The sequence below is a fragment of the Pogona vitticeps genome, chromosome 4, assembly GCF_051106095.1.
Source record: "Pogona vitticeps strain Pit_001003342236 chromosome 4, PviZW2.1, whole genome shotgun sequence".
Lineage (NCBI taxonomy): Eukaryota > Metazoa > Chordata > Lepidosauria > Squamata > Agamidae > Pogona > Pogona vitticeps.
The window spans coordinates 114,774,972-114,893,062 of NC_135786.1; the positions used below are offsets into that span (position 1 = coordinate 114,774,972).

General features: G+C 42.8%; 1 protein-coding gene and 1 long non-coding RNA gene across 2 annotated transcripts; one reads left to right on the top strand and one right to left on the bottom strand.

The window, feature by feature from the left end:
• Positions 1-7,118: 7,118 nt before the first annotated feature.
• On the bottom strand, positions 7,119-12,744 carry LOC140706747 (uncharacterized). Its single transcript, XR_012086593.2, has 2 exons — positions 9,517-12,744; positions 7,119-9,048 (listed from the first exon to the last, which is right to left on the bottom strand). It is a non-coding gene; the product is annotated as an uncharacterized LOC140706747 (long non-coding RNA).
• Positions 12,745-12,947: 203 nt separating this feature from the next.
• On the top strand, positions 12,948-116,879 carry QSOX1 (quiescin sulfhydryl oxidase 1). The gene is made up of 12 exons (XM_020789745.3): positions 12,948-13,329; positions 36,648-36,748; positions 57,148-57,196; positions 67,077-67,179; positions 70,965-71,055; positions 76,486-76,631; positions 81,726-81,863; positions 88,481-88,610; positions 96,649-96,765; positions 98,159-98,303; positions 105,964-106,140; positions 110,385-116,879. Exons 1-12 carry the CDS (start codon positions 13,032-13,034, stop codon positions 111,227-111,229), a joined length of 2,340 nt encoding a protein of 779 aa, XP_020645404.3. The 5' UTR covers positions 12,948-13,031; the 3' UTR covers positions 111,230-116,879.
• The last annotated feature ends 1,212 nt before the right edge of the window (positions 116,880-118,091 follow it).

Genomic DNA, 118,091 nt, shown 5'->3' on the forward strand with positions numbered 1-118,091 from the left:
ACTGTACAGACGGTTTTTTTTTTTTTTTTTTTTTTTTTGCTTTTTTAATTTTGGATTTTTGACTTTCTTTTTTTAAACAGAGACTGCCTGTTCTGGGTGAGTACACTATTTACTGTACTGTACAGGGTTTTTTGCAGATTGGTGGGGGGTGGGGCCAGGTGGGGGGTTATGTTTCTGTGCTCTGATGGGTCTTGCACTGTAGATTTTAGTTTTAAAATTGTGTGTGGTTAAAATGTGGCTCTAAAATCTGTTTTAAAATCAGAAAATACAGTATTCTGTGAGGGGCTGTGATGGTTGTAGATGCAGGCAGCCAGGCAGACAGGCTTTAAAATGAGTTTAGACTCAAGCCTCTACCACCAACCCCATACTCTCTTTTTGTGATGAGGAGTTCTGTGCTGGAATACAGTAATGGTTGCTGATTGCTGGTGCAAGCAGGCTTCAAAATGGAGTTTAGATTCAAGTCTCTACCCTCCCATGCTTTCTTTTTGTGATGAGGAGTTCTATGGTGGAATACAGTAATGGTTGCTGGTTGCTGATGCAGGCAGGCTGTAAAATGCAGTTTATACTCCAAAGTCTTTTTTTTCTTAAAATCAGAAAATATTCTGTGAGGGGCTGTGCTGGCTGGTTTGCTCTAAAATGCAGTTTAGACTCAAATATGTTTTGTTTAAAATGTGTTTTAGACTCCGAACTCTCTCTCTCCCCCCCATTGTCTTCTCTCTCCGTCTTCTCTATTTTTGTGCTTAAAAGCACAAACCTTTGTCCGAGGAGTCTGTGTGCCCCAGTGATGACCTTCTTTCTTTCTTTGTTTCTTTGTTTCTTTGTTTGTTTGTTTGTTTGTTTGTTTGTTTGTTTGTTTCTTTCTTTCTTTCTTTCTTCCTTCCTTCCTTCCTTCCTTCCTTCCTTCCTTCCTTCCTTCCTTCCTTCCTTCCTTCCTTCCTTCCTTCCTTCCTTCCTTCCTTCCTATCTATCTTTCTTTCTTTCTTCCTTCCTTCCTCCCTCCCTCCCTCCCTCCCTCCCATTGTTCCCTCCTTTCCTGCCCTTTTTTTTTACGTAAAAGGTGCTTGGCTTGGCTTGGTTTTGTTTAAAAGTTTTGCTTGCTTGTGGGTTTGGGGTTTTTTGCTACCATTATTTGGGGATAGCCCCTCTTCTTTCTCTGACCATCCTACAAGCAGTCCATATTACAACAGACAACAACTATCTCGCGGACCACCTCAGTCGTCTACCATCGGGAACACACGAATGGTCCCCGAATGATACCATATTCCATCAATTGTGCTGTTGGTGGGGCTCTACATCAATCGATCTTTTTGCAACAAGACTCAATCGCACAATATTCTGCTCCAGAGCCGGGTCGGACAACCACTCGATCGGGGACGCATTCATGGTGGACTGGTCCAAGGATTTCCTTTATCTGTTTCCACCGATACCGCTCATCCAATGTACAGTGGTGCCCCACTTAATGGCAATAATCCGTTCCAAGAAAATCGCCATTAAGCGAAAACATCGTAACGCGAAAATAAAAAGCCCATTGAAATGCATTGAAAACCTTTCAATGTGTTCCAGTGGGCTTAAAACTCACTGTCCAGCGAAGATCCTCCATATGGCGGCCATTTTCACTGCATGTATAGTGAGGAATCCGTCCCTAAACACAGCGGAAAGCCATTTTATTTACCCGGTGGCCATTTTGAAACCGCCGATCAGCTGTTGAAAAATCATCGTTTTGCAAAGAATCGGTTCCCAAAGCAGGGAACCAATCATTGCAAAGCGAAATTCCCCATTTTGACCATCGTTTTCCGATCGCAATTGCGCTCACAAAAAGATCGTCATAAAGCAGATTCATCGTAATGTGAGGCAATCGTAAAGCGAGGCACCACTGTACAATCATTCGGATTCGACAGTTCATGTCTCTTGCAATTCTCAAAGCCCCGAGTTGGCCCTGACAGCCCTGGTTCACTCAACTAGCATCAATGTCCACAGACCGGGTCCATCTTCCTCTAATCCCAGATCTTCTGACTCTCAATCAAAGCATGATCCACCATCCAAACCTGACCTCTCAATCTTACAGCATGGAAAATATCCCAGAGGTGATGGAAGTCTTACAATGGGCACGTAAATCTTCGACTCTCTCCTTATATAAAAATAAATGAAAATCATTCATCAAGTACACCAACGATAAGAACCTACCTGCCGTACCTGTTTCACTTAGTGACATACTTTGGATGTCAGTAGGGCCCTATCCTTTTACTTAGACAGGACTAAGTCCTACAGGAGGTCCAATAGACTCTTCATTTGCTTCCATGCCCCCCACAAGGGAGCCCCTGCATCGTCTCAATCCATCTCTAGGTGGATAACTTACACCATCTCTCTAGCCTATAAGCTTTCAGGAAAGTCACCTCCTGAACACCTTAAGGCTCATTCAACAAGAGCGCTATTCACTTCGGTTGCCTTCCAACATGGAACCGAGATTCCAGACATCTGCTGGCCCGCTACATGGTCCACACTGTCGACCTTTGTCAAGCACTACCGGCTAGATGTCAGGGCAAGACAAGATGCTTCATTCGGCAGAGCTGTGTTGGCATGCTTCCTCCTGTGACATCCCACCTGCCAGTAAGTGAAGCTTGCTAGTCACCCATATGTGTGCATTCACAGAGGCCACGAAGAAGAAAGAGAGGTTAGCTACCTGTAACCATAGTTCTTCGAGTGGTCCTCAAAGTGAATTCACACTACCCACCCATCCTCCCCTCTCTCTGTCACGGTTTACTTACATTTCTACTCTTATAACACCTGACAGAAAAAAATCTAGGAACTGATGGGAATGGAGGGTGGGAGGAGCATATGCCTTGTGGGGCAAATCACACCACTAAATTGTTACTTTCAGCTCTAGAATCTTCCGAGAATGTCAGCGCAGGTGCAGACAACACCCATATGTGTGAATTCACAGAGGACCACTCAAAGAACTATGGTTACAGGTAGGTAACCCCTCTTTTTGGAATCTGTGAAGCAAGATGGGACTTGCTAGTTCTGGCATACAAGCATGAGAAGGGTTGTTGAGATAATAGCAATCTTGCATATACTAACACTGGGTATCAGTGGGAGGGGAGCTGTACGGCCCAATGTGATTGTCCTTTGCTACTAACTTGATTAGTAAAGTTCTCTTCTGACTGGCAAGAGAGGGCAAGCCCCATCCTTTTTTTTTTTTTTTTTGCTTCCAATTTTTTGATAGCCCCCTTTCTTCCTCTGACCATCTTCTAAGCAGCAAGCATGCAAAAGACTCCATTCCCTCTTTTTTCCTTCTGACTGTAATTATATATGGTAAGTGTAACTTTCTTCTACTTCAAATGCTTCTAAAGTGACTTTTACCATACAAAGTGTTAGCTTGTGTGCAAATCAGAGAGGGCATTGTTTGATAAGACTGTACTGATATCTCCAAGTTTCTGTGTTTTTTTCTGCTTATATTCTGCTAATTAAAAGGAATAACCAAATTCCTGGAAATTCCCTTTTTTAATTAATTTTCCCCCAAATACTGAATGTATAGGGAGAAGGACTGCTACAATTACATAAGTCAGAAAAAGAAATTGAAATAACTACTTCAGAAATGAGACCATCCTGACAAAGATGGTGCGTATCTGTGATGTGCCATCAAGCAGCTTCTTAGTGACAGAAACCCTATGAATTCATGACTTTCAATATATACTATAACTGACAGCCCTGCTCAGATTTTGCAGACTGAGGAACATGGCTTCCTTTATCAAATCAAGCTGTCTCATTTCAGTCTTCCTGTTTTCCTTCTTTTAGTTTTTCCTAACTCACACTCTTTTTTAAAAGTGATCTTTAGCTTTTCCTGATCTACACAGTTGAAGGCTTTACTGTAAAGAACAAACTGATTTCCTTCTGAAATTCTTTTATACTCCAGTAGAAACATATATTTGCAATATTGTATCTAGTACCTCTTCCCTTTCTAAATCCAGCTTGAATGTACTGCATTTCTTGTTTCATATATATCATAATAGTGTTTGTTGTACATTTGTGTATATATTTGTTTCGAGTGTTCACAATATGAGAGAGAGGGGAAAATATTAAAATTTCTATCTCTGTAGCAGAGTAAGTGCTGTGTAGACATATGGGTAGTCAATCTCACTGTAGACTCACAATAAATGCAGAAAAGCAGTTAAAAATCAAATAACCAAACTTCTATTGGGAAATGTACATTCAAGATAGAAAAGCATAAACCCTAATCCAAATTAGACAGGCATGTGCTCCAGGAGAACACATGGCACAGGAGAGACTGCTTACAGAATCATGAATGGAAATGAAAGTAAGAAAGGCTGATAGGTGGAACCTAAGAATATCAGTCTAAGAATAGGTATATGAGGAATTAGAGGTCAGAGTCAAAAGGATAGAAGAGAGGTGATAAGACCCTATGCTTGGAGGATACCAGGTGAAAAGTAATATTTTAAGTATCAATTTTTTGTATGGGAAATTAAAATGATTGCCTTGTGGCTGCTGCAATCTATAATACTGTATATACTTTCTTTGGGTTTAAATTTATATTGAGCATTTAATGTCTCTGGGCCATTGTTCTGTTTTTCATGTTTACTGGCATAGGTTAAACATTTTGATAGATTCAGTTTCTATCTTAAATAGCTCTGTTGGTATGCCATCTATCTGGCACTTTATTTCTTCAAATTACTTTGAGAGTAGATTATAACTTTCCAGAAGTGCAGGTTCTTCCAAATATTCTTTTTTGGACTTCTTTCAAAGAAATCCATTAAAAAGAGAGTTGAGTTTTCACTGTCTAGGGCAGTGGTTCCCAGCTGTGGGTCCCCAGATGTTCTTGGACTAAAACTCCCAAAAACCATCACCACCAGTAGTGCTGGCCGGGACTTCTGGGAGTTGTAGTCCAAGAATATCTGGGGTTCAAAGGTTGGAAAGCACTGGTCTGAGGAGAGACAACAGAAAAGTACAGTTGAGATATGACTATATAGAGGGAGACATCATAAAGTTAGAGGAGAGAGTTAAAGGAAGCTAGTGGTCTGTGGTATGATTTATAAAGAAATACTGTAGCTTACTGTTGTTTAACCCTTATTACTTATATCCAGTAACCTACCTTTCCCTCCATACCTATTACCTCTGGTCTCTAAATAAAAATCCTATTTGACTGTTTGAACCAACCACTTTTCATGAGTTAATGTGTATGGAACTATGAGCAGGGAATCCAGTCTCCTAAAAAAGAAACATACATCCATGTCACATGAACCCATATTTTACCCCTAGAACTTTAGGAATTAAAAATGTGTGAAAAGATGCCTGAGAGATGCCTTTGACAGGCTGAGGTGAGTCTGGCCAGCTAGTGGAAAAATTAATGGAAAGGTCAGTGCCTCCTTAGGCAGGAATGTCACAATACATACATGACTCAGTGAGGATACAGGTAATAGACAAAGTGACAATGGTTTCTTAACAGAGGAGTGGTTACATCAAGGTATTAATTACTTCAATTAGCAGGTCTTGGACAGAGTAATAGTTGGGAGTTGGCTGTCATAGGAATGATAAGCAATGTTTCTGGGACAGAGACCAGAGTCTGCCAAGAGAGAAACTGTTTCATATTCAGAAAGCTGGCTGATTAATAGATGTAGTATGCCAAGAAGCCTTGAGGCCGAGATGGGCTGAAGAAAGCCATTTCTGCATGCATGCTGTCTCTCTCATTTTCCTCTGTAATTCCTTTTTTCTTTATTAACCTTTCTACAGTTTTAACTAATGGCAGCATTTGAGTGTCACAGCACAAGTTTCTCTCAGGCTGTAATTACACTGCCAAGCTAAATTGGAGCAATGCCGCTTTGTTGTGGCTTGATTCGCAGCCTATTTTACACTTCTGTTCAGATGATGTGATCACAGACACTACAGATCATGTTTCTACCAGTGTCCACGCTGTCCCTTCAATCTGATGTGGTCTGATCCATGCCACAGCCCACAACCCTCCTTTCTTTGATCTTGCCCTCTGCTGATCCTCATCTCTCCCTTTATGGTTCATTGCAACTCCAGTGCGCAGTTTAAACTGTGGCACAGAGTTAGGGAAAAGGCAGTTTTCCAAAGTTCTCCATAACATACAAACACATACACACAAATCACAGAAACAAAGTAGCGTGCTGTAGTTCATCTCAGTTGCTTCTGTTTCATATTGATTTTTTATCTTTTTTTAATCCATGCAGAAATGATTTAGTACTGAAAGAATATATCAATGCAGTGATAAACATGCTCTAGACTCTAGAGCTAAACTCTTTGTTTTTTTAAAGGAACACATTAGGGTAACTTGGGAGAAAAATCACATGGGTGGATATTTCCTCTATCCAAAACATTATGCCTAGTTTTGCATCACCAGAATGCCACCCACAGTCAGGCCTCCCCTCATTTGGTTGGTGAGCAAAACATCTGATAACATGGGAGAAAACTATTCAAATAGTTTAACCTGGAAAAAAGGAGAAGCCCCTGTTGGCAGCCAAAAACTCTACCTTTGAATAAAAAAATAATCAAGATTATCTGAATAGCTTTTACCTGATGTGAGCATTTTTTAAAAGCTGAATTCATGTTTTACTTCCTCAGCAAATCCCATACTATTTACCTGGGTAGAAAGCGCTTCACTCTGGGACCATTCAGATTAGTTTCTCTGCTTGGTGATTTGTCTTCAGAAGCACAGGATTCCTTTGAATCAATTATCTCTCTGCAACATTAACATGCTTTCAGTTCTAATCATGGCTTATCTCTAATGTCTGACTCTGATGTCTTTATGCACAAATAACAGAATCAGGACTCTTCCTCTATTTTTCAAAAAGAGAGAGAAGGTACATGTATCACACGTATCTAACACTTCAAGTAAGAAACCTAAAATCTGGTTCGAAGGTTTACCTCAGTTACAAAAACATCAATATTGGTTTGTATCTTTTATCACCTATGCTCAAGCTGTTCTATGCCTATTCACCACATTCTGCCTCTTTGTCATTCTTGAATCAGTTGACATGCCTTCTGAGCATGACTTTCAGATGAATGCATTTCTGGCATCTGTGATAGGGTTCCTTGTCAGAGTCTGACAGTTCCTTAGATTTGGCAGGAAACGACAAGAGAGATTCTTTAACAACAAACTCTTTATTAATAGAACTCTTAGGTTTCTCAACAATAACCTCTGTCGGGTCAACAAGACCAACACCAACAGGAAAGTCCATAATAACGGTAAAGTCTCTTCATAACTTTCGTTCCTTAATGGGAAGCATGTCCGAATCGCTCTTGGTCGGTTGGCTTTCTCACAGCTGCTCCTCACTGCACGTATCATCTTGCAGCAGAGATGACGAGACCAGTCTCTCTCGGGTGGCTTCTCGTTTGGTTGGAGAGGTCCTGGCCGGATTACCTTTCTCCAGGGACCCTGCCCTCGAGGTATGGTCCATTCTTCGGGTCCTAATCCTTCTATTGACAATTTCACATCCCTCTCTTTTCTATCTCCTTCTTTATTCTCTCAACTTCCATCTCTTATTTCTCCCTTCTGAGGTATCTTCCTTTAGTCCTCCTGCTTCCTCCTCCCATTCATCTTCCAAAACTACCACCTTTCTTGTTTCCCCAGACTTCTCCCCCTCCTCTGTCCTCAAGAAAACATGTTTCCTTTCTCACTGTCTTTCCTAACTCCTCCCCCTTTCTCTCGCCTTCAGTTTCTTCACCTTTTCCGTAGCGTTTGTTACCTCTCTATCTCCATCCTCTCTATCCTTTTCCTCATCTATAGATGTGTGAGGGGACAGCTCTCGTGTTTTATCCTCCAGTTCACAGTATCAAGTTTCAGTATGGACTTAATTGGATACTGAAAAAGTTGTTCATTAACATTTATAGTCTCTGACTGACTATTGAACATCAAGGGATGTTTTTTGTCAATAAAATTATCTGAGTTTGAGAAGCACCATTCTTCATGTGTCTCAGACTCAACATTGCTCCTGTGCATATTTGAGTCCTTTAGCTAAAGAGGGACAGTTCCCTTGTTATAAGGCTGGTGTAAGCCAATAATGTCAGTGATACTGATCACACAGGTATTGGTGAACCAATTTCTTTAAATTAGTCGTTGTTTAGTCGTGTCCGACTCATCGTGACCCCATGGACCAGAGCACGCCAGGCCCTCCTATCTTCCACTGCCTCCCGGAGTTGTCAAATTCATGTTGGTTGCTTCAATGACACTGTCCAACCATCTCGTCCTCTGTCGTAGCCTGGAAAAACCTGGACTTGCAGACAGTTAAGTCTTTGCTAAAGCCATGGTGGCAGACCACGGGAACTAGGAGAAGCCTCATTTTGTGAGTAATGTAGAGATGTATTTAAGTTGAAACGTTATGTTTCTTTATTAGTGCTCTGTTGGGTACTCAGAAGATGCTTGCCCATGTTTTCCCATATAATGCCCAATAAATGAATTCTATGGTTATATTCTGTCTTACTATGATTCTTAGCATGCATTCCATTACTTTCTTTTATGAGTAATAAAGCTTAATTTCTTCATAGATAAATCAATCCTGCTCCTAAGATCCTGCCAGTTCTATGTGCAAATCATATTCTGCCATTTAAGAAGGGGGAGGTAGCCCTTGGATTTTAATTGATTAAATCCACAGATATTCCATGCAAGAAGTCCTCTATCTTTCTGTAGTGTGGTAAAGGGTCACTATAGAAAGTCATAGCAGTATTACCAGGTGAGTAAGGCTACCTGTTTTCATACAAAGACCGTGGAAAACTTTGCGCACCCCCCCCCCCCGCAGCCAGTATTCTGTGCTCACCAAGCATCCTCAGTCCCCGCTTGCTTGTGTTGGTGGTTTTCATTGCTTCTTTAGGGTTTCACTTCCTCTAGATTGCTTTCTTTCTGCAAACTTTGGGGCTTTTTCGTCTCCTTGTTTGTGTGAATGACGCTGTTTTGGCTACATATGGATTGGTGCTGAGAGGACTGAGTTCACTGTTACTGTATATAGAAATGAGGCTTCAGAGGTTTTGTCTCAGTCTCACTTATTCCCAGTAATTGCCACCCTTCCCCTAACGGACCTCTTTTTAAACCAACAGGTGGGGAGACTTCTGCTGTAGAGCATTTCTTCTTCCTTCTGAAGTTGAGAGACACAATGAACAAAGACTGAAATATCAAAAATTTATATCCCATTTCTCAACTTGGGGAATATGGCTTGCCTGCAGAGCATGAAAAATCACCAGGTTTGGTGAGGTTGTGAAATGTCCTGAAGAATTCTGCTTGATGCTTTGTGGCATCATCAGTGATCTTAATATTAAAGGACTTTTTCGTCAATCTTAAGGTGTTGGCATATTTCCTGGTCAGGGTCTTAACTGTAGCTAGATTTTGACCTGATTGGTCCTTTCTCCACCTGCTCTCTACCCATCTCCTACCTTCATAGCCTGAAACTCCTCGGTAAACCAGGGAGCAGGACAAGCTCTGAAATGGAGAGGGCAATTGGGAGCGATCATGTTAATCACCCTGGTTGTCTCAGCATATCATCTATCGACCTGGGCTTTGACAGGGTCACCAGCTAGATTTGCCAGATATACTCCCAAGGCCTCCCATCAGGGTTAAGGTGCATCATTTCTACTGGTCTGTTCTCTTCATGGAGAGGGGTTGCCACCTGTTCCTGGTACTATTTTGGCAGAAAGAAAATAGCTTCTCCACCCCCTGTTTTCAATTACATAGTCTATTTGATTTCTATATTTACCATCCAATATTTATTTATTTTATTTTATTTTATTTTATTTATATCCCGCCTATCTGGTTGGTTAAGACCACTCCAGGTGGCTAACAACATAAAATAGCACAAAAGGTAAATATAAAAACAATTTTTACATAGAAGAAACATTAGACAAGATGGGAGGAAACAATAGGAGAGGGAGAGAAGACGGCATCAGGAATTGTCTGGAGGGAAGGCCTGCTTCAATATTGTCCTGTACCCCCTCCATGGATTGCTGCCTCATCGTGGCGAAGGGGCTTGAGTAATTCAGAGAAGCTATGGGCTATGCTGGGCAGGGACAACCAAGATGGGCAGGTCATAGTGGAGAGTTCTGACTAAACGCAATCCACCTGGAGGAGGAACTGGCAAGCCACTACAGTATCTTTGCCAAGAAAACTCCATGAACAGAAACAAAAGGCTAAAAGATATGACTCCAGGAAGATGAGCTGCTCAGGTCAGAAGGCATTCAGCATGCTACTGAGGAAGAGCGGAGGACAAGTACAAATAGATCCAGAGCTAATGAAGTGGTTGCGCCAAAGCCGAAAGGACGCTCAGCTCTGGATGCGCCTGGAAGTGAAAGAAAAGTCCGATACTGCAAGGAAAAATATTGCATAGGAACCTGGAATGTAACATCTATGAACCTTGGTAAGCTGGATGTGGTCAAACAGGAGATGGCAAGAATAAACATTGTCATCCTGGGCGTCAGTGAACTAAAATGGATGGGAATGGGCGAATTCAATTCAGACGATTACCATATCTACTATTGTGGGCAAGAATCTCGTAGAAGAAATGGAGTAGCCCGCATAGTCAACAAAAGAGCGGGAAAATTGTGCTGGGATACAATTTTGAGATCGTATCCCAGTAAAATTTTTTGAGATTGTACTGGGATACAATCTCAAAATGATAGAATGATTTCAATACGAATCCAATGCAGACCTTTCAACATCATAGTAATCCAAGTTTATGCATCAACCACTGATGCTGAAGAGGCTGAAATTGACCAATTCTATGAAGATCTACAACACCTTCTAGAACTGACACCAAAGAAAGATGTTCTTCTCATTATAGGAGACTGGAATGCTAAAGTAGGGATTCAAGAGATAAAAGGAACAACAGGAAAGTTTGGCCTTGGAGTTCAAAATGAAGCAGGGCAAAAGCTAATAAGAGTTTTGTCAAGAGAACAAGCTGGTCATCACAAACACTCTTTTCCAACAACACAAGAGGCGACTCTATACATGGACATCACTAAATGGGCAATACTGAAATCAGATTGATTATATTCTCTGCAGCCAAAAATGGAGAAACTCTATACAGTCAGCAAAAGCAAGACATGGAGCTGATTGTGGCTCTGATCATCAGCTTCTTATAGCAAAATTCAAACTTAAAATGAAGAAAGTAGGGGAAAACCACTGGGCTAGTCAGGTACATTCTAAACCAATTCCCTTTTGAATACACAGTGGAAGTGAAGAACAGATTTAAGGAACTAGATTTGGTGGACAGAGTGCCTGAAAAACTATGGATGGAGGTTCGTAACATTGTACAGGAGGCAGCAACAAAAACCATCCCAAAGAAAAGAAAAAGCAAGAAAGCAAAGTGGCTGTCCAAAGAGGCCTTACAGAGAAGGGAAACAAAATGCAAGGGAGATAGGGAAAGTTACAGAAAATTGAATGCTGACTTCCAAAGAATTGCAAGGAGAGACAAGAGGGCCTTCTTATATAAACAGTGCAAAGATATAGAGGAAAATAATAGAAAGGAAAAAGCCAGAGATCTGTTCAGAAAATTGGAGATATTAAAGGAACATTTTGTGCAAAGATGGAAATGATAAAGGACAAAAATGGTAGGGATCTTACAGAAGCAGAAGACATCAAGAAGAGGTGGCAAGAATATGCAGAGGAATCATATCAGAAACAATTGTCCTGTTTGTTGTGAGGTTCTTGCCCCCTCCTGTTGCTCTAAAGCAGAGGTCCCCAGCCCCTGGTCCCCAGCCCAGTGCTGGTCTGTGGCCTGAGCTGGACCAGGCGGCAGAAACAGACCTCCTCCCCCGCACACACTCACCTGATATAGCTGATTTGTGCATGCATGCACACTCCAATGCACCTGTGAGTGCCACACAACATGCACCCTTTGCACATGCATACAAGCATGAGCATGCCCACAAAAGTGCCACACCACCATCTGTGTGTGTGTGCTCTTTTGCGCACGTGCACAAGCGCAGGGGTGCCCCATCTTCTACAGCTGGTCCACGGGGTGAAAAAGGTTGGGGTGCTTGTCCATTCCTTCTACTTAAAAAACTGGTAGTAAATTGGAATTTAAAATTGTGACGTCTGACGGGGGGGGGGAGTGAAACCAACCTGGAGGATGTATATCAGGAATCTTTTACCAACTCTCCTCAGACTGAAGAAGCTACAGTATTAGAATGAGTAACAAAACCTTTCGACCTAACAAGAAAGAAGTCCAGTTGCCATGACTCAAGTTCCAGAGAGCCACACACCTGGGTGACTGAGAATATTTACAGGTAAATTGTAACGTGTGCGCGGAGGCTGCGGTTCTCGTCAACAGACTGCATTCTGGCACCAGCTCCTCTGAAGTCCGCAGTCACATTGCGAGGCTCTGCAGAAAGTGGTGGGGTTGAAGCGCGTCGCGGCAGAGCCTGGGGCCGGGGGGGGTTTCAACCCCACTGCGCTTCCTCCTGGGAGAAGGGCAGCTGAGCCCGCCCTGCCTGGCCGCCCGGGAGGCCTCACGGCTGCCCCGGAGGGAGGGGCACTTTGCAACACTTAGAAAGCCCTGGCGAGGTCCACCTACGTCGGAAGTAACGGGGGGGGGGAAACGATCCTTATGGCGAATTACAAGTAACGGTGCAGCAGCAGCACCGAACAAGATCTCCCGACCGCCAGCTCTGCCTTCTTTCCGCTTCCATTTCCTCTCCCCAGCCGGTCCCGCTCGCGGCTGCGGACAGTCGCTTACTATGACGTCACTCCCTCTCGGCCTTGCGAGAAGGTCGCGAGCGCTCGCGTCCCCCCCCTCCCCGGAACAAGGGCGGGGCCACCTGTGCCTGCCAATCGCTGCGCCTCCGGGACAGCTCCGCCCCCAGTAGCACGTGGCACGCGAGGAGGCGGGTCTTTTTTTCCCCCAGGCGTTTGGGGGGGGTAGGCGGGGCTTGCATGGCACGCTCCGCCCAGGCTCCTCCCGCCCCGTCGGGTAGAGGGACGCCTCGGCCGGACCCCGAGCAGTGGACGTGCCCCTCGCTGCGCGCCGCTTCCTTTTCCTCTCCCCGCGGCGGCTCCGGTCTCGCTGCTCGACATGGCAAGGGGTCTCCCGCCCAGGGCCCGGTCGGGGCCGCAGGGGCCTCCCGCCCGCGCTTCCCTCGGCCCCTCCGTCCTGCTCCAGCTGCTGGTGCTGGTGCTGCTGCTGCTGCCCGGGGCGTTGAGCGTCGGCCTCTACTCGCCCGAGGACCCGCTGGTGCTGCTGGCGGCGGACACGGTGGAGCGGAGCGTCTTCAATTCCAGCAGCGCCTGGGTGGTCGAGTTTTACGCCTCCTGGTGCGGCCACTGCATCCGGTTTGCCCCCACCTGGAAGGAGCTGGCCGGCGACATCCAGGGTAAGCGCCAGGTTGGGAAGGCGAGCCGGCTGGGGAGTCGAGCCTGGGCTTCAAGGGCCGGCCGGGTGTGTTGCCCAGCTTAGGGAACGGGGAGGAAGGAGGCGAGCGGAGGGCAGAAACTCCGCGCGATCGCCGAGGCGCTCCGTTGTTTGATCGCGGCTTCGTGTGGTCCCCGACTCTCGGATTTGTCTGGGAGTAAACAAGGGAGAGACATTGGATATTCGTATTCCTACCTCTGAAGATATGAATACAAATATCCTGTGTCTAGATGCGATCCCCCAAATTAATTCCTGATTAAAGAGACTGGGTACCCCCTCGCCCTACACACACCCTATACATATTCGCGAATCAGTAGAGGTCTGCAGCGTCTGCTGGGAGAGTTGAGTACATTTTCCCTGTCTCGCTCTCCCTCATGGACCGGGGATGCCAGCTCTTTGCTGTCAGTTTGGATCACAAAGAAATCTGCTTGCCTCTTTTCTTAAGAAAATCTGTGCCTTTGGCCTTGGCCTCAGGACCCCAGTGTTATTTTTGCCTCTTGCTGCTCAATCCTGTACTATATGTTTTCTGGGTAGAAAGTCCCCTTGTGTTCAGTGGGGATTCCTTCCAGACTATTTGCATAAGAATTGCAGCCCTTAGTCTTTCTTCCTGTTCTGTTTTTTCCCTCCCTTCTCTCCATCCACCCTCTCAGGGATGAAACCAGAAATATGTTTGGACTGGACTCTTCTAAAAAGTACAGACCTTCTGTTTTTCAGTGTACACTGAGCAGAAAAGTACATTGGTCCTCAGTCAAGGAAACCTTGGCCTTTGTTTTTTAGGGGGAAGGAGATCAATCCTATCTAAGCAAAAGTCCACACCACTTTCTAATGCTAAAAAGTAACACAATGTCAACTCATTTCATCCATTGTAATCCCATTCACGCCCCCAGCCTTACTGGAGTATATGTATGACCAAGGATACTGGAAATGTTTGCCTACAACCCTTTTCTTCCCCCCCACTCTCAAAATATACATGTTGTAGTCATAAACCCATAGCTTCTTACTTCACTGACCCTCAGTGTACGAATGTCTTTTCTCTATCATCTGCTGTCTTGTCAGATGTTATGTGAAATTCACTTGCCTGTATATGACCGTGTGTGTGTATACTTATATACACATATCCCTTTCCACTTTTTAAAATTGTGCTTCTTTACTCATTGACAAGTCCACATCCAGATATCAAGGCTAAATGTTATTTTACTAAATGGAGACATGATGATATTCATTTACTGATGTGGATTCACTTAACTTTTCCCTTCATTGGAGCAAAGAAATAAACGAGTTAATCACACCAGTTTTCCATTACATCCAAACTTGGAAACTATGGTTAGTGGCTTCCAAAGAAGCCGGAACTGCTTTCGCTGTTCCTGGCTACAAGTACAACTGGGTTGTAGTTGTAACTGCAGTAACTGATTTAAAGAAGATACTACTGGGCAGTTGTTAATACAGTGCAGCGCAAGAGCTATATATTTAGAAGTGAAAGAAGAGTGTAAAAGCATGTGAACATGAGGCCGAAATAATTATTTTTACATGTAAAACTGTACTTTACAAGGCTGTGTGAGCAAAAGACAGATCCCTGACCAGCAGGGCCGGACTGGCCATCTGGCAATTCTGGCAAATGCCAGAAGGGCCGATGGTCAGAAGGGCCGGTTCTTGCCTCAGCGCAGGGCCAGGCTGAGCCCCCCTCCCCAAAAGAGAGCGAGCGAGCGAGAGAGCGAAAGGGAGCCTTCCCTCCCCGCCCCCTTGCCTTGCCTTGCCTTGCCTCCTCCTCTTCCTCCTCCTTCCTCCTCCTCCCGCCCCTCCAGCTGGGGCGTCCCCCCCAAGCTCCCCACCCGGCCCAAGAGCGCACCCGCGCCCGAGGGGGGGCAACGCCGAGGCCCGGCTCCTAGCGCAGCGGCGAAGGCGGGCTCCGGGCGGCAGAGGCGGCGGCCATGGGGACGCGGCCGCTCCGTCTCCCACGCCCGCGGAGCTGGCGGCGGCTGCGCGCTTTGTTCGAGGCTAGCGCGGGCAGCCAAGACGCCGCAGCTTCCCGGTCCTGCCTGCCCACCAGCTGCTCTCGGGCCGCGGCTGGTGCTGGTGGCCAGCCGGAGGGTCTGGCCGGCGCATCCCCCACCCCGCTCGCTCGCTTCCTCGCCCTGGCGCGCCGGGGCCGGGGAGGGCCGGAGGGCGGAGCAGGAGCAGCGGCAGGAGGAGGAGGAGGCAGCCTCGCCTCGGATCCTCCCCCACCGCCCGCCCGCCCCGGCCCGGCCTGGCCCGCTGCCCGGGCACCCAGGTGGCCGAGAGCGCACGGTGCCCGGGCGCGTCGCCTTCGCCGGGCGCCCTTGGCCTCTCCAAAGGGAAGCACACCGCTCGGGGAGCGGGCGCCTCGGCCGGCCTTCCCTGGGCAGGCGGGCGAGGAGGGAAAGCCGGGGGGGCCCGGAGAGGGGAGGAGGAGGAGGAAGGGGGCGAGGACGGGGAAAAGAGCGGAGGGGGGGACTGGAAGAGGTGAGGAGGTCCGATCGGAAACTGGAAGCCGAGAAAGCCTCTCCTCCCGGGCAGGGGTGGCCACGCTGCCTCCCAGGAAAGCCCCTCTGATGAGGCTGGGCTGAAGTTTCATCGGCAAGCCCAGCCTCGACCGGAGGGATCCTGACCTGGTCCCGGGAAGATCAACTTTCCTGGCCAGTTTTTTTTTTTAAGTGAAAATTTCCTTATCAGAGCTGGGCTACGCTGTCTTTGTTTCACCGTCCCCTGAGAATGTCACAACCCCGCTTTAGATACGAGTTGCCTTCTTATCCTGCTCCTTAGGATGCGCTGCGGCAGAAAAGATACACTCCTCTTGCACAGAGAGGTTCTGTTTATTCGTTTCGTTCATATCCTCGGCTCCCTCCCAAGTTTTATCCTCCTCCCTACAGCCCTGTGAGGTAGGCCAGGCTGATGGCGAGAGCACCTCACTCAAAATCCCCCCGGTGCATTTCAGGGGTCCATAGGGCCAATCCTGGCCCAAAGCCAGGTGGGCCTGTGTCCCCACAGCCGGTGGGCCTGTGCGCTCTAAATGCCAGGGCCGATTTTTGGTCCCAGTCCGGCCCTGCTGACCAGGGTTCTCTACAGGCAAGGTAATTGAAGGAAGGAGAAGCCAGGGTGATTGCATAGCCCTTTTCCAACACAACACATGTTTGATAATGATCTTTCCAATATCGTAAAGTGGATTAATAAGCAAGCCACTTCAGGATATCAGCAAATTGAACAATTCTGCTCCTTGGCAGAGGGCCAGGGGAAGTGAATTTTTTTAAACACTCTGGTAGGCTATCACAAAGTGGCTTGCTTTTTAAGCCACTTCATGGTATAAAAAATTTAAACTGGAAGGAGCCTTGAAAGTCCGGAAGGCACACTTTTGGCCCATTCCCAGTGACCATACATGCTGGAAATGGGCCAGACCAGAGCAGTCCTACCTGCACAAAAAAGAAACGCCGGATGGGCTTAAAAAGGTGCAGGTATGATTGCTCTCGAGACAGTTTGGTTTGCCCTAGAATCACAATCATGTGATTGCTGGAAAGAGGCAGCAAAGCCATCCCTGAAGCAGACCAAACAGCAGGGCAGATGCCCATATGATCAAGCTCTCACTTCCCATAAATAAATTTATTGGATTTCCTTGTGTGATATTCTTGCTTATTAAGATACAAATACGTGCCTTAAAAGCTGTCACAGATCAGGAACTCATTGTGACATGAAAACATGTGTGTATTTCTTTGTCCCATGGTACAATTTACTAGAAATTCACTTGCACCCTCACCACACTAGTATTCTTGCACAGCTGTGGTTTCATTGTGGTGTAAACAGGAAGACGTCTGGTGATTTGTACTCCTCTACTATTTAATACATTCTAAAGACAGAACGTACAGAGTGGCCATAATATTGTCTCAATAAAGTGAAGCTGCAAACAGCAGCAAGAGTGCCCTCCTCCCACTGTTATACTGTATTTGTCTCATGTGAAATGAATCAGCGGTGCATATTTAATAAAGTGAATCAGTAAAGAAAGTAACTTGCTCAGAATTTTGGCCCCCCCCAATCTCTTCTGATTTCCAGTTTCAGGCATCTCATTACTTTAAAATTTCCTATATGATTAATTTGAGTGTTATTGATGGGTTTAAACAATATAGAATAGAATGCTCACTAAGTTATTGTTGGTGGCTTACTGAGTGTCTATTGAAATTTAACACAAACAGTGGATTGTTACTAATATCTCCATTTTTACATCACCTTCCCTCACCTTCCTCAGTCTGTTTGGTCACTCCTGATTGTGCTTTAGTTGAGACTTTCCAAATTGGTATAGGTAGGTAGCATGGCCTCTGGCTTTAAGGCCTGTAGTCTGCTGAACCTCAAGTTCGGTGGGACTTATTCTCAGGAAAGTGATTGCAAAAGTGTAGCATGAGGCATTCAGTATGACTCTGGGCAGCAGTGTACAATGTGGATAGGAAGTATGTGCCTCTGGCTGCCTTGTGATACGGTTTGCAAATGGGCATAATACGTTTTCTTAGTTTGGCCTGTGTCTGTGTGTATGCATGCGTTTGTATCATTGCATGTGGCTTTTTCTGTTGTGCAATAATGCATTCATTGGTTCGGTCTGGTACTATCTGACTGGTTGGATAACTTAGCGATTTGGTACCTGGTGTGAAGCCAAAGGTCAGAAGTTTGGTTTCCTACCATCCCTCTAGGGTTAAGAACCAGCCTGTGTGGCCTTGGGCAAGCTCCACAGTCCCAGGGTACCCTCAGAAGAAGGAATGGTGAACCACTTCAGCGTGTTTTACACCTGGAAGACCCTGGGTAGAGTTGCAGTAAGCTGGATGACTTGATGGCGTGTGACTGTAACTGCCATCTGATTATCTAGTGTGGTGCCCAGAGAGATTGATTAGTTTGTCTGAGAAATTAAATCAGTCAGTCTGTCAGTTAATATAATCAACTTGTGATCAGATTCTACCTCTTCCCTAAGTTCCATTCCAGAACTGCAGCATGGTTAGGTAACTGTGGCCTCTGGCTACTTTTGACCTGTAGCACCTGGTGAATCTTTATCCTTAGCTGTGATACCTGGAATTGATGGGATCACTCATCTGGAGGGCCCTAGTTGTCCCATCTGGTTCTCTGCTTTCTATAGGTGGGAGATAAAGCAAGCTGTGGTTGAGAGTGGTAACCAATCACCTTGTCTTGTCTAATCAGACTTTACACTGTTCTAAAGCTTTAGTATTTTGAAAATTTTCGATCTTGCCTTCTTTAATCCTGGGAGTGGGGAATTGACTCTTTTTCTCCCTGCAGTGGGTTGGTATCTGCTTATTGGGCTTCTCTTCTGTCCTGGATTTCAGTGATATATGCAGGTTTCTATTACTTTATTAAAGAACTAGTTTTTCCAAGATGTTTAGTAAAGTTTGCTTGATAGACTGAGAAATTCTATCCTGAGGTGGCTAAAGTGTTGCTCTCCAGCTGGATTATAGCTCCCATCAGCCCCAATTAGTCTAGCTGCTGTCAGATACCAGCTGTGAGAAATATTGGGACTTGCAGTGTATATAACAACATATAGCGGATGTTGCTGATTTCTGTTTTGTATTATATGTGTTTGTGTAGGCATCCTTGAGTCTTGAGAGACTATGGTAGCGTGCTTTGCATGGAGGACGTGGAACAGCATCTAGTGTGGCTGTTATCTTGGAGGAAATTTCACTGAAATGAGCCAGGCTTACTTTTGAGCAAGTCTTCATAGAATTGCATTATTAAGGCTTCAAATCTGTTAATGTTAGACAGCATTCCATCTCCTTTAAGCATAGAGTACTTTAAACAGCAAGAGGAGTATTAGTTTTTCATCATCATAAAGCTTATGATTTTGAAAGAGGGGGCATTTTGGCTCTGTAATTTCCTTTGCAGATTTTTTAAACAGCACTGCTATCTTTTATGTTACTAAAAATTTAAAAATAAATGCAGCCCTACAAGTGAAAATGTAAATTTATTATTATGTGCCTTTAATTCAGGAAGGCAAGAGATTTACCGTTCTTTGGACCAGAATATAGACCTTCACTGAAGCTGAAGATGTATGTGAAGTGCAGCATTTTTGGATGCAGTTGGGAGCATTTTATCTACCATGTTTGTCTCCTTCTTCTCAGCCATTCAGTCTACATGTAAAAATGGTGCAGTAGGCAGCCTGTATGTGGACTTTGTGCACGGGAGTTTGTGTGACAGAATCTGCAGTGTTTTTGTGGGTACAAACTAAGATTAAATTGCTTCTGCACATGGGATGAATGCAAGCTTTGTAGGGTTAGCCATGTCAAGCTTTTGAACCAACTCAACCTATTTGAACCAACTAAACAGCAAATGCTATTGGAGTACAGTATTCCAAACCTTCTGGAGCAGTATTTCTCAACCTTTGACCACCCAGATTTTTTTGAATCCCTGCTGTTTGACCGTGTAAGGTAGGATTTCTGGGAATTAAAATCCTGAAGATCTGAGCTAGTGTCCTGCTAAGCTTCTGTTGAGTGGAAAATCCTGTTGGTGTACTAATGTGAGATTGTGCTGCTTGCACAAGCATTGCTATTGCAGAAATAGTGATTCGTAGAAGAAAACCAACCCTTCACTTGTACAATGACGTTTGTTCTAGTGGTAGGATTCAATGTTACTGTGATGTTGGAATTTTCCACTCAGTTGAAACTCAATGGAATACTGATTCTCAGGTGTCAAGGATTGAGTGCCACTGTTCTGGAGTAATCCTTTAAAATAGGGATTCCCAACTTTGAGTCCCCTGATGCTCTTGGACTACAATTCCCAGAAATCCTGGCCAGCACAGCTAGTGGTGAAGGCTTCTGACAGTTTTAGTCCAAGAACACCTGGGGACTCAAGGTTGAAAACCACTGATTTAAAGACCTGCTCTTGTTAAGCTCATGTTTTTCAACAACATTGTAGCATCACCTCTTCACTCATGTATTTGTGTTTTATAAACAGGACTGCTACTTGGGATTCAGGAGATCAGTGAAAGAACTTTGGAATATAGTTGCAAATAATAAATAATGATCATTTTCCATCTTTTACCTTGCAGTTATAAATGTACTGACTAAGGGAGTAAATCCAGATGAAACTGATCATGTGTTTCTGGATAACCAAGCTGTGCTGTTAGAAATATTTCTTAGAATATTATCTAGATATATGTCATTCCTCTTTAGACCAAAGTGATGTAAGGCCAGTATGGGACTTCCTGGATCAGCTACAAGTGAAAATAAAAATTTTAAAATCCTCTCTGGATGTGCTTGTACCACTGTGTGCTTATTTTTGTGTACATCTGTGTGTGCATGGATAAGGGATAGCATTCTCCCTCATGCTTCCAGTTAACTTTGATTAAAAAAATTATTGCATCCTGCCTGTCGGAAGCTCAAGCTTGGGAAGCAGTGTTTTCTGCAGCTCACTCAGAGGACTTCTCCGTAATGCAGCCTATAAAGGATTATTAGGTCACAATTGAACTTGTTAGTTTTAAAGATGCTATGGGATTCTGTTGTTGTTGTTTTCCTCCCCAGAGAAAAAGAACTTTACCTAAAGAACCATATTTGAGTTCCAAGATGAGGTGCATGTATGTACATAACGAAAACTTTCAGGACTTAAAAGATTTACTTTTTGTACTACACCTTCCATATTGTGTTAACTATTTGTTCATTGTTTTAGATATTGCACTGTTTTTATGTAAAGTGCCAAGAATATTGCTGTGCACTAATTGAAGCCATACCAGAATAAATAAATAAATTGACTAGAGGTATTCTGAGAGTAGCAGCCAAAAATGAACTTCTTCAGGTTGTGGAAACTTCACAATATATTTACTGCCAGACCAGTTTTGAAAATAAATTGTCTCTAATGGCTTTCTTTCTTGTTCTGTTCTGTCTCTTGTCCCTCAGCTATTTTTGCTACTATACCTGGTGCTTCTGTTAAACCTAGGGCTGACAGCTGGGCTGCTGTTCTCCGCTTGAGTCATATTTTGTTAGGCTTCTCATCTTGAAATCTTGTTTTGAACAAGAATAGAAATGAACCTACTTGTATCTTGAGGCAGGAAGAATTGATTCAGTTCATTAAATTTAATTAATTCCATTTGTACCTCACTTAACTCTGAATAAGATGATTCTCTTGTGGACTGATGCTGCAATTAAAACTTGCACTACTAATATCAAGTATTGCACTACTAGTATCAAGACTGCATTTTTATGAGACTGTTTTATCACAATGTTAACTTTCTATTAGAGAATTTTCATAGCTAGCAAATTATTTTCGTCTTATTAATTGCAATGTATTTGTTTAGCAGTTGTTACATACATACATCAATTACATCTGTAATACTGATCACTTTGCGGAACACATTTCAAACTTTTTACTCACTGCCTTTTTTGTCTGTCAGCAGGACTTGAAGCTGGTTCTGGCTGAAGTAGTGCTGATTTCATTGTAGTTTGGAGTTTATTAGTGCAATCCAATATGGCAATAGTGCAATTTACATCCAAAATAAATATAATGGAATAAATCTTGTACATATTAGTTCATAATATATATATAGTATCTATATTCACTATAAATAGATTATATATAAATAATTTTGAAGATGACAGCAGTGATGGACTCTCTGATTTTTGTTGTGATAGCCTATGTAGAGTTGAGGCCTCACTCTGTAGATGCAGTGTAGTGTTGTGTGGTGTTGTTGTTGATGTTCTGCCATATTACTTCTCATGCCAAGTCTGTTGGAAATGAAAGAAAGATCAGAGGGTCTGGAGAGGGCAAAAAAGCAGAGCTCTAACTTACCCAATGACTTTAAGGGTCCCTTGGAGTTGTTGTAGGGCAAGCATCAATGTACATCTTCATTATGGGTGTTGGCTCTTAAGTATTCTTACTTCATGTTTGATGGACTTCATGGCTCAGATTGCCTTCCTTTAGAATTGGAATGCATTGCTCTTCCCAGTTAAATTAGTAGTTAATTGTGAAGAGTTTCACTTGAACTTGGTAGCCAAATGACACTGGTTGTGTGATGATAGGCAAAGCAATCACAGTTGGGAGCAGAGGTGAGTGACCAATGATCTGACAGGGCCAAAGCCCTGCTAGTTCACACCAGCTGGGGAAGGTGGTGCTAGTGTTTTTCTCTTTTTCTTTCAGCCATTCATTCATCTTCTATTTTTATTTCCCACCACTACCCTTGGTTGCTCTGCAGAAGAATTAAAGTTAGCATCCCTAGGTTGATGTAGCGGAGGGTGGGATCTAGCCAATCTTGGATTTAGCCAATCTTGTGATCTCTCTGTCCTGTTTCACCCCAGGAACACCGTTTTTTTTGGGGGGGGGTGTGGAGATTGCTACAGCCAAAGTTAAGTCAATATCATGAAAACAATTCCTGTTGGAGCACTTAGCCCCAGGAGCATTTACCTGCACCACCAAATCCTTCCAGGCCATGCTCCTGCATATTGCTGTACCGAAGGAGGCCAGAATGACTTCCACCAGAAATCAAGCCTTCTTGGTTATGGCTTCATGCCTCCAGAGTGAGCTTCCAATTGAGCTGTGCCTGGTCCCTTTCCTCCTAGCCTTTAAGAGGTTGCCGAGGACAATGCTCTTTATTGAAGCTTTTCAGAGCATCCTCTCATAAATGCCGCCAAAGTGTGTTGTCCGTCCATCTGTTGTTTATGTTGATCAATTTGTTAGTCTTATGTTGTTTATTAATTTGATTTACTTTATTACATTTCTCTTTGTGTATTATTATGTTGTGCTATTTTTATTTGACTATTAACTGCCCAGAATAGTATCTCACACTAATCAGGTGGCATAAAGCTTTAATAAACAAACAAATTCCTCTCCATCCATTGTATCAGTAGATAGTACTCTGGCTCTTCTCTCAGTTTTTCCAGGATTGCTTCCTTAGCTAGTTCTTTGTACCACTTAATTATGTCTCACTTCTCAAGCTACTTATAGTGCTATGCACAGTTCCATACTAGTTCTTTCAGCATACTGTAGTGTTCTCCTATGTTCCACCAATGTTTGCCCTTGCTCGGCTCTTTTCATCGCATTGCTGGAATTCTGTTGGCATATTTGCTTAAGGGTTGTGTAACTTACGATGAGTAAATCTGATTAATTGGGGTGTATCTTTGTGTTGTACCTGACCAGGTGGCCAGTTGGCACTTTGTCAGTTAGCTCTTTCAAAAGCTATAGATGAAAACTTTTCAGCAGGATCTTCCTAATTCATCCTATTCTTTAGCTGCAGTATTTAAGATTAGTATTAAATGCCAAGTTGGTGAACTTAAAGTGGAAGCTCAATTTGTATTTTAATTGTTGATGGTTACATTGATTATCATAATGTCATGTGGGTGATTCCCAAGAATACCTCAACACTCAGATTACCAATAAATGAGAGGAATTAAAAGTAATGCAGGTGATGGAGAGCCAAAATGGGTGGGGGAAGGGAAAAAATAAAAAATAAGTAAATTATATATTTTTTCACAGGATCCTTGCAGTTGCAGTGGCAGAGAAAGTTTAGTCAGTCTTAATATCTGTGTAAATGGATCAAGTGTGATTTTGCTGTTGTTTGCCTTCTTTTTTCCCCTTAAGAAAGAATGTGTATATTTAAAACATGACAGGAAGCTTGCAAGATAAGCCATAATTGCTCCCCCCCCTTTTTTTGCCTTTTCACCCCATTCTTTTTTCTTTTTATCATTCCAAAGTAAAATTCTGAGGTTCCATAGTCATTATTTCATGGGTCTTCATGTCCATCATACTTTGGTTATCTTTTCAAATACTGTAGTCTGGCAGTCCTTCTGCTAATTCATCCTATTCTCCTGAATCACTTCGGCAACTACTCAAGTGTGGCCACCTCTGATATGGAGTGGGGGGGCAGTTGTACAGTGATGCTCTCCTGCTAGTTTACAGCAGGAAGTGAAGACTTTATCTGTTCTTTTGAGCCCTGCATTACAAATGCTTCTAGCACTTTCTCTTGTGCATAGACAGTGACCAAAACTCATTAACTTTAATTCATTGATAAACGGTAAGAAGTCCCTTAGTCTTCTGGGCAAGGATTTCCTAGCTTGGTTTTGTCTAAATAATGGGTGGACAGCTTGTTGTTTTCCAGAAGTACAGTATCTGGAATCCAACTCTCATCATTGCTAACATTTGACTATGCCAGCAAAGGGAATATGGGAGGTGCAGTCCAACAAATGAAGGACTGCCTACTTGCCGCTCCGGCTCTAAAGGGTCTGACTTACATTGCCCTTTTGAAGTTTCGAAGGAAATTTTAAGCATAATGAGTCACTTCAGGAAAACGAGCCAGATTTTTTCCCCTGCTTCTCAGATCTAAGGGAGAACATGATAGGCAAAACTGTCCACGACCATCTTTCACATTTAGGTCACAGTTTTGTTCAGAACTGTTGATTCTATGGAAAGGGTGGAAAATTGCTGCAGGTCATCATTCCGAAATAAAATTCTGAGGTTCTGAGGTTGACCGTTGCTTGGATGTGAAGAAGTAAGTTCTCTATGGTAAGACATGTCTGCATGACTTAATACTATGTGATGTTGCAAAGGGTGTGATAATACTGTGTATCTCATCTGAAAACTTACCACACAGCCCTGTGAAGGGTAGACACTCTGATGTTTCTTGACAGAAGGATCGTGGAACAGATATCTCTTATGGCTTTCCTGACGTGATGATAGTGGCAGTTTGAAGCCAAGAATGTTGAGTTGTTCAGCTAGAATAGCTACCTAGCGTTCATCAAAAGTGATAGACTGCTTTCTAAACATTTGCATTTAAGTTCAGACTTTCCAACCTCTTCCATTTGGAATTGGCAACATAATTTTAGTATTATATATCCTCTGTATGTTTCTGCTTTCAAACTAGATGATAAGGCTAGAGAGTCAAGTCTCTCCTGTAGCTATTTCACTTGTTATCTGCCAAATATGCTATCGTTTTGTCCTTTAGAAGCCCATGTTGTTACGGACAGTAGACAGATGGGAGTTTTCTTTGATAAAGAAGGAATTTGATAAGCCCAGCTACTTGAGATTAGGATGAATTCCTAGTAAATTGTGCTCCTGGGAAGAGGAGATGAATTACTAATTAGAATATCAAACATTTAAAAATTGTCTATAAAGGTTTGGGCAGCAGCTTTTTAAATAGTTAATTATTTTTAAGTATTCGAAACATCATTTGTGATCAGTGCAGTTGTCCAGGAGAGAATCTCTCTTCTATGATAAAGCCTGTTAAGTGTTTCTTGGGATTGGTTATTTGCAGCTCTTGAATGTTAAATTTGTACCTAGTATGAGGATTGTGTGAAGCCCTAGTTTACAACTCTCTGTTTCTTTGTGTTTCTTTTCTTTTCTTTTTTCTTTTTGTTCACTTAGATGAAGTCTCTTTCAGCATTAAGAATTCCAGATGTTGTCATTTGCAATCTGTAGTTAAAGGTTCCATAAATAATTAAATGTAGCACAATCTTGAGTCCTGTGGATTTTGGTGCAGGAGAAAGGTCACATTTCAGTCATTGGGATCAAAGTGTTCCTGCTTTTCGTTTTTTAAAAATAAAACCCCACAGTTCTCAGATTAGGTAGGGGACTATGTCCCACATATATAATGCCCCCAAAAACTGCAGATCTGTGTTCTTCTAGTGGCCTAAATCTCTCATCTTTGATGTGCTGGTTGTACTTATTTTTTCTTATACCTCTTGCATCACTGAAGTTATGTGTCCATTCTTATTTTTAATTTTAATTCCTTTGTTGTCTGTCTCATGCATTTTGGGAAAGAATTTCTCATCTTCAGAGGAAATAAAGAAACCATGAATTAGCTGAACAGTTGGCAACAACACATTCAACTAGTTCTCTTCTTTGTAGGGAGTTTCCTAGTTTCTTTGCAGTCTTTTGAAGTACCAGATAAGATTCTTATGAAAGGTCCTCATGAAACTTGATGTTCATCTGCTATGTGCTAGTTCCTTGCTTCTATTTGGTCTGATTTTGACCCTTCTGAGCTAATTACATTTCTTCCCAGATCCTACTTGATTGATGCTAAAGTTTCTTGCACGCTATAGTCAACTTCAACCCTGATTGTAGAAGTAGCTTTGATTTAATTTAATTTTTTAAAATAATCCATTGGAGAACAAGCAAGGTAGAGACAGTAATGGCAGAGAACCTTTGGGCTTGGAGAATGCCCAAATGGATGGTGGTGTATGTTGCGCAGGGCTGTGGTTTGCCTACCACCTGCTCTAAGCTGTGGGTGACCTGGTTTGAATTAAGACTTGAACATCTCTGACTCCAGCTATGCTAGAGGTTGGAGGTAAAGGTGTGCAGTGCTTCCTGGGAGGCAGCTGCCCTGATGCTTCCTGGGGATTGTAGTCTCATAGCTCTTTGTACTCTGCTAAGGGCACCTCCTGAAGACTTTAAGAACTAAGACCCTCAAGAAGCATTGTGGCAGCTTCTTTCTAGGAACCATTGAGGCAGGAAATGAAGGCTCAGAAGAAGACCTTGAAGGAGCCCTCAGCCTTGTCCAGGCTTATTGAAATGAAGATGCTTGCAAGTATGTGTTTGTGGGCCAGAAGTCTGGGATTTGGAGTAAACAAATAAAACAACAAGCAATACACCTCTAGTTGGAGATTAAAGGTAAGGCCTCACATGTGGCAAGCAGAAGATGCTGCTTAAATAGCCAGGCTTCTGATGTTTATACCTAGCCTGCCCAGTCCAAACACTTCATATTGCCTGCCAAAGGGAGATAATTGTGGTTATGTGGCTTTGGGTACATGGCATTGCTAGAGAGCTAGTATGGCACCAAAAGTATTGTTGGACCTGAAGTTAAATCTTCATGGAACTCCAGTCTCAACTGGCTTACTTTTAGCCCAGTGAATGTCTGTCAGCCTGACTTTCCCTGTAGAGTTCCTGTGACAACAGAATAGACAAAAGCTTGCGCTTGTCTATTCTGGAGGAAGGGTGTAACAGAGATGCAACTGCCTCCTGTTACATGGGGAACCTTTGCCTAGAGAGTGTTACTCCATTATAGTCTGTGTGACTTCATCCTGGCATACTAGTTTTTTTTATGGGAAAGGACATTTTTAAAAAACAGGAAAGCATTCAAGCATACCTCACCAGCACTAGTGGCCTGAAATAGTATACATTTCAGGAAGAACAGTGCCATTTGTTAACTTCATAGAATGACATCTTCCAAGATTTCTAGCTAGAAGCAGTTTCTAATCTTTCAGAGGACTTGAGTGACATTTTTCCAAACCTCTCCATAGGTGATACAGTGGTACCTCGCTTGACGAGGATAATCCGTTCCAGCAAAATCGCTGTAGAACGAAATCCTCATCAAGCGAAAATAAAAAACTAATTGAAATGCATTGAAAATGGTTCAATGTGTTCCAATGGGCTAAATACCTAATCGTCCAGCGAAGATCCTCCATAGGGCGGCCATTTTCCGATGCCTGTAAAGCGAAAAATGCCTCCTAAAAACAGCGGGGAGCCATTTTGCACAGCGGGATGATCAGCTGTTTTCAGATCATTGTAATGTGAAGAATCGGTTCCCGAAGCAGTGAACCGATCATCATAAGCAATTTTTGGCCATTGAAACGTGGTTTTGCGATCGCAAAAGCAATCACAAAAACCTCACCGTCAAGCGGATTCGTTGTTTAATGAGGTAATCGTTAAGCGAGGCACCACTGTAATTTCTTTTCTTAGTCTTTCAGAATGAAGAGCATTTTGGAAGATGGCAAGCCCTTAGTGGAGGGTATTTTGTTGTTTTTGTTGTTTTTGTTGTTGTTTGTTAGATTTTCAAATTCCTACATCTTCCTTCTTGAACGTTATGAGTGTTATGTTTCCAGTGTTGCATGAGAGCTTAATCCAATGTTCCACGTCTGCATCTCATATTGAAACAGAGCCCTTTGCAAGGAGTAAGAAGATCTTACTCCCTCGGCCCAAAAGCATCAGTCAACCCCTCAGACCTTAACCTTCAGTCTGGCGTGAAGCTATTGGAAGGGGCAACTGGAAAGGAAGTCTATGGATCGTAGCAGATTGTTTTTGTCACCACAGTCCTGATCACTTACTAGATGACTGAGAGAGGGGGGAAATGATGCCATCAAATCATTCATTATTCATTATTCATTCTTTATTTGATACATCCTCTGTGATCCATCTGCTCTGTGCTGACTCCTGCTCAGAGCTGAGATCAGTGTGGATCGGGACCCTTCAGCTAGACGGTGGAAGGAAACTACGTTGACTGACCTGAAACCTGGGTCCACAGGAGAGGGAAATGCTTGGGGTTTATGGGGATGATAGACTGGCAGATATGGATGCTTGTGCCAACCACTGAAGAAACAGGAATAGCAGGAGCAGTGCACTTCAGAGCCAAATGGATTCAGAGGAGGTGATATGAAGACTTAGAAGCGATCAGGGCCTACCTTTCGTTGCTTTGCTAAACAGGCCAGTTGTTCTTGTTGTCCGTGGTTTGGCTTTCTTGGCTCCTGATGGGAGGGTTAGTGACAAGAGCAAGAGCTGGGAGGTTTCCCAGGTCAGACCTTGAGTCAGTCGTGGAGTGACTCATTAGTCTTAGGCAAGCCTATATCCCCTTTTGCCTCGACTCTTTCATCTGCATGATGAGATGGTAATACAGGCCTGCATTATATAGTTGTTGCAGGAAGTCCTCCACATATTCTAAATCATTATATATATGCTTAACAATTTATTGTTACCAGAAGCCAGTGAGGTAAGGTTGTGGAGTCATCTTATATCATGAGGTAAAGATTCCTGCATTCTGACATGAAGTAGTTGCTGATCTAAGCAGTAGTGTGCATTTACATCTTACTAAGGTTTTTCAGCCAAAATGTTTTCCTTACTACACTTCTTTTCCTTTTTATTTCACCTTGAAGCTGTTATAATCTGTACTTTTCGTTTCTCATTAAGGTACCGAAAAACTGTGTTCTTTCTGCATTTAATGTGCTTCATAATTTAGATTTCACCTGAAAAGCTGTTCTTGCATCCCTAAATATGATCTTCCTTTTAATGGGTTTTTTGTTATTTTTATTAAACTTGCCTCTCTTTTTTTCAGTGCTATTTTAAGGGTTTGCCTCTTTACCATGTTGGGGGCCTTGTTCAGTTTCTGAGCCGGAAATCTACATCTGCCCAAGACTGGTGGGGTGTTAGATGTTGCTTAACTGGCTACAACCCTTGAGTTAAAGACAAGGCAGGGAAGGATGAGTAAGGTGTTGTATTCAGAAAGTCACAGGTAAGATGAATGATTCAAAGTCCTTTTTATTAAAGAGAGGTTATTATGATTGCCTTATGTTGTAAATTAGGAAATGGAGATGACAGGGTTTGCCTGGGGTGCTGCTGAGTCAGTGGCCAAGATGAAAAGGCAGGTGCATATCTACTAGGAAGTAAGTGTTGCCTTCCTGCCCTGACCACTGACATCTGTCTCTTTTCTGTGTGGCATATGAGGAAATGGCGTGTGCTTGTTTTTCACAGCCTTTGGCTTGACTCCTTGCTCCATCTCAAACAGAAACAAAGCCAAAGTTGATGTACTTGCTTTTGCCATCTCTTATCCTCCTTTCCTTTTCCAGTTTTTTTTTTTTTTTTTTTTTTGCCTGCTTCTACTCTTCATCCCCTTTATCTACATTTGGTTTATAAGCACCTTTGATTTCCACCAAAGGTGCCCTCAGAAGTGTTAGTCAGGAGCACCAAGAAAGCTGTATAAATAATATTGATTATTTCTGAGAAGGTATCCTTTTGAGAAGATAGAGGCCTCTTATCATCACAGCTAAATTGAAAATGTTCCGGAATTTATTTATTTATTTATTTACTTACTTACTTACTTACTTACTTACTTACTTACTTACTTACTTACTTACTTACTTACTTACTTACTTACTTACTTACTTACTTACTTACTTATTTATTTATTTATTTATTTATTTATTTATTTATTTATTTATTTAACTTATATGCCGCCCACACTACCCGAGGGTCTCTGGGCGGCTTATAAGTTAAATAAATAAATTGCTCTGTTAAGGCTGTTTTGGGTTCCAAACTTTTAAGAATGTTGTTCCCTAAATGATGGTCTGTTATACTCTGCTCAAGATAGTAGGACAGGTGGCATGTGCAGCTGGTATACAGAACAGCAGTCTGACTCTTCTTATCACTCAGACAAGCGGACAGGCTTCAGTTTGTACTTTATATAGCCATATCACTTGGTTGATTGTGGGTTATTGGTGTAGACGAGCTACCTTGGCTGGGTGCAGATGGTCTCCCCTGCAGTTCCCTATCCTGAAAGAGCTTCACTGGCGGGGGACAGGCAGGATTCCTTTCAGAATTTCTGAAGTCTTGCCTGGGGTCAAAAGCTGTTGTGGACTTCAGTCTGATGCATGTCAGGCACTCCCATCTTTCTGGCATTGTTATACTTAATCTGAAATTTAGCTAAAGCTTCTTCATCATCATAGAACTGCTGAGCTGGAAGGGACTCTGTGGGGTCATCAAGTCCAGCCCCTGTCAAAGAGGCACAGTGAGGAATCCAACTCTTAACCTTTGGCCCTGCAGCTGGATACGTACCTAAACCACTGAGCTACCCAACAGTTCTTGATCAAGGGGCAGGATGGGAAAATGTGTCTTTTTGCAGAAACATTTGCAAATGATGGGGTTCTGCACACATTTTATCAACTTGCATAGTTCAGTTTGGTTCCTGTATGCCCTCTCTGCTCCAGACTTTATATTTTTGAACATACCTTCAAACCCACAAGTGCTGGAATGCTAATAAAAAGAAAGGGGGAAAGGAGAAAAACATGGAATAGGCTACAGTCCACAAAAGCTTATAACAAATAACATGTGGTAGGCTTTAAGGTCGACGCAAGACTGTTGCTTTTACTACAACAGCCTAATGCGTGTGGTGAGGTTTGGAAGAATCTGGTGCACCAATCTTCAAATTCTGAACAAGATTCCTGATCTCTGCACAACAGAACTGTTGATATACAGAACTGATTCCCTGGTAGAGGGGAAATAACATAACTTCAGTCAATCAGCTTGTTCAAAGTGGTATAATAAGAAGATACAGAGACCTGTGGTTCACCAGACCAAAGACTTGTCTCGTGGAGCATTCTGTTCCCCTGAAGGGCTACCCAAGGCCCTTGGAGAGTCTACAGCCAGAACGTGACTGCAACAGCATTCTTCCACCTGGTTTCTCTAGCCTTTGGTATTCAGAGGCATGCTGTTGCTAATACTGGAGATAAGATATAGCCACCATAATTATTAATCATTAGTATCCTTGTCCTCTGTGAATTTGTGTGATCCTAATCCACCCTGTCTTTATATCTAACCAGTTTGGTGGCTATCACTGTATCTCACAGAAGCAAAGTCTATCAACTAAGTACTGCATGCACCATGTGTCAGAAATTATCCCCAGAGTCTGAGTTTTTCTGTCTACGCTTTCCGTTTTGTAAACAACATATCTTTTTGTTGAAGCTGATAGCAAAACCCTTTCCTGTTCATTTTAATAAACCCTGTTACATAGATTGCTGTTAATCCTAAAATAAAGCAAACAATAGCAAACTTTGCCATCAAATGAATGGTTTTGTCTTTATTCTCATTATAGTTTTTAACGGATGCCTTTACTTACATTTTTATTTGGTCGTCAATGTATTTCTTTAACTTTCCTATAACAGACGTTACCTGGCAGATCAAAGACAAATAAAACATTAAAATTGAGTATAAAATAGTAGAAAATGAATTACATTCAAACCATTGTTATAATCAAGCTAAAAACTTGCCACTGTTTTGAAGGCTCATATTCATAAAGAGGTTTTTGTCTGAAGCTTAAAAGGCCATGAAGATGGTTTGCCAGGTTAATCAGTCTGTGAAAGTTGTCTATCTTGAACCTAGATCTGCTGAACTGTAGTCAAACATTCTGATTGCTGCATTGTACATAACACTCAGTTAATTTGGACCCTGAAGGAACTGAGAGCCAATGCATCTGAAACTGCAGTCATAATGCGGTCAAGACAACCAGTCTCAGTTTGGGAGATTGATCCCTGTTACTCAAGGGATAAAACACTCTTTTTCATTTCTGCTTATGTTACAGCATTTGTATGGCACAAGAAGGAAATCGGATGTGCACACAGCCACAATTACGTTGCACAGCCTGGGATATGATGTTTAATGTTTTGAGAAAGGAAGGTCAGTCACTACGCCTTTCCCCACCAGAATCCTAGGTGTCACCTGATACCTGTAGCACAATGGTGGGTAACCTTCATGGGGATGAGGTACATAGTTTTCATTGTCCAGCAGCCTGAGGACCACATTCTCAATCAACATTTCCTCTAATTTTCTGGAACATTGCATGGGAACTCCACTCTGTGCATATGGGGTTTTGGCCACAATCAGAAGCAAATGGGTGGAAATACTGCCTTGGCTGTACATGCCTGATGTAGCGCTGCAAGCTCGCGTGGCTCAGAGGGAATGTTGCTCTCAAGGGAATGTAGCTAAAGAGGCACATTTGCATTTTTAATTCCGATGCAAGGTAGAATACATTACCTATTTTTCAATTTTAAATACTTTACTTACAGTGGTGCCTTGACTTATGAACTTAATTGGTTCCGGAACTCCGGTCGTAACTCGAAATGGTTGTAAGTCGAAGCATCACTTCCCATAGGAATGTATTAAAATGCAATTAATCTGTTCCAGCTGAAGAAAAAAAAATCACCAAAAAACCCCACGAAAAACAAAACACTGCAAGACCCATTGGAAACACAATTAATCCGTTCTGACCTAAGAAAAAAAACACCAAAAAACCCACAAACCACTGCAAGACCCATCGGAAATGCAAAAGAAGCAAAGCAGAAAGCAAAAAAACCATGCAAGACCCTTCAGAAATGCAAAAAAGCAAAGTAGAAAGCAAACAAACCCTGCAAGACCCATTGGAAATGGGGGGAACCCTAAAAGCAAACAGACCCTTCAATACCCATTGGAAATGGGAAAGAAATCCCCCCAAAAGCAAACAAACCCTGCAAGACCCATTGGAAATGGGGAAAAAAACCCAAAAACCAAACGAACCCTGCAAGACCCATCACAGCATAGAAACAGAATCCCACCACCACCCACCTCAAAACCACACTGCAAAACCCACCCAGAACAGTTTTTAAAAAGCAGAAACCGACACCATATCTAGCCGCTGGGGCGAAAGAAGCAGCCTCTTCGCCCCCAATGGTTACCAATTTGAATTCCCCGCCTTCCCCCCCCCGCCTTTTTCTGGTTGTAACTCGAAGCTCTGGTTGCAAGTAGAAGCAAAATTTTGCGGCCAGAGCTGGTTGTAACTCGAAATGGTCGTATGTCAGGACGTTTGTAAGTCGAGGCACCACTGTATTTTAAATATTTTTTGTCAATGAAATCACAGTTCTCATCAACATATTCATAATTAACCCCCAGTTCCAAAACATACATGCATACATAAAGTAATCTTAAACATCAGCTTCTGCTCTGTTATATCACATTTCATAAAATACTGCTCATTCCTTGATAACCAAAAGAATTCTTAATTCATGAAATAAAAACCATTGAAAAATCTTCAAGGTTATTTTAAAATGCATTTTGAAAATAACATTTCCAACTTGTGCCCTTACTTAGTTGGGCACTAAGAAGAGCCGCCGCCACCAGCAGCAGCCTCAGAGTATCTCAAGTATGCAAGACTAGGGCAGAGGAAATGATTTGTCAGTGCCCTATTAAAAAGGAGGGCAATTCCGACCAAGGAAGACTGAAGAGGTTTTTTTTGTCAGTTGAGTTGATTTGCTTTATACTTTGTTAAGAAAAAAGAGGAAACTAAGATCAGCTTTTAAAACATCAACTTAAATCTTTCCTTAAATATGTGGAAGAAATTGCCATAGCGCCATAGGGAAGCTACGTGACTAATTTTTAGCAGCAGTATTTAAAATGTTTTATTTATTTATTTATTTATTTATTTTATTTTATTTTATTTTATTTTATTTTATTTTATTTATACCCCGCCTATCTGGCCCACCGGACCACTCTAGGCGGCTTCCAAATATAAAATCAAATAATAAAACATAGACAAATACATAATAATCAAACAAGAACAGCAGTAAAGATAAAAAGGAAAAGTAAGAAAAAAATCAAGAATTGGCTGGAGGGAAGGCCTGAATAAACAGCCATGTTTTTAATTGGGTTTTAAAGCTGCCCAGCGTGGGGGCCGCGCGAATCGCCGGAGGGAGATTGTTCCAGAGGCCAGGAGCCACCGCCGAGAAGGCCCGGTTTCGTGTCTTCTCCTTCCGGGCCTCTCTCGGCATCAGGCTCCTCAGCCTCACCTCCTGACTCCCGCGGGTGATCCGGGTAGACCTTGGTGGGAGGAGGCGTTCCGCCAAATATCGAGGTCCTAAACCGTTTAGGGCCTTATAAGTAAGCATTAAAACTTTGAAGTTGACACGGAAACAGATGGGCAGCCAATGCAATGCGGCCAGCATTGGAGAGATGTGTTGATATTTTCTCACTCCTGTAAGGAGTCTGGCCGCTGCATTCTGCACCACCTGAAGTTTCCGTGTCAGCCTCAAAGGCAGCCCCACGTAGAGCGTGTTACAGTGATCTAATCTTGAGATTACGAGCGCATGCACCAAGGTAGTGAGCGCCCCCATGTCAAGATAGGGTCGCAGCGGGGCAATCCGCCAAAGATGGAAAAATGCGGTGCGGACTACTGGTGTGTGTGTCTTTATGTGTTGTGAAAAATGCCTTGGCAGGCCACATATTGTTCACCTAGCAACAATTAATTCATTCAGTGCCCATTTCCACCCTGAAACTTGCTAAAATGCAGGCCTCACAGGCAAACATATGGTCTGATATTTACATATTTTTGCTTATTTGTTTTTGCCTCTTCCTATCTTTTTGTTGCCAACTGGCTTGATGAAGTGTTTTCAAACACAGAAGTTCATATCTGCTTTTGTGACAGTTTGATTGGTCCTTATAATGGTGTTGTAGACATTAGATTTGCAAGTAGAGTTTTATATTAGACTTCGATAGCTTTGGCTAGGCAATACAGTTGCCTATCTGCCTTTGATAAGCCAGTTGCTTTTTTGAATTTCACCATGGAATATCATGTCAGGATAACAGAAGTAGAGGAAAGATTGGGGTGGAGGTTCCAGGAGGAAGGAGTGTGGGTTTCAGCTAATCCTTTAGATTCTTTCCTCTGCCTTGCATTTCTTTGTCTCTTTTTCCCATATAGACAGAACGAGTGTACACAGTTTCCACTGAGTCTCAATCCTTCATATACACAGTTTAACATAAAATCCTAAACTGTGTAAAGATCTTTCCCAACATGCACAGTTTCAGAAATGGCATAAAGTATGCAATTTATCCAGAGTTGCTCACATTGCACAATTTGTGATTGTCGAATTTGGGAATCTTCAGAGTGTAATTTCAAAATCTTGGTACATGCATGAATGGATTGGCCTGGACATGACCATAGTGATCCCAAGGAATCTGTGGCACAGCTAGGATTTGATTTGAGTCTGTGCAGATTTTCTCCTTTTAAGTATCATAGTTTTTGTGACCATTTGAATAAACATGTTAGTGGGCAGGCATATTTTTCCTATGGAAAGGACATCATGGAGTGCCTCAGTATTGTATGTTACCAATGTCTATGATGTGCTTGTTTAATGACTTCTGATGGCGGCTGGTACCAAAACAAGGGTGGAATAGCTGGGTGTGTTGGCTCTTGAGATGGCTGTGAGGGTGGAGCCTGGGAGTTTCCTCTGATCTGCAGGATTTGCTGCTTGCTGAGTGGAAGTGGACCTCTTTATAACCTTTTCTACCCCTTCCTGGATACTTAATGGGTCACAAGGTGCACTCAACCCTAGTTTGTTGATACAAATATTGTGGAATATAATAACATGGAAATACACAGACATGGGAATAAGTTGTCTAAGAGCATCGTGATGTGAGTATTGAGGGACATTTCAGGGACATTGGGGAAGCTCAGGCAGCTTCTGTTAAAAGCTAACAGTCACACTGTAGATTGTAGCCATTTTTTTCTTTGTTTTAAAAACTGCTGTGTTCCTTCTGTGTTGTTGAGCTGTGAAAGAAACAGCAGCATAGTATCGTTTTCTTTTACCCACAGTCTTGAAGAAGATTATTCATCATCGAAAGCTCAGTATTTGTTTTTGTTTTATATTCTTAATGGTCGATTAAAGGCATCACCTGCTCCTGCATTTGTATTGTTTTCTTTCACGACATTTTATGTGCACTCAATCGTATGTTTTAATATAATGGTGAGACACTGATGCCTGCTGTCTTTATCACTCCTGTCTTCCTTTCCTCTAGATTGGAGGCCTGCCGTGATGCTCGGTGTGCTAGACTGTGCTGAGAAGTTCAATCAGAAAATATGTTCAGACTTTGGAATCACTGGCTATCCAACTTTGAAGGTAAATCTCCATTTGCTATTTGTGACAGCAAGCTAAGGGATGACAGCACATTCCAGATGGGACTAGACGCTTCCTGTCCCATTGAAATGGACATTTAATGTGTTTTTGGATCAGCAACAGTGTGCCCTTTGTCAGCAAGCTGTGCGACTTTGATGGGCCTGATTGTAGTCTTGAGGCCCACTGAGGGAATCCTTGAAAAGGGAATGCGGTCCATCTCTAAGAAGGAGCAGTGGACTTATAACGAGATAGACATGAAAGAGGCTGAGGTCATTTTGAACAAGTGGGAGAGATGGAAAGGGAAAAAGTGGAACTGAGGTGACAAATATAGATGTCAGACATGGTTCTTTTAGACCAGCCATTCTCAGTCTTTTTTTGGCCACAGCCAAAAACACAGTATGAAATAAATTGTAGGCTGAATGGGATTGTAACATAACCTTTTAAGGTGGTGTGTGAATAATTGTTTCCAGTCTGTGGCCCTCTTCAAATGTGCCAGGGGCCCCCGGGGGGGGCATATGGCCCCATTGAGAATGGATGTTCTGTAGACTAGTGGTCCCCAACCTTGGGCTTCCAGATGTTCTTGGACTACAACTCCCAGAAGTCTTTACCACCACCTTTGCTGGCCAGGATTTCTAGGAGTTGAAGTCCAAGAACATCTGGGGGCCCAAGGTTGGGGACCACTGCTATAGACCATAACTATAACTACAGCTGACATAGCAAAGTGAGGCAGTAGTAACAAAGCACTGCTCATTGCTGCCCATTTAATCTTTTGTCTTGTTTCTGGAAAGCAGAAAGAAGAAGGGAACAGTCCCATTTTGGAACAACAGCTGTTGGCCATTGCCCAAGCATAGTAGCAGCTTGGTTAGTAAAAAGCCCTCCTCTAAGCCTACACTTCCAACACATGGCTTGGTTGTTTTGCTGTGAGACCAGGACCAGCCCACAAACCACTCATGGCTGTATCAGGGTGGAGGAGGAGAGAAACAGGAAGCTTTGCTTGGGACCTTTCTTTGGAAACCCAGCCCTCTACCTGGAGATATGGTACCACGAGCATCATTGGTAATCTGTTTAAAAGTGGTCATGGATGCTTCCAGTCTCCTTGCAAAATGAAAAGTGGGAGCTTGCAGGTTCATTCCCATACCAGCAAACCAAGCTCTTGTGTCGTGTTGTGTCTGAACCTCTGCTTTGTATGACATTTTTGTACCATATCTTTAAACATAGCTTTGCTTATAATAATTTCACTCAGCTTATTAGGAGGGGTGAAAACTAATTTGTTGGAAGCAAATATAATATCAGAAGTGGTAACTGGCTTTTTACAGCCTTTCTGATTCCTTTATATAATCTTACATACAGGGCAGCAGGATTACATAGAAAAAGGGACGAATAATGTTTTCTTTCACATTTGAATTGGCTTTTAATTAAGGTAACGGTTCCCCTTGACAATTTGTCCAGTTGTGTCCGACTCTAGGGCGCGGTGATCATCTCCATTTCCAACCCATGGAGCTAGCATTTGTCCATAGACAATCTTCCGTGGTCACGTGGCCAGCACGACTAGACACGGAATTCCGTTACCTTCCCACCGAGTTGGTACCTATTTATCTACTTGCATTTTGCATGCTTTTGAACTGCTAGGTTGGCGAGAGCTGGGACAAGTGATGGGTGCTCACTCCGTCATGTGGATTCAATCTTACGACTGCAGGTCTTCTGACCTTGCAGCACAGAGGCTTCTGCGGTTTAACCCGCAGTGCCACCATGTCCTTTATGGCTTTTAATTACTATGGGCAAATGGGTTTCAAGAACCTCCTTTAAAGAAGCTGATCTCTTTTAATTGGCTGAGTGTTGTCCCAATTCCTTGCTGTATCGGCCAAAAAGTAATTGGTTAAATTGCTGAAACAGTTTAATACTAACAACCTACTAGCCAAAATAAGCACAGAGCTGAAAGTTTCACAACTCTTCCCTGAGAGGCAGCAAGCTTCCATAACCTGGAAATGCTAAGAAGAATTAAAGCCTGATTTACACTTTATGTAAACCACAATTGAAGCATTTACTCATGTAAACATTACGTACATGCTCTATCATATTTAAATGCACTTAGTATGGATGTTGGCCTATTTGTGTTTTGTGTTTGCATGGCTGATGGCCCAAGTAAATGCTTTGTGCACATCACTTACATATATTGAACCTTAGAGCAAAACAGCTCAGGTAATCCCAAGTGACACAGGTTCACAACTTTTAAAGCAAGAACTGCAGGAGTTCTGGATGCTCTCATACTTTTAACAGGTACTCTATTCTTAACTCACGTCACATGTAGGTAGGGCTTCAAGGCAATGTTAGAATAGATTTTGAGTAATTGCATCATAACAAAAAGTTTGCAGAAGAAAAAGATGGTGCTACATAGTGCTTATTCAATGAAAAGACTCGTACTTTATGGAAAATGTGGCTTTGCTTTATATTTTTAAATTTATTCATATAGTTAACAGCAAGGCTAGTGTGAACAAAGATTGTTGCATAACTTGTTACGTAGTATCATTTTGAGTGTTTTATAAGGCTTCCCAGAAGAAGTCAGCATTTGATAGCCATGTTGATTCATTAGGAGACAATGGCCAATTATTTATGGGTCCAGAAATGTCTTATGGGTCCAGAAATGTGTATTGTTGCATAAACTAGCTTTTTAATCTGGGCATTTATTTTATTATTTATTTATCTCATTTGTCGTCTGCTTTTCTTCCAATAATGAGGATTCAGGGTAGCTCATAATATTAAAAAGAACAGAATTAAAATATAGTAAATTATACATTAAAACAAAGTATAGTACCGATTAAAATACATTATTAAATTATTATTAAAAACATTTTAAACTTTAAAAGCAAAGTTAACAAAAATGACATTAGGGACTCAGTTATGATTCTTAAAATTGTTTAAAATCTGCCTAAAGAAGTGGGTCTTCAGTTGTCAGCAAGAAGGATAACAGGGAGGGGACCAGCCTGATCTCCTGAGGGAGAGCATCCCATATCCTGGGAGCAGCCACAGTGAAGGCCCTCTCTCAGATGCCCCTGCGCTGGTGATGGGACTGAGAGAAGAGTCTGATGATTTTAAGAGCCAAGAAGGCGCATATGGGGAGGTACAGTCCTTCAGATAGCCTGGACCCAAGCCATATAAGGCTTTATAGTAATGATCAGCACTTTGAACTCGGCCCAGAAATGGACTGGTAGCCGGTGCAGTTGTTGTAGCAGGAGCATTATATATTCCTTATAACTGACCCCAGTCAGTAGCTTGGCTGATACATTTTGAACCAGCTGAAGTTTCTGAGCTCTCTTCAAAGACAGCCCCACATAGAGCATGTGGCAGTATTCCAAGCAGGACAGAACTAAGGCATGTATCACTGTAGCCAAATCGGACAACTCAAGGAACAGGCACAGCTGGCATACCAGTTTCAGCTGTGCAAGTGCAGTCCTGTCTGCCACTGAACATCCAAGCACAGGGATGAATCCAGCAACACACCCAAGGTGTGAACCTGGGTTTTCAGGGGAGGTGTAACCCCATCCAGCACAGGTTGCATCCCTGTTCCCTCATCAGCCTTGACTGACCAGGAGCACCTCTGTCTTGTCTAAAGTTCCAGTTTGTTTGTAAAGCATTGTGAGAATTCCTCACAATGAGTCGCTGTGTGGTCAACATCTTGTTCTTTTGATGGTGCATGTATTAAGCCCCTGACCAGTTGAAACAGCTCTGCTGGATGACTCTGTGCAGATGCACTGGCAGCAGAAAAGAATCCTTTCTTCACTGCAGCTATTGCCATAAAATAAGCCTTCAAATGAGCTTTAGCTCATGTTGAGTTGGATTTACTCTCAGTTTTCCACCATCATCACTCTAGTCTCTGTCCCATTTGTTCCATCATTACCTGCTCCCTAATAAACCAGAAGGCTCATCTGGCTCTACTTCATGGCAGGGGATGCTTTGGAGCAATTGTGTCCGTAGCCCTGGCCATTTCCCCATTCCAGAGGTCAGCCAGGGCTTTGATTTGCCTGCTGAGGCAACTGGAAACTCCCCAAGAGCATTCAGGAAACCAGATGGATCCATCAGTTTTCTGTGGTGAACCATCCTAATTGGTTCTCCAGCCCTGCAGAGGTTAAGAGTTCCAGTAAGTCTAAACCTCACCAGGAAGTGACAGTGACAGTGGAGCTACAGAGTTCCTCCACACCCAGATCACTATCATTCTGCCCAGCACAGAAAACTAGATCGAAGACTAGATCCTGTGGCATGCGTGGGGCCAAGTACCAATCACAGTTGTGACAGATGAATGAGTGAGTGAGTGAATGAATGAATGAGTGAATGAATGAATGAATGAATGAATGAATGAATGAATGAATGAATGAATGGAGGACAGACATCCTGAGCCACTCCTAATGAGGTGGCCTCAGCGTGGACATTGAAGTCCCCCAGTACTACTAATTTAGAGCAGTGGTTCTCAAACTTGGGCTCCCAGATGTTCTTGAACTGTAACTCCCAGAAATCTTGGCCAGCACAGCAAGTGGTGAATGCTTCTGGGAAGTGCAGTCCAAGAACAATTGTGGGTCTCATTTGGGAACCACTGGCATTGAGGACTCCAGCATAACCTCCAGTACCAATTGAGCCAGCTGAGGTATGGAGACTATTGAGCATTGGGGTGGGTGGTACTCCAACAGAGTCCCTATTCTGTCCTGGGTACCATATTTCAGGTATACACTCTTGAACCCAAAAACTGTGGGCCAGGACACCTGGTGAGGGGACTAGAATAGAATCACAATGGACTATGGCAATTCCACCTCCCCACCTGCACCCTCAGGCCTGGCCTGCACAGAGAACCCACATGAGCAGAGCTGAGAAACACGGATTCTCCCAGCTTCCTCCAACCAGATCTCCATAAGACCAGGCCAGGCCAGGACATTAACATCATAATATTGGTGTCATCATCTGGCAGTAAGTATTTAATTTATCAATACTGGCCAGTCCAAATTGATGGTCACCAGCAGCCCTGCCTTTGGGGGTCAGGTCTCTTACATCAGACTGTGATTTAGAGGCATGTGTGTTGCCATAGAAGTTCATTGTAAGGCTTGGCATAACTGTCCTCCTCCAAGTTTCAAGGCTGGACATAAGAACTTAAGAAGAGTCCATCTAGTCCAGCTTCGTGTATTTCACAGTAGCCCCACCAGATGCCTCTGGGAGCACATTGGACAACTTGATAGCTGTCTTCTGATACCCCTCGCCTGCATCTGGCATTTTAAGGTACCTTGCTTTTAAGCCTGGAGGTTGTACATCCCCATGATGGCTTGTAACCTGTGATGGACTTTTCTTCCAGGAATCTGTCCAGTCCCCTTTTAAAAGCATCTGGCCTAGATGCCATCACCACATCCTCTGGCAAGGAGTTCCACATACTAACAACATGCTGGGTAAAGAAATATTTTCTTTTGTCTGTTGTCACTCTCCCAACGCTCAATTAGAGTGGATGTCCCTTGGTTCTGGTATTGTGTGAGAGGGGAAAGAGGTTCCCTCTATCCACTTTATCCATCCCCTGCATAATTTTATACGTCTCAATCATGTCCCCCCTCAGGTGCCTTTTCTCTAGACTAAAGAGCCCCAAACGCTGTAGGCTTTCCTCATAAGGGAGGTGCCTTAGCCTAGTCATCGTTTTAGTCACTCTCTTCTGCACCTTCTCCAGTTCCACTATGTCTTTTTTGAGGTGCGGCAACGAGAACTGTACGCAACAATCCAGGTGCGGCCTTACCAGTGTTTTGTACAATGGCATTATAATCTTGACTGATTTATTTTCTATCCCCTTTTTAATGATACGTAACATGAAATTGACCTTCACTGCCACCACATGCTGAGTTGACACTTTCATCAACCTGTCCACCAGCACACCAGGATCTCTTTGCTAGACAGCTCAGAACCCATTAGCTGATGAATAAAGTTTTAATTTTTTTGCCCCAATGTGCATTGTTTTACATTTTCTTATACTGAAACACATCTGCCATTTTGCTGCCCATTCTCCCAGTTTGGAGAGATCCTTCTGGAGCTCTTCACAGTCCCTTCTGGGTCTTCACCACCACCACCTCCTGGAGAAATATTGAAAGCAGAAAGTAGTTTCCCCTGTCATTTTGGGAAGTTCTCTGAGTATCTCTGATGAGCTTTCACTGTGCTCATCACCTGTGGAAGTCCATGTTGGGGACAGGCTCTTGTTTTAAGCTTCAGAGACCCTCTTTGGAAGTGTGGGCAAGTCATTCACTATGGCTATATTTGTTTAACACTCAGTACAGAGCACATTAGGTGGCCTTTATGCACAAGCAAAGAAGGCTGCATCTTAGAATGCAGCGGGCCCTAAATAATTTATTTTATATTAAATCTCAAGTAATAACTGTTGGGATCATACACATTTTTGGTGATGCCATGGGGCCTCTTAAACACAACATAGCTTAGGGCTTTGTTATGTTTTAATTAAACCTCTGGTCATGTGAACTTGGGGCAGAGCCTACATATTCTAAATAAAATGTCTTAAAACCATAGTGGATAACTCTCCCACACTTCTGAAAAGGGCATCTGAAGCTCAAAACACCTCTGAAGTGTTAGGCTGAAGTGTGAACTCTTTGTTTCCTAAAGCACTTTTTGTAGTTTCGGTTATGGACAGAGAGAATGCACAGAGAAACACAACTGGAAAGGTCCTTTTTTGCCCATTTATTCCCAGAATCCATCAGCCATAGTGGCCAGTGGCTGTAGTATCTATTGGATTATGAGAGTTGTAGTCCAAAAAAAAAAAAAAGTACGTTTCTACAAGCTTTAGCATTTTGGAGGTGATCACATACCAATTCCATAAAAATAGATTTAGGAAAACTTGTCAATATGAGTGTAGTAGAGCAAAGAATGGAACCCCAGCGCCTGAAGCATCTCAAACTGCTGCCATTTGAGCAGTGGATAGGCTGCTTTTTCCAGTACAGTGGTGCCTCGCATAGCGAGGTTAATCCGTTCCGGATTAACCTTCGCTATAGCGAAACATCGCTAAACGGAAATAAAAAAGTCATAGAAACGCATTGAACTTTGTTCAATGCGTTCCTATGGCTTTAAAACTCACCGTTAAACGATCTTCCTCCATAGCGCCGCCATTTTCGCGCCCTCGGTAAGCGAGGGCAGGGCGCGAAAATGCGGCGCGGACCTTCCAGCGACCATTTTGGAACCGCCGATCAGCTGTTCTCCCCCGCTTCGTTATGCGATATTCGCTAAGCGAATCGCTTAGTGAATATCGCAAAGCAAAAAAAACGCCATAGGGGCCATCGCTGAGCGAATGCTTCAGCGATGGCCCAGAGCCCCTCGTTAAGCGATTTAATCGCTCAACCGGGCGCTTGTTAAGCGAGGCACCACTGTAGTTTGTGTCTGTGTGCCCCCGTCTCTGTGTGTATTGTGAGATCCCTGTGGTTGGCTTGTAGCAATAAACAACTCTTATTCCTGTGGTAACCTTAAACACATTGCTAGGTAAAAAAACTTCCAAACTTTTCTTTGGAAAAGTTCAGGGCATGTGCCAAACCCTCAGCAACAAATGGATAGGTTTTGAATTGGAACATTTCCTGCTCTCATGTCAAAGGAATCTCATTCAAATTAGCGCTGTCCCTCAGCACTCAAAAAGCCTTTCCCATTACCTCAGTAATCATTTCAACATCGCTGTAAGGCAAGCCACCCTGCAGATGAAATGCCGAGCCTGAGAGCAGTCAGTGGCTTACGTCAGTGGTTCTTAACCTTTTTGAAAGAAACGCCCCCTTGACCCATTGAGGAAGTTATCATCGCCCCCCTCCCCGCAGTGATGATATCTTTATTTATTTATTTATTTACTTACTTACTTACTTACTTACTTATTTATTTATTTATTTATTTATTTATTTATGACATTTAAATCCAATGACCCCTGAAAACAAAATTAAATTCCAAGAAAATGAAATGCCCCCCAAAAAGTAACATTTAATGATTTAGTTGCAAGTGAATTTTAAGACTCAAAAAGAAATATAAAAAGGGCATAAAACGAAATGCAGGAACTAAAAATTTCAAGGCAAAAAGTCTGAAACTAAATTAAAATTGAAGGAAAATATATATTCATGCACACTGTAAAAAGGCTGCAGCCATCTTCATAGGTTTGGCTTGCTCCAGTGCCCCCCTACCGCCCCCCTTCTGCTCCAGTGCCCCCACGCCGCCCCTTTTCGTTCTACCACCCCCCTGAAAAATGAAATAGCCCCCTGGGGGGCATTATCGCCCACATTAAGAACCACTGGCTTACGTAAAGCTACCTTGATCAGAGAGGTGCAGCTTGAACTGGGGAGTTCCAGAGACCTCTGCTCTTTTGTCATAAACTGATATGCTGATTGATGGAGCTGTAATCTATCCCTGAGACTTGTTTGAAATCTGTTGAAAGTTGGGTGTAGTCATTGTGATAGCCACTCAGGAATTTAGGTTTTGTTTCTTGATACAAAATACGCATGCGAAAGTTCTTCTGTGCCTCTGTGCTTTTATATCTCAAAAAGTTGAGTGGAATTGAGCTGCTTTGTGATGCTGCAGTGAATGACTATGTACATATAGGCAGATAGTCTCTTTGAAACCTAGAAATCTTCAGTGTTCTTGCAAAGCACAGCCTTGGGACTTCAAAACAGAGTCCTAGAATCTCTTTTATCATCTGTGACATCTGAAGCAAACTAGTGAGCTCCCAGCTCTTGTGTTATTGAGAATGATAAAACTTGATGGGAATGTGTACTAATTTCCTAGCTGGTTTTCTAAGAGACCTCTTTTATATATATATATAATTCTTAAAGCCTTCCAGAGGCCCCACCATGTGGAGCCAGACATCTATAGAAAATGAGAGAACGTGATTTGCCCAAGCTCATCCACTGGGTTTCATGACAAATGGGGATTTGAACCCAAGTCTCCTGAGTTCTAGGGACGGGTTAAACTGCAGAAGCCTCTGTGCTGCAAGGTCAGAAGACCAGCCGTCGTAAGATCGAATCCACACAACAAGAGTGAGCTTGTCCCAGCTCCTGCCAACCTAGCAGGTCAAAAGCATGCGAATGCGAGTAGATAAAAAGGTACCATCATGAGAAGGTAATGACGGCATTCAGTGTCTAGTTGCACTGGCCATGTGACCACAGAAAATGTCTTTGGATAAATGCTGGCTCTACAGCTTGGAAATGGGGATGAGCACCGCGCCCTGGAATCAGACAGGACTGGACTAAATGTCAAGGGGAACCTTTACCTTTACCTTCTTGAGTTCTAGTCCATCACTTTAACCACTGCACCATCCTGGCTCTTATCTTTGTTATCTGCTGTTCCTCCACTTTCACACAAGGACAGTTCTTGCACATTGGGAGGCCTAGAGTGTAGTTCACCTTTTGCAATATCATGGTTTACGTTACAATCTGCTAAAATGACTGCCACCAGCAGTTAGTCATGTGATGAGGAGGGAACATTCTGCATGATAACATTAGAAGGGATACGTTGTCCAGTATGATATGAAGAGAGAGAGAGACTCGAGTCCTCTAGCAGCATTTCTAATCTGTAGTTCTGACCTTAGGAACTGAGAAGTGGGAGGACTTGTTATTCATGTTCTCAAGTAGGCACATTTCTGTTCTTGCAAATGAATTTCATCAGCCACCTTCAGCTGCAAACTGGTTTTAGTAATTTAGAAGGACAGCTCTGTAGCCTTATTCCTGTCAGGCACTCTTTTTCTTGTCCTGCAGGTATGGAGAGATTTTTTTGTGAAGGAGACAGTCTCTTCTCTCCATGGAGATGGTTCATGTGTTTCAAATCCTGACTTTCAAGTAAAACTGCATGGAGAATTTTGCATAAGTAGGGGAGATTCTGCCCTTCATAAGGTCCAAGTATAAAAGGTGATGGAAATGGCATCAGAGGGCAGTAGGACTAGTATACCCGCTCTTTTGTATGTTTGTGTTTTAACACAACTTCTGAATGTCTGAAGAAGTTGTACCCTCATCACACTTTGAGTCATATTGATTCTGATCAATTTGCTTTAAAAATTATCCTCCCTCCTGAGCTGTTGGTAGGGGGAAAACATTGCTATTCATCATGCAAGATAAAACCATAACAGTATCTGTATGCTTTGCCCTACAGGAAAAATAGTATCTTTGTGGGGTGGGAATGATTTTTTTAGGGGAATACGGCGCTCCTGTCCATTGTTTTCCCAGCATCTTTGAGATAGCTATTATCATTTCTTTTAAAGAAAAAAAAAGACAAGAGATCGAGTTCATAGATCTACGGCATCAAGTCTCTTCTGGCTACAAGTTACAGATTTACTAACACTGCATCTCCTTACTTCCCACTCATTTGTTCTTGAATGCTTTTCTTTACATGCTTGGTATAAGCTGATGTGGCAGTATTAGGTTGTCTCTCTGCTTTTTTGTTTACTCATAACAAGGATATTTAGCTCAGCCCATTTAACAAATGCCTGATTTGTATGCTTAGGGCAGGTAGGAAGTACACAGCTAGAGAGGAATGCTAGATCTTTGTGACATTTAGAAGTTAAAAAAAAGGTTTGCTCTCCAGTTTTAGTTTGAACATTGTATGTTGTAGTATAGAATTGAGGTGTATAAGAAGGTGATAGTGCTGCAACACATTAAGATACATAGGGGCACATTAGTCCTAAAGGTGCAAGAAGACTTTTGTTATTTTTGCTGCAATTGATTGATGCTGCTACCTTCTTAGAAATTAAGTGCATGTGTAACTTTTGCAACTTAGCCAAAATAAGAGAAAAAAATGAGAAAGAAACAATATTTTTAATCTTTATGTATCACAATAATATTTACTGAGTATAATTTCCTGAGTTAAGTATCTTCCATATTATGTGTTTGTGGAATAGAGTAACAACAACTAAGAATCGTTTATGAATGCTACCTGTGATTAACTGCATTTGCTGAGATCCACAGAGTAGAGAATCAAGCTCATGTATTTACTGCAGAAACTCTTTTTCAATGAAATGAAAAACAAATTGCAGGGCAAGACAGTTATCCAGAAACTGCCTACCACAAAACAAACCCCAAAGCGAAAATGACAGAACATATTGGTAGTCACCTGCAGATATTAAATGAGGCCACTCAAACACATCATCAACAATCTGCGGCCTATTCTGAACAATAATACTTTCCTCTCTCAGGCTCTGAGCTGCTGGCCATAGTTGTGTTATTGGCAGATCCCCAGTCTGACACACAACACAGATATGGAAACTGGAATCAGTTGTGTTCCCACATCTGCTTTGGCAGCACCCTTATGGGCGCCAACAATGTCAGAGACTCATGTACTTGTTTATCTGCTAGGATGATCTTTGCCTGCCATCCTTTGCCAGGAGTGCCCCTCTGTGTTCTGCACAAAGAAGACAGAGCAATCTCTGTGGAAGAGAATGAATGTCACACATGGCTGACATCAGAAAATGTCAAATTTATTATGTCACATATACTAACACACTGAAACCAGTTTCAGAGCACTTCAGCCTCTCAAGGCACTCTGTTACAGATTTCAAAGTATGGTAATTGTTATGGAGAAAAAGAATTACAGAGATTCAAGAAAGAGCTGAAATGTGCTATATTCACAGATTCCAAAGCCCCACAGAATTAAATGAAGGATCAATGGTTCTTGGGACACTGTGGCCAGAATCCTAATACATCCTTATCCCAGTGTGTCTCTAGTGGCACAAACAGCATTGATAAATTGCTACTGATTAAAAAGTTGGTGCTTTTTTCATATCATATAACAAGACACATGGCTGGTGTATTGACCAGAGGAGAGAGAGAAAAACAAGTACTGACTAATCTCTCAACCAGCAACAGTTAACCACTGAATTTTATGCTGTTCGAATTATCATGGTGAGCATAAGTAGCAGGATTCTGGCCTATCTATGTTGATACTCTGGATTTATCCACGGTACTTCTTGAACCTCTGCACCCTTCCTCAAAATACTGGTTGAAGGTCTATGCAATTAGTACTTTGACAGGTGTTAACAATGGCACTATCATTTTGACTGCCTGTTACCAATGGCACAGTCACCTCCTTTCCCCATCTCACTTGGTACCTGCCCTTCTGCTATGTTTCCTCTGTGGATAAACCTGTGGCCTAACTGTTACACTTCATGTATCTGAGGAAATTAATCCATGAAAATTCACTGAAATAAATCTGTTAGTCCTTAAGGTAATACAGTACACAATCCTCATTTTCATTTTTGTTACACATTAGGAAATATACGTCGGGGAGGAAACTCCCCTCCCCTCATGCACTTTATTTTATTATTGAACATGGGGAGAGCAAAAGAGAGAGAAATGTTCCCTTTCAGAGCTCCTCTATTCTGGAGGGCATCTGTTGAGCATCTAAAGTCTTCTTGTCGGGTGATGCAGCTTGTATTGGAGTAATTCAGAAAAGGACCTCAGTTGTAAGATTCCTTCAGTCCCTGGTATGTACTCTGATTTCTTGCCCTCTGGACATTGCGTGCAGTACTCTGCATTTGTAGCTGGAAGATCTGTTCCCTGGGACTTTTGGTAGGATATAGAGTGGTGCACCAAGCTGATTTATTTTTCCCTTTTGGCTCTGGGCATTTGGATTCTTTCTTTTTCTCTTCATTGTTTGTGCTTGTTTGTAACACCTAATCAGTATGTGGCTAAACCTCCCAAGGCGAATCTGTTTGCAGTGGTAACAGTTCAGTAATGGTTGGAGTGCTTTTGTATAAAATAGAGGAGAGAGAGTACTTTTTAAAGGCCTTGGAGCACTCACTGTCCTAAATTAACGAATACTGTACAAACGAAAATCCCTCAACAGCAGCAAGGGCAGAGCTGGGCTCAGCACATACCTTGCTAAGTAACCCTTGGAGTTTTTGCATGCAACACAGCACAACTTATCGTCTGTCAGGCCAAATACAGCCCACAGATGACAGCTGTTTGCCTGCCAGATATTTGATAACTTTTTAATATTAATAACTCAGGTTTATTCAGCTCTTGCTCGATTTAGCATGGGTGGGAACTGTATAACCTATGACTGGTGGCTTTTATGTAGCCCCCGGGCCCTTTTTGATCCCCTTTTTTCTTTGGTACCAAAACCCAAGTGCTGCTTTACCTGAAGTCCCCAAGGAGGGCTAGTTTTCCATTTAATTGATGCTCCCCCACACACATCAAAATGGTGTGAAATAGCAAATTGTAAACATTGGATAGTCACTTTTTCTCTCAAGAAGATGGGTGTGTGTTATCTACAGGAGCTTGGGAAGGGGATCAGAAATGGAGTAGGCGAAGCGGCTAGCCCTGTGTGGTTGCCCACCCTTGTCTTAATGATGGAACAGGTTCGTTTTAACAGATTTGCATTTTTTTAAAGGTGCAGAACCAAAGCTTCATAGACCTTGCCAGGCATATTTTGTTTGTCCCTCAGCCATTACAGTTCACGAGCTACAGGAAGCAGCCCTCTGTTTTGTTTTGTTTTTTAATTTGTGCTATTGGCATGCCACTTTCTAACATGAAGTTCCTCTTAGATGGCTCAAGAGCTGGTGAAATGAGATTGTGGCTTTCAGCTCCTAAAGTAGAGCACAGTTATAAAGCAGCCATATTATCCTAATGTTTTTAAAATAAGGATCTTTAAGATAAACATGTTTGTGTGTGTTATGTGCCATCGAGTCAATTCCAACTTATGTTAGTGTTCGTAAGGTTTCCAAGGCAAATATTTAAGGAGCGGTTTTACCATGGCTGCCCCACCATGAGGTTCTATGGCCAAGCAGGGATTTAAACTGAAATCTCCAGAGTCCTAGTTCAACACTTTCTACTAGACTTTGCTGGCTTTCAGTGTTATACTTAAGACAACGTAACTTATAATAGAAAGTGGTTTAACAAAACCTAAATTTAGAATATACAGTGGTGCCTCGCAAGACCAATGCCTCGTGGGATAAAAGACTTGCAAGACAAATGAGGCAGGTTTCCCACAGGAATGCATTGAAATTTAATTAATGTGTTCCTATGGGGGGAAAGTCAGAAACAAAAAAAAGTGAGGAAAAAAGTTACTTACCAGGTACAATAGACCGAGCCCCGCTCCTCACAGTGCCTTGGTAGCCCCGGAACAGCCGGACTCTATGTGAGCAGAGCGCCGAACAGCTGAGAGTCGGCAACCAGCAGAGAGTCAGCAGTCATGTGGTCGCCTCTCCAAAATGGCTGCCACCTCTCTGCTGGTTGTCGACTCTCAGCTGTTCGGCGCTCTGCTCACATAGAGTCCGGCTGTTCCGGGGCTACCAAGGCACTGTGAGGAGCGGGGCTCGGTCTACTGTACCTGGTAAGTGACTTTTTTTGGTTTATGACCCCCCCAATAGGAACACATTAATTAAATTTCAATGCATTCCTATGAGAAACCGCACTTCGCAAGACGAAATTTTCGCTAGATGGCATTAACTGTGGAACGGATAAATTTTGTCTTGCGAGTCACCACTGTAATGATCAAATTGCAGCTAGTGGACTTTTTGTTTTCAACCTAGCTTGTGTCCACTTATGCCTTGGCATGTGCAACAGTACAATTCAAGTCATGCAAATGCAACAGTGTGTAAAGATCCCAGGAAAGAGCAAGAGTATTCATTCATCTGGGTAAAATAGTTATTCTTCAAAATGTTTATACATTGGCTAGTTCTTCTTTGTGGCCTCTGTGAATAACACCCTCGGTGATCTGAGACTGCACAGAGCCTCACTGGAAAGTTCTTGACCTGTAGTAGTAAAAAACACATTAGAATAAGGCCCCTCCTTCCTAGTATAAGTACCTTGGTGCCAAGGCTCCTCTTTCAGTTTTCTTTCAACCACCGCATTGACAGCCTCATAGTTCTGCTTCTGTGAGTAAAAGAGAAAGTGAGTTTAATTCTTGACTCCTTCCTGTTATCAATCTTTTTTCCTTTAAACTTTAAGATCATATTAATTATCATCAGATTTTTTTTCCCTTTCTGCTTCACTCGGCCTCCAGCCGCAGCACCACCCGCTTCAATCATCATTTTTCTCCTCAAATTATTTTCTCCTATTAATGGCCCCTTTGGGCCCGTTTAAACACGGTGTGGTCTGTGATAACAAAATACCACTCTCTGACGGCCACACCAAGTGTCTTTTTTGCTTGGGAGAGGCACACCAGACATCTTCCTGCTAGCATTGTAAGAACTTCAAGCGCGGAGTCCTCTGTTCTCACTTATCCAGATTAAAACTCCATCTTTAGGAACAATCCTTCAAGCAACCAAAATGGCCCAACCTCCTTGTAAGGCCACCTCACAAGCCAAAGCAATGGAGAAGGCTCTTTCTGAAGCCTCAAAACAATGTCCATCGACCACACCATCCCACTCTGACGCTCCATCTACTTCGTCTAAAACTTCAAAAACCCATAAATTGAAGTGCTCTATGCTGAAATCCTCAATATCAAAGCCCTCCACTAAACATTAAATGTCCACCAAAGCCTCTTTGGTTCCGGAGCCTTCTCTGCCTAAAAGACCTAAACAGCATAAATCTAAAGCTGCAGTCATCTCTCAGCAGCCTCAACAAACCGCTGAATCAATCTCTATTGGTTCGCCTTCTGATGATGATGAAATTCCCTCTCATCAACCCTGCTCCCAATCACCAGAATGGGATGACAGTGTTGATCGATTAACATCTTCTCCTCCCAGTTCTCAACGCTCTGTTCTTTCGACCAACCATTCCGTAGTTGCTTCACTTGACACAGTCGACTCCAAACAGCAATTAGACACCATACCTTATTTGGTAACATCAGATCGTCCAACTACTCCAGTACACATCTCGATGCTTCCATCTCTACTCAGCACCGCTCAACAATCCTGGACGAAACCAGCCTCTTCCCATACCATGTCTAAAGAAATCAATAACCTCTACAGAGTCCATGAGCCTGGAGCTCTATTTCTTCAAAAACAACCAGCTCCAAACTCTATTTTTGTCGAAGCCTCACAATCCAGATCTTGACATCGACAAACCCTCATACCACTAAATAAAGACAGTAGAAGGATTGACTCAATGGGAAGATGGCTTTATTCATCAGCAGCATTGACCATGCATGTCGCTAACTACCTGGGAGCCATGGGTGCATATCAACATTTCCTTTGGACAATATGTCAACCTTTGTCAAATCTTTACCAGAAGATAAAAAAGTACTTACCCATACCTTTCAACAAGAAGGTCTTTCTGTTGCCAAACAACAGATGCTTTCTTCTGGGCACACGGTAGATGCCAAAGCAAAGTCAATGGCCACTTCAGTAGCCTTACAATGTTCCTCTTGGCTAAGGACAGCGGGCCTGGCTGAGGATGCCCGCGCACGTATCAAAGACCTTCCATTCGACGGGGCAGGCCTCTTTAATGCTGAAACCGATGATATTTTGGAAAACGTGTAAAAGAAAAGATCAGCAGCTAGACGTTGGGGAGTTTATCCAGCTTACCAACAACAACAACAACAAAATCAGTGGAGACGAACGACCATGCAACCGATATCAAAAATTCCAACGTGATCCTCCAAAACAAACATCTTTTTTGCCCTATTTCAGAATTCAAAGAAATAAACTCTGCCAACAACCCATTACTAGGTGCAACATTCGCAAGCCCAAACATCATGTTTGACCGAGATCGCACACCACTCCACTCATCCTGCCCTCTGGAAACAGCTACCTGTCTGGGTATCCATCACTATAGATGCCTGGGTACTGTCCATCATCCACGACGGCTACCACATTCATTTCTTCCAGCTTCCTCCGGCAACACACATCATCAATCCACCATCTCCAACCCTCCAAGAGGAAATAAAAAATTTACTCCTCAAAGACGCCATACAACCCATCTCACAACACAACAAAGGTTTTTTCTCTAGCTATTTCACCGTACCCAAAAAGGACGGAGGTCTTCGCCCTATCTTAGACCTACGAGAGTTAAACAAATAGATCATTACCGCAAAATTCTGTATGGTTACCCTCAAATCAGTTCTCCCTTTACTCCACAAAAATGGAGCATATTTCCATACATCCTTCACACAGAAAATTCCTTCAATTTCAGCTAGGATCACAAGCCAACCCATTGCAAAGGCTTCCTTTTGGCCTTGCAACAGCTCCAAGAGTATTCACCAAGTGCATTGGACCGGTAGCTGCTTATCTCAGGTTGCAAAAAATCTCATATTTCCATATATCAACGATTGGCTCCTCATAGCTCATTCCCGTCACAAGGCCCAATGAGACACTCACTTCGCCCCTACCCTCATTCACAATCTCGGTCTTGCTGTCAACAAACAAAAATCAAAATTGAAATCTACAAAGATTGTTCATTATGTAGGTACATGCATATATTTCACACAAGCTCACACTTTTCTTCCTCCAGACTAGATAAAATCTCATTGCATTACTTCAAGTTTTCACCCCTCATGCTATGGTACCTGCCTTGACTGTGCAACATGTACTAGGCACCATGGCCTCTATGACTTCAGTAGTGGAGCACATATGTCTCAAGATGAGATCTCTTCAGTTGTGGTTTCTTGTCGTAATCAACCTGCTCACAGACCCTCCTCACACTCTTTTAAGGGTCACCCCAGAACTCACCTCCCAACTTCAGTGATGGCGTTTTCCTCCCAACCTATCCATCAGGTGGCCGTTCCAACAACCATGACCACAAATACAGGTCACCACCGACGCCAGCCTCAGAGGCTGGGGAGCTCACTGCAAATCTCTCAAAATCCACACCAAGTGGTCTTCCAGAGAGAAATTTCTTCACATCAACAAATTAGAGCTGTTGGCGGTTATAAAAGCTTGCAAAGCTTTCAGAAATTTCCTCACTGGCAAGATGGTACAAATTGCCACCGACAACACCATGGCGATGTATTATATTCTGAAACAAAGTGGCACCCACTGTCCAAGTATCCTCTATTTAGCGGTCGACCTCTGGGAGTGGTGCCTAGCACATCATATCTGCCTCACAGCTTTACACATTGCTGGGCACGAGAATGACTTGGCCAATCTACTCAGCCACACAAACATTCAAGCTCACGAATGGGAGTTAAATCAGTCAGTTTTTCCTCGCCTATGCGAACGATGGAGCAAACCAACTGTTGACCTCTTCATGTCCCATGTGAATCAGAAGTGCAAATGATACTGCTCCTGAGCCGGCATTGGCAAACACTCTCAAGAAGATGCATTTGTCGGCCAATGGCCCAAGACCCTCACTTATCTTTTTCCTCCATTCCCGCTTCTCCACAAGGTTGTGGTTCACCTACAACAAGACAAACTCAATGCCATCATTATAGCCCCTTGGTGGCTGAGACAACCCTGGTTTCAAGTTCTTCACAATTTCTCATCAGACATTCACCACCTCCCTCACCTGCCCCACCTCCTCACGCAGAACAGCGCCCAAGTACTCCACCCAGACTTACCTGTTAGCCACCTGGCAGCATGAAGGATTCTGCCTTGCTAATGAATGTCCGCCATCAATCAAATAAGCTCTCCACTAGAAAGGCTTACCTGTATACAGTGGTGCCCCGCATAGCGACGATAATCCGTTCCGAAAAAATCATCGCTATACGGATTCGTCGCTATGCGGGGCAAAAAAGCCCATAGGAACACATTAAAACATGTTTAATGCATTCCTATGGGGAAAAAACTCACAGTTCTGTGGAAATCCTCCATGCGGCCACCATTTTCACTGCCCGGTAAGCGATGAAAGGGAGAGAAAACACAGCGGGTGGCCATTTTCTTTATCCAGCGGCCATTTTCGACCTGCCGATCAGCTGTTCCAAAAACATCGTTATGTAATAATCGGTAGGCAAAATGCTTACCGATCATCACAAAGCGATGTTTTAACATCTAAAACATTGTTTTGTGATCGCAAAAACTCAATCGCTATGTGGATTCGTCGTTAAACGAATTGCTCGTTATGCGGGGCACCACTGTATATGAAACAGATTAAAATCTTATTAAAATCTTTCATGGAAGCTTCTTCATTGCCTCCCATCAACCCATCACTTGCTACTGTTCTACGATTTTTGCTTCATCTCAAGTCTAGCGGCCTTTCCCTCTCTCCCTTGAGAGTTTACCTCTCCGCCATTGTTTCTTGTCAGCCCCCTAACTATCTGGCAGCTGATTTCTTCAAGCATCCAACATTGAAACGTTTTCTTAAAGGTCTATCTCATATCTACCCAGATACCCGCCTGCCTTTCCCGCAATGGTCACTAACATTAGTACTGCAACAACTTACTAAAGCTCCTTTCGAATGTTTAGCTTCAACTGATTTACGGCTACTTACCTTTAAAGCAGTTTTCCTCATCACCATCACCTCAGCTTGATGAGCTAGTGAGTTAGCGGCCTTACATCACAACTATCCTTATTTACATTTTTTCCAGACAAAGTCAAACTATCCATGTATATTTCTTTTCTCCCCAAAGTCGTATCTCAATTCCGTCTCTCTCAACCATTTATTCTTTCTTCTTCCCGTCATCATCCACAACTCAAGAAAGACTCCTCCATACTTTAGACGTTAGGCGAGCCCTTGCCTTTTACGTCCAACACACCCAACCTTTCAGGTGTTCACCTTAACTTTTCATAAGTCACCAACCACCTACTAAAGGTCATCAGGTGACGTCTCAAACTATATCTAGATGGGTCACTTCAACCATTCACGTTGCGTGTCAGCTGGCATGCAAACCAGTCCCGAAGGTGATTCGCCCTCACTCCACCAGAGCAGTGGCAGCCTCTATAGCGTTCCTACGTGGCATACCTCTTCCAGATGTCTGTGCCTCTGCCACCTGGGCACAGCTGTCCACTTTCATCTGGCATTATAGACTTGATCACTGGCAGAAGTCTGATGTGGCCTTTGGACATGCTGTTCTAGCCTCTACCTTGGCGTGATATCCTGCCTCCAGGTAAGACAGGTTTTTATTCACCCAGGGCGTAATTCACAGAGGCCACGAAAAAGAACGACAGGTTACCCACCTGTAATTGTAGTTCTTTGAGTGGACCTCTGTGATTCACACATCCCGCCCATCCTCCCCACTGTAACGCCATTCTGCTTAATGTAGCGGCGGTTGACACAACTGAAAGGGGAGCCTTGGCACCAAGATACTTATATGAGGGGAGAGGGGCCTTATTATAATATGTTTTTTGCTACTGTGTAAGCTCTAGAAATTTCCGATGAGGCTCAGTGCCTGCGCGGATCACCCAGGGTGTGAATCACAGAGGTCCACTCGAAGAACTACACTTATAGGTGGGTAACTTGTAAATCTTCTCTGCCAGTTCTAGATCTGTTGGAGCAATTGATGTGATGTTTTTTCACAACTCAGCCAATTACTTGAGCAGATCTTACTAGCAAACTTACAGATTGTGGTATTGGAAACTAGATCCTAATTTTTGGTTTCTTCCTTTCCAGTTTTTCAAAGCATTCTCTAAGAAACCTGATGATGGCATAAGACTCTTCCGTATGTATCCTGAAGTTAATTCCTTCTTAAGTTTGAACTGTTGTTACCAGTTTGGTTTGTTTAACTGTGGAAAACACCTTATAATATAGGTGGGCTGCAATCTGGAAGCATTTCATTTAAAAGTTTAAATAAAATAAAATAAATTAGTCTTTAACATGTGACAAAATTGTTGGTTTTGCTTGAAATTCAGATGGGTCATGGAAACATATGTTTTAGTCCTGAGTAATTTTTAAAAAGACAAAATGTAGTTTGGCTTTGTCAATGGGCCAACATTTATGTACGTGATTACTCAAAATGATGTATCGTTTGCATTTGTTTTGAAAAATATGAGCATCGACTAGCAAACAGGTAGGCCTTATACTTCCAGCTAGAGTGCCAGGCCATTTGTGATCTCTCTAGACATATTTGATACCACAGGCTAGAGGTGTGCATCTTAAAATTTGTGGAAGAACACCCTCCCTGCAATAGTTGTGAGCTGCTTATGCACAGATGTTATTCACATTCATAGCCATTTTGGCTCTCTTTCTTTCTCCCTCTGTATTGTGGGAGGAGAAGTGGACAGGCATCAGATAATGAAAGCACAAACCCAAATAAATAGGCAAAGCCTAAAACTGGGGATGTTGCTGTTGTTATGTGCCATCTCCAACGTATGGCAGTCCTATGAATGAGTGATCTCCAAAATGTCGTATCCTCAAGAGGGTCTTGTAAACTCAAACCTGTGGCTTCTGTTAAGGAGCCAATCCTACTCGTATTTGATCTTCCTCTTTTCCTGCTGCCTTCCATCTTGCCCAGTGTTACTGTCTTCCAGAGAATCCTGCTGTCTCATGATGTGCCCAAAGTAGGGCAGCCTCAGCTTCAACATTTTTGCCTCCAGAGATAGTTCAGACTGGATTTGCTTTTGTCTGTCTGTCTGTCTGTCTGTCTGTCTGTCAGTCCAGAGTATCCACAAAACTTTCCTGCAGGAACACATTTCAAACAAATCAATTTTTTCCACTGTCATCTTTCTTTACTGTCCAGCTTTCACACTCATACATGGTGATGAGAAATACAAGAGATGATTTTGGTCTCTCTTGACATATCCTTACACTTGGTGCTGCCCTTCAGGGTCTGTCTTCTTCTGATTCCTTAGCTGCAGTCTCCCTTTGGATTGATGATTGGACCAAGATATACAGTGTGCATGGCTCTTTTGCTCCCCATCTTATCTTCTCAGTAATTGTTTCCCCTTCCTTTTTGAAGAGTGCTGTCTCCATTTTGATTCAGATGCAGCAATTAGGGAGGAAAAGAAAAAGGGTTCAGCAGTGGCATGTTGATGGACATGCAGGTGACTAGGCCAGAAGCAGGGAAGTCAAATGAGCTGATTCTGGATTTGTTGGTCTGTTATTTTACATCCTTGCTTTCTCACTTCTCTTTTCCCTGCCTCATAATAAACATATGAAGAAGATAAGACTGAAAGAGACTTTCTCATGGTTGTTAGGTCTTTAAGAAGAAGAAATGTAATTGGCAGTTGGTTAGTGCAGGTGGAGTTATTTGGTCACTGACTACATGACAAGAAGGACTGGTGAATGTCTGAGCTGGTGAGTGATCACCTAAAGAACTTAAGAGAGGCTTGAGCGCTTGAAGACGATCATCGAGTATGGCAGAGACCGCTGTGGTAAGCTACCCTATCCCAATGTTGAAAGAAGGGAAGTATTTGTTGTGGGCTTATCGAATGGAACTACAGTGGTGCCCCGCATAATGAGCTCTTCGTTTAATGACTAATCCACATAGCAATGTGTTTTTTGCGATTGCAAAGGCGACCGCATTGCGATGTTTTAAATGGTAAAACATCGCTTTGCGATGATCGGTAAGCGTTTCGCTTACCGATTTTCGCATAGCAATGTTTTTTCTAACAGCTGATCGGCGGTTCCAAAATGGCCGCCGGGTAAATAAAATGGCCCCCTGCTGTGTTTTTGCCCAGATTCCTCGCTTACCGGGCAGTGAAAATGGCGGCTGCATGGAGGATTTTCGCATAACGGTGAGTTTTAAGCCCATAGGAACGCATTGAAGGGGTTTCAGTGCATTCCTATGGGCTTCATTGTTCCACATAGCAACGAATCCATATAGCGATGATTTTTTCGGAATGGATTATCGTCGCTATGCGGGGCACCACTGTATATTTAAAGAAAGCAGCATTGTGGGGAATAGTAAATAACCCCCTTGCTCAGCCCACTGAAGAACAGGAATGGGAGAATGAAAAAGCACTGGCTTCAATCGGGCTCAGTTTGGCAGATGAGCATTTATGTTTATCATGTTTGAGGGGAAATCTCGGCTGCCAGATACTGGAGAGGCTTGCATGAAGTTCATATAAGAACTACAGCAAGTTCAGAAGTACATTTATATAGAAGGCTGTACAGAACTATTTTAAAAGAAGGAGAAGATATGAAGGAACATCTTAAAATTCTGCAGGAGTTGTTCCGCAGCTTAATTATATATTTACGGAAGAACAAAAGAGCTATTTAATTCTAAGCAGTCTACCTCCTTCATATGATAATTTGGTGACTTTACTGGAAACTATGCCTGTTGCCCAGTTAACTCCTCAATACCTGGTGGGTCAGAGGAAGCAAAAAGATGAGCTGAAAGAGCAGAGGTGGAGTTTTTCCCTGAGGCAGTTAGAACCAGGAAGACTGCCAGCCAGGAAAGAGGAAAGAACCAAGGAAAAGATAGACTAAATGTCCTAAAATGTTGCTTTGAATGTGGAGCTTTAATGCACGGTTGTCTTGACTGCAAAGCCAAGCACAGAGAGACTGGCAAACAAGATTCCTCCTAGTCCCACCTGCACAGGAGGAGGGGCGGAGAGAAGCTCTCCATTGTAAATGTTAGAAACCAGAAGAGGAAAGATGGATCTTAGATTCTGGTGCTTCTACACATGTATCCTGTAAAAGTCCTGCTAATTTTTCTTCCTTTCACAGGTCTGAGAAAGAGTCAGAGTGTCTTGCTGATGGTAAATCTCTGGGGAAGCAAATTTATATACAGTACAGAATGCATGGGGAAAACTTGTAGAAAAGTACTATGCATTCCTAACCTTTCTTATAATCTCTTATCTGTTGCAACTTTAGACAGAGAGAATTATAACATACAATTTGAGAAAGGCACATGTAAAGTAATGAAGGAAAGATATGTGCAAAAGATACTTTAAGAAATGGGCTTTATGAAATGTAGCTGAAGGAAAGGCGGAAAGAGGAGGGGAAGTCAGAAAGAAAGCTGAAAAAGGAGAGGGAAACTCAAAAGGCTAATGCAGTAAATATGCCTGCACATTTAAATTGTGTTCATGATTGGCATAAGAGAATGGGGCATTTGAATTACAAAACATTACAAAAGATGCCAATGTATGATGAAGGTATTAAAATGACTCAGTGTAAGTCCTATATACCTTGTGAAGTATGTCACATTACTAAAACTAAAGCAAAGTCTATTCCAAAAATTAGTGATAGGATTTCAGAATCACCACTACAGATATTGCGTGGCTGGACCTTTCCAGAGTTTTCATGGTCAGGCAAAATATTTTTTACTGATTGTCAATGATTTCAGTAGATTTTCTTTCTTATTTCCTATGAAGAAAAAGTCAGAAGTTTTTGCTATATTCTCTTCTTGGGTAAAATTTGCAGAGAGAAAATGTAAGAGAAATATTTCAGAATTAAGGACAGACAATGGAGGGGGATTTTCTTCATCTCAATTTGAATCTTGGTTGAAAAGGAGACGAATGGTTCATAGGAAGTCTTGTGCATATTCACCATGGCAGTGTGGTCTAGTAGAAAGACATATTCAAACAGTAAATAACATGAAGAATTATATGTTAAGTGATGCTAACTTACCTCAAACGTATTGGGCAGAGACTGCTTTGACCAGTGTATATATTCTGAACAGAACATTACAGAGTACGACTGGTGAAATACCATTTACATTGTTATATGGGAGGAAACCAAATTTATCTCACTTACATACTTTTGGTGCTACAGCATATGTGCAGATTCCTAGGGAGCAGAGGAGAAAAGGCAAACCCAAAGCTAAAAAGTGTAAATTTTTAGGATATGATTTAGGTGCACAAGCATGGAGATTTACAGACAAAGACAATAGGGTTGTTATATCTAGAAATGCCGCATTCATAGAGGAACTGAAAGTACAGGAGCCTGATGTACCTTTTCTACCACATACAGAGCAGACTGAAGTTAAGAAAGCCATGTCTCCATGGAGACCAGATAGCACTGATGCTAGTTCTTCAGACATTGACTCTGAATCTGACTCTGGAGATTTAGAACCTGACCCTGAAAATACTATGAAGCAGGAAGAGTCTGATATTGAAGAAGAGGTGGATGTTCCTCTTAGGTCCCACCGAGAAAGATGGAAACCTGATAGGTACAAGGGGATGCTGATAAGTATTGAGCCTTTCCCAGAAAAAATTGAGCTAAGAAGTTGTAACTGCCGCACTAGTCTACATATTCTCCCAGGAAGTCAGTGGACTTCCGACATCTGTCCTGCAGCTTCTTAAGTCCCTGCAAATAAAATTCTTCTGACTGCTGGTGTAAACCACTCATTTGCAGCATTAGTTGCCTCCAGCACACTGCCAAATCATTGTCCCTCTACGTGTTTTTTAGTTTGGGGAACAGATAATAGTCAAAAGGAGCCAGGTTGGGAGAATAGGGTGGATGGGGTATCACTTGAAAGTTTAAGGAGGTCAGTTTTGGCATTGTTTGACTTACAGTGTGTGACAAGGCGTTGTCATGCAACAGAATGACACCTTTGGAGAGCTTTCCTCGATGTTTTTCCTTGATGTTTTGCCTCAACTTTGTCAATAAAGCACAGTAATATTTGGCATTGATGGTTGAACCCTGTTGGAGGTACTCCACCAGCAGAACTCCCTTCTTATTCCAAAAAACTGTTGCCATTTGCTTCTGCACCGACCTTTGCACTCGGAACTTCTTTGGCCTGGGGGAACCACTGTACCTCCATTCCTTAGACTGTTCCTTTGTCTCAGGATCATAACATTAGATTCATGTCTCATCACCACCACTTTGCCCAGGAAATCTGACTCATTTCTTGTAAGATGTTCCAAAACAGCCACCGATGACTCCGCACGTTTTCTCATTTGTTCGGTTGTCAAAAGTTTGGGGATCTAATTTGCTGCCAGCTTTCTCATTTCCAAGTCGTTGTGGATAATGGCACCAACTCTCTCACGTGATATTCTCAGATATATAGCAATACTTTTGGCTGCTTGCTATTCGGCGGTCCTCCATGATCATGTCATGGATGGCTTTCACATTTGCAGGCACAGAGACAGAAACAGGCCTTCCACTGGGTTTCTCACTTTCAACACCGAAATGGCCAGTTTAAAAATTGACAACCCAGCGTTCAACTGTTGCATATGAAGGGCCACTGTCACCCATAGTGTGTGACATTTCATCATGGATCTGCTTTGCACCTTTCCCTTGGAGAAACAGGAACTTGATTATGGTCCTATGCTCTTTCACATTGAACTTTTCTGGAGGTGCCACCATGTTCACTTTGGACCGGAAAAAGAAAGTTAAGTTAAAATCATAGGTAGTTGATTTTTGCACCATTGAATATAGACAAATTGGCCGATACACCCTGTAATTTATAGTTTCCTAGCTCAGTTTTTTCTGGGTAAGTCTCAGTGCTTATCAGCGCCCCCTCATATCAGCCTGTACATATTTGTCTTGTAAAACAGAAGCCTTCCTGCCATGCAGACATATTGTCTTTACCAGAAAAAGAAAGAGAGGACTGGTTGGAAGCCAGAGTTAAATTCTATGAAACGGTTGAAAGTATATAAAGAGACCCAGCTCCCACCAGCGGAGAAAGCAATTGGCTGTAGATAGGTATTTAAAAGGAGGCCACTTACAGAAGGAAGTTTCAAGTGTAAAGCTAGGTTAGCTGCTAAAGGTTTTTTTGCAACAAAAATACATCCATTATAATGAAACTTTTTCTCCTACCACTCAAGCAGATAGCATTAGAATACAGTGGTGCCTCGCAAGACGAACGCCTTATGGGATGAAAAATCGCAAGACAAACGGGTCTTGTGAGTTTTTTGGTGCCGCATTAATTAAATTTCAATGCATTCCTATGGGAAAGCTTGCTTCGCAAAATGAAATTTTCGCAAGATGGCATTAACCGTGGAAGGGATTAATTTCATCTTAGGCAGCACTATATGCCTTGCTGTTGCTGCTCAGAGAAAATATGTAATTTCTCACTGTGACATTTAAACTGCATATCTAAACTCAGAACTTTCTGAGACAATTTACATGGCTATTCCACCTGATGTGAAGGTTAAACATAGTAATAATGTGTGGAAGTTACAAAAGGCACTTTATGGTCTTCATCAATCTGCACGACATTGGAATAAATGTCTGGATTCGGCATTGCATAAATTAGGTTTTTTGAGTACAAAAGCAGATCACTGTGTTTATACCAGAGGAAACGAAATCCTGATTATTTTTGTTGATGATTTAGCTTTCATTGGCCCTAATCAAAAAGCATTAAATACTTTTGAGCAGGAGATAGCTGATAAATTTGCTATCAAGAGACTAAGAAAGATCAAAACGTATGTTGGTATAAACATTGAACACTTGCCAGGAGGTTTTGCTTTACACCAAAATAATAAAATTGCCTCATTGTTAGATGCACAAAATATAAGTAAGTGTAACCCTGTTACAGGATATTTTGCTGAGGGTTGACAGGAAAGTCCTTCATTTGATGTTGAGAAATAATCAGTTGTAGGATCATTGCAATATCTAGCATTAACTACGAGACCAGATATTTTGTTCTCTGTGAATTTGGTCAGCAGATATTGTGCAAAACCTACTGAGAAGCACTGAAATGCAGTAAAACGTATATTGAGATATTTGCAAGGTACGATGAACTATGCAGTATTGATAACTCCTTCAGAAGAACAAGAATTAAAATTTTATGTAGACAGAGATTTTGCTAGCTCTATCGAGGACAGAAGATCCACATGTGGATACATAGCTAAATATGCTTAATTCCGTGGAAGACTAAGAAACAATGTTGTGTGAGTCTCAGCACTTCTGAATCTGAGTTCATAGCCTTATCAAAAGTTTGCAGTAATTTAATTTATTATGTAACATCGTTGAAGGAACTGAATGTGCAGATAGATGTACCAACTGTGATAGAGCACAATACAGCCTGTATAGAGATAGCTACATCGGAGAAAGTAAAAGGCAGGTCAAAGCATAGTGACATTAGATTTTGCCATGTTAGAGAGGCTGTAAAAGCAAAACAAATAAAATTGCAATATTGTCCATCATAAAAAAAACCAAGCTGATGTTTTCAGGAAGCCTCTTACATTCCAGAAGCATAAAGAAGCAGTAGAAGCACTTGGTGTTAAAGAAATGAATGTAATGAAATAAATGTATGCTAATACAATTGTTAATTAAGGAGGGGACTGTTAGGTCTTTAAGAAGAAGAAATGTAATTAACAATTGGTGTGTGCAGGTGAACTTATTTAGTCACTGCCTACGTGACAAGAAGGACACAGTCATGTGGAATTAGCTACCATGAGGTGAACCACTAATTTGATTGGTTGGAGTTAGTATAAATTAAGAGGCTGGTTAGTGTGCCCTTCACAGTTCTATTTTGACTGTCATGCTTACGTCCTGTCTGTTTGACTGCTAAATGTCTGTGTTTATGTTCCTGTGAGCACTATATCAATATGTACAGCAAGTCAATATTCTCTGCACTTTTCCCTGGTGTCTTCCTGTGTGCCTTACTACCCTGGAACTTCTGGTCCAAACCTTTGTAAGGAGAAGTGCTTCTACTGTGATTTTAAACTGCTAACAATGGTCACTTGGCATGTTGCATGGCTCACAGGTGACTTCGGCCTGGATTTCCTGGTCTGTAACCCAGCTCTCTGACCACTGCATAACATTGGGTCCCCCCCAGCCTCATCTCAGCACCTGCATGTATTCTCCCACCGAGGCACATATTTCAGGATTTACAGACATATTCCTGCTCCTCCCCAGTGTCTCAGTCTGCCTCTCTAATAAGCTCAGGTGGGATTGGAAGAGTCTTTCACCTTCTCCCCCATCTTTGCTGATCTTCACAGAAATTGTTGCATGTGTGTAGGCTGAAACCGTTCTCCACTTTAGTGGATGGTTTTCCATCTGAAGTTTAAAATAGCTTTTCCCATTATGCTAACAGCAGTGCCAAAACAGGATTTTTTCCTTTGCTGAACAGTCAGAAAAGTGGTCTGTTCCCTCCTGTGATTGGCACTTTTCAAACACCAGTTTCAAGCCTTGCCTCTTCTATAGGGTGTCAGTCTAATAAACAGACCTGCCGGGTTCTCTCTTCCTGCCCTCCTTTTCCCTCCAGATGCTCTGGACACATGGGATAGTTGTCTGATTATAAAGTGCCATTGACTTGGGTCCAAAGTAAAGCCCTCTCTAATCTGATCACACTTTTAAAAATATTTTTGCCTGTAATCTTAGCCACAAAGCCTTCCCCATAGGATCACTGACTTTTTCTTTCTCTCTCAGTCTTCCTTTTCTTCTCCTGTTGTTCCAAAATGCATCTACATGTCAGACTATGAAATAAGCAAATTTTTTTGGTCTTAAATGGATGGATGTGATCTGACCTTTTCATTTCTACAAGTCATCTCAGCGTTAGAAAGAGAAAAAAAGCAAACCCCCTGGAAATCTTGGCTTACAGATACAAACACTCTGTGGTTTGTTTTCCACGAATACTATGTGGTTGAGAGCCATGCAGCCTCCCTTGAATCTGTAACAGGATGAGATGCTGCTTCTTGAAGTTCCTTATCCTTCAACTAAGCCTGTGAATCTAAAGGCTAGCACGTAAGGTATACTCCCTTAACAAACCAAAGAGGCATGAAGGGAGGATCACATACATATTTGCTCTTTGCTGCTTGAAGAGATTCATTGTTACAGAGTTTGAGAACTTCGTGTTCAAGGAATGAATCACATTCTCTGCAGTGGGAATTCCCAATTGGAAAGGAAAGTCTCAGGTTGCCCTTTGAGGAAGAGCTACTACATGTCTGGAATGAACCACGCCCAAATTAAATTGGGAGTGGTTCTCCTTCCAGATCTAAGGATATATTATTGCAGCTTGGCACAATCATTTTCTTGTATCCAGGCAACATTTATTTATTTTCCTCCACATTATTAAATTGCACCTCACTGGGAAGGGATCATTGTATGGAACCTGCTGTGGGTTGTGAACAAGAGCTGCTGCTGCTAAAAAGCAGACCGTGGCTGGAGATCCCATAGTCTTCCTTCCTACTCCTCCAAGTCTGTGAGTGACATCTCAGTAAGCAACAGGTAGAATTCCCAAACGTGGGTTCTCAGATATTGATGATCTCCAACTCTAAGAAGCCCTGATCATTACCCAAGTTGACTGGGGCTTCTGGGAGTTGAAAGCCAACAATATGTGGGGGGAATCTGAGTTTGCATACCACTTATCTAGAGAGGGAAGCTGCTCACTTTCTGACCTTCTGTTGAATATTTAACCCAGCCATCCAGGAGAGAGATGTTTGGAATTGACCCCTGAGAAACCTTTTTTGCATTTATTCTTTGATGACATAGATTCTCATGTTCTCCACAAATCTGATGAACTGACGATGAAGGCAAATACGAATAGGGTTAAGAAGGTAGCTTGATCTTAAACTTAGAAGGCTACATTTTAAGTACAAAAGAACACTTCCATATAATGATATTTAGAAATCTGATATGGAACAAGCTGCTGTTGGTAAACTCTTTCTGCTGTGTCAGCTGAGGGGCGCGGGGGGGGGGGAAGTATGTTGGGTTGTGCATATTGGCTGCCCAGGAGTCTAATTATGATAATTCTTTTTCCTGTACAGATCATGGCGATGACATTCGGAGCCTCAGGGAGTCCATCATCACCACAATGGAAAGACATGAAGAGGTGTGGCCTCCAACCTGCCCACCTCTGGAGCCAATCAGGTAACTAAGAAGGAGAGTACAAAGTGGAATGTACTATTTTAGTACATTCAGCATATGCATGTCCATGCTTATATGAATAAATAATGCCCTGGGAGGAGATGATGCCATATGTTTGCCCATTGCAGTAAGTTATTTAAAGTAAATTTTTATTTATGTTTTAAACACATCCAATAACAGTCTGCATCAAATTGAACTCATGCCTTAATATTAGTGGGCAGTGTTGTAGGTATACTTTCCCAGAGAGTTTTACCCCTTTAATGATAATACAGGTAGTAAGCCTAGCATTTACATACTTTGAGATGCTCAAAATGCTGTGAATGACAGTAATATTTCTAGCAATTCTTTAAGGTAGATCCAAATGATCATTCCCATATTCTAAAAGCTAATTCTCTAGTCTAAAATCATTAGTGTGGAGTGCAACTGGGGTTGATGACAGAAAAAGAGAGAGAGATGTATCATTGGATAACTGTGAGAAAATGCAGCATATGCACATACTTCAGCCAGCACTCTACTGGCGAGTGGTCACCCTGTGCTCGACTTACGAGCACTTCTGTGATTAAAAATCATAACTCAGGAATTTGTCCTTGCCAGGGAAGCCAATCTTGGCTTTAGTTATAAATCTGTACAAGTAGCCATAGCAAGAGCAGTTGCATCTCTTGATTACGCTTAGGGTAAGCTAGGTCCAGAAGCACTTTGTGTATTGAATGTATGCTGTAAATGATTTATATCTGTAATTTCTGTTCCTGATACTGTCCTCCATAACATGGTATTGTAAAAGATTATTCATTAGAACAAGCATTAATAAGCATGATAGTCTAGTGTACAAAAACATGTCAACACATTTGATGCCCAATCAGGGCACCAACTGAAGACCAACGTTAAATCATTTGGCTCTATTTTATTTATTTATTTATTTATTGGACTTATATACCGCCCCATAGTGCTACAAGCACTCTCCAGGCGGTTTACAATTTTTAATTATACAGGCTACACATTGCCCCCCCAGCAAGCTGGGTACTCATTTTACTGACCTCAGAAGGATGGAAGGCTTGAGCCGGCTACCTGGGATTTGAACCCCAGGTCGTGAGCACAGTTTTAGCTGCGTTCTACCATTTTTATGTTGAGCAGATTTTTGTAACTTAAGGAAGGAAAAAATATTATTGCTATCTAAAGAGAAATTTCACAAAACCCCTAATTATCAACTATCTTACTCTTGGCTCAAGCTCATGGGCAAATGAAAGAGAAGTAACTAGAGGTGCGAGACCAATTGTGGTGTATATTGATTCATGAACTTTAGATTTTCCCACCTGATGACATTAACTGCCAGAAAAGCTGCTACTGACGTGTCTCATGAATACTGTACTGCTGAAAGCAGGAAGCCTTAAATTGGTACCTGTCCCATGTGTGACCCAAGTTAATAATCTGGATAAGAGGAGACTTCCTGCAGGCTTTGTGGGATTGGACATAACCTGTAGGTGTTGCTGCAATTTAGGATTGCTTTCCAGATCACCCTTGAGTGTACTATTTTCTGTTTGTTTCTCTTTCACTCTTTCATTGATTGCTTCTTTAGTGTTCAGTCCCTTTACCAGGAATGGGCTCTCAGTCAAGCTGGCATCATGCTTCAGCTTCAGCTTCCTGTTCAGATTGTGGGAAAACTTGGCCAGTCCTTTTTAGGATTGTCTGGCAACTGCAATCCTGTTCTTCTGCATGAAATTCAGATTGTCTTAGATCAATACATTTCCTTATTAGGCTGGTGAAGCAGACAGGAAAATAAGATGAGAGCTACAGGCATAAATTGCTTTACTGAGCACTACAAATTCAGAACTGTATCTTCAGAATCAAATGGGGCTACGGGGGGGGGGGAGATCATTGGGTCAACTTAGACCTGTTGGCCGGTGGTCCCCCATCACTGATCTGTCCTGTTCCACTATTGTCCAAGGCTACCCTTACTGGTCTTAGGTTCAAAATCCCTAAAGAGGAACTGAGTAGAGGTCTTCTGTTTCAAAATTGTGCCAGCTTCTTCTAAACCTTCCTTCTTTAAATGATTATTAGGCATACTTGTGGCTTCTGCTTTTGTTCTGGAGGTATAATTATCTACCTCCAGATAATGTATTATGCAGATAAAAGGTTCGATGTTTCATTCACATCCTGTAAGGGAAAGAGTGATTAGATGAACTGAGGTATGAGTTCTGAACATTAGAGATTATTATAATCTGTCCTGGGTATCAAGAGTGTTTGGACAATCTGGATTTTTGTGTTTTTTTGCCATTTATTGAAATGCATCTTTAGTTAGCAGGCCTTCAGGAAATCATTTAAAACCCACCTTAGGTCTTCTGCACATAACTTGGATCATTTGGTGATTTTAGTGGAGATAATAATTGACTTTAAGTGGGTGGTAAAGCTGTCTTGCTCCCACTATCTGTCTTTAAGATTCAAGGAGTATGGAAGGCAGAACTGTTCTCAGTGAGCCAGGAAATCAAGAATAGATCGTTTATGACTCTGTTACAGATGGCCTAGCTGGGTTCATATTCCTTTCAAAGCTACCTTGAATTCAAAGAAAAAGATATCTATGAGTTCCTACTAAGATGGTGAACCAGCAGTGCCTCTTAAAACTGCCCCCTGAACAATAGGGGGATGGAGCTTCAGCTTGTGCACGGCCACCCACTTTTGGCCAAAGGGAGAAACTGTACGTAGGTCAGACGTAGCAGGAAGGAAGCATCCATCTTTATGCCACGAGGCTTGACTCCTTTAAAGGCTTTGCTCACCGGAATAGTTCAGGTCTGGGATAGGTGTGGGGTTTTTGTGTTTGTTCTTTCTCTCCTGCCCCAACCTTGGCGAGTCTGACAAATCTTAGTCTCTAATCACCTCTTCCTTCAGTCTGTGGTCCCTGCCAGTTTAAGTTCCACCTGCTGCAGAGAAGAGGAGGGAACTTGGAGAGTCTTCTGTGGGGGCAGTGACTGAATGAGAGTGGCCATGGGCCTGAGGAAAGGAATAATTTGTGACTTCCCCTTTCTTAGCAAAAAGTAAGGGAGATGACTTCTAGTAGGCTCAGATCAATTGCCTCTTGAGAATAAAGTTACCCTCATCCTTAGTATGTTGCCTAATACTCTGGAGATATGAGCTTAAGAAATGTTCTTTTTCCTCTTGGCATCGGTCACTCCTTCCCTTTTGTTTACTTACCTTGCTCTTGTGGAAGGGAGGGAGGAAAGAAAGCAGGCAGACAACCTACCTAAAGGGGTTCTCTGTGTCCTGTCCTTCATCCTCCATAACATGAGACAACTTTTTCTCGTGTCAAGGCACACTATGCTTCTGCAACTAGTGTAGTCATGCCTTAACAAATGTATTACTCCATCCTATCTGGGGGGGAAATCTGGCACAAAGGTGCCGTTACAGGAGACCCCATGGCTCCTGTAACTTACTGTCTTGGCCTCCCACATGCAGATGTAGCAAGTGAACCTTTTCCCATTAAGGATGACCACACTAGGAAAAGCTCCAGTTGCTAAACTGATGGGTGTTGGGATGGTAATAAAACTCAGGAACCAGCCCAGTAAAAAGAATGGCAATATGGCTCTCCTTCGCCCCCACAATCTCTTACAAAGTTATAGATTGAGTTAGATTAAAGGATCAGGTTTAATCCCATGCCCGGGAAGAAATGATTTGCTTCTAGGAGGATCTCTTGGATCAAGAGGAAATTGGCCACTTTGGAATGTGCATGAAATAAATGTTTTCTCTGTACTTGGAACAGCGTTTGATGCTCTCTTTTTTATTATTATTATTTTTTTTAGTGCAGCAGAACTTCATGGCTTCTTCCAGGCATACAATGTCACATATTTGGCCCTAATATTTGAGAAGGAAGACTCATTTTTGGGCAGAGAGGTAACTACTACTGCTACTATTATTATTATCATTATCATCTTTCATGGAGACATGCAAAATAGACATGGGCCTTTCGTATTCGTAACTATACCACAGATGCTGCAGTGGGCCAGTTCTCTCCCTCAGAACTGGCTGACTCACCAGGCTCTGCATGGCGCTGGGGTCTGGGTCTGGAAAAATGATAACAGATGACAAAGAAAAGACACTTTAATACCTATTTTAGCTCAGTCTTTTCCCAAAGGATAGATTAAGACCCTCCAGACAAACATGAAATGCAAATGGAGGGAACAGGGTTGTAGCTGGAGACTGATAAATAGTCAAGGAATACCTTATTACAGTGGTTCCCAAACATTTCCGCCTCTTGGCTTCCTTGATTTACCCACCACAGGCCATGCCTTCCCTTGCTCAGAGGGGCCATCAGGGGTCTGTCTCCCACCAGAGGCTGGATCTTGACACACCCACCCCAGCCATCCCATCTCCACCCCCTAAATATCTCCGAGGGACCACCTTTTTCCAGGCCATAATTCAGGAAACTCACAAGACCACCTGGCAAGCACCATAGTGGGGAAAGGAGAGGCAGGCACATGGCTTTCATTTCCAGTTTGACACAGAACTGTGCTGTTATGAACAGCTCCTCTATAACTTTCATAGCTCTATAGTCCATCCCTTTTCCTTTGGTGCCCTGGTCGGGTTTCTTCGTGCCCTGTTGAGCTGTGTTGTACAGTTTGGGGGCCCTTGCCTGATTATTTATTTATTTAACTTATATGCCGCCCACACTACCCAAAGGTCTATTACCTTGAATGAGTTCAAATCTCCAGGGCTGGATGAATTGCATCAGAAATAAATAAACCCTCATGACCCACAGCATTCACTATGATGCTTCTAGCTCTTCCTCCGTGATGCCTTCTAGCTAGACATGGCGGTATTCATATACAAACCCCCCCCCCACACACACACACAGGTGGACATAACAAGAGTCTAGCCCCCTGGGACCATACTGTCCACTCACCATCTGCTGCTGCTACGAGCTCCACGCTCCCTTCCTGTCGCTCCAGAGCGCCCGACGTGTGAGCCACTCTTCAACCTGGCAGAGAGGCTTGTCGTCCCACCTCCTGCCAAGAGTGGCTAGTCGACAGTGAGCTCCGGAGCAATAGGAAGGGAGCACAGTGCCCACAACAGCAGCAGATGGTGAGTGGACAGCCTGGCCCCAGGGGACCGGGCCCTTGTTATGTCCACCTGTCAGGGGTGTATTTGTATTCGTATATGAATACCCCCATCTCTACTTCCAGCTCTTCCTGTAGCTCAACCTACTGGCTCCAGATAGGCTTCATCAGATATGTCAGATAAGCCTCTCAGATGCTAATAAAAGAATTTAACAATGCCACTTGTGTTGTTTCTGGTTGTCAAGAAGAGACCACAAGAAGATCTTTGCTCTGATCTTATGTGATGTGGCTTCAGTGAGCCTCAGGAAGGCACTGAGGTGGGAAGAAAACTGCATGGGCTCAAGAATGCTAACATTTCCTTTCTCTAATCAGTTATGCATTACTGCTTTGACTGAGACCTTCTGAGGGAGAAGTCCTCTCAAGGTACATAATTAGGATAGGTGCTGCTAAAGTGGTCAATACATTATTATGGAGGGGGCAAGGAAGAAGCCCACCAAGATACCATCCCATGGATCTGGCTTATGAAACAAAACTGCACTGGGTGAGATTGATCAGAGGGTGAAATAAGCTAAAATGGATGGTTGACACCTGCAGGGGCCAGGCTACTAGTTCACACAGTACTCCATCTGATTGGCTGCAGGTTTGTCTTAGTATGTTGGGTCTCACACTAGACTTTGAGCTACAGTGAAAAAGAGCCAAAAGCATGATATGGCTACCAAAAAAAAAAGCAAATGAGATTTGGGCTGCATTAACAGAAGTACAGTCTCTAGATCCCATGAGGAACTACGTCCCCTCTATTTGGCACTGGTTAGGCGTCTTCTTACTCTGTCCAGTTCTGGACTCCGCACTTCAAGAAGGATGCTAACAAAACTAGAACAAGTTCAGAGGAGGGAGGCAAGGATGATCAGGGGGCTGGAAACCAAGCTTTATGAGGAAAGACTGAAAGAGCTGGGCATGTTTAGCCTTGAGAAAAGAAGACTGAGGGGTGATATGATATCACTTTTCAAATATTTGAAAGGCTGTCATTCAGAGGAAGAGCAGAATCTGTTCTTGATCATCCCAGAGTGCAGAACATGCAGAATCAATGAAACAAAATTTTGGAGAATTATGGAGGTAATTTGGATCAGAACCATGACTCCAGTGGAAAGGTGATTAACTGCACAGATGTTTTTGTCCCATTAGAGAAAGCCCAAGCGCACATGTGGCATGGTTATCCATGGCAACTTTTAAGTTACATATATAAAATGAAGGTGATGAGCTTGATAAAAAATATATCAGTGATAAAGTGAACTTTTGACCCTCTAGATGGTTTTGACTACAACTCCTGCAATCCATTTCCATTTGACATTCTGATTAGGGCTTCTGGGAGTTGAAGTCCAAAACATCTGGAAGGACAGAGCTGCCTAATTCTTAGTACGTAGCATGCTTTGTTACTGTACAGATGCCTAAAAACAAGGTGACCTTAATTCAGAAATGCAGTCTAAACAATAGGAACGGTACACGGGAGAAGGAAGCTGGCACAATACTTTCTGCTGATAAGCATCTTTCATTCAATGTCACAAGGAGGTATTTCTTCACAAGGATTGTTTGTGCAAGAGCAGCTAGCATAATCTCTCATAGCAAACAGTATCCTGAGCAAAAGTAAATGTGGCTTAACCAGATAATAGGGTATTGTTGTGCTTGCATAAGCTTGCTTCAGCTCTTCTGGACAAACTAAGCTAGGACTTCTGCCTTAAGGTCAGATGAGGGTCAGCCAAGTCAAGAACACATATTGGACTTGCGTACCAAATATAATACAAATACGTGGCAATAGGATATAAATCCTCCTGCCTATTCCTATAATACTCATACATAATGAATAGTCAGTCATTGTATGAAAGCAATTCCGTCAAGAAAGAGAGAAGGCAGGAAGGAATAAAAGATGTTTGTCCATGTGGCTGCATACATACATGCACACACAAAGTGAAGGCTTGAGAGAAAGAGGCAGCTCTTCCTTCATTCTCTCTTGTTGCTGGAAGACAACTAGACCTCTTTTATGGTAGAACATTTACTCCGATTCTGGACCTAATTACATGCTGCGTTAAATGTGTAGTATGCAAGTGAAGATCCATATATTTTTTTAAACAAAGGCAGCGTGTTTGACCCCAATCTGGATTGGGATTTTTGGTGTGGGGAGGCTTATTTTCTAAGATCTCACACCCTACCTCCTCCAGTGCTCTTGGAAAAAGTAACACATACTGGCTCAGAGGATAAGTGAGGCAGAGGAGCTCAGTTGTTACTGTACAGTATTTTTCTTTCCTGTAGCCCCTGTGTAAGAGGGACAATTTTGGAATCAGAGGGTGGGATGTTAAATCTCCCCTACCTGCACACAGTGGTCTTGATCAACGTTGTCACCACTCATGCATAGTAGCTTTAAGGTACTGAGGTGTTTCAGAATCCGAGACACAATACTGGGAATATTGTGCAGATAGATAAAGTTGGGCTGTCACAGCAAAAAGAGGTGTCAAGTAAACCAACAGAGAGTAGAACTAGATATTCCTTTGTCCTATAGAGCATGTTGCATCAGCACTTCCATTTTTAGAAATTAGTAATGTGGCAAAATTGTCACCTTGGGCACCCACTTTTGAAGATGGGTTACTATTTATTCCACTTTGGTTTATGCTCTTCTGGAAGGTGAGAAAGATAAGGACAGTAATGCTTTCTGTCTTCATCTGGCAGATGAGTGCCTCTCCTGCTTTACGTATGTTAACTCCGCCCCACCCACTTTCTATTTTTTCTTACATATACATGCACACAGACATGCAGAACAGATTGAAATTGCATTGTGTAAGTTCATTGGTAGTCACTTGGACACCTTTGCTTGATTTATTTATTTAATTTATTTATTTTATTTAATTTATACCCCGCCTATCTGGTCGGTGAGGAGTGCCTTAGCTTTGATATGGATTAGCCCTCGCAAGACATGAAAAGACAATTTTTATGGAATGTTTTTGTCTTTGTATTATACATGCTACGTAAGACAAGCCCCAGAAGTCTGCCTGCTGGGAGTATAGAAGACAACCTTAGCAGCAGGCTGTGAAATCCATTGGCATAGAGGTGTACGTGTACACTGTAGATACAATGAAGGAAGAGCCATTTGGTTGCTTCTCTTGGCCCATTCAAAAAATACACACATATTTGTAGAGGATAATTTCTGCTGCTGTTCCATCCTAATCCCTAAAACAAATTAGTCACTAGAGAGAGTGTGGAACATGGACATTTTACTTTTTTGGGATAGCAGCTCTTGCCACCTGAGGAATGTTTAGACTTGTTGCCCCAAAAATAACTTTTTCCAGGGTCTCTTGGAGAGAGTTAACAAAAGAAAGAGAAAGGACAAGTCTCTCTCTCTCTCTCTCTCTCTCTCTCTCTCTCTCTCTCTCTCTCTGTGTGTGTGTGTGTGTTAGTTGCTAGGATTGTTGTTTGAAACCCAGAAGTGACCCAGTTTGAATATTTTCTCCCCATATTAGCTCAGTGCATTGAAGGTAAAATGGGTCCATACTAGCACATTTTGTTGGGCATCTATTAAGGTGGGGTAGGCAACCTTCAGAAGTCTGAGGCTTGCACTCCCACCCCGTGGCCACACTCACTCCCACACTCCCATACTTCACCCATCCAACAATATTTTTCTTTAAGCAAGATTTGTTTATTTTTCAACTGAGAGAGAAAACCCTATCATGCTTTCTCTCTCAGTTGAAATGGGGCTCCTGAGATGGTAAACATGGTAGAATTGCCTCTCACACTCCCTAAATTGCACAAGGGACATTTTGAGCCAAAAATAAAGGGTTAGCAGTGTGGGGTGCCTACATTTGTACTATGGAGAGCTATATACATCCTTGAGACCATATTGTGCCCGCCACCTGCACTGAGGGGCTTGCACCTATGATCAGGGGCCATTGTGGATGGATCTAATTTGTCTGGTTGACCTTAGGATGGGGTCCATGGCCAGGGTCTCCTTCTTTCCATGACATGTGTACCCGTGGAAGGGATCATACAAATGTGGCTTGTTTAAAATCAAGAAGACAAACTGTTTTTAGAATAGAAGGCCTTAGTCCAGAAATAACAACAGTAGGAAAAAAGAATGCTTGACAGTGCAGACCAGGTGAGGCCTGGGAAAGATATCTTGGGCAGATGCCATGTTCCACGTTAAGCCTTTAGAGTAGAAGACAGGAGTGCCTTGTGTAAAAGTTTTGGTTACAGAACAGTAACTCATACAAATACCTGATTTTAGGTAACGTTGGACATGCTCCAGTTCGAGAACCTTGCGGTACGGCGTGTCCTGAAGAGCAATGAAGAGCTAGTGAGGCATTTCAACGTCACCACCTTCCCATCTGGCTTTCTGCTTGTTAACAACGGCTCTTGCAGTATCATCCCTGTGTGAGTTGCTGTCATTTCTATGTTTATTCTCTTCTGAACTTCTGAATTAAGTATATATTCTTGAGTCTGGGTTGAGATTCTGAGCTTACAGCTAATCAAAGACACATCCAAAGACAAATTTATGTGAACTTCACTAAGTGCTTTTTGCAATGAAAGCACCATTCTTTTCAGTCAGGCTTGTGTAGAGTTCTGCAGTTGTGTGCATGCATGCATTTGTGCATGTATCAATCAATCAGTCAATCAATCAATCAATCAATCCCACAATAATTATTGTGGTTTCACTTCAGTGAACAGTATACTTTATGTAAATGTGTGAGGCTCTAGGATTTGAGACTAAAAAGATCTTATGTTCAGGTAAAGGTAAAGGTTCCCCTTGACACTTTTTGTCCAGTCGTGTTCGACTCTAGGGGGCGGTGCTCATCTCCGTTTCCAAGCCATAGAGCCAGTGTTTTGTCCGAAGACAATCTTCCGTGGTCACATGGCCTGTGCGACTTAGACACGGAACGCTGTTACCTTCCCACCGAGGTGGTCCCTATTGATCTATTTGCACTTGCATGCTTTCGAACCGTTAGGTCGGCGGGACCTGGGACAAGTGACGGGCGCTCACTCCGTCGCATGGATTCGATCTTATGACTGCTTGGTCTTCTGACCCTGCAGCACAGGCTTCTGTGGTTTAGCCCGCAGCGCCACCATGTCCCTATGTTCAGACTATGGGTAAAATTCACTTCAAAGTAAAATCCTAACAGGAGTCTGGCTGGTATTTGTTTATTTTGTTGACTTTTTTAAAAAAAGTGCACAGTTATTTGTCAGAGAGTGGACTGACTGAAGAACTGGATGGTTGTCCATTGGTATCTTAGCTTTAACTTGAGGCTGAACAGGTGAAAATTCCAGATTATTTGACAGCCTGACTGTGTTGTTTGTCTCCTATTATAGTTCAAACAAACATCGCTGGAGGACAAAATCTTGCTGAGGGTTGGGGATAGGTGGGCAGGCATGTCACTGTTGAGGCTTCTGTGGGATCCTTGTAGGAAATTTTTGCCCAATAGCTGCCTGGATTAAACTGTGTTTCAAACACTGGCCATTTCAGGATCCTGTGAGTTTTAACCTGTTTCTGTGTGAAAGGTCATATTTTGTCATCTGAAAAGCTATAGAGCTTAGAAACATTCATTTCTTGAACTATAGTTCCTACAAACATTGCCCATGCTGGTTGTGGGATTCTGGGATGTGTTAGTCCAAAAGAGTAGCATGTTCATACTCTGCAATACAGCTGAGCAGCAGATGGGCAGGTTTCTGACAAGTGTGTTGCCAAAGGCTGTTTCCAGCCACCTGCTTGAGCATGTGGGTGTTTGTCTGGCACGTGTGCTAGGCTGAGATCTATGTGACAGAAACTCCTTGGGAGGGAGGATCCTCTCATGTATCTGAGACCAGAACCATGGTTGTTGTTTAGGCAGAGAGATCTCCTGAGGTGAAACCTGTGAATGTAAATTATTTCTCTTGTTTATGGAGAGTGTGGATATGTTTTGAGCATTGCTTAGTGAAAAAACAGGCATGCTGCTCCTGCAGACTAGATGACTGTATATCTGTTCTACCATTGACATTATACCACACACTTAGCACCTATATTGTTCTTTAAAATAGAGTTCCCTAACCTGGTGCCATCCTGGACTAGAATTCCTATCAGTCTGAGACAAATTCTTCATGTGGCACATTTGGATAGTACCAGCTTGGAGCAGGATGATTTATCACATTCCTATCTAGATTGTTTGGAAGAAGGAAGCTTATAGGACAAAATCATACTCATTTGTTTGTTTGTTTGTTTAAAGTATTTTTACCCCATCTTGTCCTTAAAACGGACCCAAGGTGGCTTACTTCATTAAAACACAATATTTAAAGGTAACAACAGCAAGTATAAAATTTATTTATTTATTTATTGGACTTATTTATTGGACTTAAAAATACTAAAAACAAAGAAACAAATAACACACTTAAACATGGTAAACAAAAGCAACACCAGAAAAAGAGTTCTGGTTCAAGACTGACCTGAGGCATCATTATCAGAATGCTGGTCCAAAGCAAAATGCATTCAAAGTGGAAAAGCACAGCCAGCCATATCAATGCCCATCTCAAGCAGCCCAGTCACTGAAAAGGAAAGTTTGCCTGCCCTTTTGCTGTCCTTCGGCAAGCAGGGAAAGACGTCTCTCTTCAGGCAGGCTTTTCCTTTAGTGACTGGCTTCTCTGAAAGGGGGGTTTGTATGGACTGTTGTGCTTTGTTGGTTTTAAATGTGTTTTTAGTATTGATTTTAATTACCAAAAACACATTTAAAAGCAACAAAGCACAATGATCCGTACAACCCCCCCCCCCCCAGACAGACAGTCACTAAGGACATTTTTAAAATATAATACTTACTTAATTCTTTTAAAATATTTGTATACTTGCTGTTTTTAGCTTTTAAATGTTGTCTTTTCAATGATGTAAGCCAGCTTGGATTCTTTTGAGGAGAAAGGTGGGGTAAAAATATTTTAAATAAATTTAAAAAATTATTGCTATAAAGGGACAGACCCTAGCATCTGTCAGAGGTACATAGGAAACCTTTTTCTGTTGTGGATTGCTGCCTTTTTGCTTTATGAGCTGCGTATGTTCCATCTGTCTTGTGTAGAGAGTAAGTTGTGGTGTTTTTTTAAAATTACAGTATCTTGAAATGTTGGAGAATATTGAACTTGGTTTGCTAAACCTGGCAGGCAATTAGCTGCTTCCTCACACACCCCCACACCACCACCTAGCTATTTTGACCCTCCATGTGCTCTTCTAATTGCAGAAAAGTTCATTAGGAGCCAGACAATGGCTGGTTATGAGAAACTGGCACAGAACAATGGAACTTGTGCTTTGGGCCCTCTGGTGGATTCCTGCTACTGAAAAATGTGCTAAATGACAAGCAGATGGTATCTTCCCCCTGTCGCCCTCCCCCCCAGCTCTCTTGCCATCTTGTGAAGCTTTTCGCCGATGATTGATGTCTACCTGGCAGTGAAGGCCTTAGTGTGACCAGCAAAGAGGCACCCTGGCACTGTGGTTTTCTTACGAAGGGGCTTAGGAAGATTTTGATCCCACTGTCTCCTGTAGCAAAGTGAAATAAGCCTCTGCCATTGCTCTCACGCCTGGCTTCCTAACCAGCCTGTGGAGAATTGCAGGCCCTCTTGCCGAAGAACCAGCCATAGAGGCAGCAAACTGCATGTGAGGGTGTCACCTTTTGTCTCCAGTGCCAGCTTCACCCGAGAGGAGAGCTATTGTTTTCTCTGCTGCCGAGCTGGTGAAGGGGAAAATTATTTATGATGGTGCTGTCTCCTGGCCATCTGTTTGCAGGGAGGCGACAAGCCGAGGAAACAAAGTGTACAGTGGCTGCTCCTGCTTGTGGTTCCTTAGGGGCTCTGTTGCCAGTGCCATTGCTTCCCACAATGGGAGGAACCTTTTTGCTCATTTAGTTCTGCTGCAGGTTGAAAGTGGGCTTTTCCCACTGGGATGCTTGAGCCACCTTACCAAAAGATGGATAAGGTTGGAGGTAAGATTAGTCTCCCCATTGATCTGGTGTGCAGCTTGTGATTTATTTCAGAAGAAATCAGGTCACCGAAAGCAGAGGAGGTAGAAGAAGCATAGGTGTCTCAGTCCAGCCACTGAACGTGAAACTCATGATATGAGCTATGTTTATTTCACTTTTATCAGAAATCAGGAATGCAGTTTGTATAGAAGAACTACTAACTGGTGTTTGTGCCCTAAGCGTTGTATGGTCTGCAGGCCTTCATGCAAGGTTATTCTTCATCTATGCCAGACTAGATTATGTGGCAGCTGAGTCTTCAGAAACTGCATGAATGATTCAAATGTTGGCCTACAAAATGAATTATGGAGCAAAGCCAGTAAGATTAATGTAAATGTTACTGTTTTGCATAAATCTGCTTTGTTTTTCTGTTCCTTTATGACTTGCTCCTGAATCTATTTATAGTACAGTATTTTGATTATTTTATAAATGTTACCTGCTATTTTCCAACACACTTATATAATCCTATAAATTAAAACATATGCTTCTTAAACTTCTGCTTTCCTATTACACAGATATTTTGCCTTTTCTACTAATCATTCAGAGTGTCAGGATTGTTCTGTATCTATAGCAGTCTCAGGGCCAAGAGCCCCTGAGTGTATTGAGCAGGTTTTTTGAAACAGGGCATGGCAACTGTCTCTAACACAAAAAATATAGGTTGCCCAGACCCACATTTATGTTCCACAGTTCCATGTAAAATTGCAGAAAGGCAAAAGGGACTCCCTAAGCGTTGCTGCTTTAACAACTCTGATTATGTGATCTGAACACCTGCTGAGAAGTCTTGCTTTAACATGCAGTTTCTAGAAGGTTTTTATCAACCCAGTGAGCACTGATGTGCAAGGAGGTAATATAAATAAAGAGTAGAGGAGTCTACCTCAGAGAATGAGGTTCAAATCCAGTGACTGGTCCCAAATAAGGGAAAGTCTGTTGAATCTGTGGGTGAATCCACACTTAGGTACATTCTGTTGATTCAGAGGGTCTATTCTAGTTGGGGCTAATAACTGGATTCAGTGGGAAAACAGACTTTCCCAGCTTAGGGTCCTGAAATTGGCCACTCCTGGGAGATTGTAGTCTAACAACAGTTAAGGAATGGCTATGATGAGGTTTTCTATGCAGTGCTATAGAAATTATTTTTTAAACTTAGACTCCGACATGTGTAGTTATCCTTCTGAGTACAGGGCAGCAGCATTGGCTGTACCCACAACATGTTAGGTAACACGTGATGCAGCAAACTTTCAGCTGCAGCTCATTTGGGGAGAAACAAGAGAATCAAGGTGGGGACTCTGTTTTCTGGTTAGGAACAGACTGAGCATTATGAATTTTTTCACACTTAAGTAGTGGAATTTCAGACAGTAAGTGTTATCATAAAGCAGAGTAAATAACTATGTGTTCTCTTCTTGGGGGCTAAACAGATTTCTGGTAATTTAAGGACACGCATCATGTTGTTAGAATAAAAACAAAAATGTCCATTGTCTCAGATTATGTCTCCCCTCCTGTACCTTCCTAGGCATATGGACTCGAGACCGCTTTATACTGACTTCTTGCGGCGACTGCCTGGTGTCATGAAAGGAAACACCTTCAGACCCACTATGCTACCCAGTGCAGAACCACAGACTACCACTGCACCGTGGAGAGTAGCAGACAGGTGAGACACATCTGAGCTGTTCCCTGCTCTTTACCATACCTTTGCAAGTTGATTGGCCTTATGGTAAGCGGCTGATCAGACCTTACTTTTGAAGCTTTGCCAAGATTCAACAATCTACACAGATGGATGGGATGAGTAGAGAAGAGCCAGCAGTTCAAGGAGCTGTCATTTTGAAACTTGGCCAAGGTTACCAGAAGTGTTCAAACCAGCGTTGTGCTGGGCCATGAATTAGCAGAACGTTGATGCATGATTAAGGTGAGATGCTAAGCTTTCTTGGCAGGCAGTCCTTGGGAAAGCTGTTCCTGCACTGCACTGTATGGAAACATCCCCTGTAGTGAATTAGATATCAGCTAGAATTGTTCTGGCATAATCTTCTATTTGGCATACTAGGTTTCCGTGCACAGGAATTGTTATGCTTGGGGAAGCATCCCATTGATACAATCTACCCCATCCTGACACACATGATTGAACACACATTGTAATTGTACAGCTTATGTAGTGTACTATGAAGTTCTGTTTGTGTAAGTCTTTTCTAAGCTGAAGGGAATCATGTCTGGAGAAGCTGAAGCTGAAGAGGAGCTTCTTGTTTTGCTCCAAGTTAGAAGTCATGTCGAATTCTTTGCTACTTCTGAACAGCAGCTACAGCTTAATGAGATTACTGAAATCTTTAGAAAACCAAAAGAGAAATATTGGATGTGAGACAAGGACAGTTGTGGAATGTGGCTATCAGGCATGGTGGGATGTATAATAAAAGGGATTGTTTGGCTCAGAATTTGGTATGAATTGAAGAAAGTGAAAAAGACATATCACAGAAGTGAGTACACCCCCTCACATTTCATAAATATTTTATTATATCTTTTCGTGTGACAACACTGAAGAAATGACACTTGGCTACAGTGTAGAGCAGTGAGTAGACAGCTTGTATAACAGTGTAAATGTACTGTCCCCTCAAAATAACGCAATACACAGCCATTAATGTCTAAACTGCTGGCAATAAAAATGAGTACGCCCCTAAGTGACAATGTCCAAATTGGGCACAAAGTGTCATATTTTGTGTGGCCGCCATTATTTTTCAGCACTTCCTTAACCGTCTTGGGCATAGAGTTCACCAGAGCTTCACAGGTTGCCACTGGAGTCCTCTTCCACTCCTCTATGATGACCTCACAGAGCAGGTGGATGATAGATCCACCTTCCGTTTCAGGATGCCCCACAGATGCTCAATTGGGTTTAGGTCTAGAGACCTGTTTGGCCAGTCCATCACCTTTATCCTCAGCTTCTTTAGCAAGGCAGTGTGTTTGGGGTCATTCTCATGTTGGAATACTGCCCTGCGACCCAGTCTCCGAAGGGAGGGGATCATGCTCTGCTTCAGTATGTCACAGGACATGTTGGCATTCATGGTTCCCTCAATGAACTGTAGCTCCCCAGTGCCAGCAGCACTAATGCAGCCCCAGATCATGACACTCCCACCACCAGGCTTGACTGTAGGCATGACTAACTTGTCTTTGTACTCCTCACCAGGTTGCTACCGCACAGGCTTGACACCATCTGAACCAAATACAGTGGTGCCTCGACTTACGAAATTAATCCGTATTGGAACAGTGGCTGCATCTCAAAATTTTCATGAATCAACATTCCCATAAGAATGCATTGAAAGCCATTTAATCCATTCCGGCTGTTTTTAAGTCGAAGCATTAGCTCCCACAGGAACTAATGCAAAGCTGGTTAATCCGTCCTCTACCACTAGGGGGAGAATTTTTCTTCTTTGGACCTAAGATGAACTTAGGTTTAAAAAAAAGGGCAGGAAAGGAGGGGGGGAACACCTTCTAAACAGAACACCTTTAAAAACAAGCACCTTTTAAACCAAGTCAAGCACCTTTTAGGTTAAAAAAGAGCAGGAGAACACATTCTAAACAGAACACCTTTTAACCCAAGCACCTTTTGAACAAAACGAAGCACCTTTAAGTCTACAGTAAGCTCCATTTTAAAGCCTGGATGCATCAATAAGTACTACAGCCCCTCACAAAATATTTTCTGATTTTAAAAGAGACAGACCTTGGAGCCACATTTTAAACACACATTTTAAAACAAAAGACAGGTCACAGTACACAAACCTTAAACACCACAGAAGCCAGCAAGCATTATTCCAGCACAGAACTCCTTGTCACAAAAAGAGTTCTGTTTAAAGTCCATTTTACAGCCTGCCTGCATCAACAGCCAGCACATCCCCTCACAGAATATTTTCTGATTTTAAGAAAAAAAACTGGAGTCTAAACTGCATTTTACAGCCTGGCTGCATCAATAACCAGCACAGAATATTTTCTGATTTTGAGGGAAAAAAGACTTTGAAGCAACATTTTAAACCCACACATTTTAAAACAACAGAGAGGTCATGGTACACAAACCCTAGGAGCCACAGAATGCGAAAATAAATAAATAAATTTTACATTTTAAAATTATACAGTAATTTTCACATTTAATTTTAATTTAATATTGTAATATACTTTTCACATTTTAAATCCACACTGCAAGACCCATCAGAGCACAGAAACATAACCCCCCCACCTAGCCCTGCCACCCCAAGCTGCAAAAAGCCCTGTACAGTACAGTAAATACAATGTACAGTATGTACTCACCCAGAACAGGCAATCTCTCTGTTTTTTTAAAAAAAGTAAAAAAAAATCAAAAAATCAAAAATTAAAAAAAAAATACAGTCCGTACAGTACCAGGCGATCTGAAGACTTTCTCCCTATCCACTCTAACCGCTGGTACGAGCGAGGTAGCAGATAAGCAGCCTCTTCGCTGGGCAACAGTTAACAGAAAGTTCAAATTTCATGCTTTCCCCACCTCCCCCGCGGTTTTTTCTTTCGTAACTCGAAGCTCCATTTGCAAGTTGAAGCAATATTTTGCGAAAGGAGCTTTTCGTATTTCAGAAATTTTGCAACTAGGGACATTCGTAAGTCGAGGCACCACTGTAAGTTTATCTTGGTCTCATCGGACCACAGGGCATGGTTCCAGAAATCCATGTCCTTAGTTTGCTTGTCTGCAGCAAACCGTATGCAGGCTTTCTTGTGCATCATCTTTAGAAGAGGCTTCCTTCTGGGACGACAGCCCTGGAGACCAATTTGATGCAGTGTGCGGCGTATGGTCTGACCACTGACAGGCTGACCACCCAACCCTTCAGCCTCTACAGCAATGCTGGCATTAGTCATACGTCTGTTTCCCAAAGCCAACCTCTGGATATGTCGCGGAGCACGGGCACTCAACTGCTTTAGTCAACCATGGTGAGGCCTGTTCTGAGTGGAACCTGTCCTGTTAAACCACTGGCCACCATACTGCAGCTCAGTTTCAGGGTTTTGGTAATCTTCTTATAGCCTAGGCCAGCAATGGCAAACCTAGGGCACGCGTGCCACAGCTGGCACGCAGAGCCCTTTCTGCTGGCACGCGAGCCATATGTCACCGGATTACTAATCCCCACTTCCCCCGCAGTCAGACCTGAGCAGGCGGCTGCAACTGTGGTGCTGGTGCCCAGACAGACGGCGGGTCAGGATCCAGAGCAGCTGGTGCTGGTGGCAGATCCGGAGTGGAGTCTCGAGGCACCTCCGTGCCCGGGATTCTCCCTTCCGCTGCCACTTCCATTCCGCTGCTGCCACTTCCGGTTCTGCCGCCACCGCCCTGTTCCCCCCCCCCCCCCCCCAGTTTGGGCATACAAGCTGAGAAAGGTTCGCCACCACTGGCCTAGACCATCTTTATATAGAGCAACAATTTCTTTTTTTCAGATCCTCAGATAGTTTGTTACCATGAGGTCCCGTGTGGAACTTCCAGTGACCAGTCTGAGAGAGTGAGAGCGGTAACACCTGCTTCCCCTTCACACCTGAGACTTGTGACACTAATGGGCCTCATGACACCAGGGAGGGAAAACGGCTACTTGGGCCCAATTTGGACATTGTCACTTAGGGGTGTACTCACTTTTGTTGCCAGCAGTTTAGACATTTAATGGCTGTGTGTTGTCACTTAGGGGTGTACTCACTTTTGTTGCCAGCAGTTTAGACATTAATGGCTGTTTGTTGCGTTATTTTGAGGGGACAGCACATTTACACTGTTAAACAAGTTGTCTACTCACTGCTTTACATTGTAGCCAAGTGTCATTTCTTCAGTGTTGTCACACGAAAAGATATACTCAAATATTTATGAAATCTGAGGGGACATACTCACTTCTGTGATATGAAGACTCAGTTTTTCTGCCTTGCCCTCTATGGGAGAGCTGGGGAATTAGCCTTTCAGATGTTCTGACTGATTTATTTATTATATTTGTAAATAAATTACTGCTTTTTTTCAGTGTGTTCAAGCCAATGTACATAGTTGTTTCTCTGTTGCCATCTTGTTTTGGAGGAATTCCACTTCATCTTTTCTACACAACAGTTAGAATGAATGTCTGGTGCAGTCTTGCTTAATGGCAAAGGAAAGATGGTGATAAGGGTGCTCCTGGAAGTGTATGCCCTATAAAAGGAGACAGTGGGCAGTGTAGCATCCCATGTGGTCATGGTGTCTGGGGATGATGTTCCATCTCTCCAGTAAGGAAATCTGATCTTCTCCCAGTGCCAAAGCTGGATTCTCTAGAACACTGGTCTGCATGCAGTGAGTTGAACCCCACTATCGGTCATTGCTCAGTCTGGGATGCTTGTTGTCTCTCCTCTTGAATCAGATGTCTTCAGTCACCAGAAAGGAGCCTTCCCCACACAACTCCCTCCATGACTTAATAGCTTTTTTTTTCCAAGGCAAAAATACCAAGATGCTTCAACATGTGTACTTCTAGTGCTTATCTGTGTTTTCATTCACTTGGGAATGAAATTAAACCAAGTTTCTTGTACAGTGAAGTCTGATTTCTGGATGCTTTCCTAGCAAACTATTGGGTTTGACAGTTCATTACTGTTAATGGTTAGGAGGCTAATTCATTGTTGTTCACATTTACAACTAAAATTGTTTTAATTTGCTGAACAAACATTACTAATGTGCTAAATAAGTAGTTCATTTTTAAATAGCAGTATTTAGAGAGAATTGCATGTAGATTGTCCCAATTAACTCCCAGAAATCCTAGCCAGCACAGATAGTGTGAAGGCTTCTATAAGTTTTAGTCCAAGAATGTCTGTGGACCCAAGGCTGAGAACTATTGCCTTACGAAGCATTTGAAAGAGGCACCTTCATAAGACTGTTTTTGTTGCCTTGAAATTGCCTCTGAAACTTGTTAATTCTCTTAACACAATTAATACCCAGGATAGTGGGGCTCAACATGTCAGGTGAGAAAGCATGTTTCTTGTAAACCTAGGCTTTCATGTTCCTACCATCCAGAAGAAGAGGCACCCACACATCTCGCAACAAAAGACCATCTCAGTACAAAATATTATTTTTTTTACCCCTTTTAATATTAAGTTTTCTGAAGTAAAAAATTCTACACACACACACACACACAGAGAGAGAGAGAAAGAGAGAGAGAGAGCTATATTCTCTCACACAGCTATAGAGTTTATAGAGACTACCCCAACCATCACTTCCACAAGATGTGCACACAGCTGAAAACTGTTGGCTTCTCATCCCCCATGGATAATATAGTTTAAAAATCACTGTTAGATGTTTGTGTCTGGAGTAAAACCAGTCTCTGCTCTCAAGTTGAAGATTAATGTGGGTTGAATTGTGTAGCCTGTCCACTAACCACAGCTATCTCTAGAGAAAATTTCCAAATAAGATAAATGTAAAGCCGTTAGTTTTTAGAAGTACTGCAAGACTGTTTTTTCTGCAGTAAGGCTAACACAGTACAAGAACTATCCATTTGGAAGCTGTTTCATCTTTGTCAGATGATGGTGTGGGTCAAGCCTCAAAAACATATGCCACAATGCAAATTTGTTAGTTGTTATAGTTCCATTAAATTCTCTTGCTTGTTTGTGATGTAGCAGAATATTGTAGGAGGCCCTTATTAGGGATGTGGTGGCGCTGTGGGCTAAACCGCAGAAGCCTGTGCTGCAGGGTCAGAAGACCAAGCAGTCGTAAGATCAAATCCACGTGACGGAGTGAGCGCCCGTCGCTTGTCCCAGCTCCCGCCAACCTAGCGGTTCGAAAGCATGCAAATGAAAGTAGATAAATAGGGACCACCTCGGTGGGAAGGTAACAGCGTTCTGTGTCTAAGTCACACTGGCCATGTGACCACGGAAGATTGTCTTCGGACAAAACGCTGGCTCTATGGCTTGGAAACGGGGATGAGCACCGCCCCCTAGAGTCGAACACGACTGGACAAAAAGTGTCAAGGGGAACCTTTACCTTTACCTTCTAACATTTAGCAGAGACTGTAGATAAGTGGCCACTTTTGTTATAGGCGCATACTAAAATAATTCGCAGGAGATGGTGAGCAAATGTCCCTCCTTCCCTTTCCAAAGCTGTTGCAACAGGTTCAGTGGCAATAGCTATTGCTTTTGCTACACACCCCTTTTGCCTCTATGGCGAACTCATTGGCCAAAAAGTGCCAAAGGAACTGGCAGATTACACTGTGGAGTTGCTGATTCATTCTGCTTCAGCTATGTAACTGCCACATTTCTCTCTTTTGCTTTGTGTTTATTTTTCTGTACCAGGAAGAAGTTGTATATGGCTGATTTGGAATCTGCAGTGCTTTACACTCTAAGGGTGGAAGCAGCACGATTCTCTCACCTTGACGAGGAACGCCTCTCTGCCCTGAAGCAGTATGTGACTGTGCTGGTCAAGGTGAGCTTTATGAAGCCTCTCATGCTGAGTCCTCTCTTTCTTCCTCACCATTTTTGTTCCTACAGATGCACTTGCTTCTCTGCTTTCTTAGGGGCCCATCTTAAAGAAGTAATCTGTAAGCTATTCATTTCCCTTTTTCCTATAAGGACAGTAAATATAAGTTATTAACATATGTTCGGAGCAAAAATAGTTAACCGCGGCAATTTGGTTAGTGACTGTTTCGAAAGATCAGTTTTTTAACTGCCAAGCTTTTAATTTTGTTTCGTATTCTTACGTCCTTTTGAGCTTAGCTTAATCAATTAATGTTCTCTTGGCTGCAGACAGTTGATAGCCTGTTTGGCATCTTGCTTTGGAAGAGTTCAGTGTTTAAATCAGGAGTGAGCAAAATGCAGCATGAGGACGGTGTGCAATCTGCAGCGGCGTTTTACACACATGCAGATCTCATGTTTGCTATCAAGTTCGACATTTAAAGAATTCAGACAGAAGACTGATTTGGTTTTGTTTTGTTTTTATTTTTGTTGGTTGTTCTGGGTTTTTCAGGCTCTTTGGCCGTGTTCTGAATGTTGTTCTTCCTGACATTTCGCCAGTCTCTGTGGCCAGCATCTTCAGAGGACAGCACTACACTACCAAGCCAACTACACTAGAGCACCGAGTGCTGTCCTCTGAAGATGCCGGCCACAGAGACTGGCGAAACGTCAGGAAGAACAACCTTCAGAACACGGCCAAAGAGCCCGAAAAACCCACAACCACCATTAGATCCTGGCCGTGAAAGCCTTCACGAATATATTTATTTTTGTTGTTTGAGGCCTGTAGGAGTAACAATTTTTTTGCTTTGGAGGATAAGAGGGGTACCCTTAGCTCTCCAACTCAAAACAAAAAAACCAAAATCAAAACAAGAATTGGCCATCCAATCATTTCAGGTTTGGATCCCATCCATTTTTTGCCATCTCTGGGCTTATTGAAGCTGTGGGTCCATGTTGTGGGTGAAAATCTGCCGTTACCCAAGGGGCCCATCTGTTTCATATCTGTAGAGAATTTTGCCACTCAGAACTGTAGTTTGGTAGAAAGAGCTTCACTCACATGTCCCAGCACTTCTTGTTTTACACAAGCCAGTTGGAAACTGCAGCAGTGCTGAATCTCCCTTGCTTCACATGACCTGAGTAGCAGCCTTAAGATGGTGCTACCAGGTCCACAACTAGCTGGAGCATTTTTGGTTTATCTAACCCTGTTACCTGACTTGCTTTGTGATTATTTTGTTTTATTTTTTACATATGTCATTTCCAGGATAAAATTCATTGTAAAGATAAATGAGGGAAAAATATTTTCTGCCTTGTTTTTGCCGTGATCCATACCTTCCTGAAACCACTTACTCCTGCCTGCCTTGTCAAGCAGTATGTGTCTGTGTTTAGTTATGGTTGTGGGAATGCAGGTGATCCTGCCATTTTTCTCATGTTTTTGGATTGTGCTGATAGTATTACACTGATGCTGTGTGCTTGGAGAGGAAAAGTGTCTGGGTAGGGAGGTGCCCATTAGGCTCAGTTAGGCTCCAAAAAAACTACACCTGGGATCTGGAGTCACACTCCTAAAAACAATTAGGCATACTCCTAATAACAATGAGACGTAGAGCAAATATTTGGGCACTAGGTGGAGCAGTCTGACTAGAATCCAGCTGTTCAACTATTACGCCTCTTCCCTATTCTCCTTACATCCCTCCCTCTCATTGTTTTTGATACATGTGCTTTTCATGTTTTTTTTTTTTTTTTTTGCCTCTCTGCACACAAATTAACCCAGAACTTTGGACAGTCAATAGCTTTGCACCAGCAAGGACTCAGCATGGGTTGTGTCTTTAGTATCACAATTTAAAAGCTCACAGGTAGCCTATAAGAGTTGTAACCAATTCTAAGGCAGGGAAGGGATATCTGACTGTCCAGTTCTGAGTAAGGAAAGCAGCTTTGTGTATCTGTTCATATGGGACAAATGTGAGATCTTCTAGACACAAAATGTGTGGTCCTCATCTGCACCATTCTCGCAAAGCAAGGAAAGGAATCAAGGAAAATGGGATTTATCTTAAGTTTTTTTTTAACCAGCATTGGAAGTTAATAACTATCCTCTTATTTGGAATTGGTTGCAATTGCTAATTGGAAAGCATAGCAAGTGTGTCTGTGAAGCCCCATTAATTACAACTGAGGGCTTTTAAAAACCTCTTTTCCTTTTATCCACCCTGCCAATCAATTTTCCAGTTTCCTCTCTTCCTGCCCGCTCTCCCTGTTCAACTTGTCATTTCCCCACTTGCCTGTCTTTCTTCCTGTAACATGGCTTTTCCTCCACATTCCCTCCCTCCCCCAATGAGCATATGTAGCTCTTTGGTCCCTTCTCCCTGGAGTGCTTGTGGTTTTAAAGTGCTGATGCTAATCGGATTTGAGTTGACTTATTGTCAAAGTAGCTTTACATGTTCCTTGGAGACTATTTTGGAGTTACAATCAAGATTTGGATCTTGGCTGTTGGCCCACAGAGGCTGACTTATTTGCTACAGCACCATGCTGAAAATATATAAAAGAATCTCCTGGTGTTAGCAAACAGCTGAATTTGGAGTTAAGTCCTATAGATGTCAGTGGAAAGCTTTGGATGAACAAGCTGGAAGCAGCTAGCTAGGTAGCATATGGGATTTCTGCATGTTCAGATGTTGGCAAGATCCAACCACCAGACGTGCAAGACTAGAGACAGAAAAGGCAGGTAGAAGAAATAAGCATATAGGCTGGCATTGGGCTAGGGAACATTAGCTTACCAGATATTGTTCTTCTGAAGCTCCCTACATTCTTAGTCAGCACATCAGCTAGCGGTGAGGGGTGAGGGGAGTTGTAGTTCAACATCATTAGTACAACCACACATTCTACACTCATGAACTAGTGGCTTTCCTAGAGTTGCAGTTGATCTTAGAGTGCTATAATATGCAGCAACATGAGACTGGCTCTTGGGAGTAGGAGAATTTTGGTCTGTGGTGGCATCAGCCCAGCTCTAATAGGTTGTCATCCCTCCCCAATCAGTGGTAGTGCAGGGGGCATAGGCTGTCTTGAACTGTGCAGTATCTGACATTGGGAACAAATGGTACAACAAGAGCCAGGGGCTCCTTTATCATTCCCTACATTGTAGAGTCTGCAGGCAGTGGGGAAATAGAAAGGGCTGTGCAGAATAGAATTCTTTGGGATTTTTTAGTTCTCGCTGTTGTGGAAATATCTGCTTATGGGTTGGCAGCTTTTGCTGACAACTGTAGGAGAAGCTGAAGGATTGCATTCAGCTTTTGTGTTACTGACATATAATTGGGAATGAGAAATGATTATCTGTTCAACACTAGCATCTTAGCATCGACTTGATGGTTACAGAGTTACCCTTTCGAGGTACGCTGTTTGGCAGTTCTCTAACTTCAATTTTTTGTATATTGTGTTGGATGTAGTGATGTACTATCTGCTCTGCTGTCCTGCATGAGCTTGCAGATATGCCTTTAGGTTATATCCACATTTTACACCAGCATCCATGCCAAAAACTCTTGCCAGGAGCAGCTCATAACTTCAAGGTCCACTGTGATAGCAATGAAAGTTTCTTGCAGTATTTGGGGCCCTACGTATGTGGCATGCCAGACAATGGATTTAGTACATTCTGAGTGAGACAGTGGAGATTTTTGGGTTGAAAACATGCTGTCATGTCCCTTGTAGCAAGCAGAGAGCTTAGCCTGTTATTAAAGTTGTTTTTACTTACAATTGATATGTTTGTGGCTGTTTGTGCTATGTACCAGCTTCAGGTGATGATCTACCTGGAACTGCTGCTGGGAAAATTATGAACTTGTCAGCATTTTCTAATCCCTGAATGTGCTCTTTGTCAGGGTATGTCATGCTGTTTATGAAAAGCATTTGGAAACTTCAGTGACAAGGGAATGTATTCCAATTACAGTACCATAATGCCTTGGGGCACCTAGGTCTTTAACTAGTATTCTCTGTTATAAACACAGATCACAACAGTGCTTAAAGCTCCTTACTTGTTCTTGTTGTTGTTTAATTGTTTAGTCGTGTCCGACTCTTTGTGACCCCATGGACCAGAGCACGCCAGGCCCTCCTGTCTTCCACTGCCTCCAGGAGTTGGGTCAAATTCATGTTGGTAGCTTCAATGACACTGTCCAATCATCTCATCCTCTGTCGTCCCTTCTCCTCTTGCCTTCACACATCAGGGTCTTTTCCAGGGAGTCTTCTCTTCACATGAGATGGCCAAATTATTGGAGCCTCAGCTTCAGGATCTGTCCTTCCAGTGAGCACTCAGGGTTGATTTCCTTCAGAATGGAAAGGTTTGTTCCCCTTGCAATCCAGGGGACTCTCAAAAGGCTCCTCCAGCACCACAATTCAAAAGCGTTAATTCTTCGGCGGTCAGTTTTCTTTATGGTCCAGCTCTCACTTCCATATATCACTACAGGAAAAACCATAGGTTTGACTATGCGTACTTTTGTTGGCTAGGTGATGTCTCTGCTTTTTAAGATGCTGTCGAGGTTTGTCATCACTTTCCTCCCAAGAAGCAGGTGTCTTTTAATTTTGTGGCTGCTGTCACCATCTGCAGTGATCATGGAGCTCAAGGAAATAAAATCTGTCATTGCCTCCATATCTTCCCCAGGAGGTGATGGGACCAGTGGCCATGATCTTAGTTTTTTTTATGTTGAGCTTCAGACCGTTTTTTGCACTCTCCTCTTTCACCCTCATTAAGAGGTTCTTTAATTCCTCCTCACTTTCTGCCATCAGAGTGGTATCGTCTGCATATCAGAAATTGTTGATATTTCTTCCACCAATCTTAATTCCGTCTTGGGATTCCTCCAGCCTTTCACATGATGTATTCTGCATATAAGTTAAATAAGCCCAGGGGACAATATAAAGCCTTTTTGTATGCCTTTCCAAAGCTTGAACCAATCAGTTGTTCCATATCCAGTTCTAACTCTTGCTTCCTGTCCCACGTATAGGTTTCTCAGGAGATAGATAAGGTGGTCCAGCACTCCCATTCCTTGAAGAACATGCCATAGTTTGTTGTGGTCCACACAGTCAAAGGCTTTTGCATAGTCAATGAAGCAGAAGTAGATGTTTTTCTGGAACTCTCTGGCTTTCTCCATAATCCAGCGCAGTGGTTCTTAACCTTTTTGAAAGAAACGCCCCCTTGAGCCATTGAGGAAGTTATCATCGCCTCCCTCCCCGAGGTGATATCTTACCTACCTACCTACCTACCTACCTACCTACCTACCTACCTACCCACCCACCCACCTACCTAGTCTCCCTCCCCACCCGGGTGCGAGGCAGCGCTTCACAGGGTGAGGATTAGAACCCAAGAGACCCTTTCCTTCCACCTGATCCACACTCAGTGCTCCCCTAAAGGAGAAAGGCGAGACATGGCAGGTAGAAAGAGCTGGATCATCTGGCGGCAGCAGCAGCACCGGATCTATTGCCAGCACTGCGGCTGCAGTCGCCTTCATAGGTTTGGCTCGCTCCAGCGCCCCTCTACCGCCCCCCTTCTGTTCTTTCGCCACCCACACTGCCCCTTTTCATTCTACCGCCCCCCTGAAAAATGAAATCGCCCCCTGGGGGGCATTATTGCCCACGTTAAGAACGTTAGTTCCTCTGCCCCTTCGAAATCCAGCTTGTACTTCTGGGAGTTCTCGGTCCACATACTGCTAAAGCCTGCCTTGGAGGATTTTGAGCATAACCTTGCTAGCGCGTGAAATGAGTGCAGTTGTACAGTAGTTGGAGCATTCTTTGGCCCTGCCCTTTTTTGGATTGGGATGTAGACTGATCTTTTCCAGTCCTCTGGCCACTGTTGAGTTTTCCAAACTTGTTGGATATTGAGTGTAGCACCTTAACAGTATCATCTTTTAAGATTTTAAATAGTTCAACTGGAATGCCATCACCTCCACTGGACTTGTTGTTAGCCATGCTCTCTAAGGCCACTTGACTTTACTCTCCAGGATGTCTGGCTCAAGGTCAGCAACCACACTATCTGGCTGACCCGGGACATCCAGATCTTTCTGGTATAATTCCTCTGTGTATTCTTGCCACCTCTTCTTGATGTCTTCTACTTCTGTTAGGTCCCTACCATTTTTGTCCTTTATCATGTCCATCTTTGCACAAAAGGTTCCTTTAATATCTCCAATTTTCTTGAACAGATCTCTGGTTTTTCCATGTCTATTACTTTCCTCTATATCTTTGCACTGTTCATTTAAGAAGGCCCTCTTGTCCCTCCTTGCTTTTCTTTGGAAGTCTGCATTCAAGTCTGCTTCTCTGAGTTACTCAAGCCCCATATGAGGCCCTAATGGACACCTGTGTTTGCCCCTGAAGCCAGCCATAGCCCCCCCTCTAAGGTCCCGTCTGCATGTCTTTCACAGGAGGGTGAATCTGCTTGTAGGTAGGGTCTGGAGGCAGGGGGAGCACACACTTTGTTTCATAGGGCAGAGGGATATTCTGAAAGCAAATCTGTTCTTATCACTTTTTTCAAAGCAGCTGGGGAACAGGGAAGACAGAGGGTTGCAGAAATGGATGGAGGGAGCACATGAAAGCCAGAAAGCCATACCGTACTTTAGCCAAAGAGCTGCTTTCTCCCATACAGGCTTATTCATATGTTGATGTGATCATCTGAGGACCTGCTTTGTGTGTTCCTGCATCTTTAGTAGTTAGACAGAGTATTTTTTTACTGTGTTGTCCAGATTGTGGGTTGCTCCCTAAGCAACACTCAGTACCTACTGTTTTTCCCCTTTTTGGTTGCTGATTTTAAAACTGCTTTTAATTTACAAAAGCATTTCGTTTATCGCCATGTTATGTGATGATTGTTCATTTCTGCTGTTCAGTTTCTGTTGCTGTTCTGCTTTTAGCTTTGTTCCTATATTTTATTTTTGCACTGGATTTTCAAATCTTTCATATTTGCTGCCCCAAGACATTAGTCCTGCACTGCATCTACTGGACTGGGAGTAAGTCTTACTTAGTATAGGATATACTAATGAGTACCTGTGTACAGAATTGTTTTGTTAAAGGATGCTATTGTAAAATAGAGCTCTTTTAAATATTTCTCTTTCCATGTTCCTGGCCTTACAAATTCATTGCTTTTCACCAGGGATTCTCTTGACTGCAGTGAAGGGAAAAGAGTTGTTTTACTGTTTGATATATTAGTAGAAACAAATGGCCCCTAGTGAGTTCAGCAAAGGGCAGGTTTTACAAACAATCAAGTAGCCTCTACAGACAATCCGGCTTAAGTGGCTGGCCAAGGGAGTCTCTTAGAGAGAAAGAAAATATATTGTTCCAGTGCTTTCTGAGTTGTATGGAGAAGCCCCTACTCATCTGTGCCCTAAGGCTAGTGAGCTCTTGCTCTCTGTTAGTAATTACAGCAAGCATCTACAGTCTGAGTGAGCAAGTGTAGGAAGGAGAGGGACCTTTTCCTTACTTGTTTTTCAAGCTCTCTTTCTTTGACAGTGCAACGCAGCATCCTGGGGGTTTAAGATTTCCTGCCATTGAGATGGCATCTCAAATGTACAATAGCCACAGGAAAAATAAGAGGCATAAAAAGAACAGACTTGCTTACACTGTGTCTGGCTTGAAACGTTGATTTGATTCTCCTATGAAACCTGGCAGGGACTTTTTCTGAGAGGAATGGCCCACCTTACTTTCTCTGTGGCATGTGTTTCCTTCTTGTGTGTATTATTTGTTTCCCTCTCTTTGTCAGGGAACATGTTTCCATCATTCCTGCTGATGTCACTGGTAGCTGAAAACACATTCCTACATAGCAGCAGTAGGAGTTTGACCTTTTTTTGTTCGTTGTAACAGACGTTTTCCGTAATCTGGATTCTGTATCCTATATTATGTATTCTGCAATTCCATACAATTGTAACATACTGAGAGGCCCACGTGTGACTTTCAGAGCTTGACTTCCTCTACATCCACCACTGCAATGGGGAGGAATTAACTAATTTCATCTTGTTTCCTCTCTTTTTGTGTTTTTTGTTTTATTTTTATTTGTTTTGTTTTGTTAGTACTTTCCTGGACGTCTTGTAGTCATGAACTATCTTCACAACCTCGACTTGTGGCTGAGACCAAGGACAAATGTTTCACAGAATAATTGGGAGGAAGCTCTAAGGAATAAAGCAGAGGTACGCCGCAGAAAACAATGAGCTATTGTTTGTACCCTAAAGGGATGGAGTATTTTTTCCCATTTTCTGGCCATTTTCTTCTGAAACCTCATTCTGCACCAACTGTTACTGGAATGATGGATGTTGTAGTCCATCAGACTGGGAGTATGCAAGGCTGAGAGAAGTTTTTCTAAGGTATGCCTTAGTTTATGCAGGAGTGAAGATCAAATCCATTTAGCCTACCCATCATCCTGAATGTACATCAAGAATCTAGCCAGAGATTCCCCTAATCTTAAAAGCCAAAAATGTCTTAAAGATGCTCAGCCACTGGTGTATGATTGAAGTACAGTGGTGCCCCGCATAACGGGCACCCCGTTTAACGACGAATCCGCATAGCGATGGGTTTTTTGCAATTGCAAAAGCGATTGCATTGCTATGTTTTAAATGGTAAAACATCGCTTTGCGATGTTTTTCTAACAGCTGATCGGCGGTTCCAAAATGGTCGGCGGGTAAATAAAATGGCCGCCCGCAGTGTTTTCGCACCCTTTCCTCACTTACCGGGCAGCGAAAATGGTGGTCGCATGGAAGATTTTCGCAGAATGGTGAGTTTTTTGCCCATAGGAACGCATTAAAAGTGGTTTAATGCATTCCCATGGGCTTCTTTGTTCCGCATAGCGACGAATCCGTATAGCGACGATTTTTCCGGAATGGATTATCGTCACTATGCAGGGCACCACTGTATTTAGCTTGTTAAATGATAGGTGCTGGCAATATATTTCCATTCCTGCTGGTCTTCAAAAGATCAACATTTATTGGACACATATATCTTAAATCTCATCAAGCATATGTTTGGCCTACATGTTCTCTATGATACGAACATTTAAAAGAAATTAGTGAGAAATCAGCTGCAACATTAGGCACTGAACAGTTAAAGAAGAAAAGAGCTTTGCTATTTACAAATAGTTTAGAAAACTGATTATAGAATATAGTATTTATGGTGAAACTAGCAAAATGAAAGAGTATGTGATTTCTGTATAGGAGATCAAAAAACACTTATAAGAACTGGTCAATATTCATAATGGATTAGAATAGAGCAAAGGGATAGTAATTATCTATATTCATTTGAGGGTGTATTCTTCCCAGCTCAATTAGATTTATTTGGAATGAGGGGAAAAAAGAACATCACCCGAAGTCCCTCCTTTCCAAACCACAAATAATGCATTGAAAAGTTCATTCATCATTTCTGAACTTTGCACTGCAGAGTCTCTGCTAAGCATCTGAGATGAAAACCAGGATGCCCTAGAACACATTTTGAAAACTACCTTTCTGCTGTTTCTTTCCTTTCTCTCTGTCCTGCCCTTTTCCTGCAACCTTGACATACCAAGAGAACGTTTTTCTGACCCTCTCTTTTTAGCTTCCGTACGCCAGGTTGCCAGAAAATCCACTCTGGGTAGGATGTCAAGGAAGCAAACCTGAGCTCAGAGGCTTTCCATGTAGTCTCTGGACTCTCTTCCACCTCCTGACAGTGCAAGAAGCTCTGCTTAGTCCTAACCATGCCTGTAAGTAATGCACACACTGCTTAGCGTTCGGTATTTTAAAGTTTTGTTCCTAACCATTACTTTTCATTTATGATAACAATTCAGCTTTAAAGTGGAAGATCTGGATTCATATCCAAGTCATTGTTTTGTCTCAGATCGGTCACTAGTCTTAGATGTACACCATTTTTGTGTCTAACTAAAACAAATAGTTCTTTAATATGTGACTTTAATATAAACATACCATTTTGGAACTACCCACAAAAACTTGGTGCACAGCCTGAGAAAGATGAATTATCATTGATAATTGCTTTATTTTTTGTTTAATTTTCTTAATGGTTTAAATGTATCACCTGTTCTTACATTTGTATTGTTCTTTTTCGTGGTCTCTGTGAATGCACACATATGGGTATTGTCAGTGCCTGCGCTGACTCTCTCGGAAGATTCTAGAGCTAAAAGTAAGAATTTTATGGTGTGATCCTCCATGAGGCATATGCTCCTCCCACCCACCATCTTCCTCAGTTCCTTTTTTCCGGGGAGCTGAATGGTTCTCAGGAAAAATAGAGTGCTTTGCTATTGCCTTTTGGCTATTTTTCTAGGCTCTTTTGAGCTTTTGTTTGTTTTCTTTACCTTAATTACACTACTTAGTGATCCTCCAAGCCCTTTGTTTGCTTAACTGACTGGCTGCGGTTCTTTATTTTTTCCTCCCCCCCCCCCCCGTCCTTTCTGTTTTCTTTTTGCTTATGGCCTCTCCATCTCCTTTTAAAAGGTGTTCAACCTGTGCGAATAAAATCGCACTTTCGGATGCGCACAGCCAGTGCCTTTTTTGTTTGGGTGAACACCATCCTACCCATTTGTGCCCTGCTTGTAAAAGCCTCACCAAACCGGCACTAAAACAGAGGCTCCAAAGACTTCGGTCTTACCTTTGGCAAGCAGCCATGAATCCCGCTTCATCCTCAGAAGCGGCCAGATCACCAGGTCTTTCTGCTGATAGAATTCCAGCGGGCCAATCCACTTCTGATTCGACTCCTGTGCTACCAGTTAAGGACACTGTTGACAAAGCAAAGGGGCCTGGTAAGCACAAGTTGCCACCTTCTCAAAAGTCTCGAGCGCACGATGCTGGCTCGAAGAAGAAGCCCAAGCCCGCTCCTGAAAAGCCCAGAAAGGACAAGCTCCCTAGAGTGGAACTCCCGCAGCCCTCTCTGCATTCCCCTCTCCTAGAGGAATCGTCCAGAGAAGTCCCCGACTTGGTCTCGGATGGAGATGACGCCCATGATGCGGTGCCCCCCCCATGATGCTGCCCCATATCCCGAGCATTGGCCTCAGCGCGGCTGCGCCACAGTCCAGCCCGGCCTCAACCCATTCCAACCCGGACTCAGGGAGGGCACCTGAAAGCTCGGCTCAGTTCCTCCCTCGCCTCCAAGAAAAAAACGGAGAAGAGAAAGCATGTCTCTCCACCGGCATCAGCCCCATCGCATGGCGACTTCTACCCTTTTCCGATGGTACCATACCATTTTGACCCCCTTATGTGGCAATCCTGGTATGGAGGATACCAGCCTGACCAGGCTAAGCGACCAAGAATGACATCGGCGCTCCCCTATGCCGCTCCCTTTCTAAACCCGGCTTGCCCTCATGTGACTGCCGTGGCCTCGAGCGCTGCGGCCCCGTCCGCTCGCCCACTCATTCCATCCAAGTGGATGCGCGATAAAGTTCGTGAGGCCTTGCCCCCAGAGCCCGAACTGTCTGACCCGATACCATCCCAGGTTGCCTTTGAACACCTCCCGATTCAGGATCATCAAGCTCCCCCTGCGGAGGGCTTTGGTCCATCGGACTACCCTTCATCTCCAGGCTCTCCTGCATCATCAGAGGCACACCAATCTGAGTCCTCCCATGAGCCCGAACCCCCACCTATCCCAGATACAAGGGGCAGCCACGCTTCATCCTCTTCGGATGACTTCTCGTATTCGGGCTCTCATGTTTCAAATGGCACAAGCCCTCAGTCTCGATGTCGAACAACCTCCGTCCACTGATGTCGACCCCGTATTCAACGACATCGATCAGGAGAGACAAGTTCCTTTAAGTCCTTTAAATCCATTCTTTGTCTTATTAAAGACACTTGGGGTAAACCTCCTTCCATCATGCAAATATCTTGCCGCACCGATGGTCTCTATCGAACCCACGGTGCCGATGCCGAATTCCTCAACCAACATCCAGTGCCCAACTCTATCATAGTTGAGTCCAGCCAGACACGGACCCAGACCAAGTCCAAACGAACCCTTGCCAATAAGGATGGCAGGAAAGTTGACACCATGTCCAAGCGGATATATTGCCTACAGGCTTTCTTACTTAAAGCTGTCAGCTATCAAGCGACCATGGGCGCCTTCCAGCGTCATCTCTGGGACCAGATCCTCCCCTTCATTGAGGCTTGTCCTGAACCCATGAGATCTGATCTCATCAATATACATTCACAAGCTATTTCTCTGGCCAAGTACCAAAGAATTACAGCGCGTCACTCTGCTGAGGCGGCCGCAAAAACACTGGTCACTGCTATCTCCATTTGACGCTATGCCTGGCTCAAATCTTCCACAATTTCTGATGACACCAAGTCAAGTATTGAGGACTTGCCCTTTGATGGTGCCCATCTGTTCAACTCCACGACTGACGATACCATGGAGAACTTTCATAAGAAGCGCAAGACTGTGCGTTCTTATTCTACCCAGCCGTCTTCCACTTACCATCGGCCTTTCTACCGCTCGACCAATTCCATTCTCGACAATATCAAACCCAGAGATATCAACCTTACAGGCAGTATCGCCCTAACCAACCTGACAGGGCTCTACCTGCCCCGCAACCTCTCATGGCACCGTACCATCCTCAGACCCTACCTCGCCAACGGCAACCATATCATAAAGGGCAGAGAAAGGGTAAGCAATACTGACAACTATCTATACTTCCCTTTTACAACGTTCCTTCCTGCCCAGTGAACTCGACCAGGTTGGCCCCATTCTTCCATCGTTGGCAATCCATCACTTCTGATAAATGGGTTCTATCCATCATATTCTCTGGATACCTTATAGTGTTCTCCGAGCTACCTCCCTTGGGACTCATTCGGTACACCCCCTATTCTTCTGCATTGCAAGGCGAAGTCACTAAACTTCTCCAAAAACATGCCATTACACCAGTCCCCGCCTCGGACTCTTTTAATGGCTTCTATTCGAAGTACTTTACTGTCCCTAAGAAAGATGGAGGCCTCCGCCCCATCCTTGGTCTCACTCACCTCAACCATTTCATATCTCCTTGCAAGTTTCGTATGCTCACCCTGGACTCTATTATCCCTTTGCTTTCTCAGGGAGACTGGTTCATAATCATCGACCTTCAGGACGCCTACTTTCACATATCCCTCCACCTGGATCATCAAAAGTTCCTCCGGTTCCACTTCAACGGGACCGCCTTCCAATTCTGTGCCCTCATGTTCGGGCTCTCCACCGCCCCACAGACTTTCACAAAGTGCATGGCGCCAGTAGCCGCCTTCCTTCGGCTACAGGGAGTAAACATCTATCCCTACATCGACGACTGGTTGATTGTAGCGGCATCGTACGACGATGCCATAACAGCTCGAGACATAACTCTCCATACTCTGCACAGTCTCGGCCTCAAGGTCAATCGCGAAAAGTCGCTTTTCACCCCACGGCAGACAGCCAAGTTCATAGGCATGGAGGTAGACTCCCTTCAGGCAAGGGCATTTCTGCCCCTGGACAGAATCGAGAAAATCCGAAAAGCCATCTGCCCTTTTCAGTCACGCCACTATGTCTCAGCACATCACGCCCAGCACCTCCTGGGACTTATGGCATCGAGAACAGCCATCGTACAGCACGCCAGACTCAAAATGAGGCCCCTACAGGCGTGGTTCCTTTCCCTCTTCAACCCCTCCTCAGACCCCCCCATCAGCTCTGTTACCAGTCACACCGGCACTAGTCGCTCAACTCGACTGGTGGTTCCACTCATACAACCTGCTGGTCGGCAGACCTTTCTCGCCTCTAAGACCTTCCATATAGATCACTAGCTACGCCAGCCCCACGGGGTGGGGTGCCCATTGCCTTCAGCACACAGTTCACGGACTTTGGTCCAGCCGAGAGCGGTCTCTGCACATAAACCACCTAGAACTATTGGCAATCATCAAGGCGTTCCATGCCTTTCTTCCCCGCATCAGGAACCAAGTGGTGCAGCTAGCAACGGACAACACTCTTCTACGTCAACAAGCAAGGGGGCACATACTCCCCCTCTCTGCTCTACCTAGCTGTTACCCTCTGGGAATGGTGCTACTCCCACCATGTTTTCCCCATTGCTGTCCATATTTCCATGGACGACAACACCCTGGCGGACCGACTGAGTTGCTTACCCGCCAGGACACATGAGTGGTCCCTCAACGATGTCGTGTTTCACCAGCTACGCTGACAGTGGGGTACTCCTTCAATAGACCTCTTTGCAACCGATGGCAACAAGAAATGTCCCCGGTTCTGTTCCAGAGCGGGACAGAGCAGCAACTCTCTGGGAGATGCGTTCCTAAGAGACTGGTCCCAAGATGTTCTCTACATATTTCTCCCGCTGCCTCTCATACAGAGGGTAATCGTTCGCATCCAACAGGACAGGGCCAACGTGATCATCATAGCCCCGTGCTGGCCTCGCCAGCCGTGGTTCACTCACCTGGTCTCGATGTCGTCAGACATGCTCCGCCTTCCTCTCCACCCAGATCTCCTGTCGCACAACCACGGCCTCGTTCTTCACCCAGACGTTGCCTCTCTCAGCCTCACGGCATGGAGGATACTCCCGACGTCATGCACGTCCTCCTTTGGGCCCGTAAACTTTCCACAACCCTCCTGTATGAGAACAAATGGAAGTCTTTCTTAAAGTACACCCAGGACAATAACTTACCTTCCATACCTGTCTCTTTGGAAACTCTCCTCGCATATCTCCTCCATCTTTTCTCCCAGTCCACGTTGAAGGTCTATCTGTCAGCAATCATGGCTCACCAACCTGACGATTCCCCTTCCTCCAAGTTGTTTTCTCACCCAACTGTCAAAAAGTTTCTCAAGGGGCTCAATAACATTCGCCCCCCTCAACAACGTATCACCCCTCAGTGGTCGCTACAGCTCGTCCTCAATGCCTTGATGCGGCCCCCGTTCGAGCCCATGGCATCTATTGACTTCAAATTCCTAACCCTTAAATCGGCTTTCCTTGTGGCAATTGCATCAGCCAAGCGGGCCAATGAACTCGCTGCTCTTCGAGCAGATCCTCCCTTTATCCAGTTCCAGCCCGATAAAGTGACTCTTTATTTTGATGTTTCCTTCCTGCCAAAGGTGGTCTCCGACTTCCACCTCAACCAGCCCATCATACTGCCTTGCTTCTTCAACTCTCCTTCATCGCCCCTCGAGCGTATGCTCCACAATCTCGATGTCAGACGTGCCCTGGCTTTCTACATCGAAAGAACAAAAGTTTTCAGAAAGTCTAATAAACTCTTTCTTTGCTTCCATGGCCCAAATAAAGGGGCCCCCACTTCCTCTCAGTCAATAGCACGCTGGATTGTACAAACTATTTCCCTTGCCTACACCTTGGCGGGCAAGTCCCCTCTGGACTCTTTGACAGCTCATTCCACCAGGGTGCTGTCCACTTCTACTGCCTTTCAATGTGGCACCAAGGTTCCTGACATCTGTCGTGCTGCCACTTGGTCCACGCCGTCGACGTTCGTCAAACACTATCGGCTGGATATCAGTGCACGCCAGGATGCTGCATTCGGCAGAGCTGTTCTGTCATCTTTCTTACCGTGACGACCCACCAACCGGTAAGTGCAGCTTGCTAATCACCCATATGTGTGCATTCACAGAGACCACGAAAAAGAAAAAGAGGTTACTTACCTGTAACCATGGTTCTTTGAGTGGTTCTCTGTGAATTCACACAACCCATCCATCCTTCCCCACTGTCTGTCATGGGTTAATTGGCTACTTAATTAATTGTTTCCTTCAAACCCGGTGGATAAGTTTGGAACTGAGGAAGATGGTGGGTGGGAAGAGCATATGCCTCATGGAGGATCACACCATAAAATTGTTACTTTTAGCTCTAGAATCTTCCGAGAGAGTCAGCACAGGTGCAGACAATACCCATATGTGTGAATTCACAGAGAACCATTCAAAAAACCATGGTTACAGGTAAGTAACCTCTTTTTTGGGGGGACCATATGGCCCTGTCCTGATTTTTCTTCACCTTACCCATTGTTACGTTCATACATAGTCAGTTACAGAAAATACCCATATATATGATCCTTTATAGCAGCAATGCTCTGAACTGTTGAATCACTGAAAAATTACAAATGGGTGAGTTTTCAGGTTCTCCAGAACTCTTCATGAGGTAAAAAAGCATGAGGGTCAGGCAGAAAGTACAAAAATTTGATCAGTTGTGATCCACTGGCTCGTGCAGTCAGACTGTCAGGAAGGAAAAAGGGAGTTTTAGATTCTACAGTACATGAGCTGGAAGTAGCAAAGGTATCAACTTACAGGCTTTCTCCCTCATTGAAGACAAAATCCCAGCCCCTCCCACCTACACAACAGCCTGCCTTACTTTGTCTGGGGCATCAGGCAGTTGACCGATCTGCAATTGGCAGATCTACTCAGGAAGTATAAATTGATACCGTTATTATCCCTGTCTTATAGAATTTAAGGTTTTGTTTTTCTTTCTTGGCAGTCTGACTGCATGAGCCATGCGCAACACATCTGGTCCAATACTTGGCTTTTGGCTTCAATCCCAAGGTTGATGCTGTGTTTGTCTAATGAAAAGTGCTGTAGAACTTTCAGGTTTGCTGTATTTGTAATTTTTTGTAGAACAGGTAAATTTGCCTTACCTCAAAACCAGCAGAGGTGTCTTAAAGTGTCCCTAACTGTTTCCATGTAGAGTTTGCACATAGCGTCCAAGCAATTGCACTTGGTAAGTTTTGTATTTTGAAAGTCTTGTGAAGGAGAATGATATATTCAAATAGGAATAAATGTCAAAAAATGGGCACACAAAAATGAAACTGACTATGGATTCTAGGGTATATAAATACCCTGTGTACTGTACTTTTGTACACATTTTGCACTCAGTGTTAATTTACTCCAGGAGTAATTTCCATCTACCCTGCTTACTTTATTTATTTCCCCACTGAATGCCAAGCATGTGCAAAGTAGCAGTGGAAATCGAGGAAGTGCTAGTTGGGACAGTGGTGCTTAAGATAGACACCGCACAGTTATTTACCCTTAAAGCATCTGTCTTCCCCCAATTGCTTTTCTTAGTGTGGCAAATAAATGCTGTGAACTCCAGAACGGGTAAATGTCAGGCCAAGAAAGGATTATATACCCCTTTAATTGCCGCTGCATGCTGTGTCTTTCCCCTAACACTTTGCAGCTTAGTGATCCATCCAGTTTGGGTTTGAATTGGCAGCATAATAATCTGTTGATTTTATTCATGCATAGTACTGCACTCCTGCAGCAGAAATGTCAGCAGAAAACAACTGCTCTTTGGAAATGTAGGTGGAAATGTACCAATTTGTAATCAGCTGGTGTTAAATAGAACAAGCTGTGGGCATATTTTCTGCTCAGCTGTTAACATTCATTTTAACAGTCCCCCCCCCCTCAACTTTCTTGTTCTGTTTTCTCAGCACCATCAGAGGTCCTTCCTACAATGAGAAGATACGTCCAGTACTTCTTTGGCTGTCGGGAGTGTGCAGAACACTTTGAAGGCATGGCAGCAGAGTCCATGCACAAAGTGAAGAACAAAGATGGTGCTGTTCTCTGGCTTTGGTCAAGGCATAACAGGGTGAATGCCCGCTTAGCAGGTAAGAGCTTTACTGCTGGTGAGGTACATGCAGGTATATTTCAGTATAGTCATATGAATATTATCGCTTTAGAAGTCATTGGCTAAACAGTGTCTCTTGTTTCCTCATGCAGCCTAAAAAGGAGGGGGCAGAAAAGTTAGACTTGGTTTCTATGCTAGTTGTAGCGCCGTGGCCACTTCTATTCTGTGCCGCTAGAAGATGTGTCACACTTTGGCGCATAACTACTAAAACAACCCTGACCAGAAGAAGACTGTTTTCTTGAAAGCAGCCAAAGCGGCAGCAACCCTAGCATTCCAGAAATCTTTAAATCCAGGCCTTAGAATAGGCAGAAGCTTTCTGAATATTATCAGGCTTCCTTGTGATTTCCTTGACGAGAGCTTGCCCTCTCTGTGACTGCCAAGGATCAAGCACTGCAACAGTCACTCATTGCTTGCATAGCCCTCCAGTAGTCTGAGGAAAAGAAGCAAGTACGTAGCTGTGGGAGACTGCAAAGATAGTGTGGACAAGAGACGCCCATCAACTGGTTTCTGAATTTCCCTATGCATTTAGAATATCAGTGTTTTTCCTTAGAGAAAATTTTCATCATACACATTTTTAAAGCATTGTATTCTGGTTCAGTTTCACCACCTCCAGCTTGTTTCAGATGAAATGTATTGTTTCAGCCTTCACCATCCTTGTGTGCTGAAAATGTGTTGGAGGACAGATCCCATCATACTCAACCAATATGCCATTGACCATGTTGGCTGAGAATAATTGGAGTTGTACTTCAACACTTCTGGAAGATGCAAAGTCTGGAAAATTCTGCACTCTTCCAAATGTTACACTGGTTTCACCTGCTCTGTCTCTGTGTTTGAGTCATAGTTTTTCTTTATGTGGGAATCTTCAACCTATAATTGTGCAAATACAGAATATGGAAACTATTTTTTTAAAAAAAGAAGGATTTCAGTAGTGTCTCTTGAAGCAGAACATGCATACACATATGTTCAAAACCTGCTGGAGAACTTGGAAATGCGTTTGATTTTTAAACCCATCTTGTATCTGTTTTGCTTTCACTTCTGCTGTGTATTGTAAACACCTTTCTGGGTGCAGTTACAACCACCAACTTTCCACAAACAGGTTCCCTTCTGTAGTGCTGGGTTCTGACTCAGAAAATATATGGTAGCCGGTTCTCTGTGACATGCAGGAAGAAAGTTAAGATGAGAGAAGTTCTTGGTACAAGATGCCTGCTGATCTTTCTGACTACTTTGCAATGAGTGACTGATGAAGAGAGAAACATCTCTAGATTAGGATAAATCTCTCATCATGATGGAAACAAAAGTATCTTTCTTAGTACTGCCTTGCCCTTTGAGGGGATGAAACATACCATATGCCATATAGTATCTGGCTCTGAGTGTCCAGCAACCCCCTGCTATGCCAACCTTCAGGATACTGCAATTCAGAGGGAGATATAGCAGGCATATCTCACTAAGCTTAAGAGGGCTAATTTGCCTCCTCTTTCAATGGGAGGCATTAAAACAGTACAAGGTGAACAAGTGCACAGTGAAACCTAATTTATGTCGGACACAAATGTTCAGTTATTAGGTGGAGTGAGAGGGCAGGTCTAGCTCCTGACATTACAGCAACAAGCAGCTGGTGGTGTTAGCCAGAGTTGCAGCTTCTAAATCCTATCTGTCTTTCTGCAGGGGGCTTCTAAAGGCCGCCGACATGTGCCCTGGGAGGACCCTCCTCCCGAGACGGCTGTCCACATGCTCAGTTTCTTTGCACACACATGCAGTCCTTTGTTCCTTCTGACCTCAGGATGCTTGTTGTGAGAGCAAGAGAGATGATCAATGTAGCTGAGGAATCAAAGGAGCTGTTGACTCTTTGTCTCTCTCTTAGGGTTTTCTGCCTTATCTTAGGAACCTAATCTCCACCTTTTTAAGTCAAGTACTTTAACTTCACAATGGATTTGAAGTTTTATTCATTTTATATGGTTCCTGCTCCTTTGCCTTATTCCTTCATGTCTGAGATAAATAAGCAACAATTAGTTTAAATCCTTTTCACAATTTCCTCAAATTGTTCAGTGGGTTAGACTTAAATGCTGTGGCTGTTAGCATAGACAGTGGAGTACTGATGTCACCTTGCACATCTGTCTAAAAATATGGAAATAGACCAGTGAATGTAAATAGAGAGCTTTGACATTGACATTGCCAGTGTTTAAAGATAAAGGTAAAGGTTCCCCTTGACAATTTGTCCAGTCGTGTCTGACTCTAGGGGGCAGTGCTCATCTCTGTTTCCAACCCACAGAGGTAGTGTTTTGTCCAAAGACAATCTTCCATGGTTAAGTGACCAGCACCATGGTGGTACCTATTTATCTACTCACATTTACATGCTTTCAAACTGCTAGATTGGCAGGAACTGGGACAAGCAACGGGAGCTCACTCCATTGCATGGATTCGATGTTACGACTGCACGTCTTCTGACCTTGCAGCACAGAGGCTTCTGCGGTTTAACCCGCAGGCATTCACCAGATACACACCATACTGTTTGCATTCTTTTATGGTTCTCAACAGATTCCACAGACCCCACATTTTATGCAATGATTGTAATACAGTCATTCATATTTACATGCTGAGAAAACATACAACTTCTCTGGCTAACCTCCCACTTGGTTCTGAACATTGTAGGTGTCTAGAAGAAGAATAGCCGTCTTTTATTTTTTACATTTTAATTTATGCTTGGTGTTATAATCAGTAATTTATGCTTGGTGTTATCATTAGTACAATCAGATGCACTTCAGCAAGAGTCCACCTGTTAATTTCACATTTGGAAAAAAATGACTAGAATTAATGATCTTTGCATATTCTGATCAAAGGGAAAGAAACAACTTATAAAGTGGAAGTGTTCTTTTTCCTTTTGATTGGAAAGAAGGAAAGAACACCTTGTGTGCATAGACAGAAAGGTTATGTTTTCATTTGCCAAATAAATTTATGACATTGATTCCACCAAACGTTTTTTAAAAAAATTAGTAGGACCCATTTTTTAATTCATGGGATGCCAACCCCCAAAGCTTGTTTTTGTATACATATGTATGCACACACACACACACACACACACACACACACACACACACACACACAGACAGAGTGGTGCCTTGCTTAACGGGCGCCCCGTTTAACGACGAAATCGCAAACCGACGAACTTTTTGCGATTGCTTTTGTGATCGCATTGCAATGTTTTAAATAATCGGTACCCTGTTTCGCTTACCAATTATCGCAAAGTGATGATTTCCCCCCAGTGATTGGCGATTCCAAAATGGCCGGCAGGTTAAAAAAATGGCCACCCGCTGTGTTTAGGGATGGATTCCTCGCTTACTGGGCAGCGAAAATCGCCACCGTATGGAGGAGCTTCGCTTAAATGTCAGTTTTAAGCCCATAGGAACGCATTGAAGGGGTTTCAATGCATTCCTATTTGCTTTTAAAAATCGCTTTGCAGTGATTTTTGCTGCACCGATTAACATCGCTATGCGAGGCACCACTGTAGATATGGGGTGGGTGGGTGGTTGTGTATAGTTTTTATATACACATATACCTGCACTATTTTTAAGTATTTTGAAGCACCTCCTTTTATATCCCTTTTGTGCACTTGTTATCTAAATTATAACAAACACACCAGTGAATGATCTGAGAAGGCTTGTGGAAGCACAACATCATTTCCTAGTACCTCCTGTCAGCCTACCCTCAGCTGCCTCTTTACCAGAGGTTAGGGCTCTGCCTTTGTATGTGTGAAAATGTGTTGCATGCATGTGATACCTGTATATGTATGTATATTAATACTACTTATTTTTCAAGTCTACTTATTTCGGGTTTTTCCTTGGCAAAAACAAAACAAAATTTAATTTCTTCATACAGTGAAATAGGATTCCTTCAGCAGATTTTAATAGTTGCTTGACACATATAAATTTTAAAGAGTGGTGCTATAACATGTCTTAGTGAAAAAGCCAAGCAAACTCAGTTTGATTTGGCAAATAATCTATATGGTATACTAGCTACTAAAGTGGGGCTGTTCCAGCTTTAACCAATGTGCCAGTAGGCCAGCACATCTAACTTGTCTATGGGGACCAGCAGCTCACTTTCTAGTGGCCAAATACTGCCCACAAGCCATTGTTTTTCTCCATAATTTGACTTGCTAACATCTGGATACATAAGAATATCCTTAGTGCTTCATGGTAGTAATGTCTTGAACTTCTGATTCACTTTTTTTAGGTACTGCAAGTGATGATCCCAAATTTCCTAAGATCCAGTGGCCTCCTCAAGATTTGTGTTCATCATGCCAAATAATCATCAATGGAAGGCGTATGTGGGATGAGAGGGAAATCTTAAGGTTCTTCAAAGCTTATTTTTCACGGCACAATATATACTTGGATTTTATAAAGAGGGAGCACCCCAGAATGGGTCGAGATGTTGAAAAGAAAGACCCTGAAGCTGAGGGAAAGCTAAAGGGGGGAGGAGGTAGAGATGAGAATCACAGAAGAGATGAAGAGGAGTTTGAGGAAGACAAGAAGGGGACAGAGAAACCAGAGCAAGGGGAAGTGCTGAAGAAGAAGAATGGTTTGGAAAGGTTAGGCTTGATCGAGCTACATAAGCCAAGTATTATCAAGATGAGCACAAAAACCAAAGAGCAAGAGGAAGAAATTGTTGATCTTGATATCTTCAGTGAGCAGCACTACAAGAGCAAGGCCTTGAAGGTGGCAGGCCAAGCTAGCAGGTGGCACAGGCGGAATAAGAGAGACACTGGCCTGGTGCTGATGGAGGATGAAGGGCAGCAGCCTTTTGATGATGATGCCACCTGGGAGCGGCTGAAAGATAAAGGCTGGAGAGCGCAGCAGCTCATTGGGTCCATGGGGGAGGAGATTGAAAAAGAGAGTGATGGATTCATCGTAAGGAAGAACCAGTGGTTCCGTATACTGGGAGTGGGTTTTTCCCAGTTGGATATCAGCTTGTGTATTGTTTTGTACTTTCTCTCCTCTATGTGTTTGTTAGGCATGTACACCTTTTTCCGCATGCGTATGAGGTATCGCAAGGGGCGGTCAGGCTTCCCAGTTGCCTGAGAAAAAAGCCAAAGCACGGCAGCCATGGGACAGGGAAGAGGCTGGTGTGTACCTGCTTGATGTTATGACTTTTCAGCCATAATTCATACTCTAGTTGCGGATACACAAATGCAAGAACACACAGGTCAGGTGTGAAGGGTGCATGTTCATGTTGTATGTCACTTGGCACTATATTATGTATGGAAATGGCAACTAGGAGAGGGAATTGGTACTTCTGTGTATTAAGACCAACACAGTGAATAAAACAATACCTGGTTCCATTATAGTTGCCGTATGTGTGTACCCTGCATTTCTGTATTCGTATTAGAGTACAAGTTGTTGATTGTCAAAGGGAGTGGGTTTATTTTTTCAGAGCACATACTGACAGTTTGAGACTTGAGGAAAATGCTGCTTTTCTAAGTTGACATCATACAATGAAGGCTCAATTTTTATGCCTGATACATGGGGGTATTTTTAAGTCATGTAGTATCCTAGTGATACCTCAGTCCTTATTTCTTGAATTCTAGCTATAGAAGCACAGTCTAAAATAATGAGTTGCAAAATGCCTTGATCTGTTCTTACTAAACTGGACTCAAAATTTTCTGAGCCATTATCAAACTACCTTCAATAAAGCCAGTGTGTTTTGCTGTGTATGCAGCGGATGTTAAAACAGCACCCCTCTCCCTTTAAACTGTTGTTTGGGTACTAAGTGTAAGTGGCTTAAATCTGTAGCGTGGTTGCCAGAAATGGTGGAGCTCAGCACATCTATGGGAGTGCCCGTGAGCTGGAGTGTAGTGAAGTCAGGCCTGGACCTCTCATTTGCCTCTTCTATTCTGCACATTTTTTTTCCTGTGGATCAGAAGACACGGCATAGTAAACTCCACCACTGGTCTAAAGAAACAAGCTACTAATGGTGGTCAGGAGTACAAGCTCTTTTCCTAACAATCCTCTTTGCACAATGGAATACGTAAGGTCAATATAAGACAGTTCCCCCATGATCAAAATGCCAGCATTGTTCACTTTTTGCTACCTTCCTAGCAGCCTCTTTCACAGACTCCTCTCTCACAATCTCTCTCCCCCTCCCATGGTCTCTTGGCTCTCCCAGCTCCTATTCAGGTAACCAGTCTGCCAACTGCAACTCTTATTTTACCCACCACCATTTCCAACCTAGTCCATGACTTCCCAGATACCTCTGCCTTCAGGCTATTCTATCAATCACTCAATTTGCTCTAATACATTGTGATCAATTTCCTATAATTCACTAGGAGGAGGAGTAGAAATCAATAGGAGATATAGGTGTAGGACAAACTGCCAGAAGGCTGCTTTTGGGGGGATATGACCATATGGTCCTAAGCTACCCACTGGCTGTCTCTGGCTTCTATGTAAAAACACTTTTCAGCTAGAAAGATGATTGGATTTAGGAGGCAGATTGAAAAGAAAGATCTAATGTAAGTGGTATCTTGGAATTTATAAAGACTTCTTAGCCACCCTTTTTGTTCCATACTGTAATTAATTGCTAACTGGCCTTCATTTTGAAGAATTTTGAAGCACCACGCTGAAGAGAGGGAAACAGCAAGGTTTACTTTAAACAGTGGAACAGCCCCTGTCAAATAACGTATTGGTGGTAATGACACCTGATGTCTGAGGGTAAGAAGTGAATGGGCCTGACACATTTCACTAGGAAAGTGAGACAGAGTGGAAAGAGAAAAATGATAATAGCAGAGTCTTCATCCCTGTAATAACTTGCCTTTCAAATAAGATACTGTAATGAAGAGCTTGCTATAATTATTTCAGTCATGTTCATAATGGAAAAATATGAAAAGAGAGTAGTTGATGGTACAGGCAAATAAAGTTCCATTTGCTTTCCTCAGAGAACTGCAGTTCTCCCAAACTTTGCATTGCTCCCTCATCCCCTTATTTTGACGTGCCTGTGATTTTCAAGAAAACCTGTTCATTTTTACACAAGTGCCTTCATACGACTTAGTCCTCCTACTCACAAACTGTCTCAGCTGATACAGTGCTGTGGCTAAAAATATGAGTGATAATGATCTGGGAACTTGATAATTCTATTCAAACCTTGTCTTGGTGGCCCTTGAACCATCAAGGGAAGCTGTATTCTTTCAACCGTAAGCCACTATCCGCAGCAAGGGGATAATAAATACTAACACCTTACAAAACTGTGGTAAGAATAACCAAGGGTATGTGAAGTACTTTCAATGGTTGAAATCCACTGTGTGATTTTTATTGATATTATTATTGAGACTGACCTCCCCCCCTACCCCACAAATTCACATAAAATGTTTTTAACAGTGGCATCTCCTGCACTGTTTTTCTTTAATACAGTTCTGGTTACAAAAAGGTGGTGCCAATTTTATTCAACTTTATGGTGTTCATCTGTACTGTTAGAAAAGAAATATGCAGAAAAACAGATGAAGGGAACAAAGCATTATTGTCTCAATTTCTCTTCTCTTTCCCCAGCTGATTAGAAGTTTTCAATTCTTTGGTTTCTATATTATTTAAATTGGTCAGCTTCTGCATTCATTGTGCTTTTTTTTCTTTCTCTTCCACTGTCCAGTTTGTGGGCTGGATAACTCAGTCTTAGATAACCAGGAAGATTGTGTGAATAAAGCTGGCATCATGTGATGTCTACATTCTGTAGACAAGAGAATGGGACCTCAAATGGTATAGGCTCTTTGACAGAGTTGGGGAGCAGTATGTGTGTGCCAAGGAGCTATTAAGCTTTCTGAAAATCTCTCCTTGAAGCAGGCAGACCTTTTCTGGTGGTCATTTTCCTTTCCAGAATGTGACTGAGATGATGATAATTTTTTCAAAAAAAAAAACAGGTGCTAATATGTAACCTATGAGGGATAGTAACTTTAAATACAAGTTTGATTGGCTGGCAACCTATTAACACTAAACAATAATAATTGAACTTAAAGCAAAGAGCATATAATGTTAGTGTAGAATATCCAGTTCTCTACTGCTGGATATTCCTTTCTGTTCTGGGATACAACTATTTTAATGTTTAATGAAAGAAGATTATTTTCCCCTGTTCATTAATCTACTGTAGAACTCTCTCATGCTTAGCTGTGTTTATCAATGATATTAAAAGCCAAAATTACTTTTTAAAAATTGTACATAAGTGTTTGAGTTGTAAAACAATGAAATGGTCTGAGCTTTTGTTTCTGATGTTGTAAATTTTCCTTGTCCGTGTACTCTGGTGAAAGCATTGTAGTCATCATTCTGTTTCTATTGTCCTTGTCTGTTACAGCAATTGTACACCTTAAGTGTGAATCAGCTGGTGCATTTTTGAAAACTTGTCAGCTCTTCTCAGGTATCATTATTGGAAAGATCGTTAAATTAATAGTTAGTGCCTTTTAGTCAGATTTTCTTAATACAGTGGTGCCTCGCATTACGACGTTAATTTGTTCCAGCGAAATCGCTGTAGAACGAAAACATTGTAATGCAAAAAGAAAAAACCATTGAAACGCATTAAAACCCGTTTAATGCATTCCCAAGGGCTGTAAACTCACCGTCCAGCGAAGATCCTCCATAGGGCGGCCATTTTCGCTGCCTGTGCAGCGAGGAATCCATCCCAGAAAACAGTGGGGGCCATTTTGAAACTGCTGATCAACTGTTGGAAAAAATCATCATTTTGTGAAGAATCGGTTCCCGAAGCAGGGAACCGATCATCGCAAAGCGAAATTCCCCCATAGGAAACATCGTTTTGTGATTGCAAAAGCGATCGCAAAAAGTTTGTTGTAATGCGGTTTCTTCATTAAACGGGGCAATTGTAAAGCGAGGCACCACTGTAGTTAAGACCAGAACGGTGAACTTCTTTGTTCTTGTGGGGATGAGGGGATTTTGTTCTACAGACAATGATCTTCAGGTTTGAAGTGTATTTCACCTCACAAATAGACCTTACAGTTCCTTGGACTCTAATAGGGTTAGCACAAACTATGTATCAGTAGACTTCATAGTTGTGAACCATATGTGTTCTGTAGAGCTGGATAATGCAAAGAGATGTAATATTGATGTGCAGACTTGTTTCTATCTCCTATTTGCTACTTGGTCCCCACCACAACCACCATGAGGGACTGTGAGAAAAGAAACAATTTTTTCCCTTGTTTTCTGGCCACAAGAGATGAGATGATACTGTTTCAGCAGCCAGATCCAGCCTATGAATCGCCAGTTAGCCATTTCTGGCTGAAGATGGTGAGGGTGCCTTTTTTATTTCTTACCATGAGAAATGAAAATTAATTTATGTTTTAGTGTTTTTCTGATATATTAAGAGTAGGAAAAATAGTCATGAATCTACATTTTCTTAGCCTGTTTTCAAGTAGGACTAGCGGTGCAGTGTTCCAGCCCAAGGAGATGCTGACCTTCCTGCTAAATGGATCAAACACTCCTCAGGCAGCCACAGGTGCACTTTGAGCCTCCAGAGAAATGGCAATTAAGCCATTTATTTGAGACCTGGTTGATTTCTCTTTGATTTTTTTCAGACTCATTTGGATTGTTTTCACCTTTTACCTCAGTTATTTCTGTTACCTGTGGAGCATTTCCAAGTATTAGTCAGCACAAAATTATTTTCTCACTGTTCATCACATTCATTTGTATTTGCTTGTTTCTGGTCTAATTCTGTACTTTGGTTTCTCTCTGTACATTCTCCCCTTGTCTACCTGTTTAACAAAAGTCACTGAGTGACTAAGTGGTAGGAATGGGTTTGGTGGGAACACCCTATGTAACCCTGGAAGCCCTCAAACTAGCAGGAGGTAGAGCAGCCTCCTCACCTAAATGCTATTCCCATCCTGCTTCACCAAACTGTTAGAAAAGTCTGCTGCTATACTGTGGGAATTGTGAGTCCTTCCTGAACTTACAAAGGTGCAAGGAGAAACAAATTCCAACCTTGGCTGCCTCCGTACACTCTCTATGGTAACTTCCATTGGGATTCATTCCCTCATGCACCTTTGCATCAATTTAAGCCTGTTTTCTTACTTCTTAGAAGAGTCACACCCTTTTAGCAAATTACATTTCTCCTCCCAGTCCTTGCCTGAACTGCCTTTTTCCTCACAGAGAGCTTTAGCAATAAGGACTCTTTCTTTTGCTTCAGCACTGTTCTTTTCATCTTTCATATTGTCTTTTCACTTTTTGTTTGTGCCTCACAAATAAATTCAGCTTTTGGGTCCAACCAGCATTTGGATCCCAAAATACACACATCTCCTCAAACACATTTGGGTTCTGGTGCTGCTACCACTTTTTGTGACGTTCTGTCCCAAGGAAGTGCTTTCTGACCTTGTTCACACTTGCTACATCACACATTCTGCAGGCTGTTGTGCAGATATCTCAGGTATCTTTGACACCTTTCAATACCTGAAATCCTGGACACTGTTCCTTAATGCCACAAAGGAAGGCATCAGCCTGAAAGAACAACCACCCCTCAAAATCCACATCTAAATACATTATTTTGGGGTTCCTTCTATACTGTCCCAGCCAAAGCCTCCTTTGCCCCAAGCTGGTATCACAGATAATTCAGGTGTTTAATGAAAGGAGTTTAACTCTTTGTTCCTATAAAATGTAGCCTCTTGTGATGTGTATTTTTGTCTGTTAGTAGTATGGGCTCCTTGTTATGTAAACATAAAATAAATATTGAGGGGAGTTTTGTTTAAACAAACAGGTGTTGTTGTTTTATTGTTGGACCACAGGTAATAGGAATGAAGGAAAAAGTAGGCTTTAAAATATGAATGAGAAAGGTTACTGAAGAATAAAATGTAAATATATTTCTTCTATATTTAAAGATCAAAATAACTTCTTTACAGAAGTCAGTTTTAACACACACTCTAAGTTCCATAGACAGACTTCTTTTAAACTCTAGCGCAGACTATACTTAAGTCTTAAACAGACTTCTGACTCTCGTCTGCAATCTAACTCATTGCTGTAACATTGTGATCTTGTGTTGATCTCTAATTCTGTCAACTCTAAACTGATACACAGACCTCATTCCCACAACGTTCCGATCATGCTAACCAATCAGCATCCTGTCCCTCAGCTGCTAATCACTCTAGCACCCCACTCTTATATATCCACTATAGAGGCATAGAGACTTATTATAGAAACATTCTTTAGAACCTTATTACAGATTTTTATAAATACAGTTCTACACAGAGGCTGAAAATGGGCAGGACTGCCACAAATGATATATCTACATTCCTTTTGAGTAAGTTCTCTGTCATCCCCTTCACTGGTGTTATGTTTCATGAGAGGAACTTGTTCCCACGAGCAGATGGGGCCTGCTCATAATCTCCATCTGATATGTTTTAGGGTTATGTATTGAGGGAGAGAAGAAAACTGCAATCCAAAGCTTTTATTTATATATATATAAATAAAAGCTTATATATATTTATTATAAAGCTTATATATATTTACATATATGTAAGCTTTGGATTGCAGTTTTCTTCCCCCCAATCATTGTATATTGTCTTTATTGATGATTGATGAGAATAGTGTGCAAAGCAGAAATGGAAATGATCTGCTAACCACCTGATTCCTTGCCCCTGTAAGTATACTTCCTAGAACCTCTATTTTTAGGCAGTCTACCTAATGGCTGTTGTAGAAAGAGACTATTGAGTCTATCTCCTTTGGTACTACAATAATTAATGTGCTGCTTGTACTATATGCTCATATCCCTATGCCTCAGAGCCCTGATATATTTTGTAATGGTACATGAGGAAACCGTTTTTGGAAAGAAAAATGAGAGGGAGGGATTTGTTGCTTCGCTTTGCTTTTGCTTCTTTAGAAACAAATGAACTTGGCCTGTTGCCTTTCCTCTGTATTCTTCCACTCCCAGCTGAAGCAAAGGAATGATACAAGGAGCATCCAGTGTTTC

What these genes read in the sequence shown, in the direction of transcription:
- QSOX1 (XM_020789745.3), top strand. Translation starts at nt 13,032, where the DNA reads ATGGCAAGGGGTCTCCCGCCCAGGGCCCGGTCGGGGCCGCAGGGGCCT. An exon ending in TCTTGCAGTATCATCCCTGT is followed by an intron (nt 76,632 to 81,725) that starts GTGAGTTGCTGT and finishes GTACCTTCCTAG; the next exon opens with GCATATGGACTCGAGACCGC. An exon ending in GCTTAGTCCTAACCATGCCT is followed by an intron (nt 98,304 to 105,963) that starts GTAAGTAATGCA and finishes CTGTTTTCTCAG; the next exon opens with CACCATCAGAGGTCCTTCCT.